The sequence below is a fragment of the Lagenorhynchus albirostris genome, chromosome 1, assembly GCF_949774975.1.
Source record: "Lagenorhynchus albirostris chromosome 1, mLagAlb1.1, whole genome shotgun sequence".
Taxonomy (NCBI): domain Eukaryota; kingdom Metazoa; phylum Chordata; class Mammalia; order Artiodactyla; family Delphinidae; genus Lagenorhynchus; species Lagenorhynchus albirostris.
Genome location: NC_083095.1, coordinates 25,775,866 through 25,917,594, shown reverse-complemented (window position 1 = coordinate 25,917,594; position 141,729 = coordinate 25,775,866). Strand labels below are relative to the sequence as shown.

The 141,729-nt window shown below is 51.0% G+C and overlaps 2 protein-coding genes and 2 long non-coding RNA genes across 13 annotated transcripts; 1 reads left to right on the top strand and 3 right to left on the bottom strand.

Annotated features, from left to right (window-relative positions):
• Positions 1 to 38,221: 38,221 nt before the first annotated feature.
• On the bottom strand, positions 38,222 to 42,076 carry LOC132509743 (uncharacterized). Its single transcript, XR_009537127.1, has 2 exons — positions 39,836 to 42,076; positions 38,222 to 38,742 (listed from the first exon to the last, which is right to left on the bottom strand). It is a non-coding gene; the product is annotated as an uncharacterized LOC132509743 (long non-coding RNA).
• Positions 42,077 to 48,514: 6,438 nt separating this feature from the next.
• Positions 48,515 to 50,062, bottom strand: LOC132509698 (uncharacterized). Its single transcript, XR_009537114.1, has 3 exons — positions 49,181 to 50,062; positions 48,859 to 48,933; positions 48,515 to 48,569 (listed from the first exon to the last, which is right to left on the bottom strand). It is a non-coding gene; the product is annotated as an uncharacterized LOC132509698 (long non-coding RNA).
• A 15,185-nt stretch (positions 50,063 to 65,247) lies between these two features.
• IRF2BPL (interferon regulatory factor 2 binding protein like) lies at positions 65,248 to 68,386 on the bottom strand. The gene has a single exon (XM_060130077.1). It carries the CDS (start codon positions 68,384 to 68,386, stop codon positions 66,053 to 66,055), a length of 2,334 nt encoding a protein of 777 aa, XP_059986060.1. The 3' UTR covers positions 65,248 to 66,052.
• CIPC (CLOCK interacting pacemaker) lies at positions 68,099 to 140,040 on the top strand. Of its 10 annotated transcripts, XM_060130386.1 has the most exons (6): positions 123,237 to 123,346; positions 124,298 to 124,428; positions 124,919 to 124,988; positions 128,695 to 128,882; positions 132,982 to 133,151; positions 136,496 to 140,040. In XM_060130386.1, exons 4-6 carry the CDS (start codon positions 128,747 to 128,749, stop codon positions 137,387 to 137,389), a joined length of 1,200 nt encoding a protein of 399 aa, XP_059986369.1. In that variant the 5' UTR covers positions 123,237 to 123,346; positions 124,298 to 124,428; positions 124,919 to 124,988; positions 128,695 to 128,746; the 3' UTR covers positions 137,390 to 140,040. The 10 variants fall into 10 exon arrangements, with proteins under 10 accessions (XP_059986683.1, XP_059986852.1, XP_059986199.1 ...); XM_060130309.1 differs by lacking the exon at positions 124,919 to 124,988; XM_060130473.1 differs by lacking the exons at positions 124,298 to 124,428; positions 124,919 to 124,988 and adding an exon at positions 124,470 to 124,534 and having other exon boundaries at positions 123,311 to 123,346.
• Positions 140,041 to 141,729: the final 1,689 nt, after the last annotated feature.

Sequence of the window (141,729 nt, the reverse complement as noted above, 5' to 3'; positions counted from 1 at the left end):
AGGGCCGCGGGGTGCCCTGGGCTGCGGAGGAGCAAAGGTCCCCTTCTGGAAGGGAGGCTGCTCTGCGTGACAGAATTGCCCCTAGCCCCAGGCCCCAGTCAGAAGGGCTTTAACAGAGCCTCGCCTGACCCCTTTCTTCCTTTGGGTGTGGGGCGGCCTGGGGGGCGCGCAGGAGCAGGGCTGCCTGCGTGCAGTCAGCTGGTGGTCTCACAGGGATCTTAAACTCACTGTCTTCCCCCTACCTCCCAGCCCCAGAGCCTCAGGGCTTCTCTTCTGGATACAAGGCAGCCCCATGCCCGCAGCACCTAACTGCCCGAGCCAGAGGCCAGGAATTTCTCTGGAGGCCTCTCTCCCCACCATGCACGTTGAGCCAGTCACCAAGAATGGTCATTTGTACCCCAGAGCACTGCCCCGCGGCGGCCCCCAGGCCCTCAGCCACACCAGACTGTGACACTGGACGGCTCTGATGGTCCCTTCACTCGCCCCTGCGTTCCCTCTCTCCCAAATCACAGTGGGACCACCCAGGCTGGAGGCCAAGGTGAATATACAATAAATGGCTTGTTGATCTCGCAAGACAGCATAGGACACAATCATATGACCCATGTCTCCGGGTTTCCTGACCACCCTACCTTCTCCACTAGCAGCCCGAGTGGATTTGCTCATTCACATCTGATCTTGTCTCTGTTCTGTTCAAATCTTCCACAGATTTCCTCTGATCTCAGAAAAAAAAAAAGGTCCAGACGTGTAACTTGAAGGTCTCCTGGGGCAAGATGGCGCTGCAGGGGAGGACAGCTGGGGGCCTTTTCCACCCAGACCTACTCCAGACCCTTCCTGATGGGATTCACTTTCTTCTCTTGACTCTTAAGCAACACCCCTCCCTTAGAATTTCCCCAATTCCCAAGCTGCTGGAAGTGAGCCCCCATCTCTGGAAGTTTCCCTGAGTAAGTTTATCTCTAAGCCTTCCTTCTACCCTGCTTGGGAAGGTATTGACGGGTGGGCACTGCCTCCTTCTGCCCTAACCAGCTGGAAGGCCGACCGTGCAAAACACCTGGGCCCAACCGAGGGACCGCAAGTCTCTCAGCCCAGAGCCCCAAGGGCAGCACCGAGCTCTCCCTTCTCGCTCCAGCCCCCCGTCTCCCCTCCATTTTGTATCCGAGGCCCATTCCCGCTTTGATGGACTGGTAACCGTTTCCTAGCTGCCCCAAGCTCTTCTCTGCATTATTGATGGGCTCCAGTCCCTTTACTACTGACACAGGCTGATCTCCTGCTCCATTCAGAGGGTGAGAAAGCCAAGGCCCTGGTGAAAAATTGCCCCTTCTTTGCCCCTCCCACCATCTCTTTTCTTCTCTGCCCTTTTCTTAAGTCAAGAGGGTCAAGAAGAGGGTCTGTGATGGCCACACACACCTCCAGGGTCACTGGGGCCCTTCAGCCGTTTGCCGCTTCTCATCCAGACCTGCTGCCCGCTCTGTGGGCCTGGCTCTACGGAAGGTTTTGGGAGAGCTAAGGGGTGAGCTAGGAAAATCCTTCCTGCACAGCGGATTTGGGTTTCTCCCATCCTGTTCACAGCCCTGGGCTCTGCCTTTCAAGTGAAGCAGGTCCCTTGGGGACCACTGGACCTAAGGAGACAGGAGAACAGGTCTTCTTGGTCATGTTCCTGCCCCCATGGCTTTGCTCTCCTCCGCCCTCACCCCCAGGGCTGGTGACAGGCCACCTTGGGCCGCTCCAACCACTGGGCTGTGTTCACCCCACTCCCAGTAGCTCTTCTCTTGTCCAGTCTTCCCTATTCCATCCCCAGGCCCGCCTCCCCAGCCCCAGCTGCGCACTGGGGGCACCAGGCAGGTGTGGTGGGGAGAGAGGCCCTCCCCCTGAAGCAAGGAGGCAGGAGCTGGGCCACCTCCTCCAAGGCTCCACAGCTGCCTTCCCTGGAGACCCCACATGGCTTCCCTGGAGGACGCAGACAGACGACAGGGTCTAGAGGGGCCCTACCGTGGCAGGTGGGGGCAACGGGTTAAAACCACCCGATCACCGTGCTCTGAGCCCTCACCTAGTCATCATATTTACTCTTTAAACAACTCTTTGAAGCAGGGAAACAAGCTGAGAGATGTTAATGTGACCAAAGTCACCCAGCCAGCAAGGCCCAGATTCTCTGACTCTAAATCACCGCTTCGAGCCAACTCCTGGCAAAGGAGGTCTTTTTCTAAGCATCCTCCATGCCCGCCCAAATCTGCCCTTGCCACCTTTCCAAGGGCCGGTTCAGCAGAGCCTGGGGAGGCCACGCCCAGCTGACGGGGGATGCGGCAGTTCCGCCTGCCCCAGAAGGACCCAACTGCTAATCAGAAGCACTGGTATCCAGGCAACCAACCTCCCCGGCTTCAGATAAGCAGAAACAGCTGGGAGCTGCCCAGGCTGGGAAGCTGTCAGTGGGGAGGGAGATGGGGGAGCCAGCCAGCCAGGCGGCCTTATTTTGAGCCTGCTATTCTCACCTTCCCTCCCAGGCCACGGTTTGAGAGAGGGCCTTTCCCCCGAGCTTGCCCTTGCCACTGCTGCAGGGGAGGGGTCCCCTGGGGCTCTGCCCAGCCCTGAGCCCAGCACAATTTGGGGGAAGGGGGTGGGGGGGACTGCTGACCCTCCCTCTTTCTGTGAGGAAGGGAGGGAAGAAAAGTTAGTCACAGGCGGCCAAAGTACAGGGGCTCTGGGGTCACCTAATACACAGCACTGGTTGAGGTTCACTTTTCAGGGCCTCTAGGCCTCATTGAGAGGATTTCCTCTTCCCCCACATCAGGCCAGCAGGAAGCATCAGTTCAGCTGTATCCTCACCCCACCTGTGATGGCAGCAGTAATTGGCAGTGGGTGGCACGCCTACGGGCAATGTGGACTACCAGGCCATCTGGGCTTGGCTCAGTCTCAACTCTGCTGGTTACCAGCCTGGCCACACCCCTCTGAGCCTCAGTTTTCTCATCTGTGAAATGGGGATGATAATACACACACACGCACGCACGCACGCACGCACGCAGGCTGGAGGTGGGAAATAAGTGAAAGTACATGAAATGCCCAGCACAGCGAATGGAGCTGTCGGTGCCAGTAGGCTTTCTTCCCATCCTCGTGTCTGGGCCTGCCCCGCCCAGCCTGGGCCAGCTCTCCCACACAGGTTCCGTCCTCCGCCCAGCTATTTCTGTCTCCTGTTCTAAAGGTCAGGGCCCTTCCCGGGATTTGGCTGCTGCCGCCTCTTCTCTTCCTCTAAGTGGTGTCAGTCCCATGCTCCAGGGACAGTGGTCACCCCAGGTGGTTCCCCCTCCCTCACCTTTACCCAGGACTGGCCTGGGCATGCCTAACCCACTTTACACACAGTTTTCCAAGGCTGCCGCTCAGCCTGGAGCATAGCCACTTTTGACTGACTCACTGACCGCAGCCAATGCTCTTGTCGCTCCTTCAGCTCCGGGACTACCAGGGCTCACTGCTGACCACAGGGACTCTTCCCCTGAGTTCCGCCTCCAGGTGATGCCAGGCCCTCCCCAAGGGCTGATGGGCTTTCCCTATGAGGCGGCTTAAAGGAAAGGACAGGAAGAGACGGCACGCCCACCCCAGTCAGGAAATCATCACGGTAAACTGCAGGATCACACTCCGCTCCCCTTCCCACGCTGCCCCCTCTCCTCTGCTGGCGGGAGGCGTGTCATCTGGAAGCCCCCCTCCACCCCGCCCCGCCTCAGGCAGCCAACAGGTGCTTCTCATCCCCAGCATCTTGCAGACCAGCACCCCTGCGCTGGGGGAGGCGGGAGAGGAGCCGGTGGTTGAGTGATCCGCCCTTGTAACCAGAGCTTCAGCAGCCGGGCGGTGACTAAGGAAGGCTGCGGGAGGGATGTGGCTTCCTGCCAAGTGCTGCTAAGAAGCCTCCAGGAGACTCATGCTCGCCAGTCCCCGCAAGCACCCCATGGGATGTGACCGACCCCCCAACCGGAGGCTCGCAGCTTCCCCGTGTCAATAGTGCTTCACATCGCCATTTCATGCAGCCCTGACGACAGGCCCCTCAGAGAGAGGACTGGTTGTCATTCCCATTTTACAGAGAATGCGACTGAGGTCTGAGTTCACCCAGTGTTCAGTCCCACTGCGCCTGTTCTTCATTTTCACAGACGAGGTCCTTCAAGGGATCACAGTGCGTCCTGTCCGAGAGGCAGGGGTCCGGGGCTGACGCTCCCCACCCCCACCCTAGGTATGACCTCACCTGAGGGCCCAGGAGGAAAGGTGAGAGGATGGGGCTGCCCAAGGCCTGGACTGGGACAGGGATGCTGACAAGCACAAAGGGGAGCTTATCAGGGGTGGTGGAGAAGGAGAAGGGGTTGCCTGGTGGCCCAAACCCAAGAAATGCAGAAAAGAGAAAGAGGCAGCCTCTGGACCTGGGGGAGGGGGTTGCGGGGGTGGAGCAGCGGCCACCTCTTCCTCCAGCCTGGCCCCAGCCCATTTCTCCTATTCTTTCTGGCCCCTAGAATCTCCTCCCCCTCCCCTCCATTTATCCCACTCCGTCTGCAGAGTTTCCTGGAGAGGAACAGAGAGAGACACAAAACCAAGATAAATAGAACTGAAGGGGGCTCGGGGAGGAGCATTCCAGAGCTAAAAATAACAGGGTCAGCTGGCTAGAAGCGCTAGGAGGCCTCTGGGCCGACCCACCCCTGCAGGGCGGCCCCTGCCAGCCCCCCACCCATCCCTTAGCTCTCAACTGGGTCTCCAAATCTGAGAAGTCAGGAGTGCTAATCTGCTGTCTCCACACTGGCCCCCAGGTGTAGGGCTACAGCCAAGGCAGGCGGGGAGCTCACGGCAGCTAGGCCCTTCCCCTCCATGGTGGCCACTGGAAAGTCTGGGCAGCTCCAGTGGCGCCACAGCTCAGCAGCTGACCCTCCGTCCTGCCTTTTCTATTGTCGTCATCATCATCATCATTTTGATAACAGAGGAGTTTGCAGTCCTATCAGCAAAGGACAGCTCCTTCAGACCAGGACGGACCTTGTTCTTCCTGTAAGCACAACACCCCGGCCCCCTAGAGTGGCACCAGATGCCAACTCTCTCCCCTCCAGCAGCTCAGAGGGCTCCACTGCAGCAGCTGAGACCAGTCCTGGAGCAATCACACCTGCCAGAGCTCAGAGCCTTCTGGAAGTGTCAGCCCACTCCGCCGAGGCTGGGACCAGGCAGCCTGTCTTAGCCTGTGTGGGTCCGGGTCCCTGAGGACTCCCCGGGTACAGTTCTGTCCGTCTAGGGGCAGCTGCGTCTCTGCTGAGAAGAGGTCGGGGAGCTGGGGTTGGCCTGATAGCTTAGGCAGGAGAGCCCTTTCCTCACATCCATGATGCCCCTGGAGTGTCCCTGCAGGAGTCTGGACGGTGAGTGGGCGAGTTTCAGGCAACCATGCCTGGCTGCAGTAGCCCCACAGACGTGAGGACACCCTTTCCTGAAAAGCGGGGAGGGCTTGGACCGGCCTGCACAGCATCAGCCCAGCCCACTGCTCCACCCACGCTGGGGTTTGCTCTTCTCCTGGCCATGGGCAGAGAGGAAACAGAGACTCTTAAATCCAGAGCAAGCAGGGCCGGCTTAGCTGTGACTTAGCCCCGTGGTGTTTAGCCAGCCGGCAGAGGGGTTTTTGAGCGGCGGTGGGAGGTGGCTGCTGTCCTCCTGAGATGCAGGGGGGCTACAGAAAAAAAGGAGTGTTCACAATCGCAGGAACTCAGTCTCCTTTCTGACTGGCTCCTGGGTTGGGGACACCCCAGCATCCTGTCAGCCTCTGCTTGAATACATCCAGTGATGGGAGGCTCATCCCCGTGAAAAAGCTCCGGTTATTAGCAATCTCTTCCTTGTTGTGTTGAGCTAGACTCTCCATCCCTGTGCCTCTCACCATCGGGTTCTGCCCTCCGGAGCCACAAAGCTGCTTCCCTTAAGCAGGAAGGCCTTTCAGAGGTAGAGCACTGTCTCTCCAACAATTGGGTCGAGGCACGCTTTCAAATGCGAGAATTGGGGAAAGAATTAGATGATTCAAAATCATGCTGCAGTGTTGACAATAACACTTCCCAACTCTGCTCGTGACCCCGTGTCTCGCGCCATGCACACGGGGGCTCTGTAGGTAGCGGGGTGGAATCGTTTACTGCCCAGCCTGGGTAGACTCTGGAGGAAGGAGTCTCACATGTCCAATAAATATTGGGTCTTTCTCTGACAGCAGCTGGACACGGCATTGTTTACCAGATTGATTGGATTCCTCAGGCCAGAGACCTGGGTGTCCTGGAGACTCATCTCATTCCCTCCCCACCCCCACCCTGAACACATTCTCTCAGTTCCCCACCCCACCCTGTACCCCCTCTCCCCGCTGTACCCCCTCTCCCCGCAGGTCTCATTTCTACCCACTTTTCTCCATCCTCATGGCCAGCACCCTAACCTAAGTTGCCTTTACCTATCACCTCCTCACTCTCCACTTCCAGATCCACCCCCACCCCCCCCCAGTTCATTCTCTACCTAGAAGCCAAAGCATGGGTCAGAGCCCATCATTCACCTGGGTAAACCTAACAGTGGTTGTCAATGTGCCTCGATAAAAAACCGAACTCCTCACCATGGGCTATAAGGCCTTCAACACCAGGTTCTGCCCCACCACCTTGACCATTGGCCTTCCGGAGCATGCCAAGTCTTTTCCTGCCACAGGGCCTTTGCACTTGCCAGTCCCTCTCCCTGGAACATCATTCCATTAGCTCTTCACAGGCCTGGCTCGTTTTAACCTTCAGGACTCAGCTCGACTGTTACCTTCTCGGAAAGACCTCCTGTGACTACCCTACTTTAATTTCAGCCTCTGTTATAGGGCTTTTTTCATTTAATCTCTGTCACTTACAATGTATTTATTCGCATACTCATTCGTTTATATTATTGTTTGTCTACCACACAAGCATATAAGCTCCATGAGAACAGGAGCCCTGTTTGTCTTGCCCCCTGCTGGACCTGCTGCATCCCACATTGGGCCTGGCACACATGGGCACACAGGGAATATGTGTTGGATGATAAATAACACCCTTGCCCTTGCCCAGTCTACAGGGATATTTGGAATCCAGCCCTCCTTGGAAACAGAGAGATGGACATGGAAACCACCCAAGGGCCTCCTGAACTCCATCAGAGGAGGATTGGCATTGAAGAAAAATTAGCCAGTTCTCCTGGGTATATCTGTTCACTCATTCACTTAGTAATTCCTTCAGCAAAAACTGAGCACTTCCTGGTAGCCAGAAACCATTCTAGGGACTGAAACTTTAGTGGTGAACCATACTGGCAAAGTCCCTGCTTCAAGGACCATACACTCACACCATAAACTTTGGGTAATAACCAAGTAAACAACAAAACGATTACAGATGGTGGTAAGGGTACAGCAAAACCGGAAACTAGGTCTTGGGAGTAGAGTTTGAGGGAGGTAGTATGTTAGAGAAGGTGGTCAGGGGAGGTCTGAGGGCTGTGAACACAGGACAGGTCTGTTATGCACGAACTCCCCCTCACACACCCCCATTTTCTCACCAAATATCAAGATGCTATGGGTAGAAAGACAAGACTAGGCGGGAGGGAGCCAATGAAGTGTACCCTTGGCTGGCTGGGTCCCCATAAAAATGACACAGCTAGGTAGCTGTGTCCCTGGGAAGCTCTGTGTCCACTGAGCCCTTTAGAACCTCCCGGCAGCCTCAGACTCATGGGGCCTGTTGCATAAAGGAAAGTGGCAGAGATTCCTCCTGTAGAGCCCAAGGTCAGCACTGCCGGGTCCTCTGTGTTCCATACCCACCTGCCCGATCTGCTTACTTAAAACGAGGGGTGGCTGCAAACCGATGCCCTCATAGGTAGACCTGTCTTATGGTTCAGGAAACGGGGCTCCACCCTGACGCGGTTAGCAAAAGGAACTCTGCAGGGAGTAAAAACAGAACTGTAATTAAGTGTGTGATACCTGATTTGGACACTAACACGACCGAAACAAGACAAAACAAAATGCTGCCCATCTAGGTGACGAAGTTCAACCAGTTGCGCGTCTGCACGTGAGGGGCCAGCACACTCTGTCTGGGCACCGGCTCCTTCAGGTTGCGTGCAACTAGGGGGCAGTGTGTATTTGAGTGGAGCCCCCTTGTATTTCTTGTTTCCCGTACTTTCTTATCTCTTCCCCTTTCGGCAAATGTGATCTAGTCCTCGGTGGGCTCTGGGGCGGGGGTAGAAGCTACACAAGAATGGTAGGAAGGAGTTCTCTTCCAGAACAGTTCATGTCCCTATTTTCTGTCTTGGGGAGCACAGTCCCGCCTACCTGCTGCCCTGGGAGATGTCCTGGACGCTTCCACTTCATCATCCTTTCACTCAAGCACCAGATACAGTCACTTCTTAAAGAGCTCTGATCTCCTCCCCACCTCCTGCTGGTGCCCTAGGTCAGGCCATTGTCCCTCTGCTGGATTGCTGTATAAACCTCCCCTTAACCTTGCATCCACCTAACCTAACCATCCCCTTACCTCCACCACCTCAACCCTCCTCCACGGGCCCTCCACAGGCACAGCCATCTTTCGAACACACATCTGGCCTCGCCCTTTCTCACCGAGGGCCCACAGGCCTCCGAGCGCCTGGCTTGTCCCCCTCCCCATTCCTGACCCCGCCTGTCTGGCTCCCGTGGCAGCCCCTCCTTCCACGCTGGATTAGATGAAGCATGAGCTTCCAGAGGTTCGCACAGCACCTCCCTGGACCCCATCTCCCCCGAGGAGGGCAGCACGGTGCCCAGAACATGGTGGCGACGCACCGGGCCAAGGCGACCTGTCAGATCTTTCCTCCTCAGCGAGCCGGGTAACCACGTGGAGGCAGCCAAGGCCCCGCGGAAGGAGCCAGCAAGCCGGGCCAGGCAGCAGCTGGCGTCGCCATGGAAACCGTGCGCAGCGCCACCCGGGGCCTGGCCTTTTCACTCTGCCTCTTTGGCCGGCTTCCTCACCCACCCTGAAACCCATTCACCCAGGCGAGCCGGGGCCTCGCCCCTGCCCCCCACCGGCCCGCCCTTCTGTCCGCTCCGGCCGGCTCTTCCTCCCCCACCCCTTCCTCCCCCTCCTCTTCCTCCCCGCCACCCTCCCTTCGGCAGCCTTTGCCAAAGCGCTGGGAGGGGAGAGCTGGGCCAACGGAGGACTCAGATTTTCAATTCTAAGCAGATTTCCCCTCCACAGGCAGAGAGCCCTTTCATGCATTTTTTTTCCCTATTATCATAAACGCAGGAACTTGCATTAGGATGAATGAGCAGAAACTCCTGTCTTTGTCAGAGCCTTGGCAGAACGCCAGGCGTAGAATGACCTAAAACATTCAGAACTAAATGGAGCTGGAGAGGGGGTGGAGATCCCTCGCCAGTGAGAAATGCAATAGTGGGGGGCGGGGGGGCCCTTGTTTCTAATTATAATGATAGTATTCGCTGTGTGCCCAGACACCCGGCTCGGCCTTTTGCACAGCTTCTTGTTTAATCTCCCCAAATTCCTATGTCCTATATATGCACGCCCCACCCTCACCCCCACCCATTTTTATAGATGTTGAAACAGAATCAAGGCCCTAGATCACACAGCAAATGACTGATGGAGTGGGATTTGAACCCTTCAGACTCTGGAGCCTGGACCACAGCTTCAAGGTCACCTTCCTGTGGGCTGATTCAGGGCACTGCCACCAGTTCCCATCACCCAGGCCCCCTAACCTCCCACCCCACCCCACCGCCCGCCCTCATTTCCATTTGTCAGTGTGATTTTGCAAAGCAGACCGATTCATCTGCTTGATGCCCCCAAATCAGATAAAGACGGGAGACCCCTGGGCGGGGGTGGGGTGTCTTCCAGACCCAGTCTTCCAGACCCAGGCACTTTTGTGCTGCCTGCAGGGCAGAGCCCTGGCTCTACCAACATTCACATCACATTGTCTCCAGAGCGCAGAGTCTGAGACGGGGCAAGAGCTCAGTGAATGTTTATTGCGCGGGCATTGAAGGGCCCCCATATCCCGCCCCCCCCCCCCCCGGCAGATCCAGGTCCACCTTTCCCCACCCTCTTTGTGCCCTGGAGCCTGACCTCTAAGGACTGTGTCAGGGAACTCTTGCTCTCTGGCTTCTGCTTGGATTCAGCCAACGGGATGCTGCAGCCAGAGGGGAGAAGCAGGAGGAGAAAGAGGTGGGGGTCTTCATTCTCCGCTCACTTCCCTGCCGGGCCAGGGGTTGGCGGTGGCCGCTTTCCTCTGCTACAGGCCTCAGCTCCCGTCCCATCGTCCCCTCCTACAGCTCAGCTCGGTCACACTCCCTCGGGCCCACCCTGTTGTGAGCCCTGGCATGCTTTTTAGTTCTCCTTCCCTTGTCTACAATTTCAGAAATAGTGCTCTCAAGGAGCTGCCCTCCAGCATCCCGTTGGAGCCTGCAATCTTCAGTTTCCTGCCACGGCTCAGTCAAATACAAGCTCCTGCTCTGTGTCATGCCCTCTTGCAGGTGGCAGGAATGCAGCAGTGAACAAAGCAAACAAAAACCCCTTCCCTCCTAGAGCTGGCATAGAGTAAGACAGACAATAAGCAAACGAAATATACCATATCGGGAAGCAATAAGTGCTATGAATGAATGAACAAACGGGTAAAAACTCGACGCGTGCTATCACTTAGACATCACAACTAGACTTTAGAGATGATCTAGTCTAAACCCGTCACTTTGCAAATGAAGGAAAGGAGGCCCAGAGAGGATGCCCAAGGTCACACAATGAATTGTTGGTAAAAGCCGGCCTAGATTCCAGCTGTCCTTGACCCTGTCATGGCTGTGGCCAGAGGGGTGCAGTTCAGCCCATGGAAATGGGGGGTGATGCAAAAGGCTTTTCCCTTCTTGTTCTTTCCCTTCTTTAAGGACAATCTTCCAGAAGCAATAGTGGGGCAGCAGTGAGTTTCCTGGGAGGCTCGGGCAGCAGGGCAGCAAGGAAAGCGTCACCAGCAGGAGTAGTCGGGCGTGCCCCTGTTCCACGTTGGAGGCACCTTGCCACCCACCCGAGCAGAGGGCACTGTGGGCCCTGGAGCCCCCAGGATGCTGGAGCAGGGGTGAGTGCGTGGAGAGGCCTGTGGACCAGGGCACTGGGGGTGCAGAGTGGTGGGAGCTGGAGGAAGGGCTCGCCCTGTGGGCCTGGCTGTTTGGGAAGGGCATGTTCTTCTGTTGCTGACTAAACCCCAGCCCATGTGCAGGGCTTGGCTGGGAACCTGTAACTGCCCTGTCGACTGGGCCGTCCATTTCCCAAGCCCCACAATTCTTCCTGTTCCACCCACTCACCACCTTGGCATGCCCCCAGTGCCCCACTGGGTGGAGGGAAACAGAGGGAACCGAGTCTGAAGTCTGCAATATGCTGTGTACAACTCATGCATTACCTCAAAACGTGATCATCTTTGCAACTATCTATGAGGTGAGTTATTATCCCCATTTCACAGATGGAGAAACAAGCTCATCAGAGTTGTGTGACTTGCCCAGGGCCAGAGAGGGGGAGGATTCAAACCCAGACTTGCCTAACAGGAAAGTCTGGTTTCTTGCCCCACATGCCTCTCAGGCTCCTGCCAGCCCACCCTTCCAATTGGCCCAGAGCATGGGCTGCGGGCCAGGCCCCTCCCCCCTTTCCGCTGTCTCCTCGGCGGTGGCTGCCCCTGGGCCTGCAGCGTCTCGGGTCCATGCCCAGTGTAGCTTCTCTGCCATGTGGGCCTGCACCAGGATCTTGGCCCCAAGGCCAAGCTGGGGTTGCCATGGCAGTGCCCTACCCCTGGACTGCCTTGTGGGCCCCACAAGCCACTGGAATGTCTCAGAAATCCCACCATTCAGGCCAGCATCCAAACCAGCTCTCCCAGACAGCCACTCTCATTATGAGCAACAGGAAAATCTTTTCAGATCGTGTCCTGGTTTTCAGTTTGGAAAACAGATGGCCACCATTGCAAGGCCCCCATACGGCCTTTATTTCCCTTTTCCCTTCCATTCTGTCCTCTCTTTGTCTCTCCGCCCAAGAGCATGTGGTGGTTACAGACACAGACAGAGCCTGAGCTCAAATTTTAGCTTTTCCATTTCCCAGACATTTGACTTTGGACTCGTCCTTGGGTTTGATTTCCTTGTCCTTCACAGGGATGATAACGATCATATCTGCATCCTTGACTTTTACGTGAAATAAAGTGACTTACTGGATCAGAATCTGTCCCCTTCTCAGCAAGGCCTTCCCAACCCTCTCCTCTTAAAATTACAAGCCTGTCCCCACCCCATCACCCCTTCCCTCTTTCCCCTCTTTATTTTCCTCCAGCACATATCACCGTCTTACACACTATTTCAGCTGTTTCCTTTGGTTGTCGACTGTTTTCCCTCTACTAGAATGTAAGCTCCATGAAGGCAGGGATTTTTTTAAAACTCTGTTTCCACTACTTGTCCCCTGTGATTAGAACAGTGTCTGGGGCACAAACACTCAAAAAATTTTTCTTGATCAAATGGATGAATGGGGATGCGCCAGTGGCCCAGGTATACTGCTAGGCTGTGATTGTGAGGCACCTGGCATGGGGCCTGGCCCCTGGGTGGCTGGAGGTTGGCCGAAGCTATTGTCTGGTTCCTTTCACTTTGCTCTGCCCGCACCCACACCTCAGGCCTCCCAGTGTCACCCTTCAGAAGCTCTGCTGGGAGCCCGCAGAGGGAAGCCTTGGCTGAGACAGCATCGTGACCCAGGAGCCGGCCACTCCAGCTTCTGACCCATCCCACAGGACAGCCCCCAGCTGCCAGGCCCTCCCCCCCCTCCTTTCACCCCCGCGGGAGGTTGAGTCAGGACAGAAGACGGGAACAGTGGCCTCAGGCCACCCTCTCACTGCTCAGTCACCCAGCTCTGCCCGGGGCTGCCGCAAGAAGGAGCCCCAGGCACAGGGCAGGCTGGGAGCTGTGCAGGCAGTTCCAGGCAGGGGACCTGGGGACAAGGAGCTGCCCTTCCTGACTGGGGTCCCTCTGCAGGCAGCTGGCGGGCTGTGCGCTCCCCGGGGCCACCTCCTCCACAGGGCCACTTTCACTTTCTATTCTCTCCACCAAAGCAGGAGCGGCCAGGCCTGGGGCAGCAGCATCAGCTCGTGGAGATAGAGCGAGGGCTGGGGGGTCAGAAAGACAGTCCCCGGGGGAGAAAGGGGGCTCAGCAGCTTCCTGTGCCCGTACCCCTGAGAGTAAATCCCAACTAAGGATTCCTCCTCCGTCAGGGATACTTTCCAGAGCACCATCGAGATCATGATCTTACTGGATCCACACTCTGGGGCCAGGGGGATGGAGAAGACAGGAGTGAAAAATCAAAAGCAGGGAATGTCCTCCAGGCTCAGAGGTGACCGAAGCCACAGAACCAGGACACGAAGAACACCTTGTACCATTTCCATTTTGCCACATTTCCTCACTTTAACCGGAGGTCCACCTTTGAACTCGTTTCCCTGCTCGATCCCTGTCCACCTAGGAGGAAACTGAGGCATGTTGGCCTGGCAGGACCTGGAGTGGAAACGGGGCTGGCGCCTCCCAGATGCTCCTGAGGGAAAGGAATTCTCCACTTCTGGATTCCCCAGCAGAGCCAAATGTGTCTCAAGAGAGAAAGTGACCTCTGGAAGCGAGGGCCACCCAGAGCATCAGTAACTCTAGAAGAGAAATTGTGTTCATTCTCATTTTCTAGATAGTAAATAACTGGCCTAAAGGTGCAGCGCTAGCAACCGAGGGAGGGGGAATTCTCAGCCAGGTCTGGACTACTCCAAAGCCTTCCTGCTGGTCTCGGGGCGGTAGCTACCCCTGTAGCCCGCATCCATAGGCCCTGCTCAGGGGCACTCCCCGCAGGCCCTGTCCCTTTACCTGACAGAGTCTCTCCAAGCCTGCCCTTTGAGGTTTTGTGTTCCCTTTCGGGCCTGCCCCTCACCTGCGCACTCATGGATTAAATGTTACTAAGTACCACTTGTCCCAGACACTGTTCTAGGGACTGGGGACACAGCGGGGTCACACAAAACAGAAAAAGCCTTTGCTGTCAGGAAGCTTTTATGGGGACTTCCCTGGTGGCTTAGTGGTTAGGATTCCGGGCTGTCATTGTGGTGGCCCCCGTTCAGTCCCTGGTTGGGGAGGATCCCGCAAGCCACGCAGTGCAGCCAAAAGAGAAAAACAAAAAAATCTATAGAAGAAGGCTTTATGGAGGGAGGAGTAGACAGACAAAAAGTATGTAAACAGACAAAGATAAATGCAGGTAGCAGTAAATGCCATGAAGGAAATAAAGCAGAGGAAGTCATGGAGAACGAGGGGCAGTAGGACGGTCAGGGTCAGTCTCTCTGAGGAGGTGAGGGACATTTACGCAGAGATTAGGGGAGCCAGGCAAAGATGGGGGTGGGGACGAAAGCTCTAAGCCCAAAGTAGGGCTGCCTGCCCAGGACAGCCCCTGTTCACACATGTTGTCCTGGTGTCATTTTTAATAGTGAAATTTAATTTCACTGTCAAGAGTGACACGTTTGGAAGATGTTCCTCATGAGGGGTTGTATTTAGTCTCAGTGCGGCAGGAAGCCATTGGAGGAAATCATGTGATTGATGTCTTGAAAAGATCTCACTGGGGCAAATTAGGGGGGCAATAGGGCAGAAGAGCCAGGCCAGGGGCGGCTGCGGCCACCCAGGCGTACGGTCATGTGCCCTCGCGCTAGATTCCAGTGGGGGGGTCTTAGGGAGCAGAGAAGGAGCCCAGGGATCACCCCCGCTTCCCCCAGCCAGCCCTGGCCATTTCTGAGACGACCCTCAGCGCCAGGGACCTCTCCTCACCTTTCCATCATCTGTGCCGGCGGAGCCCAGCCAGCCCCTGCCTCCCTCCCACCTGCATCCAGCCCCTCCCAGGCCCGGCAAGGCTAGCCCCCCACCAGCCAGGCCCACCCCACCTCCCTGCAGGAAGCCGGCTGGCAGCCCTGCTGCTTGACCTTGAGCTGTGGGTCTGGCATTTCCAAAGTCAAAGTGAGTCACTTCCTCCCTGGGGCCTCCCCCTGAGCGGGCAGCTGGCGGCCGCTCCCTGCCCCCTCGCTGGCCAGGGCTGGCGCTGGCCCCATGCGCTCTGCATGCCAGATGCCCCCACCCGAACCTCCGCCCCAGGCTCATCTGTCACCCGCTGCTGACTCAGCACTTCTGGGGAAGGCTTTCCTTTTGCCTTAGAGAAGGAGGCCCTGAAATAAGGCGGCTCTGGCTCTCCCTTCCCTTCCCTCTAGGACATGTGTGCGCGGGGGTGTCTGTGCCTCTGTGTGCCCGTGTATGTGAGTCTGAGTGTCACTGGGTCTGTGTGTGTCTCTGATGTGTGCCAACATGAGTGTGCATTTCTGGGTCTGTGTGTGTCTTCTAGGTGTGTGTTTGTGTGTATGTGTGTGTATCCTATAGGTCCTTGTATATGTCTGTGGGTGTGTGTCGGACTCGTGTGTGTGTGTGTGTGTGTGTGTGTGTGTGTGTGTCCGTCTGTCTGTCTGTCTGGGTGAGTGTGGAGAGGGGGCTTCCCCATCACATTGCGGGCCTTTCCCCTCCTCTCTCCTTCAGGCCCAGCATCCTCCCCTCAGACTTCACCCTGACTCCTGAAATGACCCTCACCTTACCTCCCCTGGTCCCCTCAGCCCCATCTGTTGCCTGCACCCTCTAGCTTCTGTCCTCTAAACACAGGAACTCAGGGATTACAAGCATGAGCTCTGGAATCAGACAGATCTAGGTTTCAGCCTTGGCTCTGCACTTGTCAGCTGCGTGACCTTGACTGAGATTCTTACCTTTTCTGAGCCTCAGTTTCCTCACTTATAAAGTAGAAGTGATCATATCTCCCTAAAAGTGATAAATAGTCTCGTGATGGAGCCTGGCATACGGCATGCTGCAAAGGGTACCTGCTATTTCTTCCTAAAGCAACTGGCCCAGTGTCAGGCACACAGCCAGGGTCTAATGAACAGTAGTCAAGAACAAAAGCACAGAGAGGCAGTCTCCTTGGCCACTGGGGAAGGGAAGGGTGTGGGAGACGGTGACCTGGATTGGGAGCTGGGCAGGAGCTGTGTGCATGACAGCTAAAGCAAGGAAAGACAAGTGGTGACCTGATTTAGTGCTGCCTGGGGCAGCCAAGGAAGCAAGGGAGGAAATCGCAGGCCAGGGCCTTGGAGCTGCCCTGCCCTGATCTTCCCCAAACTGAGTGCTACTTGACACCCAGCTCCAGCAAGCCTCCAAGGGGAGCAGCAGAACCCCTCCCCACCCCCCCACCCCCAGAGCAGCCCTCCTGTTGTGTCCCTGGGAGACCGCTCACATGCATTTGTTTAGATCTTCTTAACAACCCTGTGAAGGAGATTCTTGCATCCCCATTTTGCAGCTGGGAAAACTGAGACTCTAGGAGGTTAAGTTCCAAGATCACAGTGCTGACCTGTGGCAGAGAGAACCCTGGCATTCCAATTCCCAGTCCAGTACTCCCTGGATGTCTACACCATCTGCCCTCTTCTCGCACACACAGATATACTCCAGCTCACACTTCGAGGGCCCTCCCTCCCCACCCTCAAGCACCCAGCTACGCTGGTACCACGCTCTCCCTAGCACTAGCTCCTGCAGCAAATTCCTCCCAGGGCCAGCCAGTTCCTGCTCCCCTTTGTTAAAGGTAGACGTTCTTCAGAAAGGTGAATATTTATTGTCTCAAGGCCTGCAGTGTGGGTCCTCTCTCCATCTTATTGCTATGTCCAGCAGGAAAAAGGAAAACCAGTTTGGGATCGGGACACTGGGCCTGCTTCCGGTGGCAGGGGAGCCCGCGGCAGGCAGCCCCACACTTCAGAGTTGCTGCCTAGGCTTGGTCCTGGAATCAGAGGGTAAGAGGTGGAACCAGCTGGTGGGCAACCCAGGGATCCAGGCAGTGAGAGTAGTGAAAGAGTGGGGGCTTGGAGGGCAAGGGAGCCCAGTTCATGCCTCTGGGGTCATGAACTCACAGTTAACTAGCTGTGTGGTCTCGAGCAAGTCACTACCCCTCTCTGGGCCTGAGTGCTCACAGCTGTGAAATGAGGGAGGTTGCTCTCAGGTTCCTTCCAGCTCACACACAGCCCCAGAGGCTACTAGACCTCCGTCATGGCTAGGTCAATACTATCAGATGCTACCAAAGACGTAGATACCAGGAGACACTACCACCACCACCCTCTGCCCCCGCCCTACCTCCTACTTTCCCTGGGAAAGCAGCAGACAATGGGCCATGTGGGCAGAAGGAGACAGCATTAGGGGTCTGGGTGCCTGGAGATGGGACTTACAAAAAGCCCAAAGGAGAAACGAGCACCAGAGAGCTTCTTTTGCTCCTGACTGGCCCTTCCTGCTCCAGGGAATCCAGCACCAAGATGGAGACGGGACGCCAGTTCTCTGCTCAGCTCAGGCCTGCATCTGTAGGTGAGGCCAGGAGTCATTTCCGCTTTGGGGGCCTGTGACTCGTGGGGAGAAAAGGGATGATAAGCATCTCCAGCCTTCCTGATTCACAGGGTTATCCGAGCATGAGGCAGGTCCCCTTGCAAAGCAGACATGCCCATTTCTGTCCAGACACAGTTCGGGCGGGCAGTGGGCGGCTGCAGCCTGTCCTTACATGGGGCTGAAGGGGCCCAGCCACTCAATGACTCACTCACTCACCCAGCCAGCTAAAACCCAGGCCCCACCCTTCCCTTCTTCTGCTATCCACAAAAGCCCCTTAACATAGCAGTCTTGTCACATGGAGACTAAGGTAGGGAAAGGTTGGCAGATGACAACCAAAGGCAAAATAACCAAGAAGTCATGTGATCACTTACCCAACTCAGGATCCACCTACCTCTGAGCTTCCTGGTGTGTGATTTTATTAACCAACCCCTTACTATTTAAGTTGTTTGAGTTAAGTATTTTATTTTTGCCGTATTCTTGCAGCCCAGAGCAGCCCACTCACCACTGCCCCCGCCCAATACGAACCTGGTGGGCCTCCTGGGAGTGTTATCCTATCTCAGACACTCTGCTAGTAACAGGGCTCCTTGCCTATCCTAGAGGTGCCTGAGATTCCGGGGGGATCAGAGGAACAGATGTGGTAACCTGATGAAGGTGGTGACTTTTAGGGCTGCAGGTCTGGCCGAGGGTGTATTAGGAAGTAGAACATGGAGAGAGGACCTCAGCAGGAAAATTGACACATTCCAGCTGTCAGGGGTTGAAGACCCTGCAGAGTGAAGAACTGACATCCCCAGAGCAATTGTGGCTTGAGACCCACTAGTGGATCATGAAATCAGTTTCGTGGATTGCACCCAGAATTTTTTTAAAAAAGAATAGAAAGGAAAAACATAAGCGTGGGTTACATACGGGAAAAAGGAAAGTATAGTTTCCGTACAGCTTGTTTCAGTGTATATAAACACTCATCTGAGTAACGGGTTGAGATGCGAAATGCATTTCTCACCGAGGGTGTTGGTTTTGAAAGTTTGGAAGCCACTGCTCTGGAAACAAAGGCGTGGAGCCCATAGGGCGCCCTTTGTGTGTATGAGGGGCAGGGGTCTCTTTGTCCTGACGTTTGGGTCCAGCCTCCCCAGGTGTCTGGGGGCGGAGCAGTTGACCCCACTTTCCTGAGCATAGAAGGAGCCATCCCCTTTACACCACCCTGTGCTCTTTTTGCTGCTTTCCTTAGCAGGAGGGGAGGGGTAGGGCTTTTACTCAGATTCTCCATCTCCAGAATGTTTTCATGTTTCCCAAGGAACTCCACTGGGCAAGTTGGTCAAGATCTTTGGATACAAGGTCATTTCAGAGCCTTCTCAGCAGCAAGCGCCAGCCTATCCCCTTCCTTGTCCTGAGAACCCGTTGAGAGGCAGAGGCCAGCCACCGAGGAGGTCAGGAGGTCTGGCCCCTGGGGAAGTCTTTCCTCAGATGCCCTCCCCTCCCATGTCCATAATTTGGCAGAATCTTGAACGTAGTGGGGCGGGACAGAGAAAAAACTAGAAAGCTCAACTTCTGCCACCAGGGCCGGAAGCCCCACTGTGGCCCAAGCTGGTGGTTAGCCCCTGTTTGTCATTTTGCAAATCTGGTCTACCCACCTCCAGTGAAAACTCCCAGCCTCACCCCAGGAAGCCATGACTAATTACAAAACACATTTTCTCTCTTTCTCATTCTGCTCACTTCCCTGCCCACAGTGCCTCCCCGCACTAGCCCCAGCTCCCTCGCTAGAGGAGGGTTGAATGAACTCTTGGCCTGGCCCCTCCTAGCCAGACTGCACCCTCTGGGGTTCTTTCCTCCCACTCAGCTCTCCTTTCACTTTCTAGTCACTCTCACTCTCCCTTGGCTTCTTCCCCTGGAGCCCTGGCCCTTTCTATACGCGGGGGTCACTGCTGAAGCCCTGAGCTGCACCCAATTAGTCAGGTTTTGATTCCACGCCAGTCAACAAATATTTATCCAACGCATTCTGTTCCAGTCTTCAAGTAAGCAATGATGGCGACCTGGGCAAGGTTCCTGCACACACAGCTTCTAGAAGCCTGGTGATACGGAGACACAATCAAATGATTAGAAACAGTGCACTACAGCTTGATCCATGGTGCTAGTGAGGCCATGGAGAGGGACAGCTAAGCCATCCTGGGGCAGCCCGGGAGGGCTCCCTGGAGGGGAAGAAGTCTGCACTGAGGCCTGAAGGGCTTGGAGTTGGCCGTTAGCCAGAGGAAGAAAGGGAGGAGTCGTTCCAGGCCAAGGGAACAGCCTGTGAACGGTGGCCTGTTGGTGAGGCTGGCTGGAGTCCACCGAGTAGGGGGTAGTGAGAGGAGCTGGGGTCCCCAAAGGCAGGAAGGAGGCAGATCTAAAAGGACCTTGAGGGCTTCCCTGGTGGCACAGTGGTTGAGAGTCCGCCTGCCGACGCAGGGGACACGGGTTCGTGCCCCGGTCCGGGAAGATCCCACATGCCGCGGAGCGGCTGGGCCCGTGAGCCGTGGCCGCTGAGCCTGCGCGTCCGGAGCCTGTGCTCCGCAACGGGAGAGGCCACAACAGTGAGAGGCCCGCGTACCGCAAAATAAATAAATAAATAAATAAATAAAAATAAAAGGACCTTGAAAGCTTGCTAAGCTATCTGGATTCGGTCCTGAGGGTGATGGGGAGTCACTGAAGGGTCTTAAGCCAGAGTGACATAATTGCACAGACAGCGTTAGAGGGCAAGACTGGACACGGAGAGGTGGGTCAGGATCGGGTAGCTGCAATGAGAGGAAGCGGATGGACGTGAGCCATACTGAGGACGCAGGGTTGATTGGGTACTGGAGGTTGGGGAAAAGAAGCAGGCAGGGGTGACCCACAGTTTCTGCATAAATGGCGGTCCTCTCTGTTCCCTACAGGAGGAAGAGGTTGGTGGTGGGGAGGGTATGGGGGACTGGATGACAAGGTTCTGGACAGTTTGAATTCCACGTGCCTGCGGGACACTAAGCCATTGGCTACAGTGCTCTGTGCCCCTGAACGGGGGCCTGGGGCAGAGTTCTAGACTGGCCGCCACCTACGTGCAGTGGTAATGGAAGGCAAGGTGAGGTGCAGTGTGAGAAGACGTGAAGGTGTGAGGGCCTACTGTAGAGAAGCCACTGGCAGATGACATGACACCAGCAAAGCACCGGAGAAGGAGAGGCAGGAGGACAACTCAGGGTGGGTCGGGGCAAACCCGATGCTTCAGGAGTGGGATGCGGTCCGGGTGTGGCGCGCTGCTGAGAGGGCGGGAAGAGGAGACCAGCAAAGCTCCCGTGAGATGGAGGGCCATTTTCGTAGTGAGAGCAGTTTCGGTGAAGGTGGCAGAGGAGAGGGACAGAGAGCAGTTTGGTTTTGAGGTTGGGGAATGGCAGGTAGGGAAGGAAGCGTCCTGAGGCTAGGCCAGCTCAGCAAGGCCTGACAGGCCGCAAATATCCTCTTAACCTTCCAGTAAAGCGTCATTAAAATGTCTTTACGTTTCTTAAGAGATTATTTCTTATTTTGCGCCCAAACCTGCGACCCCTGGAGGCCACATGGAACTTGACAGGTCCTTGTCCCCCCTCCCCCCATTTCCAGAGCCGGTCCAGAAAGGATTTACGAGTATCACTCAGTCTCCCCTGTTCCCCAGGTTAAACACTCCCATTTCTCTGCATTCTTCTTTCTCTATTCTCAGGCCTGTTTCTGCCACGGGTTGCTCTCTTCTCGCCACAATCCAGCTTGTTTGCTCTTAGAATCATGCCCAGATCCCAACACCGCCCACCTGGGTATGTTCTGTCAGCATGCAGGGTGGGACTGTCACCTCCCTCTCTCTAGATGCCATTTTCCGCAAAGCTGCCTCTACCAGCGTGCACTACCCTCCATCACAGATCTAACTCTAAGACTGGAAAAGAAGCGGAGATTCTTTGAGACCTAGACTAGAGTTCAATGTCTTAATTTGATAGGTACAGAAACTGAGTACCGCTAAGGCCACAGAGGTAGGAATTGGTGGGTGAACAATCAGAACCACCGGCCCATGCGGTGGGCACGGCCAGCCATGGCCCAGGGTAAGCCTGTAGCCTTGGTTGTGGTGGCGGCAGCAGCAGCGACTGCGTGTGGCCCGGCAGCCCTCAGGAGCTGTCAGTGGCAGCATATACTGGTAGAAACATTTTGGGGGGGTATCAAAAATAATTCAATCCAAAAAAAATACAGGGCTGTTTATAGATAAATTTTTAAGGTTGTTGTACCAGTGATGGCTAATTATTCCATAATATATTTTCTCCTCTTCTTCTTTTAGCAATAGAACCCCCCAACTTTTAGTGGGGCACATCCTACTCAGTATAAAGGTTACATTTCCAGCGAGGTGTGGCCACGTGATCAAGTTCTGGCCAGTGGGTGTGGGCAAAAGTGATGTGCAGTTTGTGGGTTATGTGCTTGGAGGGAAGGGATCTTCCATTTTCCCTCTCCTCCACTTCCGACGGCTGGCATCTGGACCCGGAAGGTATGGTGTTGAGTCTTCTATCAGCCACATAGGCAAGGGCTTCAAGATAAAGGGAATTTGCCTCCCTGACAAAGCAGAGCCACCCTGTCCGCCACAAACTGCTTAAACACCTACTGAAACTGGAGAGATAACTTCTGGCTCGTTTAAGCACCTGTTACTGTGCGTCTTTGTGAAAGAACTGCATCCTAACTAATACAGATGTTCATTTCAACATTGTTTATAAGTTTTTTTTTAATGGAAATGCCTGAATGTCCATCAGAGAGAGAGTAAGTAAGGGAGCCATGGTAACTCCACACAATTAAGTACATGAAGTCATTAAACAAAGAATGAAATAGATGTATGTATAGGAACTGTGTTCCTGGTAAAATATTAAAATGAAAAATGCAAGTGACAGGACAATGTAGAAGATGCTATGGCTTGCTGGGTTTCCGGGGCAAGTCACTTCCTCCCTCTCCTGTAGAAGCTACAGGGGACACATTCTGCCTTGCCTTGGGTGGTGTGGTTTGAGGATGGATGTGCTGTGGCAGCCTTTTTGTTCCACGAGGGAAGATCCTAGAGTTGGTGAAGGGGGGAGGGGAGCAAATACTGAGTGGAGCCTAAAGAGAAAGTCCACCTATCAAAGGACAAAAAAGAGTCAGAGAACCAGGTCTCTGAGGATACTGAGTGGCTGGATCAAGCCTGAATGGAAGTCAGCTTTGGATCTGGAATTGTGCGGTTACTGAGACTTCAAACTCCATTTGTTTATTGGTTTAAGTCAATTTTAGCTAGGTTTTCTTTTGCTTTATAAAGATGACTCATAGGATATTTATTATAGTTTATTAGTAAACAAAATATTTTTAAATCTCAGTTTCCTTAAAAACAGATTAAAAAGGTGATGGTACTTCTAACCATGAAATTCTACGCAGCCAAAATTTTAAAAAAAACAACAAAACAACTCTGTATGTGTTGATATAAAAAGATATACCCAAGATATTTCATTAAGTGAAAAAAAGTGAAGATTATGTAAAGTGTGCTACCATTTGTGTGAGAAAAAAATAACGTGTAAATGAATATGGTTCTAAAAATGCCTGAAATATCTCTTGGAGGATACTCAAGAAATTGGTAACAACAAGAACCTAAACAGCTAGGAAACTGAGAAGAGAAGGATGTTTATTTTTCACTGTCTATCCTCCTTTACTCTTTGAATTTTATACCATGTGTATGTAATACCTGTTCAGAAAATAAAGTTTTAAAAAATTTAAAAAGAAGAAGACTCCTAAGTGATAGAGTGAGCACACGGGAATTTTATAATTGTCACATGTACCTGCAAGTGCGTGCAAGTGTCTAGATGTTCCTAAAAGTCTGGAATGATGTGCACCAAACTGTTAATAGCGGTTACCCCGAGGAAGAGGAGTTGGAACGTGTGTGTGGAGGGGCAGGGGTGTGCAGGCAGCAGGGGATAGCTTATCAACTGGACACTCACCCCGCACTAACATTTCTTGCCAGGCGCTGTTCTACACTTTACACGCATCCATTCACTTAATCCCCATCCCAAGAGCTGATGAAGAGCACCTCCATCACCTCTACTTAATAGATGGGGAAAGAGGCGGAAAGGAACGGCTAGAGAGGGCAGAGCTGGGATTTGAGCGGAGACAGTTTGGCCTCGGGTGGCCTGTCCTTACGCATGGCATTATCCCACCTTTCTGACCCCCTGGGCGGGGCTGCTGGGTCCCAGCCATGCACTGGCACGGGAAAACCCCTTTGTCACGGAACCCTTCACAAAACCACCTGGAGGGCTCCAGGGAATACCACCTGAGTCTCCCACTTTCCCCAGCGCTTAGCTGACAGACGCCACTCCCCTCGCCTTCCCCACCTGGAAAACAGGAAACTGGAAGTTGACAAGCCCCGTGGGACTGCATTTTGTTTCAGCTTTGTTTGCATTCCCCATTTGTCCATACATTGGGAAATGTATAAAGAATTGACAATACCCAGTGCAGATGAGGTTATGAGGAAGAAGGTGCTTTGGTGGGACTGCAAGTGCTTTGAGGGAGACAACTGGATAAAATCCATCCCATTTAGGAAAGGACGTACCCTTAGAACTAGCCATTCCACTTTTAGGAAGGTATCCTACAGAAACATTGAACAAGTATGCTGACTGCAGCATTCCCATAAATTGTAACAGGCTGTGGAATTCTAGGCAGCTGTCAAAAGGAATCAAGTAACTCTGACTTAAGAACAGGCACAGAAAATGTCTGTGGTAGAGTGTTTTATTTTATTTTTTTTTAAAGAAGCCAATTTTTTTTAATTTTAAAGATTTATTTATTTATTTATTGGCTGTGTTGGGTCTTCGTTGCTGCTCGTGGGCTTTCTCTAGTTGAGGCGAGCGGGGTCTACTCTTTGTTGCGGTGCACGGGCTTCTCATTGCAGTGGCTTCTCTTGTTGCGGAGCACGGGCTCTAGGGCGTGCGGGCTTCAGTAGTTGTGGCTCATGGACTTAGTTGCACCACGGCATGTGGAATCTTCCCGGACCAGGGCTCGAACCCGTGTCCCCTGCACTGGCAGGCAGATTCTTAACCACTGCGCCACCAGGGAAGTCCTGTGGTATAGTGTTTTAAAAATGAGTTGCAAAATAGTATGTAGACAATAATCCAAGTTTTAAAAAAGCAATAAAACAATGTATATAGAAAACATGTATATCTATAGAAAATGGTCTGAAAGCGTATACGCCAAAATGATGACAGTAGGAAGCAGAATTCGGGAGGAAATGGGAGGTGAAATAGAACTTTTCATTTTTCATCTGTGTGCTTCAATATCGTCCACATTTTTATAAGAATATCTTAGCTTTGTAATTAAACTTTTTAAAAATTTGTAGTTAATAGATGAACTTTTCATGGCCCAAGCATGAGTTTGCCAACTGTCCCCTCTCCCTCATCGCCCCCTCCCTTCCACATGCTGTCTCATCTCCTTCTCCCATTTACTATCTTTGGACCTGAGACTCCTGAGCTGGCTGCAAGGCTCCAGAGCCCCTCCAAACCACACTCACTAATCCCTGCCTAATCCCGGCTCCCCAGCAGCTCAGACCGGCTGCTGTCTGCTCCTGTGGGAAGCGGGCAGGAGTCCCCTTGCTTTATACCCATCATGAAAAAGGAAGCAGCTGTGGCCCTATGGTTGCTCAGAACTCCAGGACATGTCAGCCTCTAGAGAGGGGGCCCGGCCTCTCCCCGGAGAGCATATTCCTTCCTCTCCTTCCTGAGCACATCCATTGCAGTCAAAGCATTTTCTAAGAATTGGGCGAGACTCCAGAGATGGTCTTGTCCAAAGGTCTTACTTTGCAGGTGAGAACACTGCATCCAGGCCAAGCCTTTACCATCTGCTTCTTTCCAGATGCCATCCCTTAATTTCAGAGTCTGAACGCTCACTCTTGTTAACTGTTCAGTAAAGGATTTCCATCAGACATAGTGCCGTCTGTATCACTGCTTCTTAGCCGTGATAGCACAGAGGGATCACCTGGAAAGATTTGCAAACTACTCACACCTGGGCCCTACCCCTTGTGGTTCTGATTTGTTTTAACTGGAGGGCGGCCTGAGCACTGGGATTTTGTTACTCCCTAGGTGTTCCCAGCAGGCAGCCACGGTGGAGAACCACTAGTCAATACGGTATGTTGTGATGTGTGCGTGTGTACATGGGCTGTGTGCATATATAACCCATGCATGGAAACCTATACACACACACAACATGCAAAGATGGATTTCCCAACACACAAAGTAACACATACTGCTGAGGTCACCAGCAAAGCAAGACATCCAAAAAAGTGAGAAAAAAATTTTTAGAATGTGATATTTTAAAATGAGAAGGTCAGCATGGGGAAAATCAGCATCTTCACTGGGTTTCTTTACTTGTTTTCGGATGGGGTTTTTCTTGTACTACACGCGGGGGAAGAAGGCCCACAACCCTTTCCAGACGGGGCCCTAGTCTGGCTCCACACAACCACAAAGAGGGCTGGTTGCCCACAGTCATGCAGCAGGTTTTCTGGTTGAAGTGTCCAGTCCCTCTGTATGCAGCAAACCCTCACCTGGTTACTCCAGGCCAAAGTCCTCAAAGGCAGAGTCCTGGCATGGGGCTGGGGGCCAGAGGGGCCTAAGAAAGCCATGTTCCCAGTCCTCCAGGAGCTCCAGGCCCTGCCCCCACCCCGCAGGAATGTTGTGACCAAAGGAACTGAGCCCCTATACCTGCAGGTGGCCCCAAGGATTGGGGGCTCTGACCTCAGGGTGAGGGGTACACACGTATGAGACGTAAGCACGTAGGCCTGCCTGAAGTAGAGGAGAACTGGCCGACTTCAAGGTCGTTTCCAAATCTCAGTTTGATGAGTCAAGCATACAGAGTGAATCCAAAGGAAGTCCTATGGGGAAATGATTGGTTGGTTTTCATCTGGGCAATAAGGGAAGGATTCCCGGAGGAGGTAAAAATTTGAATTGTGCCTTGAAGGATGAGCAGGATTTAACAGGGAAAGGAGAGAAAGAAGACAGAGCGGCCCCCACTCCTTCACTCCTCCCACTTCCCCTCCTTGACCTCAGAGAACCAGGCTGTGCCCCAGGAGCCCTCTGCAGCCTTGAGGACAGAGAGCTCTCAGGGTGGCCTGGGAAGGAGGCAGAGGGTGCCCCCTCACTCCCCTCTTGGAGCATATATCAGCCCCACAAGTGAGCATCCCTCTCTGGACCTGCTGGGCTCAGTCCTGACTCCTCTGACCTGGCTTTGAGGTGCCTAGCCTTCTTCAAAGCCCCTGCCTCCATCCCTCAATGCATCACAGCTCCAAGTCAAAGCTGGGGGGAAATGCCCTGAGGCCTTCCCTGTAGGCCCTTGGCGCCAAGATCTCAACCTGGAATTGCCTCAGAAGGACCTGGAGAGCTTACGGATATCAGAAGCCAGGACCCCACCCTCACACCTGCAGAGTCTGACCATCTCAGGTGGGTCCTATGTTTTGTGAAGGTTCTTCCAAGGATGCGAATGGCCAGCCAGGATTGAGAAGCAGGGTCAGTGCCCCAAGGTAGGGGAGAGAGGAAGGCAGGCAAGACAGAAGGAGGGGGCGGGGAGGGACAGCTGCCCAGGGGAAAAGTGCAGAGGCGCTGGGACAGGTGGAGGACAAGGCCCAGCAGAGAGGGGATTCTACAGAAAACAAGCGTTCAGTGAGTGGCACTGAATCCTGCCTCTGTTCCCTGGGCTCTCGAGGTGGGGGAGGGGGGCTAGGGACAGCTGTTCACCACCAACCGGCACAGAAAGACACAGAGGCTCCCAAAGAGGGCCTCCTGTTGTCTATGGTCAGTGCTTCCCTGAGAGCAAAGACTTTATCTCATCTGTTCACTGCTGTCTCACCAGCACCTGGCACATAGTAGATGCTGCTGAACGTGATGACTGAATGAACTTTAAATGCCAGCCCGTTTCCTCTACCAGGACTGTCAGGTTTTCTCAGTCTGTGAGTTTCTCATATGGAACAGGGGTTAAGATAGTGCTGCTTGGAAAGAAGGCCTAAATAGACATTTTTTAAAGAAAAGATGCAGATGGCCAACTAGCACATGAGAAGATGCTCAACATCGCTAATTACTAGAGAAACGCAAATAAAACCACAATGAGGTATCACCTCACACCAGTCAGAAAGGCTATCTTCAAAAAGTCTACAAATAATAAATGCTGAGGAGGATGTGGAGAGAAGGGAACCCTCTTGCACTGTTGGTGGGAATGTAAATTGCTGCAGCCACTATGGAGAACAGTATGGAGGTCACTTAAAAAACTAAAAATAGACTTACTATATGATCCAGCAATCCCACTCCTGGGCGTATATCCAGAAAAGACGAAAACTCTAATTCAAAAAGATAAATGCACCCCAATAGTCATAGCAGCACTATTTACAACAGCCAAGATATAGACAACTCAAGTGCCCATCAACAGATGATTGGCTTAAGAAGATGTGGTATGTATACAGTGAAATATTACTCTGCCATAAAAAAGAATGAAATATTGCCATTTGCAGCAACATGGATGGACCTAGAGAATATAATGCTTAGTAAAATAAGTCAGACGGAGAAAGACAAATATGTGATCTCACTCATATGTGGAATCTAAAAAATAGTACAAATGAATCTATATACAAAATAGAAACAGACTCACAGACAGAGAAAACAAATTCATGGTTACCAAAGGGGAGAGGGAGGGGGAGGGACAAATTAGGAGTATGGGATTAACAGATATAAATTGCTATATATAAAATAGATAAGCAACAGGGTTTACTGTGTAGCACAGGGAATTACACCCAATATCTTGTAAAAACCTATAATGGCATACAATCTGCAAAAAAAATCACTATGCTGTACACCTGAAACGAACACAATATTGTAAATCAACTGTACTTCAGTATTTTCTTTAAAAAGAAGCCACTTAAGCTACACACGCACACAAAATAGTGGTGCTGGGGAGAACTTTGGGAAGGTGGGGCAGAGAAGGATACTTGGCTTGGGCTCCTTTCCGTCCTCTCAGCAACCCCACTTCCTTGGGGTTTTGGAATCTGGATGTAAGGGAGCGGGCTGCAGGTGGCTGCCCACAGCTGCCCTTCCAAACCAGAAGGTTGGAGGAGGAGGAGGGAATGGGGCGGGGGAAAGAGTGAGCAGAGAAGAGGAGTGAGCTAGGAGCTTGAGGTAGCTGCCTGCAGACTGAAAGGTGCCTGATCTGTCCACAGAAAGGCGTGAGGCCAGGGAAGGCACCACGTGGTCTCTGCGCTCCCGGCATCTTACTCCAGAGCCTTAGTAGAGAGGACCCAAAGCCTGTCACTCTGTGTCTCACCCCAGGAACATCCACTCAGGCCTGGAAACACTTTTCCCACAGGTGGCAGGAGCACAGGGCAGCCTGGTCCCAGCCTTAGCGGGTCTGATTTCCCACACATCCTGACCTCCAGAACTCAGCCTCCAACCAGGGCCCATGCATCCCTAACACACACACACACACACACACCCCAACAACTATCCCAGTCAAACTCTCATCCTGCCCATTGGGTCCCGGCTGTCTCGAGGGATGAGGACAACGCGGGGTTAGTGAGTGGCTTTGTCAGGTGCATTCCTCAAGGCCCACGAGGAAGCTGTCGTGGAGGAGGCACTGGAACAGATAACCTCTGGCCCCAGCTCCTCTCTGGGGTTGGGACAGGGTGCTGGTGAGGAAAGCTGGCTGCATGCTGGGCTGTGTGATGCCCTGACACGTGGCCAAGGCCACTGTTACGTGGTCACAGAAGCTGCAGTTGTGAAGTCCCCTCATTTCACAAGCAGAAAACCAGGCCCCACAGTTCTGAGCACAGAACTGGGACTTAAGACCAGCTGCCCACCTTCTGCAGAAGGGCTCCTGTACCAGCCCACCTCAGGGCCTTTCACTGAGCCCTGGGGAGTACCAGCTACCTGACCTGGCACATGTGTTTCTAGAACAGTCTTCTGGAACACCGTATGAATCCATCAACAGGCCTCCCTGTGCCCCTACCTAGCCTAATAACTTAGGGCTGGGTCATAGCTCTCCCTTCCCTCCCCAAGGTCTTTGCATCAATATCATTGAGCTGCTTGATTAAAATGCAGATTCCTGAACCCCATCTCGACTTTTCAAATCAGGATGTCTGAGGCTGGAGCCCAGGAATCTGCTTTCTTATCTAGTACCCCTTCCCCAGACCCTCTACAGCTACCTACAACCAGCCCACAAATCTGGCTGATGTGCCTCTAAAATGCAGGTCCGGACCCATCCTCCAGAGATTTTACTTAAGTTTGGGGGAGGTTGGGCCTGGGAATCTGTATTCTTTGCAGGTTTGGGGGAGGTTGGGCCTGGGAATTTGTATTCTTTGCAAGCATTCCCCGCTGACTCTTGGAAAACACTGCTTCACCATTTGGGGTGAGGTTCCTAATGAACCCCTTGGAGGGGTCGTCAGATTGGCCTGGGCAGTAGTAGCTAATGACCGTGTGTAGGAAGACCTTCCTGGCATGGGGTCTAGAGGTTTTACAAATCCCTCCAAGAGGTCCCTGACCCCTAATAAGTTAAGGTCAAGGAGTCTTGGTTCTAGAATGATGGATGAAGAAGAGGGAGCCCAGAGGGGGTGTCCCTTTGGGTCACCTATGGCTAGAGGCCTGGGTTTGAATCACCCCCTTAACCAATGGATACCCCAGTCCTGCCTGAAGGCTGAGTCCCATGGTCATTGCATCCAACCCAGCCACCCTGCCTGTCTCCCTCTTTCCACACCTCCTCCTTCTCCTCCTGCTGTCCCCTTCCCAGCCCCACTCCTCCCCCCCCCACCATCCGTCTCCTTAGGATGTAGCCATGTGAGGGATGCAGATTTCAGGGCAAACAATGATCCTGTTGCCGCCGCTCTGAGCTCTGGGTTTGGGCACGCTGGCCCTCTTTCCAGGTTGGGAGCTGCGTGTGAGTCTGTATGGGGGTGGGGTGGGAGGGAGGCGCGGCTGTCATACTGGAGACTCTGACCCCATTAGGCTAGCCCTTTCCTGCTGAGAGCCAGACTCAGTATCTCCCAGCACACTCTCACCTCTCGGGCTGCCACACTCCCTACAGGAGTGGCTCCCAGAGCAGGGTGAGGGATGTGTGGAGAGGAAGTGGGGAAGGAAAGGAGAGCATCACTCTCCATTTGAGTAGCACCAGGCAATTTTTCCCCCGGGGGTCTCTATCCCAATAAGAGTTGATAAAGGTATGACGCTCTTTCTATCACCTGTGGGTGCCTGCTTTGGAAAGCTGGGTGTGCTTGGGGGCTCAACTATAAGTGTGTGTGTGTGTGTGTGTGTGTGTGTGTGTACAAATGCAGATGTGAATGTGGCTTGGGTGTGCTCACAGGAGCCCATGGTACAGCCTCTGGAGAATGCAGTACCTGTGTGCACAGGAAGTAGATTGAGTCTGTGACAGGTGAGTTTGTATTTAAAGTCTATTTAAGCTGTATTTGTGGTCCTGAGTAGGGCACATAATGTAGCAGTCCCTCTGGCCAGGAGTTCTTTTTATTTTTAAGAAGATGTTGGGGTTAGGAGTTTATTAATTTATTTTTGCTGTGTTGGGTCTTCGTTTCTGTGCGAGGGCTTTCTCCAGTTGTGGCAAGCGGGGGCCACTCTTCATCACGGTGCGCGGGCCTCTCACCATCGCGGCCTCTCGTTGCGGAGCACAGGCTCCAGACGCGCAGGCTCAGTAGTTGTGGCTCACGGGCCTAGTTGCTCCGCGGCATGTGGGATCTTCCCAGACCAGGGCTCGAACCCGTGTCCCCTGCATTAGCAGGCAGACTCTCAACCACTGCGCCACCCGCGAAGCCCCCAGGAGTTCATTTTAAAGCCATCTTTAATGAGCGCTATGGCCCCTCATTCCGGGGTACCTGAGCCCACTCCTCACCACATCTGAAGCAAGGGTCTTTGTCCCTCAGGAAGAACAGGCTGGGACCCTGCCCTTCACATTTCATGACACCAGGAACCCCAGGCCTGTCTGAACACTGGGAGGTGATTTCTAGTCACCTGCAGCCCCTCTCACCTGTGTTGCAGGCCTGGGTGTGTGTCTGGTCTGTCGCTGAGCTCAAGGCTGGCCCTGGGGCAGTGAGGAGGGGAGGGGGCAGGCCGGAGGTAGAGCTGACCAGAAGTTGCCCAGGGCCTGAAGTCCCTAAAGCATCCGGTGGGCAGTGGTCTGCAGCCCAGCTGGCCCATCTAACTTGTCACTGAGATGCTGGTGTTCCAAGGCTATCTTCCATGGTGTTCGCATTCCAAATGAGAGGCAAGACAGCCGAGAGTGGAATTTCAGGTAGTGGAGTGCAGTGGTTATGAACCTGCACTCGCGAAGTTCAAATTCTCCACCTTGACCTTGGGCAAGTCGTTTAACCTCCTTGTGCCTCTGTGTCCTCATATGTAAAATGGGGAAAGAGCAGCACCCGCCTCGCAGGGTTATGGTAAAGGATTAAATGAGTACCTGCCACCTGATGCATACGAGCACAAGCGTGAGTAGCATTATAATCTGCGGTATTTCTAGGAGAGATCTGTTTAGAAGTGGAAATGTCTTTCAGTGCCTCTCAAACCATCTCCACAGGTGCTTTCCACATCTCATGAAAGGCCAACCCAGCTGCCTGGCCAGGACAGGGACTTTCAGAGACCAGGTGGCTGGTGTGTCTAATCTGGATTAGGCAATCGGGGGCCTTTGAAATGTGAATGAGGATTGTGTTTTGACTCTGGTCAGTTCCAGGGGAAGCAATTGGAAGCACTGTTTCCCCTGGGAGGAGGGCAGAAAAGCCCTGAGGTTTGGGGGTCTGACAAGGAAAGCTGGGGGAGGGGCCCCTGGTCATCAAACCACTACAAGGAGAACTGGAGAAACCTGTGATATCACCAAGTCCAATCCTCCCATTGTACAGATGGAGAAATTTACTCTCTGGTGAGTATTTATATCCTCTGGGACTGCGTTTCCCTATCTCCCGAGCAGAGGTGTAACTCCATTCTGCCCAACTGCTGGGCATGTGTAGGAGGCAGAGAAGATGAGATGGTGGAGCCCTTGGGAGCAGTGCGTTCTGCCATAGACGTCACCCTGGCTGGGCCCAGAGCTAGTCAGGTAGAGCTGGGGGGTGGGGCTCGCGGTTGGGGTCAAGTCCCTGGCCCCTACCTCCGCCTGACCCTTCCCTAATGGGACCTGGCAGTCCAGGCCGGTCCAGTAGGAGTATGGCAAAGGATGAGATGAGTGGCAATGGCCCCTCAGAGGGCCCCTCGCGGCAGTTTTGCAGCACCAGCCCCTGTTCTGTGCCCTCTTTTGGATCATTTTTGTGCTGCCCTAATTTCTAAGAACTTAGAAACTCCTTCAGCAACCAAACTCATCATGGGAATAAAAACTCAATTCAATCCTCCACTAAAAGCATGTCCTCCATTGAAACACTTTGCACAGATATTGGATTCCAACAAGTCCAGTTTTGAATCCCCATCCCACCACTTACGGGTGGAACAACATTGAACAACCCTTGTCCCTTAGAGCTTCAGTTTCCCCATCTGTAAAGCAGGGAGAGTCATCTCTGCTTTGCAGATTATTGAGAAGATAAAATTAATTCAGTCATTCATTCAACCAATTTTTACTGAGCACCTACAATGTGCCAGGCATTGATGATACAGCTCTGAATATAAGAGAGACAGGGCACGTGCTCATGGGGCCTTCAGACAGGTATGAACCACCAGTGACCTCAGAATCTATGTTAGGTTGTGTTGAGTGCTGTGGAGGAAAAGTACTCATGAGGAAGTACCGGGAGCTCCATTCTGAAGGATAACTAGGCGTGATCTAGTTCACTGAATCTAAAACACTATTATTTTAGATAACACCACGAAAGAAAAACTCTAGTAATTAACTATGACTCAGAGCATTCTTACCCTTAGAAATGTTATTTTGTGCTTACTGAAAGAACTCTTTTAGGCTCTCCTTCAGCCCCAGAGGAGTTTCCTATCTCCCACCCAATTTAAAACAAAGAAGGTCTGTAATGGCAGGGATCAGAATAGGGTAAAATCCAAGAGAAATCCACCTTGCCCTGCAGCAAGCTTGCCTGGTATAAAATCTCCAGGCAGACAGGCTCCCAGACGGTGGTTCAGTGGAAAGGGGAGACAGGACAAAAGGGCGTGTGAACCAGGCAGAGAGAACGGTGGGAAGGTTGGGGAAGGGGTCCTGGCAGAGGGCTCACTGCTGGGCTAAGCTTCAGGTCGAGTAGAAAAGTGGCCAGAGGGGGCTTCCCTGGTGGCGCAGTGGTTGAGAGTCCGCCTGCCAATGCAGGGGACACGGGTTCGTGCCCCGGTCCAGGAAGATCCCACAAGATCCCACATGCCGCGGAGCGGCTGGGCCCGTGAGCCATGGCCGCTGAGCCTGCGCGTCCGGAGCCTGTGCTCCGCAACGGGAGAGGCCGCAGCGGTGAGAGGCCTGCGTACCGCAAAAAAAAAAAAAAAAAAAAAGTGGCCAGAGGGAAAAGAGCCAAATGCTAGACCAGTGGATCTGTACACACCGTAGACTGTAAAATGCATACTGTTGTCAGAGATTGGAAAGATGTATCTTCCGCAGAAGCCCAGAGCACCCCAGTTCCCAGATCTTGGTTTCTAAATGCCATTCTCCACTGAAAGGAACCAGCACTTTGGGGAAACACCCAATTCCAGGGCTGACTCAGGCAAAGAATAAAATGACCCTGGAACATTTTGTTGTGCCAGGAAGTGATGATGTACTTAGAGAAAAAATAATACTGAGGACATGTCAGTAAGCATGGAGCCTTAAAGGGGTTTCTCCTGGACAAATCTGGCATAATTTGAGCACTGAAATAAATAATGAGTTATAGAATATAACCCAAAGATCAAAATAGGAATCCATGAGTCCATCCTAAAATAAATAAATTAATGAACAAACAAATGATTAGGGAAGAAAAGAACATTCTTCCTTAACAAAGAATGCTAAGGAACAAATGTAGAAGAAATGATGGAATTAGAAAATTACCATTTACCAATCATTACTCATCATAATATCAATTGTTTTGGGCAAGAATCATAAATGGATACTACAACCAGCAGGGGATACGACAGAAGATATTTACACAGTACACAGAGCAGAATTTTTTTTTTTTTTTTTTTTTTTTGCTATAAACGACTTTAGTAGGACATTTGGAGACGCTTGAATAAGGTCAGAAAATAGAGTTGGATAGAGTTGTATAAATACTAATTTTCTGATTTTGATAAATGTACTGTGGTTATTGTATGAGAATGTCCTTCTTTTTAAGAAATCTGCACCAAAGTATTTAGGGATAAAGGGACATGTCTGTCACCGATTCTCAAACCCCTCAGAAAAAAAAAGGACTATAAGTGTACGTACATATAAAGAGCGATGCACACACACACAATAAAGAGAGAGAAAGAAAAGACATTGATACAAGGGTAGTATGGTGACAGGTAGTATGGTAACAGCATTTGCTGCGGAAAAGGCCCTGATTACCGGTTTCTATGCTGTAGATGCTCTGCCTCCACAGCCATTTTCAAGCCACCAACGTGAGGTCACTGCACGGAGAGTTGGGAAGAGACACACAGAAATGGCTCTAGCATCTAACACACCAGTACAAACGTAAACATGCTGAAAAGCCAACATTTGGGGAAACTGAGTGAAGGGAATACGGGAATTATTTATACTGTTTTTTGCAACTTTTATGTAGCCCCAAATTATTTCAGAGTAAAAAGCTGGTCTTTTTTCGTGTGTCTCTTACAGTTGATAAAACTGGGGAAAGATAATAGAGGAGCATCCAGGTAGAGGCACCTGCTTGTGCAAAAGCCCTGAGGCTGGAGAAACACAGTTCATTTGAAAACAGGAACAAAAACCAAAGAAAACCTGGTGACCAGGGGCAGTGAGCTGAGAGGTGGGCAGGGTTCAGGACACGGGGATCTTGTAGGCCATATTGAGGGTTTGGGTCCTGGTGACAACAGCAGGGAGGAGCATCAAAGGGCTTGTAGCAGGGGTGGGGGGAATGTGGCCTTATTTGCGTTTATCACTCTGGCCCCTGGCTGACCCTCAATAAACGGTGGCCATTAATACTGCCTGGTCTGTTGGACTCTTTGCTGTCACTTCCCTTAGGGACCTGTTTGCTCAATTGGAGTTGACAGCAGGCGGCCCCAAACTCACTTCTGCCAAGTTGACTTCCAGAGGTCCAGGCCCAGCCCCGCCTTCTGCCCTCGCCCCACTCAGCCCCGGTCTCTGTGCGCACAGACCTGCCCTCTTCTCCATCAGTTTCCTTCTGGGAGTCCCAGAGCCCACTGGGGCCTGGAGAGGTTTGAGTTCAAGGTGGAATGAATGGACTGTTTGATGGGGATCTCCCAGGGCAACCTCCAGGCTTGATACAGTTTGAGTGGCTGTGGGCTTCCTTTTTTCCAGATGAATCACTGCTCTGTGTGTCTGACTGCGTGCGCCCCCCCCCCCCACCCCGCGACGTGCCCTGCAGTAACGGGAGTGGACTGGATCTGTGCACAGAGCAGCTCCTCCTGTGACTTGCCTTAACTGTGCCAAGTGTCCCGCTAGGCATTCCTGTGCACTCCTCATCCAACCCTTACAGCAACCCGTGAGGGCACGCACCATGAGGTGCATTAAACTGAGGCTTTAAAGGTTTACTGGAGTGCTCAAGTTCACACAGTTGACCCAAAAGTTCAACCAGGCCCTCTGGCCCCCGAAGCCTCCACTTCTGCCCACAGCACCACCCTGCCTCTTCTGGTGGCTCTTGGGCAACAGTGTCATGGGCATTCGGGCCACGTAGACGGGGGACCTGACGTAGCTGAGGGCCCTGCTGTGCCAGGAAGGGGTTAACTGGGATGCCCTCAGCAAGCTCTGGTTTGGTGAGGCCGGTTGCCACAGCAACAGCAAGGCTGGGGGGAGGGGGAGGCCAGCACAGCAGGCTCTTCTGAATCACTGGGTGTATAGCCCATATGTTTATTCTGTGGTGAACCCCTTCCAGGGTCCTCTGGGACTGCACGTGGCCACCAGGAGCGGCTGTGCAGGGCAAGGGTGAGGGCACGGGTTCCCTGAATCGGCAAAGCCAGGACGCCCTGGCCCTGCTGCAGCCCCTCACCCAGGGTGCTCTCACCAGCACACCCTGGGAGCCTTTCCCACCAGGAAGACCCAGGGCTTGTGCTTTCAGCTTCCAGATCCCCAGACTAGGTGGAAACCAGGAAGAACACAGATTTGGGACCAGAAGGAGTTAATCGATCATTCATTTATTCATTCTTTTACCAGATACTTAGTTCTTGCCCATAACAGACCAGTCACTGTGCTAGATGCCGTGACCTGAGTTTCAGCTGGAAGCCAGATGGGCTCCGCAGATGCACTCATGGGCCGGAAGGCCCCACCACATGCTCTCTGTGTCACTTCAGGCAAGTCTCTTTCTTTTTCTGAGCTTGTCTGCAAAATAGGGTCCATTTTGCAAAATGGTGCTGTGTGGATGAGACGATATATTTGAAGCATTTACCAGCACATAGTAGGACTAAATATGCAGTTATGACATAAAGGCCTGCAGGCCGATCCCCTTTCCCTCCAGCCTCAGGAGGAGCCAGGTGATGATAAGATTCACCAGTGAGGAGCCCCAGACTCTGGACCCTGAGGCAAAATCTCCACACTGACCCAGTTAGAAAGCCAGGTTCTTCCCTCACTGGGCGTGTGACCTTGGCTTCAGTTTGCCCATGTGCGATGCAGAAAGGATCCTCCAACACTTACAGGAGGGAATATACCTGAGCTGATGGGCAGCATCACAGTGAGCGCCTGACCATTCCGTTCTACCATCTGAGCCACACCCAGGTCAGAGGAGCCCAAGGCTGCTACCCCCAGGCATGATAAGACCCCACTCCTATAAGCGATATCATGAGATATTTGTCTTTCTCTGTCTGACTTACTTCACTCAGTATGACTATCTCTAGGTCCATCCATGTTGCTGCAAATGCATTATTTCATTCTTTTTTAGTGGCTGAGTAATATTCCATTGTATATATGTACCACATCTTCTTTATCCATTCCTCTGTTGATGGACATTTAGGTTGCGTCCATGTCCTGGCTATTGTAAATAGTGCTGCAGTGAACACTGGGGTGTATGATATGTGAATTCTAAAAAAAAGCTACATACAAATGAACTTATCTACAAAACAGAAAGAGTTATAGATGTAGGAAATAAACTTATGGTTACCAGGGGGTAAGGGGGGGAGGAATAAATTGGAAGATTGGGATTGACATATACACCCTACTATATATAAAATATATAACTAATAAGGACCTACTGTATAGCACAGGGAACTCTCCTCAATACTCTGTAATGGCCTATATAGGAAAGAAATCTAAAAAAGAGTGGTTATATGTGTATGTATAACAGATTCACTTTGCTGTACACCTGAAACTAACACAACATTGTAAATCAACTATACCCCAATAAAAATTTAAAAAAAAAGACCCCACTCCTGGTCTCACACTCCAGCCTGGATCTTTGCCTACAACGGACCTCAGCAGCTATCTGTTGATTTGATTCAAGCTTGATTTTCTAAGCCGAGCTACCCTAGCCAAGGAGAAACACCCCTCCCAATGCCAGTCCAAGACTCTTCCCTCCCTGTTCCCTAATTAATTTGTTCCCCGTCAGCCCTGAGCTTGACTACGTGACCTCCCCACCCCATCCCACCCCAGGCCTGTTTTCATGGAAGGACCCCTGAAGTCCTCAAGGTCAACCCTGGAGCCACCCTCTGCAGCCTCAGCAAGAGCAGGCCTGGTGGGGGACAGGAAGCTCAGCTGGGCTGATTACAGATAAGCCCAAAACCAAACCCATACTTAGGGAATCAGCAAAGAAGAAAAACATTTAAGAATTTTGCATTTTATATTTTAAAAAATACAAAACTTCAAAATAGTCATCATGGGAGAATTGAAAACGTTAAAGGGCTTCCTCACACTTATTTTGTGGCTTAGTATTGATTTCTTTTGTACTGCTCAGGGAGGTGGAGATGGCCTAATCTTCTCGGAGCTTGGTGCCTCTGAAAGTTTTAATCACGGCCTGGGAAATGGAAATGCAGCACACAGTCTATGGACTCCCCTCAAGTCCATCCCTGGAGACAGAGAGGGAAGACGTCTTTCTCTTGCTTCACTCTGACACCAAAGGAGGTGAGATTAAGCTTGGTAGGAGGTGCTGCTGAGACATCCAGGATTTGCTTCTCTCTCCACTCTTGAATTTTCTTCTCCTCGGCTGGGTGTCAGGGGACATATTTACAACAGGACAGGGCTTACAGAGCAGATCATAGCTGTCATTTGTTGGTGAATTCTTCCTAGAAGTTCGATGGGTTGGGAGGAAGCTGGAATGGGGGCCTGCAAGGTTGGCAGAGGAACTGCAGAGATGAAAAATCTCCAGGTCAGCCTGGCCCCTGAGCGGGAAAATCTTGAACAAAGGCTCAAGCCAAAACGTAAAAGAGAAGGACAGACAGACAAACATGCCTAGCAAACATGTCCTCCTGTGAGGAAGTCGGAAAACACTTGCACAGCAGAAGGAAAGGATGAGGGTGGGGAGAGAGGAGAAGGGAGCCCAGGGAAAGTCTGAGGATTTTTTTTTCTTTCCTTCTTCCTTACTTCCTTTCTTTTTTAACAGATTTTTTTTAAAGAGCATTTTTAGGTTCACAGCAAAATTGAGCAGAAAGTACACAGGGTTCTTATATGCTCCTGTGCCCACTCACACACAGCCTCCTCCCAACCATCAACATCCCCACCAGAATGGTACACTTGTTACAATCAATGAACCTACACTGACACATCATTATCACCCAAAGTCCACAGTTCACACTAGGGTTCACTCTTATGTTGTACATTCTATGTATTTGGACAAGTATGCACCACTGTAGTATCACACAGGAGAGATTCACTGCTCTGAAAATCCTCTGTGCCCCACCTATCCCTCTCTCCCTCCCAACTAACCCTTGGCAACCACTGATCTTTTTACCATCTCCATAGTTTTGCCTTTTCCAAAATGTCATAGAGCTAAAATCATACAGTAGCCTTTTCAGATTGGCTTCTTTCACTTAGTAATACGCATTTAAGATTCCTCCAGGGCTTCCCTGGTGGCGCAGTGGTTGAGAATCCGCCTGCCAATACAGGAGACACGGGTTCGAGCCCTGGTCCAGGAAGATCCCACATGCCGCGGAGCCACTAAGCCCATGCGCCACAACTACTGAGCCTGCACTCTACAGCCCATGAGCCGCAACTACTGGGCCCACCTGCCACAACTAATGAAGCCCATGAGCTTAGAGCCCGTGCTCTGCAACGAGAAGCCACTGCAGTAAGAAGCCCGCACACCGCAACAAAGAGTAGCCCCCACTCGCCACAACTAGAGAAAAGCCTGCGTGCAGCAACGAAGACCCAACGTGGCCAAAAATTATGTAAATAAATCTATTAAAAAGAAAAAAAAAAGGTGAATGCAAGAAATCCTACCTTAAAAAAAAAAAAAGATTCCTCTGGGTCTTTTCAGGGCTTGAAAGCTCATTTCTTTTTTTAGTGCTGAATGATATTCCATTGTCTGGATGTCCGACAGTTTATTTATCCATTCACCTATTGAAAGACATCTTGGTTGCTTCCAAGTTTTGGCAGTTATGAATAAAGTTGCTATAAGCATCTGTGTGCAGGTTTTTGTGTAGACATAAGTTTCAACTCCTTTGGGTAAATACTAAGGAGCGTGATGGCTGAATCGTGTGGGAAGAGTATGTTTAGTTTTATTAAAAAAACACCAAAGTGGCTGTACCATTTTGATTCCCAACAGCAATGAATGAGAGTTCCTGTTGCTCCACATTCTCACCAGCATTTGGTGGTGTCAGCGTTCTGGATTTGCCAACTGTATGTTTTCTTTAGCGAGGTGTCTGTTTAGGTCTTTGGCCCATTTTTTATAAATCAACTTATTATTGAGTTTTAAGAGTTCTTTGTATATTTTGGAGGCCAGTCCTTCCTGAGATCTGTCTTTTGCAAGTGTTTTCTCATCTGTGGTTTGTCTTCTCATTCTCTTGAACCTTGGCTTTTGAGTTGATGGTTCCGGCCCTTGACTGAGCCGGCTATGGTATAAGGTTAGCCATTTCCACCTAATTCAGGACTCCTCTAGTGGACAGTCTTTGCTCCGTGCACATAGGAGGCTGCTGGCAGAGACCTTATCAGATCTGTACTGTGGTCTGCTGGCCTCTCCCTGACCTGCCCAATCTGGAGTTCTCTCTACTCCTTCCCAGGGGCTGCTCCACACAAACTCCTGGGCACAACTAACTCTGTCTCAGCACCCGCTTCAGACCTAACTGACCTAGCCCTGGGGAGGAAAGAAGTCGGAGTGATGGGACAGATGAGTACTGAGGGGAGTCAGGGAAGGCCCCACTGATAATGTCAGGCTGAAATCTGGAGCCGAGACAGTGCCCGGCAGCCAAGGGGTCCGGAGAAGGGGGCAGCAGGTATAAAGGCTCTTGCCTATGTGACTGAGGCAGGGGTGCCTGCCTGAGGAGTGGGAGGAGATGAAGACAAAGGTTCAAAGATTGGGATGGGAGCACATCCTCCAGGCCACAGTCAAAGGTTGGATTTATTCCAGATGCAGTGAGTAGCCATCAGAGGGTTTTCAGCCTAGAAGTGACACGATCTGATTTGCATTTTTTAAATCTCACACTGGCTGCTGGGTGGAGAATGGATTACAAGAGGAGAAGCAGGGAGAGGAGTTGGGCATTTTATTGCTTTGGTTCATGTAAGTATCCCAGCGCAACAACTTCTCCCCTGCAAAGACAATCATGCCGGTCATTTGCACAGAATCCCATGCACACTCACTGCAAACACTCACACACCTCACAGTCACTCACACTCATAAAGACCCACTGACTCTCCTGGACACATGCGAACATGCATGCATCCGTGTTCCCCCATGTGCACAGAGGCACACAGTCTCATGCACACAGGCTCTCCCATACACGGCACCAGCAGATATTTTCATGAAGGTACAAGCACAGGCACTCCCATTTATACACACACGTCCTCACACATGAGATGCTTTCATGCACACACACACACACACACACACACACACACACACATAGGGCTACACAGACACACCATTCCCCATTTTCCAAAGAGAAGCAGGTCTGAGCAGGGGAGGTAGCTGGGGAAAGGTGTTAGGGTTTTTACAAGAGGAGGTGTTAATTGCGAATAGTCACTGGAGAAACAAAATGCCCAAACGAATGCCTGCTTCACCCTAAATCGCACCTGATGGTTGGGTCAGCCAGTTACTAGCCAGACTGCATTAAAGCCTTCATTCATCAGGTTGCCTCAGTCCCCAGTTCTATAGTTCCTCCTCATTCAGGCACTGCCGCCCCCCTGCGCACCCACGCCCAGCATCCATCAGCTCTCACGACACTCTTGGGGACTCACAGTGAGGCAGGCCTGGGACCTGAGACCCTTTGCTGCAGGGCCGCGAAGCTTGCACCTGGACACACCTCCCCTCGAGCTACAAAACACAAAGAAACTATATGGGACTAAAAATAACTGCGGGCCTGCGCAGTTGGGGCAAATTCTGGACCCCAAAGATACAAAAAGACCAAAAAAAAAACCCAACTGCCATTTCTGAAGAGCCAGGAGCAAAAACGGGGTGTCAGGAGCAAAAGCAGGGTACTGAGCATGCCCCCTGCACTTAACACCACCTGAGGGGTGAGAAAAACACCTAAGCCACCCCTCCGGCCTGACCCCTGGATACACCCCTACCACTACACCATATAAGGAAAAAGCTTGCCCCCCTCAGCTAGAGAGCAAACAAGGGAACCTGTTGTTTGTTCTCGTTCCCCCCTGCTGCAGCAGGGCCCCCCCCCCAAAGCCTTGCCTGAATTTCTCTTCTGGCCTCTGGTTAATTTCTATTGATTGGGGAAGGCCAAGACCCCTGGTCGGTATCAACAGGCCATGGGGGGAGGGCGTCTGCCCCTAAATCCCTGGGAAGTGCTACAGCTAGTGGGAGGAGGAGAAATAGGAGATTTCCTTTAGAGCCTCACCTGCTAAGGCGGGTGGAGGGCAGAGGACAGGCTAGGAGGAGGTGGGACGGTAGCAGGGGCAGGGACTACTTTGGGAAAACCTGGACTCCTCAGAAAGGCCTTTTCAAGGCCCTGGAGGACCTGCCCCACCCCTCCCTTACCGCTGGCTTCTCCCATCACTTCTTCCCTTCTGGCTTGGAGCCCCAGCTCCAGTGACCTGGCAGCAACCAGGAGCTCCTCAAACACACACCTTCAGATCTTTGCACATGCTGCCCCTGCTGCCGCCTGGACCAGCTTCCTTATCCCTCCAGACTTGACTTAGGAGCCACTTTCTCAGGAAAGTCATCTCTGATTGTGCCCCCGTGTCGCTCCGATCAGATGTTCCCCCTGCCCCCGTGCTCAGCTCCATCTCAGGGCTCCCTGTGCTGCCCAGCACCCACTGGGTTCTACTTGTCCATCTCCCCTTCAGGGCAGAGGGCATACATGTGCCCAGCACATGAGGTGCTCAATAAAGTTTTTTTTTTTTTTTTTTTTTTTTTTTTTGCGGTACGCGGGCCTCTCACTGTTGTGGCCTCTCCCGTTGCGGAGCACAGGCTCCGGACGCGCAGGCTCAGCGGCCATGGCTCACGGGCCTAGCTGCTCCGCAGCATGTGGGATCTTCCCGGACCGGGGCACGAACCCGTGTCCCCTGCATTGGCAGGCGGACTCTCAACCACTGTGCCACCAGGGAAGCCCCGAGTGTTTGTTATTTGTAGACTTTTTAATGATGGCCATTCTGACTGGTGTGAGGTGGTACCTCATTGCAGTTTTTTTTTTTTTTTTTTGCGTTACGCGGGCCTCTCACTGTTGTGGCCTCTCCCATTGCGGAGCACAGGCTCCGGACGCGCAGGCTCAGCGGCCATGGCTCACGGGCCCAGCCGCTCCACGGCACAAACCCGTGTCCCCTGCACGGGCAGGCGGACTCTCAACCACTGTGCTACCAGGGAAGGCCTCAATAAATATTTCTTAACTAAATGAGTACATGAAGGTTACTCCCAGGTGCCACTGAAACTAGAAAGAAAATGATTTCTGAAAAGGATTCCTTGTTCCCTTTTGTTTCTTTGTTACTCCAGGGGCCACTTGGCAACCACTAAGGCTCCAGTTCACCCCATAGGGTGCCTGAGGCCGTGATTTATCTGCTACTTATTCTGTCTTCAACCAACTCTGGTATGTGTTGCTGGAATAATGTCAGGTCCCCTGAGTTGGGGCAGGAGATAATGGGGGAGATTTGGAAAGGGGGGTGACACGTGGTGGAGAAATTCAAGTTAATAATTCCCTATAACTTACTATGGGGAGGAGGTGGTGCACCTGTGTGTGAGAGAGAGAGAGAGAGAGAGAGAGAGAGTGTGTGTGTGTGTGTGTGTGTGTGTGTGTGTGTGTGTGTGGCATCTGTTGGCAGGAGGATAAGGTTGGCATTTGAGGATTGAAGAGCAAGAGAAGGTCCCAGGAGGAAGAAGACCTTAAACAATCTAGGTAGGGCTGCAGCAGTTTGCTGATAAAGGAAAGGGCTGGCTGGGCCATCCTCGCCGCCGTGAAGTCTGTGCTGAGCCAGGACAGCGGGCTCAGTGACTCAGGACCTGGGCGGTGCTGCCGGGAATGGATCCTGCTGGTCAAGCAGGATCCTGGTCTTTCTGACCCCAGCAGAATCCTACTTCTCTTCCCAAAGAGCAGAGAAATAGGAAAACTGATAGCTCTCATTTAGTGAGTGTCTACTACAGAGAAGGCAAGTCCATTCTACTGCCACTTCCTGGTCCACAACATGACAGCCATCACGAATCAATCATGAGGGCACCCATCACCTCTGGGCCAGGACGGGGAGTCAGACTTCTTCTCCACACAGTGCTCCAAGGAGCCATTTCTGATCGGTTGGAACTGGCACGTAAGGTGGACCCTTTTGCCATCACCGGTCTCCTAAGTGCCAAGTGCTTAATAAGTCTCTCATGCAGTTCTCCTGACAGATCCAGGAGATGAAAATTAACTTTTATTTCCCAGATGAAGAACAAAGACGGGCCAGCCTGGTTGAGGAACTTGACCAGGTTCACACAGATAATAAAAGTTGGGCTGAAAATTCAGACCCTAGTAGGTCTGTCTCCAAGTTCATGCTCTTGCCACTTTACCAGGCTGCCTGCCTCCCCTGGGCATCGGTGCCACCATGTTGTGGGCACTGGGGGGGGGGCTCTGTTGCCTCCCAATCTCCAAAGTTCCTGTATCATTTGAGATTCCAACAGGAAAGAGGTGTTAGCCTCAAACAGGGCAGTTGAGGAGTCTTTCTCCCTTTTACCAAGGGTGGGCAGTGCCAAGGGCAACCACAAAGAACAGTGAAGACCCTGATGGGACAGGGAGGGAGCTGACCGGAAGCTGGAGAGAGCCATAGCCGCAAAGGGAAGTAGAAAGGGGAGCAAATACCCCAGCCTCTGTCCTCTCACCCTCCAAACAGTCCCACTGGACAAATCCAATCGCAAGCAGAAGGCGTGAGACTTCAGCTGATGTGGCCCCCACACCGGTCAGCCTCCTGGACTTCAGAGTCGGAGCGGGAGTCCGGGGGGAGGATAGAAGGATGGAGCTCTAGACGAGCAAACTGAGAAAATCACCCATGTTCTTTCGCCGTTTGGGGGCCGAGGGTGGGAATTTCCCTTCCTGGGAAGTTTTTATGGGCTAATAGTGTTAAGTCCCAGTCCAAGGAGAAGACCGATGTCTCCACTCAGGTGGTCATGTAGAGAGAGAAAATTCTCCCTTCCTCCACCTTTTGGTTCTATTTGGGCCCTCAACTGATTGGATGAAGCCCACCCACATTGGGAAGGACAGTCTGCTTTATTCAGTCTACAGATTCAGATGCTAAGCTTATCCAGAAACAGCCTCACAGAAATACAAATATCGGGGCATCGTGTGGCCCGGTCAGGTTGACACATAAAATTAACCATCATCACACCGTGGATGGCAGGGGGTGACGTCAGCAAAGGCATCCTAAGCAGACTGCCCTGCGGTGTGACCCTGGCAACGATGCTGACTACCTAGCAGCCCTTAGATCTGCCTGAGTTGCATCTCCAGCCTTCCTGCTGATGCTGTGAGCATCCCCAAATCCTTCCAACAAATCTTTCCTCTGCTTAAAAGTGTCAGAGTCCACTTCAGTTTGTTCCCAATAAGAACCCTGATTGGCACAAGGGCCAGGGCAGAGTGATGATGTATATAGGGGTGAGTGGTCCCCTGGCAGGTGCACCAGGGATGCATCAGACGAAGATGCATCTAAGCCACACGTCAGGGAGGTCCTCAGAGGCTCCCGGTTCCCCTTGTGAACCTGGTGGCTCCGCCATTCATAAAATTAGGCAAGCTTGCTCTGAGGTCATTCCTGTTTTCAGCTGAGCTGCCTCCGAGACACCCCAGGGGAGTGAATCCTACTGTGTGTGTCCCATTCCCAGACATGGTTTGCTCTTGGAGGCTGAAGACGGACAGACTGCCCCGGCCCCAAGACAAGACCCCGCTACAACCCACGTGTGGCTGCCCTGACGTTGACGGTCCTGCAACAGACACCTCTCCCCGGAGGAATCCTCGAAGGGAAGGGCCCCACCTGCCCGCTGGGCAGGCACCCCGTCCCTCAGCAGCCACCCTCTGCCAGAGGCCTGAAGGTGAGGTGTGTTTATCTTGACTGAACTGCCTTGGGAAGTAGTCAGCTGCGTGACCGCCTCCATCCCCACCCAGGATTCGAGTGTCTCTCGGATGTTCCATATTTGCTCAGGGAATTAGAAGAAAAGCAAAGTGGAAACCACACCTGAGGCAACTGGGCCACAGAGCGGGCAGGAGGGCCAGGGGCAGGGCAGCCTGAGGACTGGCCAGAGGGACCAAGTGGGGTCCGGAGACCCAGGGGGCTCTGGCCTCTCCCTCTGCACCCGGGGCTCCGGCCCGCGGGGCTTGCACACACGTCAGCACCAGGGTCTGACCGGCCAGCAGGACTGATGCCCTGCGCTCAGGGCCCAGGGTCCGTGTGGTCAGCAGGCTGCAATATTCCCTGCCCTCAGGAGGCCTCGCCTCGGGCTTGTGGGGGACACAGCGGGCTAAGTGCTCTGGTGGGAAACTGCAGGGAGGCACCAGCATGTCGCAGTGGTGCCTTGAACCAGCTCCTCTCCCCGAGACCCCAACCCTCCTCCTCTTCCTCCAGCCCCGTGGGTCCTGAGGACAAGCTGGGCTCCCCAATGTCTCCCCTCACCTTCTCCATCTGCCCTCACCACTGGAGGCAGATCCCAGGAGGTGGTCTGGGGAGACTGAGATGCCTCCTCCCTGCCTTCTCACTGCCCCAGACACACTGTTTGCCTCTGCCCGGCGGTGTCACCGTCCAACCCAGCAGCCCCCAAGCTCGTGGGGAATGGCCCCTTCCCAGGTCAACAGGGAAGCCCCCTCTCCCAGGACAGAGAGGAGCCCAGCCCCCATGGAGTCCTGCACCAAGCACAGTCTTTGCTGAGGAAGCAGAGAACAAGGGCCCCGCCGCCATAGGAGAGCAAGGATTGGGGGCCACCGCCCCAGGGACCTCATCAGGCCTGAGCCCGTCTGTGTCTGGGCCACCTGTCGGCGCCACCAGCCTGTGCCTTGTCTGAGGCAGCTGACAAAGTGGGAGCCTAGGGCAGGGCACGCACCTCTGCCCACCCTGCTCCCCTCACTCTCTCCCCAACCTCTGCAAGCTGCCCACTCGGAACTCGGCTCCTGTCATGCCCCAGGCTGCCCAGGACAAAGGGGGGTCTAAGCATTTTTGAGCTTCTCTCTCCCCTGGCTCCATAGGTCAGGAGGGAGGTCAGGAGGGAGTAGGTGGGGGCAGGATCGGGGGGTGGGGGGACGAGTGCTGGAAAATCAGCCTTTCATCTTGGCTTCGTAAAGCAAACCCCCCTCAGCCCAAAGCTGGCTGGCATTGGCATGCGCCATAAATCTCCTGGATGCTGCAGCTGTGACTGGATTATTTATAGCTCCAGTGTTACATTTCGAACACGAAAATATCACACAAAGGGAAAGGTAATGAAATCTCACCTCTCCCGCATGTCCCTCTCTCCAAACTGCAGGGCTTTCCAGAAGCCCCTGTGGCTGAAGGAGGGGTGAGAGAGGCCCGCTGTCCCCCACCCTGCCTGCCTCCCTCCCTCCTCCTGTCAATCACACACACATCTCTTCTCACCCCTGCGTTCCCTCTCACACACACTCTCTCCCGTTTCTTTCCCTCTCACACATGCATTTCCTCACAGATGCACAGACAGTCCTGTTCTCTCTCTCTCCCTCTCAGCTTCCCCTGCCCGAGCCCTTCCTACCCCCCAGAAACACACACACATCCTTGCCCTTTTCCTTCCACCATTGCCGTCTCCCTGCGTGACTCACCTCCTTCGCTCGCGTGTTTGCTGTTTTGCTTTGTCAGTGAAGACACCGGCACATTAATTACCAGGCCTGTCCTCTGCAAGGCACCTCAGCTCCTTGTCAATAGCGGGTGGAAGTGTCAGCTTCCATTCATCTCGCTCTGCCTTTAAAACCCCTGTGGGCCTTGCCTCCCCAGGGGGACCCATGCTGTGGCACACGGCAGTGCGGACACGCACCCCTGGGCTTGACACATACAAGCACATTGAAAACAAGGGCCACAGAACATACCTGTCACCCTGCGGGAGGGAATATCAAAGGATGTGCTCTGGGAATCGGATGCCGGCCCAGGTGGGAGGACCAGGAGATCCTCCTGGTGCTCCTGTGTGACTGTCTTGGTGGTGTTATGGAGGATCAGCCTTACGCTACCCCACAGGCACAAATTGGAAACTCTGAGCCCTGTGCACGCTCCCGTGGAGAGCCAAGACCCAGCCCCTTCCCTGCCTGGCCCCCTCGGCCTCAGTGGCCTGGGCCCACAGAAGAATAATCAGAAAGAGGGACCGCAGCCCAGCCTGACATGGCCCGTGATCCCTTCCATACAGACAGCCACAGTGGCTGGGGATTCTGTGTGTGTGCATGTGTGTGTGTGTGTGTGTGTGTGTGGTGTGTACTCGCATACTTCTTGTGCTGGGATGAGGGGAAATCACAGACAAGGACAGTTCACCCTGGGCTAGGGGCCAAGGGAAGGGTCTGGGGACAGAAACCCTGCAACTCACCATCAGGGTGGCATTTCCTGGAAAGCTCTGTCCTTTTTTATATTAAAAATACTCCTGGCAAAAAAAAAAAAAATACCCCTGAATTTTGCCATTATATCTGTCATCATCACAGTATAAAAATGTATTAAATTAATTATAATTAAATAATTAATTTTTTTCTGAAATCTTTGCTTAAATATTACCTTCTTGAAAGTTAAGTCTCAAAAACCCTCTGGCTCATCCCAGAGCCTCTGAGGACACAAACACCCCAGTTAAAGATCTAGGGAACCAGTCTATGGGATAAGGATATGGGGTATGAAACTATAGTGTAAGCATAAGAACGGGGACTCTTGGACTTACTTACATTCTGGCTCTGCCAATTATTAGCTGTGTGACCTCAGCTAAATCACTTAACCCCTCTGTGCTTTAGAACCTTGACCTGTAAAATAGGAATGATACTAGCACTTATCACACAGGGCTTTTATGAGGATTAAATGCATTAATGCATATAAAGTGCTCAGAACAGTGGCTAGCACAATATAGACGTTAGCAGTTGTTTTTCTGTAGCAGACCAACATGAAGCCACTGGATCAACCGCAGGGACTGAAATTAGAGTCTGATTTCAGACTGAAATCACTCCTGCCTCTCTCCTAGGATGTGCTTCTGGCCCCAGGCCCATGCCTCACCTCCAGCTGCAGGCTTCTAATCGCGCATTCTATCTGCAACGCAGTCAGTCAGAAACATTCTCCTCTATTCCAGGCACTGTTCCTGGACTGGGCATTCAGTATCACACGAGCCCTTCTGGAGGTGGAGGTGGAAACATGCCAATAGCATCTGAACCGCCATCAGAACCGAAGACCCAAAGATGAGTAGTTGTCATCCTTTTTTTCAAAGAGTCCCTGCCTCGCTGCAGGGAGCCAGCGGTAGAGACAGAAAAGATTGAGGGCACTCAGTGTGGTTATGACATTGTCACATGGCCTGGAACACCCTAGCCTCACATATATATCAGATCTCTTCTTTGACGTCACCTCCTCTGCAGGGCCTTCCAGAACCAACTGTGTGAAACAACAACACTCTCCCCATCCTGTCAATCACTCTCCCCCTCCCTACTTTATCCATCTGAATAGCATATGACATATGCTGACATATTTTGACGTATTTATTTGTTGTTGGTGTTCCCCACTAGAATGCAAGCTTCCTGGGGACAGGCCCTTTGGTTTGCTTTCTCCTGAACGCCCTGTGCTTGCAGAGACCGCGGCAGAGAGTCGGTGCTCCATGCGTGTCTGCTAAATAAGGGAACTGTGGGCAGATCACTCTTTAATGTCTTGACTTTCCCTTCGGTGAAACAGGTGAGGAAGCCCCATTCTCACTTGCCACGTGGGGAAACTCTAACTTGAAAAGAGAGAATACAGGGCTTCCCTGGTGGCGCAGTGGTTGAGAGTCCGCCTGCCGATGCAGGGGACGCGGGTTCGTGCCCCGGTCTGGGAAGATCCCACATGCTGCAGAGCGGCTGAGCCCGTGAGCCATGGACGCTGAGTCTGCACGTCCGGAGCCTGTGCTCCGAAACGGGAGAGGTCACAACAGTGAGAGGCCTGCGTACCGAAAAAAAAAAAAAAAAAAAGATAATACATGATAATCAGACATGCTTTTGACTCATCCAAAGGGAGATGCAAATAAATTCAGCTGAGACCAAATCCATGCATGGCTTTGCATTCCCTGCTGTTTAAGCGATGAGGGGCTACTGTCACAAACAGCCCAGGTGTGCCCACTCCACAAGTTCTGCCCTACAGTTGATCTATCTGGTCCTGGAAATTGTGAGCGTGGGCTCACATATTCAAGTGGGTGACAGCCTGGGGGCACATAGCTAGCGTGGGATTGTGTGCTTTTGCTATTCAAGAGCTCTTACCTGTGAGTGCTTATGGGGCTGCAGACTCAATCAGGCTGTGTGTGCAAGGTCTGGACCTAAGGAATAACTGGAGATGGCCATATAGGAGTCTGGGTCCTGAACCACTGAGCCAAGTGAGAGGTCTAGGAAATGGCAGGTCAAGGACTGAGCCAAGCTATTTCAGGGCCAAGCAAGAACAGGTTAAAAGAGATGAGGATGCCTGGTGCTTGTGGCCAGGGCAGGCGGGGAAGAGGGCAGGGGGCAGGGAGATGGGGAAGGCTTCCCATCCGTGTATTTTGACTCTCTGCAGCACCAATAAAATGTCCTCCCTTGACCTCTGTGCTCCCAGTTATCAAGGCACTGGATGGCACACTCAGAGAGAGAAATTTGCTTTGGGCCAAGTTTTCTTCCAACAGAGCCCAGAGAAGGGCTGGAGGCCTGACCAGTGGGGCAGAGGCCAAAATTACAGTATCAGGGAACTCTACCGTCAGACCCAGAATGGTCTCATTCCTAAGTCATGCTTTCCTGCCACCTTAGAGCACCTCCTAGCACTCATGTATTCTGCACAGGGTTGTTTTTTCATGTTAAACCAGTGGACAAATAAGACCTGGGATTTTCCCTTCCCTGATCAGTGAACTCCTATTCACTCATCAAAACCCAAGCCAAATTGCCCAAGCTAAAGCAGTTGCCCCTCTGTTACCAAGTTTTGTGTTTCTGGAACCCTTCCCCGATAGCTTGTAAGCACACCAACAAGGACTTTGGCTTATTTATGACCACATTCTGAATGCTGAATAAGTGATAATTGACCAGATGACCCAACAAAGCAAGGACAATCCATGCTTCCTGACTCTGAGAGCCTGATTACATCTCTCATTCCTCCCCCCATAAGCCAGGCATCTGCTCAGCTGAGGGGACAGGACGTTCCTGTTTGGCAGGGACAGTTCCAGGTTTTGATGACCTGCCTCAACCAGACTGGTATCTATTCCAAGTTATTGTTTGTGCATACTCGGGGGGGGGGGTGCTGAGGGAAATGGTTACATAAGCCAGCGAGACCGCATCCGCCTGCAGCAGCCCTTCCTCCTGGTGCCACGGACCCCTGGCTCGCTTTAGGCGAAGGTTCCTCATGTTTTCCCCCAGCCTCCAATCTCCCTGCAACCACCTGGGCAGATTGGAAATGAGAACTCCTGAAAATGGCCAGGAGCTCCTCCCCTTTGGGGGAACCTGGGGTGGAATCAACTGGGAGAATGTCACTGCTCTTGTCTGGTGGTGTGAGCCCAGGGGCCTTGCAGTCTGGAAGGGCAATGGGTGTGTTCCACCCTGGGCGATGCAAGCTTCTGCTGCTTCCTCAGCAGCCCGGGCAAAGCCAGTTTCTTGATCCCCCCCGCAAGGCACCAGTAAAGCATCTTGACCCATCTGCAGCCTCTCCCCTGTAGCTTAGAGGTCTCAGGGCTCTGGGACAAAATTCACTTTACCAGCATCCTAACTGCCCAGCTTGTCACTCCCACAGCCACCTTCACTGCTCCTCAATTAGGCAGGTAATAGCATCAACGCGTCAGAATTGACAACTATAGACGACTTCACAGTTTACAATAATCAATCGTCTCATTTGACCCCCTTTATAACTCTTCAAAGGAGGCACTATTCTTACTTGACAGAAAGAAATTCAAGGCTCAGAGTGACTTTTCCAAGATCACTAGTACAGAAGAAACATGAAACCCTTCTGTCTAATCCCAAAGCCTGAATGAACTCTTTCCAAATACCGTCCCCCCCCATATGTGTATTTCATGGGCTTTTCTGGGGGAGGCCCCGGCTGAGGAAAGAAACATACAACCTTAATCCCCTAGAGCCGCAGGGACAAAGTGAAAACTCTAAAAAAGGGCAAGACACAAATCTCAAACTCCACTCTCAGCCCATATCTTTCCTTCCTCCTTCCCTGAGCCTTTAACCAGAGTGGCTGCAGAATGAGAACCCACAGCCCCTGACCTCCCAAGGAGACTCTAGGAGGCTGTCCTGAAACCCACATCCCCGAGGCCGAGGTGACAAGGGGCTGGAAGTATGGGGGAGGACTCAGATTGTGCCTGATTAAGAGCTCGGGCCTGCAGCAGAGTCCCTGCATTCAAGTTTCACCTCCACTTCTGTCTAGTGGGGGGGTCACAGTCCCTTAACCTCCCCGTGCCTCCGTTTCCAGCACTGTAAAAAGAGGAGACAATAGTAGCTCTCTCGTGGGTGCTGTGAGGATAAAGTGAGATCATGCCCAGAGAACACTCGCTGCAGGCCAGCCGCATCCCTAGCGCTGCAGATGCGGGGCCCAGAGATGCAAGGAGTGGATGGGAGATGGGTTTCCGCTGAGCACTGCTGCTCCGCGACCTTCAGCCAGCGCCTTAAAGCTCTCTGGCTCAAAGGCTCATCTCTCGGATGGAAGATGCTTTGCAGCACTGCCTTAAGGCTTGCAAGTCAAGTAAGGAAAATGCCTTGCACATGTAAAGTGCTCAGAATCCACCAATCCTTTCTTTCTCTCTCCTGGAATGTGAAATTTCCTCCAGGAAACATCTAACCTCAGGCTTTGGTTTATCATCGAGAGGGATATATAGCTTCGTATGTGCCACACCAGACGCAGTAATAAATGTCCCTTTCCTTGAGGAGGTGAAAGGGGGATAAGCTGGATGGGTGCTGGGTAGTGTGGGGAGAGAAAGAGCTGAGCAGGAAAGTGGGCAGTGGCGGGCAGGCAGGGGATGCAGAGGTGCCTTCTGGCTTGATCAGGGGTTGCTCAGGGGAGGCGCACCCAGGAGGTTGGGGGCCAGTCCTCATGCCTCACTCAGGGAAAAGGGAGGAGCCAGAGCAAGGCCCACAGGGCTCTGATCCACCAGCCTCTTGTTTGCTGCTGACATTAGGGAAATGACCTGCCCGCTTTCTGGGCCTGTTAGCTCTCAGCAAAATGAAGTGCTCCGAAAGGTCCTCCCACCTGGAATTTTCTGGGATGCCCGGTATCAGCCCCTTTCTTTGGGACATTCACTGGGGGTGCTAAGGAGGCCTGGTCTTCCTGCTTGTCCGAGGCCTTCTGCCTGCCTCCTCCGTCTCCCAACATCTCACCCTCCTACCCTCTCCTGCTCAGACACACAGGATTTATTTTTGTCCAGGGATTATAAGCAAGGATCTGGAAGAGCCAGTGTGCAGAAGTTCCAGCACTTGCTCGCTCCTCCCCCACAGCGGGAAGGGGAGGAGCTTGGGGCAGGGAGACCAGCCGCAGGTGTGGAGTGAAGGGCAGCAGGCCTGGGCACTAACGCAGCCCAGCCGTCCTTGGCCAGCTGCAGGACTGGACGAGGGCCCGTGCTGGCCCTGGCTGCTCTGGTCGGGAGGACAGGGTGAGCCTGTGGCAGGGGTGGAGTGGAACCTGGGCTTTCCTGACATCACCTCCCCAGGCGGGGCTGATTGGCCCAGGGCTTCCCTCTCCCCGGGGGGGCTCTGAGCAGAGCGGCCCAATGCCCTGTATTGCAGGTCAGGCCTCTGTCCCTCGCTGGCACAGGGGAGGGGCAGGCGAGGCCAGGCTACCGAACAGGCGGAGTCAGCGTGTGCTTAGGGCACTGGCAGTAAAAGGGCGTCAACAAAGCGTTTCGGTGTGGTTTGCTTTTTTTAAGAGCTAATTCTTAGTATTTCAAAAATAGCAAGGAAGTAGCCGTCCTGGGAAAAATCAGAACTTTGTTGGACTTCGTCACACCGATTTAAGGTTTAGGGTGGCTTTTATTTTGAATTTGTGTGAGAGTGGGTGGGGGGAGGTGCATCTTAACCTCTCAGCTCTGAGGGAGGCTGAAGGTCTTAATCCAGCTCAGGGTAAATCAAGGATCAGAAGGGGGGAGGGGACAGGACAATGGGGTGTTGAGGAGGAGGGAACACGTGACCTCAGCCCACAGCTATATCCCCTGGACGGGGAGGCCTTCCGGAGGGAAGGGGCACTGCCCTATTACACAGGGAAAGCTGCTCTCCCTGGAGAGGATCTGGGGAAACTAGGGTGTGAGACAGTTGCGGAGCGAGGGGTAGGATTGCTCAGGGCCCCAGAACAAGGCCCGACAGCCTGGAATTCCCAGCTCTGGGCCAGGGCTTGGATTTGTTCTACCTTTGCTCACTCTGGAGATGAAGTGGCCAAAGATGGTGGCCCGTTTGGAGGGGGAGCTGGCAGCCCATTTCCTGGAAGACGGTTCCAAAGATGGCACTCAGCCCTCTACATCCCCTACAGGGTAGTGCACGGACATGGTGCCTTTTCTCCCATCGTCTCCTGGAGTAGGACCATGTTATTCCCAGCCCAACTGCCTTCTGGGCCCAAGCAGGCACCCACCAGCAAACATCTGCCAAGCACCTACTACGTACCAGGCACTCTCTGCCCATTACCTCATTTAACCCTCCTGTCATGTGGTCACCCTATCCGCAGTCTGCAGACGGGGAAACAGGCTCAGAGATGTCCAGAGCCTGCTGGAGAGCACACAGCTGGCTAGTAGCAGGGTGAGGACACAGATCCAGTGGTCTGACTCTGTCGGGCATGCTCCACTTAATACCACAGGTCTCACCCCAGCTCCAGGCCTCCGAAGGGACAGAGCCCCATGCAGCCTCCCTCATCCCTCTCTGGGCCCATCACATCCAGGGCCAGGTGCCAATGTGGGCCCTGCCACGTTCATTATGGGCTAGGAGACAAACACCTCAGGCCCTAGAACCTGAACAGGCTACATAACTTGCAGGGCTCAAGCCAAAGTGAAAATGTAGGGCTCCTTGTTCAAAATTATGAAGAATTTCAAGATGACAAAAGCAAAGCATTAAACTATCCCTTTCGAACAAGGTGCTCAGTGTTACTGCACAGGTCCACACCCATAAGCCCGTCCTGCCCAGAACCCACATGATCCGCCAAACAAACTTCTTCCTTTACCGGGAGATCCCATCTCCAAGTCAGGTGGGTTGGATTTCACAGTCCCCAAGAGGACAGACCTTGGGAAGTAAATTGCCCACCAGGGGCTTCCCCGGTGGCGCAGTGGTTAAGAATCCGCCTGCCAATGCAGGGGACACGGGTTCAAGCCCTGGTCCGGGAAAATCCCACATGCCGCAGAGCAACTAAGCCCGTGTGCCACAGCTACTGAGCCTGCGCTCTATAGCCCACGAGCCACAACTACTGAGCCCACCTGCCACAACAAATGAAGCCCACGAGCCAAGAGCCCGTGCTCCACAACAAGAGAAGCCACTGCAATGAGAAGCCCACGCACCTCAAGGAAGAGTAGCCCCTGCTCGTTGCAACTAGAGAAAGTCCACACGCAGCAACGAAGACCCAATGCAGCCAAAAATAATAAATAAATAAATAACAAAATGTCCCACCAGCCTGGATGCCCTGCCACCAGTCCTCAGGTGCTCAGGATACTACACTCTCATCTTCCAAGTCACATCTGCATGTAACTTGGGATCTGCCAAACTCAGCCCATAGCGTGCTGTCTTAGGTGGGGTGCAGCTTGTGGGCCCGCGGATATCTAACAGTGCAGGTTACGCGCAAACTCTCCACTTTCCTTTTCTGACTAATTCATCCTAGCACCTCCTCCTTCACTCCGTCCTTAATCCCTGCTGGAGACGCCCTCTGCCCAACAGTTAGTAACCATCTAGGTACTCTGATGAGGCTCTAGGGATAATAATAATTTCATTCTAGAACAGTACCTGGCCCCTGCTCCATCAATGTCTGTAGAAGTGGCGGAGGTAGCTTCTGTATAACAAGTGTCACCCAGGTGCCTGGCATTGCTATGGGCATGCCCACTCACGCACATGATCTCATTTCATCCTCCCCACGGTCCAGCAGGTGGGCATCACTGCCCCTTTGGCCTGGGAAGAGACAAAGGCTCTGAGAGGAATGTGCAGAAGGTCCCATGGCGATGCAGTGGAGTGAAGAGACTGGGATCTGGTCCCAAGGGCTGCTTCAACTCCAGCGCAAGCTGCTCTTACACCTGCCTGCAAGGTGCCGTCTGACCCAGGAGAGGGCCCATAAATAGATAAACACTGTACAAAAGGGCCAAGGACTCCGCAGATCCCTCCATCAGCCTGTGCTCGCTTCCTCCCTCCGCTCCTCCCTCCATCAGCCTGTGCTAGCTTCCTCCCTCCACTCCCAGCATGAGAAGCACCCAAATCTGTCCCAGGCAAGTCCCTCCACCTGTGCTTTCTGTTCGCCAAGCCCTGCTCAAGTGTTTTATGGGCATTTACACATTTGATCCACCCAGTAGCACTAAGAAATGGGTACAATTCTCATGCCCTTTTTTTGGCAGGGAAACTAAGGGACAGGAGGACAAAGCAAATGAGTGGAGGCGCTGGGATTTAAACCCAGGAGGTCTGCTCTTAGGTCTGGTCTTGACGACTACACACCCCTGGGGGCACCCTGCCTGGACTCAAGTCCTGGCACATGGGCAGCACCCCATGTTAGCTGTGCAACGTTGGGCAAGCTACTTACCGTTTCTGTGTCAGGGCCGTTCATCTGTAAAATGAGGATAATAAGAGCACCTACTGCATAGGCTGTTGTGTGGACCAGGTGGGGTAGCAAATGCAAAGCGCTGAGAACGGTGCCCCGCACTTAAATGACAGCTATTATTAATCCGACTTTCCAGTGCCCTATGCTGCCTCTCCTGCTGTCTCCTCCCCTCCTGGAGCCTGTCATTCATTCATACCGATCCCCCTCCTGGTATATTCAACCTCTCCTTCTAGTTCTTTCCCTACAAACATGCTTATGTCTCCCTCAACTTGGATCAGAGAGACTCCCGCCCCCCCGCCCCCTCGCTGCCAGGTTCACTCCTTCCCTTCGGAGCCAAGACCCTGGGACAAGCTGGGCCTTTTGCTGTCCCCTTAGTACACTGCGTCCTAGCCTCTGTCCCCTCCACTCTCTACACACCTCTCTGGCCAGGGTCTCCAGGCACCTCCCTGCTGCTAAATTCAACGGACACCTTTTGGGCCTTATCTTCCTCCGTCTCAGCCCAGCGCCTGACGCTACTGACGACCCCATCCGGCGGCATCTGCTTTGGCAGGCAGGATGCCACTTGCTGTGATTGTCCTCCCTTCTCTGCTGCTGCCCTTCTCCTCCCGGGCTCCTCCTTTCCAGCCCTGGAAGGTGAGTGCTCCCAGCATTCCATCCTCTTCTCATTTTCTGCCCACTTTCCCTCAGAGACCTCACCTAAACTCACACCTCTGACTACCACCCACAAGGCAGACAGCACCTCTCAGTTCCTGCCCAGACCTGTCTGCACAGCCCGGGCCTGCAGGTCCACCCTGAGCTGGCCCGTGGCACCTCAGACCAGCGCCCCAAACTGACCAGACCTCTTCCCCTACCCCTGCGCCCCGTGCTGCATTCCCTGGGCACCTGAGCTGAGGATGAGCCTGCCTCCTTCCTTCCTCTGCCTCACCCTCAGGCACCTGCCAGCTCTCCTCCTTACAGCTCTCGGATGCCCCCACCCACTCCCCGCCAGCCATCACAGGCCCTCCTGAACTGGCTTCATCACCTCTTGCCTGGATCACTGCAGCCGCCTCCTAGCTGGTTTCCCATGCTTGCTTCTCCTGCCGGATCATCTAGTCCTCGCGCTGCGGCCAGAAAGACATTTCCAAAAGGCACATCGGACGGTGTCCCTCTGCTCACACATCCTTCAGTGGCCCTGCGTGATTAATGCCAAGACCCTCAGCTTCGCTCACGAGGTCCTGCTTGCTGGCCCTGCCTCACCTCTCCCCACATTCCAGACCAACCAAGCTAAGTCTTCGTCCTTCTCTGGCAGAAACTTACTCTCCTGCCCCCTAGCCCCTTTCTCCCCTCTCTCTCCTTCCCTCACAGGCCCCACTTTCTGGAAGGGGTCTTCCCCAGTGATCCAGATCTGTGCTCCTGGGGCCCCGTGGTCACAGCACCTAGCCATCCCCTCCCCCTCCCAGCACTGAGCGTGTGTATGTGTGTGTGTTGGGGGGCGGGTGTCAGTGATGGGCGGGGCCTGAGCCAAGCACGAACAAGGGTAGGAACAAGTAACCAACGTGCACTGGGAGCCGACCAGACTGGGTTGTGCTGACACTGACACGAACTATCTGTTTTAATTCTTCCAACAACCTGGTGAGGGGTGTTCCCATCGACAGGGAGGGCACTGAGGCCCTGAGACATCAAGCAACTTGCCCAAAGCTAACAGCAGAGCCAAGAGTGGAACCCAGATGTCAACGGATCAATGGTTGTGGGGTGAACCCAAGTCTTCAGTGAAGCGTGGACCTTTGATAAGTGTAGAAGGAGAAGCAGGGGGCGAGAGGAGGACGAAGGCGAGGGGAGCAAGACGGTAGAGCGGAAGCGGCAGCCTGGCTGTGTGCCCTCCCATGGCCTGGGCTCCAGGCCCCTCTGGCAACCTCTGCCGTCCGGAGGGAACAGGAACCCTGCTGCAGTCACTTCGCCTCCGTGGGGAGGAGAGAGATCCCTGGGAAGAAACCACTGGCAGGTGCGACAGGAGATGAAGGGATAAGGAGGCCGCAGGCTCTGACTCAGCTGGTTCCCAGGGAAAAGGGCTTGACCTGGCCCATGCGGGATTAAGAAAAGGAGGCACAGGCTCTCGGAGGCCCTCCCCACCCTGGCCCCTGCCCCCGCCACCTGCTGACCCCTTCTGCCCCTATTGGGGAAGGGTGGGTTGAGGACGGTAGGAGCGGGTTAAGGCATCCTACCTCCCCCTGCCCCAGTTGTGGTACTCAGTCACCGAGGAGACATGAAGGCCCTTCTGGGGCAGGAAGCAGCCTGGAGCCTGAGAAGGCACCTCAGGGCAGATGGATTGGTCAGTATTTTAAGCCCAGGTGAGATGGAGGACCTCACAGCAGCTCCTCCTCTGGCCCCCCTGCTCCCTGGGAAGCTCAGCCGCCGTTCTCTCCCCCTCCCCTAAAATGATCCTAATTCCAGAAGCCTCCCTCTCCAAGTCCCTGGGTCCCCCTGCCCCACTGGAGTGGGCCTGTGGGCAACTTCCCGAGTCAAGAATCAGTTGCCTACAGCTCCAGGCAAACGGGGGTGGGGGTGGGGATTTGTAGGAGGTGGTCACGTGACCATCTGGGCGGAGACCCAGGGGCTCAGAGTTAATTCCTCCGTGTTCACATGGCCCAGCATTCCAGAGCTGCCTGTCCCCGGGTACTGGCCGCCAGCGTTGCCCCCGGCACCCTCAGCAACCCAAACCTGTTCTCAGAGGCAGCTGGACCTCCTCGAGCTGTGGTTTCTGAACCACTGCCCATGGCTCTGGATTTCACATGCTGGCTCCTCCTTGCAACAAAACCCAGGCCTCCCTGGAAGGGTTTGCACTGGTGGAGAGTGAAGTGTTGGGGCGTGGGCCTGGGGAGCGTGTGAACGATCTTCCCCTGTGAGAGAGGGAGTGAGGCCAAGCTGGGGGGGGGGGAAGTTACTCACTGCTCTGTGACTTGGTTGCCTTGTCTGTAAAATGGGAGTAATGACAGTACCTACTATGGGTATTTTCCTGTCAAAGGAGAATAATGGCAACGAGCAGCCTCCAAACCTTGCCATAATAAAGGAATGACAGTATATGACCAAGCCTAGCCCAGAGGGTCCAGAGGTTACGTTCAATAACATTTCTCCCTCGCTCTTTTCTTTTAGCCACAGTTTCCCAGTCTGTCACCTAAGAGACCTGAGGAAGCAGTTCTGCCAGCTTCACCAAGCTGCTGTGGGGGATGGGAAAGGGAGAAGAATGTGGCAGTAGGGGAAAGCGTTGGACACTGCAGGGAATACCTGGTGTCCATGGCCACTGCCCCATCCCCATCCCTTCCAGAGAACACCCCCCAGCCACAATGGGGCTGGCTTAGGAAGCCCAACGCTAGCACCACAGCGATGTAGGTAGGTATAAGTGCACCGGCGTGGGCCAAGGGCACACACACACACACCTTGTCCAGGAGCCAAAGAAAAGTAATAGCTAATCCCTGGCTGTGGAGGTAGAGGACACCCCAGACCCAGACTGGGGCTCTGACCAAGTCTAGTTCCTTGCCCTGGACCTTCCTTCCTGTCTGGCTTATTCTAAAATCTATGCCCAGGAGATATATATTATAAATCTAAGCTTCTTTGTGCATCTAATGCTGCTGAAAATATACACAAAATAACTACCAGCAGTGCTTCCCTCAGCAGAGGGGAACTGAAGACCTGGAAGGAAGGAGACTGACTGACTTTTCACCGAGTATCTTTTCATGCTGTTTGATTTTCTTTTTTGCCATGTATATGTAATACCTTTTTAAAAATTAAGATACTCTACCCCTGGGATGGAGAAATAGTGGAAGGCTTTGCTTACCATGCTGAGGAATTTGGACTTTATCCTGTAGGCAACAGAGAGCCAAGGGAGGTTTCTAAGCAAGGAGATGACATGTTCAGATGTGTAAAAGAATTGCCTGCTACAGAGCCCTGGCCTGGAATGCGTGGAGACTGGAGCCCACGAGAGACCAGTTGGGAGGTTGCGACACTGCTCTCGAGTCTAGCCTGCAGCGCGGACCCACCAATCATGGGTCCACAATGTGGTACCCACAGGAGGTAAGCTTTTGTGGCTCATTCTTAAGTTTAGGGGTAGGAGGCAGCTTGAGGGAGACTCCAGAACAGTCTTGCTCCAGAATCCCTGACTGGAAATATGGCTTGGACAGCACCATGGTGTGTTCCGAGCACACCAAGCCTAGAAAATGCCCTCTCCCAGGGGCTTCCCAACAGCGCCCCCCCCCCGCCCCCCGGGGACAGCCTCACTCACTGGCACTGGCCAGGCTCACATGGAGACTCTGGGAGATGGGGAGGGCTGAGGGACAGGCTCAAGCTCTGAGCCTGGGTTTCCTGGGCCCTGTGGGTCAGAAATTAGAGGCCCCCTGCGTGGAGCAATATAGGAGTCCTGGCTCTAGGCTGCCCTGGGCTTGAATGGAATACCAACGATGGCTTTGGGCATTTAACCTCTCTGAGCACAGTTGGCACATCTGTAGAACGAGGGTCATCACACCTTCCTCGTAGGCTGGCCTGAAGTGTGCATCCACCCGGCACCTCACACAGCACCGGGCATGCCACTTGTCTCCTAGATGGCCAGGCAGAGGTGGGTGACAGGGAGAGAAGAGAGAAGCCCCAAGTTCAAGGGAAGGTGGCAGGAGTCCTGGTCTCCCTAACTCTGACCTCTGTGTCCAAATGGTTACTTATCTGACGGTCTTTAAACCTTCAGAAGTTTCCAATCATCAAAGGGGGAGGGGTGTGAGAGCCCACAGCTCAAAGGTTAAGAAAGGACTCCACTAATTAAGGACCACCTGATATTTACAGTCAGAAACCTAGACACTGCTCTCCACATCCCCTTCCCCCAAAGGTATGGCTGCAAAAGAGACCAAGGGACAAATGCTTGTTCACTGTCCTCCAAGAGCTACTAAAAACACTGAGCCCCACCCCACCAGGTACTCACTCTCCTTTTGCCCACTTCGTCAGCACCTGCTCTCATATAAAACTCTAGGTAAGTTCAATGTCCTTAATTTTTTTTAAATGTGCATTAGAGTTGTTCTTAACAGGAATCTAGCCTGGGATCTGCCCCTGTGTGACTTTAGGCAAGTTCCTTCACCTCTCTGTGCCATGGGGCCCTCATTTTTACTAGGTGGATGAACTAGACCTAGGTTCTAACCTCAAGTTCCATGGATGGATTTTAGATATGCATGAACCCCTTGAAAAATTGGGTAACGCTGGTTGCATCCCTGAAGGGAGGTAGGTGGCTGAGGGGCCACTTGTAGAAAGGAAACCTTACGGTTGTACTGTATTCCCCTTGCATCTTTTGAATTTTGAACCAAAGGAATATATTACCTATTCAATATAAGTACATAAAATTAAAAAGGAAAGAAAATGTATGCAAGTCCATGTGTGTGGGGGGCACCTGTACTTTCTGAGGAAGTATCCATCATTTTCACCAAATTTTTCTAAGGTCAGAGGACCCCAGAAAGGTTTAAAAAGCATTTCACCAGATGCCCTTAAGGGTCATTCCCTGTCCCAATTTCCTGGATTTGACAAAGTATGAGAAAACAAAAGTGAATTTCAGTCCTCGTTACATCAATAGCCTGGGCTGCATGAATGTGAAAATGAACCGTCAAAGCACATTTAAAAACATGTGTTCACGCCCATGTGAGCAGAGCGAGTTCAGATGTGAATGCTAGACTTGACATGGTGAGCTGTCCTCACTGGTGGATCTCCCATTTTGCAACCTTCAGAGATCAAGGTCAAAAAATGTTGACTGTTGAATTGTCCTCTTTGCCCCACCCCTGTGCCCACTCAAAGAAGCATCAGGCTTAGGTTAGCTGCACAAACGATGCCTATAAATAAAAGCAATATGGATTTTTCAATGTTGGCCACTTTGGCTCGGAGTGGGAAGAGAATGGGAAGGAGGAAATAGAGGTGGGGAGATCCATGGTGAACTGCAGATGAAGGAAGACTAGCTCATCAGAGATCTCCATCTGAATCTCTGAAACCCACAAGAATCTTCCTGTACTGGAGAGGAAATTGCTTCCTGGGTGTGCAATGTGGAAAGTGTCAGGGTAGGGGAAATCTAGCTGAGGGATCAAAGCAAGACTGGTTAAGGCAACCAAACTAGCAGCGGAATGGGTCAGCGCAAAGAGAAAGGTCACACAGTTCCAAAAACAAAGAAGGGGGAGCTGCCATTTAACAACGGCTCCTGGTACTGGTAAACTTTAATTAACTGCACCATTATAATTCACTTCCACTCAACCCGTGCTCTCCCTCTTACCCCCTCCCTCCTTCCTTTCCCCCAGGTCTCATCAAGGCAGGTTTCCTTAGTGAAACCTAACTGGCCGCCTGTGCTGGATGCTTCATCATTACAGCTCTGCCTCTCCTGCACCCAGCAACAAGAGGGAGCAAACTACAGTTCTCAGCTCTTCATGACAGGCCCCTTTCCTACCTATGTGCACTAAATCGAGGATCCCATAATCCTAAAAGTTCCTGAAAGTAATACAAGAGCGATGAAGAGGCAGCGGAAGGCCAGCAGGAGCGGATGCGCACGCAGAGGCAGGTGACAGGGCCAACTCCCACTTGGATCCACCGGACGGTACTCAGCGGGTTCGCACCTGGACCGGTCATCCACACGTCCAAGTCGGCGTGCGCAGCTCAATGCTGTGGCTGCACCCGCCATGCCTTCATTCACTGGTGGTTGAATTACACCCGTGACGCTCTATCCCTGTATCCTCAGGCTGCTGAGCTTCACCCATTTCATGGGTGTGTGCGGTGGGCGTGGGGGTTGGGGGCACCTCAGAGGATCTTCCAGGCGAAACACGCTTGGTTTTTATTAATGAGCTGATGAGAAAAGCCAACCCAGACCCTTAAGTGAAATGTGTGATTGGTGGCCAGGCGAGAATAGGCTTTAGGATTAACTCTTCCTACAGTCTGCTGTGCATTGTCACCCCCAAGTTAATTACCCCTGAGGATGAAAATAGCTTCCGTGACTCATAAGCACCAATACAACACTTGGCAGCAGATGAAAATGCAAGGACACATTTGCAGGAAGCTGACACGCACATCTATTTATATGTGGGGAGATTCTTGATGAGGTGAGACAGGTACCTCCCGGGTACCAGGATTAAGAGGCTGCAGCAGATACGCTAACTGCCATTTATTCACACCTCCAAACACACACACACACACACACGCACACGCACACAAACACAGAGTCATGGTTTCCACTACTTCAGTGATGGTGGTGGCAAAGCAGGAACAGAAACTGAAAGCATGTTGTTAACAGCAAGTCTGAACACCAACCCAACCTCCACCTCGGTGTTCTGGGCTAACCAGTGACTTGTTTTTCCCCAAACTCACCTGCTCCCTTATTCGCTTATTCCTCTGGCCTTGTGCGGACAGTCCTGGCCCAGTTTGCCTCCACCAGGAATGGGGTGTGGCCAGGAATGGATTTCTGATAGGATCTGGGGTTGTGTTTTGCTTCCTCCCTCCCCATTTCCTACTCCCCTTCCATTTGCCTCCCAGGAAAGTACAAGGTTCAAACCAGGTTTGTTTGCCTTCCCTCAGAGCTCTGGGAGGGCTCCAGAGCCCTAAAGGACATTCCAGTCCCATCCCCATCCCTCTGTACCTCACAAATGCCACCAAAAAGTCAACTAGATGAATAATTGCATTTCTTCACCAGTGGGGACGGGTTCTATTTGGTGTCATAAGCGATTGTTCCCCTACGGTTTGGGACTCTCTCTTCCCCACTCTCCACAACCAGCTAAGTGTCCTGCCTTTTGAAATGATTATCAAAAAGGAAGGGAAAGAAAAAAATGTCATGAATGAGGTGAAACTTCTCCTCCGATGCATGAACTGGAAGCTGCTGGGAACTCAGTCCAGAGAACATGGATTTGTTTCCCACTTCCCACACCCCTCCTGCCTCCACTGCTGGCTCCCAGCTCTGTGACATGTTTGCTTTAAATGTGCAATAACAGTGATTTTTGCCACATCTAGGAGGCAAAGCACCCCGGTTTTGTTCTGTTTCCCCCACCCCACTTGCATTAAGTCACAGCTGCACTGGGTATCAGCATATACTCAGGGCCACAGGGAAAGGCACCAAAAAAGCATTTCTGACGATGCTATTTGCAGCTGGGGTGCGCGTCAGGGGAAAACAGATGCTGAAGAGTAAACAGAAATCGCTTAGTCAGCAACTGTCCTGCCCCAGAGAGGTGAGTGTAAATAGTCTGGTACTGAAGGGGAGGGGCAGTCAGCCAGCACAGGGCCTTCTACAGATGCCACCTCTGAGGGCTTTCAAAGGCACCAGCATTTGTGTTCTGTGGTGGAAGTAGGGAGGGTGTCCCCCATGTTGGAGCTGTGTGGTCTTAGCCCTAGAAAAACACACTTGCTGACTCGGGGCAGAATTAATATCAATTGAATTTATTACAAGTTACTAAGCTCCAAGGCACATTACAGTGTTCTGTTAACTACAGAAATGTATAAAGGACAAACAGAGCAGATTCTCCATGTCTAGCATTTCGCTCTACTGTTCAAAAGCATCCGTGCATCAATAAAGCAAAAACAAAACAACACGTGAAGATCCAACACATTCAGGTCAGTAGAAACAAACCAAAACATTTTCCCTCACAAACTTGCAACAAAAAACACCCACCCCCCCAACACCCCCCTTACCATTTTGCAAAGGAAACAAAAACAAAACAAAATAAAGTGAAGACTTCAACACTTGGGGCTGTTCAGAAATGAAGCTCTCACCATTTTATAGCATTTTTTTTTTTAGGCAGCAACACTGGCCTTGGCAAAAAAAAAGTCATTTTCTTTTGTGTTTTTCTTCCTTTCAGTGAGTGCATAACAATTACAAAAATACACACCAGCAGCAGTCGTTGCTAAAGGCTATTAATTCTGTACCTAGGCAAACATTCTGCCACCAATAAATGCTAACGAATATGATGCAAATGACCGAACCAATATTATACTGCTTAACACAAACCAGCTTATCCTTCAAATGAAGAAGTTACATACCTTTGTTTCAAAATATAGAAACATACGACGAAAATAATGTCTATACATAAGACTAACTTTTTGCAGTTTGTTATATTCACAATTCTACATCTTGGGAGTGAGGGAAGAGAGGGTCGATGTGGGTGGGGGAGGGGCCCTCTGGACGGGAGAGGAGCTGGTCTGGGGCTAAGGAAGTGGCTGTCTTGTGGTTCAAGGGTCTCTCTCCTTTTTCACTTTAACATCCCCAGCTAAGATCGTCGCGATTTCGCCCTGCATGAAGGCCCAAGGTACATTCGACCCAACCAGGGGGCATTTCTCTCCGCTGGGGCAGTACACCTCGCCGGTCGCCCCCTGGGCCTTGATACTCTCTCTAGAGCAAGGGAAGCAGAATTTGTGGCTGGGAACAGAGGGGCACTGAACGAAATGCGTGTCCTCCAAACGTTCATGGCAAATGGTACAGCAGAGGGGCCCGCTGTTGGCCATAGGGGAATCCGGAATGTTTTGGGGGTGCACTTGGTCCATGCCCGGGTGGGTGCTAGGCGGCGGGGGCGCCACCTGTAAATTCAGGTCCCCGTTCCGTGATGCCAAGCGGCGCTGCCCGGGTACGGAGGCCGGCGACACTGGGCTGCTGCTGTTGCGCCGTGCGGACGCAGTGGTGGAGTGCACAGAACTGCCATCCTTAGGCGAGTGCGCCGTGCCCAGTGTGTCTGCCACCGACATGAGGGCGGCCATGGGCGACGGGCCGTTCTGAGGGGCGGACTCGGGCGGGGTGGTCCGGTTGGAATGGGGTCCCAGGGGTGGGGGCGGCGGAGGCGGACCCCCTGCCGCATGCCCCGGCGCCGCAAAGCCCCCGGCCGACATGGTGAGCTTTAGTGCCTCGCTCTGGTTTGCCATCCACTGCTGCCTCTGCTGCTCCTCGCCCAGCTTCAGCGCGCCCTCGGCGGAGTCCGGGGGCTCGGGGGACGCCTTCCTCTTGCGCAGGCTGGCAGCTGCGCCCCGGCCCGAGGGGGCGGCGGGCGGCAGGGCCCCGGTCCCCGGGGGCGCGCTAGGGGCGCGGCTTAGACTCACCAGAGCCGTGGGCAGCATGGGGCAGCTGGCGTCCAGGTAGGGCTGGGGCAGCATGTCGGCGCCGGGCACGCCCTCCTTGAAGAAGCGCACGGCCTCGGGCAGCAGGTCTCCAAGTAGGCGCCAGTCCCCGGAGCCGTGTTTCTTCTCATACTCCAGATACTTGAAGCCGGAGGAGAGACCCCGACCGAAGTCCTTCATACAGTCCTGGTACATCTGCTTGGCCACACCAGATGCGCTGGAATACACGTTGCCCGAGCCCGTGGGGTACTCAATAAACAGCTTCAACTCGTAGTCCATACCAGGCTTGGAGACGGCGTCGAAGGCGAAGACGCGGCCCAGCAGCGAGTGGTCCTTCTTAAAACGCACCTCGTAAGGCGTGCAGCCGGCCAGCGTGAGCAGCGTGTCGCGGACCATCTTGGGCTTGTTGGCCCACTCCTCCGCGCGGTTGCGTAGGCTCTCACTCAGCTCAGCCAGGGCCTCGGCGTTACGCTGCTTCTCCTTCAGCTCGCGCTCCTGGTCAGTGCTCGACACGGAGCCGGGCCTTTTGCCACCAGCACCCCCGCCCACCTCGGCCACCGACGACGAGGTCGAAGATGACGCGGAGGACGACGCGGCCGATACGCCTGGGCCGCCCCCGAGACAAGCTGGGCCCCCGGGGGCCCCGGGGGGCGCGGGCGTCGGGGGCCCACGGCTGCCCAGACCATGAGGCGGCGGTGGGGGCAGCACGGGGGCGCTGGCCGGGCCGTTAAGCAGCGTCTGCGGCAGCAGGTTAGGGGGCACGGTAAGCTGGGGGCCTCCGCCACCCCCCGGGTTGGGCAGCCCTGTCACTAGTCCACCATGCGTCCCGCGCCGAGACGCCACCGACGCCGCCGCTGAAGACGAGTTGGGGCTCTGGCGGTTCAGCTCCGGGGGTCCCTCCTCCGGTGTGGGCTTGGGGAAGCCGTTGGGGCCCCCCAGACCGTTGGGCAGCCGCGCGGAGTGGCTGCTGCTTCCCAGGCTCACCGGTGGTGGAGGATATTCGAAGCGGCTGCGCTGTTCCACCGCGGCGGCGGCGGCGGCGGCGGCAGCAGCGGCTGCGCTCAGACCATAGCGCTCCAGGCCGGACGGGGCCGCCAGCACCGCAGGCTTGGTGGAACCATCGACGTGGTTGAGCTGTTGTTGCTGCTGTTGCTGCTGCTGTGCGGCGGCCGCCGCTGCCGCCGCCGCCGCCGCCGCCTCCTTAGCCGACAGGGCCACCGTCTTGACCCCGACGGGCGGCGGCGGCCCGGGGGAGCGGCCGTCCTGGAAGCAGCCGTGCGCCCGCTTCAGCTGACGCGCGGTCTCGATCACAAACTCGATGCGATCCGCGCCCTCGTAGTTGACGCAACCGCGGCATACGGGTTCCGAGAAGTCCCAGATCATGGCCCAGGGCATGCGGGGCAGGTCGCACAGGTAGCAAGATTGTCTCCGGGACGAGGACACCTGCGCCGCCGACATGATGCCGGCCCTCGGTAAGGTAGGCCCCCGCCCCGGCTGTCTCCGCGGCGCTTTCTCCTCCCGGAGGGCTGGCCGGCTGGGGAGGGAGTACGGCTGCGGGGGAAGGAGGGGGGGCGAGAAAGTTCTGCCCCAGGGGCTGGAGGAAGCGCGAGTCTCCACCGCCCGCGCAGCGCCTCGCTGCGGGGGCTCCACCGCCCGGGCAGCGGACGAGTTCAGCCCGCTCCTCGCCCCCACCTCCTACTGCGGCTGTTTCGTCGGGAGGGGAGCTCAGGCGCCTTCTTCCTGGTGTCGCAGACCCGGGCTGGAAGCTCCGGGCCCGGGGGGAGGGGGCGAGGGTGCCGGGTGCTGGCCGCCGTTGGTTCTTGGCCCCCTCCCCGGAGTGGCTGGTGCCTGGAAGCTCGAAAGGGGTTGTCTCTTCCTCTCCCCTGGGGGGGACACCCTACGACCTGCGTCCTCTCCCCGCCAGGCTCTCTGGGACGAAGGGTAGAGGGTTCAGTGCCACCCGGTGCCCGAGTCCAATCTTGCTGAAGTCGCTGCTTCCCCGGAGGACCGGGGGAGGGGTTGGCAGCCGAGAGAGGAGCTTCTCCCCTCTCAGCGTCGGCCGTTCCGCTGGCGTTAGCTGGGTTTGCACGGCCGGAGGGAGCCGCCGCGGCCACTGCTTCCAGGACGCCCGAGTGCAGAGGAGAGGAGCGCACGCACGCAGGCTCCCGCCGCCCCCAGGCCTGGCGGGCGCCCGGGCCCCCGCGGCTGGCGGCGCTCACGTTGGCTGTAGGGCGCTCGCGCGGCGCCTCGACCCGGGTCGCATCCCTTCCCGCTCGCACTCGCCCGGAATGTGGGGTTGTGATTGTTACTCTACGTTCCGGAGGCGCGGCTCGGCGCTCCCGCTCGCGCTGCGGCTCGCGCTGTCCCGGGCTCGGCCGCGCGGGATGCCGCCCAGGCGGAGCGCTGACGTCACCGCCATGCTCTGCACCAGTTCTCCCCCCTCCCCTTTACACTTCCTCTGTGGAGCCCACTTGTTGCTCGGGAAAAGCGCATGCGCGGCAGGGCGCCCAGATTCCTCCCAGTCGGCCCCTCCTCCGCGCCTCCGCCCTCCCCTCCCCCTTCGCTGTGTGTGTACAACAGCTGAGGCCCAGCGAGCTAATGCTGGAAGCCCAGGGTTGGGGGTGGAAATTAAACAGACTATGACCTTTCCTTTCTCCGCTCGGCTTTCCCAAGTTAAAACGCGTTTGAAAACCACAAGCGTCGTTTCCGATCCCGCTCCCCACCCCACTCCGAGCAGTGAATTTAAATGTCCTGTTTCAAGATTTTCGCTGTGAATTTCATAAGGGTATTAGCCATTACATCTGCAATCAAACCTCCCCCCCCCCCCCGGTATGAACGTCACATTCATTGCTACCACTGATGCCGAAGCACCTGCAAAATTAGCTGTTTTCCAGTCTTTCAGAAACTGCCTTTTCGCTTTGTTTTTGTGCCCTGGTCTCGGAACCTGAGCTTCAGCGACGGAGCTAAATGAATTCAGGGTGAGATACCCCTCCCCCAAGCCGTACTCTAAAAATTTTGGCTGAATGTCTAAAGAAGCTATGAGCACCCGGAGGCCTTTAAGGAAAACAGTCTACTGGCTGCGCACAGCTGCATTTGGGGGCAGGGAGGGGGAGGTGCTGGAGAGACCAAACAGGTGAGTGGTTTCTTCGGGATTGATAAAAGAAAGTGGGGGCAGCATTTAATAATGTTGATATATCTTTGTAAAGCACAGCCACAGTTTTCAAAGTTCTTTCTTGTGTGCTGTGATTTCATCCCATAGTGCCCCAGATGGCTGAGCAAGGCCCTGCTTTCTTTTCCGTTACAAGATCACCTCTCGTCATTAGTGTCTATTGCAGAACAGATATGTTGGTCAAAGGGCTAGTTGGGGCATTTCAACTGATTCTTTCAAATATTGGGCCTACTTTTTTTTTTTTTTTTCCATGAAGATTGAGCTAATCCTGGGCGAGGCTGGAGAGGGGTGGCAGTATAATGGAATTTCAGGTTCTGGAGCCTGGCACACTAGGTTGGAATTTCCTCTCTGTCACTTAATGGCTTTGTGACCTCGAGCTAGTTACTTACCCTAACATGACCTCTGTTTTCCACCTGTAAAATGGGATCAGAGCTCCCAACTTATTAGGACTGTTTGAGATTCCATTTTGTTTCTCGTTGTAACAGGAGGCAACTCACTGAGACTTGCTGTGGGCCAGGCACTGCTAGGTGGTTTACTTGCATCATCATTAAACTCAGTATTATCTGCAAGGTAGATTCTATTATTAACTCTGATTTACAAGCTCAGAAAACAAGGAGGTTAAATAACTTGCCCAGGGTCACACAGCCATTAGAGACAGAACTGGGATCTGAATCTAGTAAGTCTGCTTTGACAAGCTTAAGTTCTCAGAGGTGGTTTGGGGTGCTCAAATTTTCCATCAGCGCCCCCCCATTTGTTACAATACATACAATCTCACGTAAAGTGCTATGCAATTACATCTTCATAACCAACCCCGATGCTCCCCTTCCAAACAGATTGTGCCATTAGATTTTTCCATATACAGAAGTTGTGGATCTGCCACTGCCACAGACTGTAGCATAAATGCGCCATACAGTGTGTAGAACACAGTGTCAGGTTCACAGGAAGCCATCGGTAAGGGTTGGTTATTATGAGTGTTGATATTAATGTTGATACTATTGCTGGTTAACGTGTGGAAGTACTTTGCAAGTTGCATAGAATGTAAGGATCCCTACTCATCACTACTATTACTACTACTTGTAATAAAGTTCAGTTGAAGCAACAAGAAGTGTTTGTTTTATTTATTTAGTTGCACCGGTTCTATATTTGCAGCATGCGGGCTACATAGTTGTGGCATGCAAACTCCCAGTTGCAGCATGCATGTGGGATCTAGGTCCCAGACCGGGGATCGAACCCAGGCCCCCTGCATTAGGAGTGTGGAGTCTTCTCCACTGCACCACCAGGGAGGTAAGTCCCAAGAAGTATTTATTTTTATTTTGACACTTGACCTTCAGAACCTGTTTTCCGCATCCAGCCCTCCCCAGCACCCCTATTTCCCACTCATTCTGGGGCCCTAGGTGCAAAAGAAGGTGAGTTTTTAAGGATAGGGAGAAAGGGGGAAGGAAGAGCCCTAGGGAGCCCCTCTTTCATCTCAAAGCAGCCAGATTTCAGTTTTTGCAAAACAGTGAGCTCACTGTGCACTCCCCAACAATAATAAACTTTATCTGGCCGGCTGGCTCCCGGCAGTGATTCCTCTGTAAAGAGCTGCTGGGAGCATTGCCTCACCCTCCCAGACGTCAACCCTCTCCACACCACAGCTACCCTGGAGTGAGTCAAAACATAGGGCTAGGAAATGGAGTGACATTCCCACCAGCCTGGGGCTTGAGGCTGCTCAGCTCTGGCTTGGCTGGTTAATGTTTCTTTATATTAATATTTATTCAGTCTGTCCCTTTATTAAACCAGAAATACTGAAGAAAGCAACTTAGCCCCAACCCTCTACCCAGGCTGCTAGAGAAAGCAAGTCGGATTCTGTGTCATAGTGTTATATTTGGTATGCACACACATATGTCTCCATCTCCTTGTCTGTCTCTTGTCTTTGCTGTTACTAAAGGAGATATATATATATACACACACACACATACATGCTGGGTGTCTTCAGACACACAGTTAGAAATAAACATGCATTTAAACAAACTTCCATTACAGTCTCATAATCCTTTAATTTAAAAGGCATAGCTCTCTGGATATCCTTCCCCCTCAAAGAATCACCATCACTTGTGGTGATAAATTTCTTCTTAACTGCTTGTCTGAGATGGCTCCGTTTGGGGACGTGTCAGGGATTATGAGAGGCAAGAACACCAATATTTAGGAGATAAATTTCCCTTGGTGAATTCCATGTGACAATACTGCCTCCACAAAGGGAAGTAACTGAGCAAGGTGGGGGGGAGGGGGGCTTCAACCTAAGACACCAGGTGGAGAGACCCACAGATGGGACTGAACGCTGGCGGTGGGGTCTGGGGACTGGCAGAGTCAGGGATCAATCTGGCGCAGGGGGAATGCCTGCAATCTTCCCGAAGTTCCTTCCAACAGTTGCTCTCTCCACCCCCCACTCAGCTTGCCATCTGAGCTGGCATTCTCGGAGGACCCAGCTTTAAACTGGAGCAAAAGGTCAGCTCTCCACTTGGCCTTTCCGGAGGCCACAGCCCAGCGTTAGGGGTGAGAAGGTTGCAGCGGGCTCACGCACCTCGAAGCTCCCTGCAGTCTCCCTCCTGTCCTCCTCCCTCCCCGCCCCCGCCGGTTTGTGGCAGAGATGGGGGGGGAACTGCCCTGGCATCCTGCAGCCAGCTGGCTCGGCCTTCGAGGAGGCCAGGCTTGAACCTCCCGTCACCCCACTGCAACGTGTGGGCCAAGCTCTCAGGCAGGAGAAAGGCCTTTTTTGGTAACGCTCAAGCCCGCAGTAAGCAGGACCCGGTTCTTCGGCCCGCTAGAGACGCCTCGAAGTAGATGAAAAGAAACGTGTGGGCTGGGCCCTCCTCTGGCCTCTGCCAGGGCCCCCATCCCCACGCCAGGAACCCCCCGGGCGCTGTGGGCGTGGAGGAATCAAGTCAGCACTGTGATTTACACATTTACTCCCAGGCCGCTTCCGTGGCGGAAGTATTTGCCTTTTCCTAAAGGATTAATTCTGGTATTAAAAAAAAAAGGATTAATTTAGGCCAGGGCATACGGTTACGCAAGAGCCACTAGACCGTGAAATCCCAGGAACAACGTGATTCGCTAAGAACCCCCGGGGAGGGGAGGCTGCGACGCCCGCCAGGACCTGCCCAGCCTGGGGCGCGCGGGCAGCCGGGCGCTCCGTGCAAAATTGGGTGGAAGGGAAAGGAGGACGTAGCGGTTGGTGGTGGCACAGCGGCCGCTGCGAGCGATCAGATCTCCGACTGCTTTCTTCCTGAAGGGGCGGGGAGCAGGGAAGAGAAGAAAGGCGGGGGGAGTCGCGTCTGGTTCCTGCTTTCGCCGCTTCCTCTCCTAGCCAGCGTGCCAGGGCACGGGGGAGCCCAGCGCTGTCCTCAGCAAAAGCCGGTGTGTTTTTTCAAGTTCAAAAGTAAAGGAACCCTGGAATGAGTCTCCCAGGGACCAGGCCTAGCGGGAAAAAAGGGGAAGCGCCAGACAGGGGTGCTATTCACCGACCCGTTTGGGTTGAAACAAACACCCACACCCCAAGAAGTGGGGTAGTCGGGAAGGACTTGGAGGGCGAGAGTAGGCGGAGAGGCTGGCGGGTGGCCGTCAAGGCCACAGGTGCTCACACCCTCAGACCCTCCCGCCCCACCCCGCGTGCGTCTGGGCCTCAGCAGAGAGCCAGAGTACCAGCGGGTTCCTACCGGCCCCGCACCAGAGCTGGGGATTTCCACCGCCCGGCTTCGGAGACCCGTCGCCGCCGGCGCTTTCCTGCTGGGGCCGCCAGAAGGCGGGGCCTCGGAGCGGGAAGCCCTCCCTGCTGCCTCACTGTCCCTCGGTCAAGTCAGGTACAGGCGGGTAGCCATCACTGCTGTCCCTGGTTGGGGCGGATGGGCCAGAATCGCCAAGTATTTTGACTTGCCTTTCTTAGCTGGGCGGTTCAACTCGAAACCCAGGAGACAGGGAGGAAAAGAGGGCGCTTAGCATTGAGTACGTATTTACATTATGTTGTTCAGCTTGGACTTGGCCGACCCTAAATAGCTGTGTGACCTTGAGCAAATCACTTGGACTTCTGTTTCTTAATCTGTAAAATGGGAATAATTGCACTGCCTCATTGGTCTGTGTGGGAGATAAATATTATAATGTACTCAATAAAATGGAAGAGATTAGGAACAATATAATGACCAACATTTGTCTAGAGCTCCGAAGGGCATTCCCAGACATTATCTCACCAATCTGCACACCAGCCCTGTGAGGTAGGTGTTACTTTCATCACCCTCCTGTATAGGTGAGGAAAGCAGGTCCAGAGCTAGTCCGGAATTGTTGGAAACCAAGTTCTCTGGCTCTAAACTCAGCGTTCCTTCTTCTGTTCCACGGTGCTAGCCTTTTGGGGGGTGGGAGTGGAGGTGGGGGGTGTCCTAGCTGTCTGTAAGGAACTACAAGAAAGTAAAACTCCCACAGGAGTGGCAAGTGAAGAATGCCACTACTGTCCTAGTAGATGTGAGATTATGCATAAATTAGCACCAGTTTGGGGGGAGTTAAAATCAGTCACCATTCAGCTTTGAGCAAAATTGTGTAGCTATGATTCCCTGGCATCCCCTGAGACCTTCCTGGGTTTTCTATACCCTGGCCTTAGGCGGAGGTGATGGTGGAAAATCTGAAGCTCTAGAACATAGCAAAGCATCTAGGAACTCACTGAGTTACCCTTACTGAGGATAGCTACGTTTTGGAGGACCCCAGGCTGCATGATGAAAGGGAAGGAAGGAAGTGGAGAAGGTGCACTTTATGGTGGAAGTAGCCTCTTTCCAAAACCACAGATCACATCACACAAGTAACAAACTTTAGTTCTCAACGAATTCAGGTCCTACTGACTATGCACTCACACAATAAGTACCGTCCTGCACTTGGGCTGGGGGCCACTTGACTATGGCAGACTACCCCTCAAAGCAGTTCTAGCCCAGGAGAGGCATATACCCTGACAGGCAAGCCTGGCCTAGGTATCACTGGAGCCAGAAATCAAGGGAATAAGATAGACCTCAACCCTGAGCCATCTAGAGGACCACCATCTAGATAACCTGAACTTCCCTCTCTGGCCAGCCCCAGAGGATCCACGCCTGATGTGTCCCTATGAGTGTGAAGCTATTCTCATCACATTTTGTTTCAAAGCTGAAACTTGGGTGCCAGATGGCCTGGTGGGTTTCCATTTCCCAGCTCCTAATCTTGTGCCCTTCTGTTTGCCATTCATTAGGTTATTCAACTATTTAATTAGAGAGCACTTTCTCTCTCAGTCATAGGGATCTAATGATGAACCAAGCCAGATTGGCTCCAGCCCAGAATCTAGAAGCTTCCATTTCCTCCTAGGTGTCCTCGTTTCCTGAAGCAATAGCCCCAAAGCCATCAGAAACAGTGTTCGTACAACACTCCCACCAGCCACATGACTGACTTAGAGCGATCTGCTTATTCTCTCTGAGCCTCAGTTTCCTCACCTGTCAAGTGTTGATATTAAAACCTGTTTTCCTTACTTCAGGGGCTTGCAGTGAAAATCTGTATGTTAATACCTAGGGGTGTAGAAAGGCAAGTGATTGTCAGGAGTCTCCTTTCCAGCGTGAAGCCTTTCTAGGTAAAATAGCTGGAAAAATGCAGGGCTGATCCACACTCTTCCTCGTGCCTTCAGTGGGTTTCCTCCCGGCCAGCCCAGCATCTCTGTTTTTCTGGGCTGAGGACAATCAAACAAATAGTGACTGCCTCTGGACCTAAGAGCCAGAGGGAGACAATAGCAAGGTAGGCTGTCTGCTCCTCTCTCCTGGACGGACGAGGACTTCCCATCCCCGTCCCGCAGCAGTTGGATTTATTCGGGGCTTTTACTGTTCTGTTTTGGTCAATTTGGAATGAAAAGAGGCAATGACCTCTTCTTTAAAAAAACAGAACTAGGCAGGAAGTGTGCTGGGCCTGAGTGGCAGGGACTAAGGGTGTAATTACAGGTTTTTTTGTTCAGCATTTTCATGTAATTAAATCCAAAGGAAAGCGAGCCTGGCGAGGCTGCTTGGATGCAAGGAAGACAAGAGAGGTGTGTGTGTGGGACGGGTAGAAGAGGCAGGTGAGAAAAGGGTTTGCTTTTCAGGCTGAGAAGAAGCGGGTTTCTCGCCTTTATTAATATTTTTACACTCCTTTTCCAAAAGGTAGCCGATTATTCATCTTTTATTCGGTGCCACTGCACTCTCCTCGGTGATATTTCCCAGCCGCGCGCAGCGTTCTCGGCACTGATTTCCCTTCAACCGTAGACTCTCCCCCTCCCCACTTTTTCATATCGCCGCTTTCTGCCTGGTTGCCCACACAATAAACCCACGGCAAAATCCACAGCTAGTGTTCTTGCCTACGGAGTTTCCATACCAGCGACCTCTGACGCCGCGAAATAGTCCCTCCTTTTGTTTTGAACATCTTCTGGCTTTCCCTGTGCAGCTTTACGGTACTTCGACCACCACCGCCCCACCCAACCTTCCCCGCGGCGGCCTCGGTTTCTCCGGTGAGCCGCTCTCAGCACAGGAGCCCCAGGTGTGCCACGCCGGAGCATCCGAAATGGGTCTGAAGCCTTGGGGCACGCCGGCTCCCCTCCCCTCTCCAGCCCCTGCCCGAGCCCTCTGACGTTTCCTGGACGCTGTGAACCGGCAGCAAGAATGGATCCACTCTACTCACATTTTTAAGGCCAGGAAACCTGACCCACCCCAAAACCACGCGCTCCAAAGGAAGGGCAATTGCATTCTCCGGGAGGGCGGGCCTGGAGAGCCCCCTCCTCTCCTTCTCCTCCTCCCGCAGCCCCACCAACAAGGCCCGGAGAATACCGCCCGCCCACCCCTTAACGCCACCTTCACCTACTCTTCCCAAGAACAGATTGTTTATCAGAACGGGCAGCCAAGAACCCTACTCCTGTTTCTGGCCTCTGCCAGACATTAATCACACTTGGGAAAGTCAAGAACTTAACTGTGTGGGGCGGGGCAGAGGGGGGGGCGAGTGGGGAGGGTAGTTAAAAGGAAAGACCAATAATTTTGACATTTGACAAACTGACCAAATTGGTGCTACCTTTCCCCTCCTTTATTTTAAAATGTCAGCGCAGAGGACTGAATTATATTCCATTATATTCCATATATTCCATTCCCACTGCCTCTACCCCCCATATTTCCCCTCCTTCATGTTTGATGCTTTAATAGTACTGACTGGCTTTTAATTCTGATTAATATTCTCAGGTGTGTGTGTGTGTGTGTGTGTGTGTGTGTGTGTGTGTGTGTGTGTGTGTGTGTGTGTGTGTGTGTGTGTGTGTGTGTGTGGCTGGAAAGACACATTCACAAACCTGACCACCTGGCAGATCCCCCCTTTTCATCCTTCCCTTTGAAATGACATCTAGATGGACTGTGGGGGGGTTGAAGAGAGGAGGCATGGAAAAAAGGGGAGGGGGACGCAATTTATGTGCTTTTCTAAGGCAGCTAGTAAAATTCCTAGGGGAGAACAAATGCCAAAATTGACTGTCTTGGTGTGTTTTAGACCAGATCATCAGGGTGAATCACATCAGGACTTTGCACTGGACCTGCAGCCTGCAAGCCAGGGACGGGCACACAAAACATCCCTGCGGCTGGGAGGTATCCTTCTGAAGGAGGCAGAGATAGATATTTGCTGTTGCCAGGTTCTTCTCCACCAGGATTTTTTCTCAAATTCATTGCAAGATGGATTTAAAAAAACAGTCTTGATAAAGAAAAACCAGGGGGGCTTCCCTGGTGGCACAGTGGTTGGGAGTCTGCCTGCCAGTGCAGGGGACACGGGTTCGAGCCCTGGTCTGGGAGGATCCCACATGCCGCGGAGCAACTGAGCCTTTGCGCCACAACTGCTGAGCCCGCATGCCTAGAGCCCGTGCTCCGTAACGGGAGAGGCCACCACAATGAGAGGCCTGTGCACTGCAACGAAGAGTAGCCTTCGCTCGCCGCAAGTACAGAAAGCCCGTGAGCAGCAACGAAGATCCAACGCAGCCCACCCCCCTCAAAACCCCCCCCAAAAAAAAAACAGGGATAGAAAATGCCCCATAAAACATGGCCCCCAAAGGGAAGGTGCAAAACCCATTTAATCCAAGATATAGATATCTCCACCCTGGATTTTTTTTTCCTTTGCTTTACAACTCTGCAGACATCAGGTTAGCAAAAGGTAATAAATAGTCCTTGCACAGCAAGGTCTGGACTAGTGAAAACAGTTTACTGAAATTAATGGGCCTCGTTTGAACCAAAACCTCCACTTTGGAATTAATGCCAGACATAGTTTTCCTGAACTCTTTCCAACCGCCTAAGCAGCAGACAATTTTCATTCTATTTGTGCTGGAAAATAAAGCCCGGGCCCTTGATCTTAGTGTAGATTATGATTTAAAAAAAAATATTTAGCACAGTGAACGCTATTCCAATTTCCAGTTTCTGCTGGTAGAAACCCTTGTGCTCTGGGCTGTGCTTGACAGAAGTTATCTGGTAAACTTTCCATTGAAAACCATCTCCGAGCTCTCTCCCCATCGGTGGCCTCAGAGCTCTCACCACGACACCCGAGAGATTCAAGGAAAGCTCCAGAAACAGACTCGTTCTCAATAACAACCCTTTTCCCCAGGGCTCTTGGAAAGGCTGGATCTGAACAACACTGCCTGCATGACCTCAATTCCCCACCCAAAAGGAAGCTCCAAAGCACCCAACCGAACCCCCCACCCCCCGCCGCCCTGGCCCCGGAACTCAGGGTGTCTACAGTTCTGAAGCTGCTTTTATTTTTATTAATGTATTTTTAAGGCTGAAAGGCACACACGCACACACCCCACATAGGTTCACACCCAGTGGTTCTGGCAGGTACAGCGGAGACCCGGTGCCCCGGCTGTCAGTGTCTGATCCCAGCCGGCCCTCCCTCCCCCAATTATTAATAAAAGCCCTGTCATGGGTAGCCGGCGTTCTGGTTTTCATTGTACAGTCTGCACTGGTGACACAGGACATGTGGAAAATTTTGAGAGCACTGCGGTGAATGGCGTGGAGGGGGAGCGTGAGCGGGGGGAGGGGAGGGAGGGGAGCGAGTTACTTTTTAGCTTCCGCTAAGTACTTGGCAGCTCGCCAGACCCGGAGGATTCTGGGAAACGAAAGCCTCCCCAGTATAAACCGCCAGCTTTAAGCAGCCCTGACAGTTATGCTCCTTCCAAACTTGGCAGCCGTTCAAAGTGTTCTTTCATTTGAAATGCTGGAAGCCTGCCATGTGCAATGCAGATTTGCTGTGCCTGTGCGCAGAAGGAACTGATAAATGCCGTTGCGGTTGCCATGGGGACAGGAGGCTATCAGAATGGCCTTGTGATCCGCAGCCTCTCAGCTCGGCAGGCTCTCGCTCTGCCTCCCGCCCCTCCTCCCTCTAGTCAGTGAGATGGTGAAATAAATGTTCTGGAAAAAGATTAACCCTCCCCGCTCCGGTGCCGAAGCCGAAGCGGAGATTAACCCCTAGGCACTTCCCTGGCCTTAAATGCCAACCGGGACCACCGGCCTCGGCACCGTCCTTGGGCAGGTCACCAAACTCCCCACCAGCCACCCAAGCAATCCCCTCCCCAAGCCCTGCTTCCCGCTCCCTGGGGGCTCTCACAAAGCTGTGTTTTTAATAGAGCTTTTCAGTAAGCCCAAGTCTAAGTCTTTGAGTCATCACAACCCGGATGTAAACACGGCAGCCCTACATTCTGCACAGTTTGCATGTATTTTATCTTTTTAATAATATTTAGCTGGCAACTTAAAACAGCAAGAATGCCAGATATTTTAGCCAGCAACTTACATCATACATCATCCATCTTGGGGAGAGTGGCTGCCTGTCCTTCCCTTGTTCTCTCCCTACCCTGAGACCTCAGGAAATCTAGGTCTTTCTGAAGGCACGGTATTGCAGCAACCGAGTCCCTTAGAACCATGGGCTTTAGAATGAGCATGACATCACCCTGGGCAACAACAGAGGATACGTTCCTGTCTGAGACAAGACATCGGGTGATTGGAGGTGAAACAGGTCTTTCATTTACGCTGAGTGTTAGGGTGTGCCTGTCTGGATGGCTGGCCGCTCCCCCTCCCCCCGCCCCCGCCCCCATCCCCACCCCCCGCCCATTTTGCACAAGCTGCTATTTGAAATACAGTCTGATTCAATGTACAGAAACAAAATAGCACACTCAGATTTGGTACATGTTCAGGTCTATAATGCCAACTCTCCGGGTGGCCTGTTTAATGGGGGGAAAAAATGAAATACTCCATTCCAGCCAAGGCCTGTGGAGGCCAAGGAGGTTTAGCGATTTATTTACATTGAGCAGTATTCCCTCTCAACCCAACTCGCTATTTCCTGAAGGTTTCCTGAACCTAAACCTTCGTTAACATCCCAGGAAGAGAACATATTTTTCCTGTGGCTTTCAATATTTTCTGCTAAATATATTTCAGCACAGTGTTTATCTAGGGTTTCAGCTTTCAGACCTTTATGTACTTTTGACACCTTGAGGCTGTTCCACTGAAAAATGGTATATGTTTATTAAAGAGGACTTTATGTGCTGGGCGTTAGGCAGCAGGAATTTCTGTTGGGTCTGTCTGTATAATGAAGGCTTCAGGATAAGATCCAAGTCAGAGGCCTGTTTGGTTTGTGAAGCCCTTTTGACAAAGTGGGCTCCACATAGCTCACTCAGACCCTTGAATACCACAGAAGGTTGAACCAAATGAGGTATTTCTTCATACGTGCACGGCTGACACGGAGGCCGGCCGGCCGGGAGAAAGACGGAAAATGCCCCGGCTTCCTGGGGCTAAACTGCAGTGTCTTTTAACCCGCCTCTCTCTGGGTGTCTGCTTACGATTGTCATGGCAGTTCTGGCCAGGGCATTCTGTTTCGCTGGAATTTCCTTACTTCGAGGAGCCCCTTCCAAATAAATATATTAATCAATAAAAACCATCTGCTTCACCTTGCCAGCAGGCGCAGAGCTGGCTGGGTTAGTGCTGAACGTGATTTTTAGGAGCAGTTGGCTCTTGAGATGTTTCCAGGTGGTTTTTGGCTTGGAATTAAACAGGAGTTGGAGGCAATAATCAGGTGATTGAGAAAGTCCCTCTCTCTGCCCCATCGTCACCCCCATACCACCCTCTACTCGGCCCCCACCTTCCCCAGAAAATCCAGGCACCTGAGTTTTTGGCTCTCACAGCTGCTGAGCTCTGGCAAGCCAAAAGCATATTTTGTGGTGGTGATTTCTTTCTCAGGTTGACCGGCGTGTTTCTGCACTGAGCGCAAGGGCTGTTTCCTGACTATGTGCGTGAATCGGAGGCTGGATTTTTCATCTAGGGCTTCTGATAACAGTTTTAAGCTGGAAGGAACAAAGAAGATCATGATGAACCCCTATCATCAGGGTCCAAAGATAAAGAATCTATCCAAAGAGCCGGCTGCATAGAGCTCAGATGTACGATGTTGCGCTTTAGCCATGCCCAGAGCAGCCCGTGCCCCCAGAAGGGGGTTCCCGCACTCACACTTCAGACACTGTCCCCCACCTTCCTCCCTCCCTCTCTCTCTCTCTCAGTGTCCTTGTGGTGTCTGCTTCTTTGTTGCCTTCAAAAGTTCTTCCTTTTTTCAACCTTCCTCTCCCAAATGGGAGGATCCGAAAAAGCCATTTTGGGGCCCTTGAATGTCTTTCCAGATGGAGGCATGCCCTGAGATTCAAAACAGCCTAGACACTACCCAGTTCTGCCCATTACAGCGAGATGACGAGAGAGGGGAGTCGGTGGTGTGGCCCCCTCAGTCCCAGGGCCTGAGGAGCCAGCTTCCCAGAAGTCCATAGATTAGGAAGGTCTGCTTCAGGGGCTGCCAGGGAACAACTCCCTTTTGTTTTGCTGGCTAGCATGTGACCAGAATGCTGCCAGCTAATTTTAACCCCACCAAAGTACTGCTGGAAAAAAAATAAAAATACAGCAACAACCAGAAAAATGGTCTTGCCTCTGGAGAGAGAAATGCTGTGTGCTGGATAAAAGCTTTTTCAGCCTGTGTTCCTTCCTGTTTCAGTTTCCAAACTTGCATTATCGGTAACCTGAAAAATGATGAGTTTCACCAAATTCCTGGATATTGCACAAGAGGACAATGAGACTATTTCGGGTGCTGTGAGTGTGTCTGGCACAGACCCTGGAAGCCATTGTTTTCGGGAGGGAGCCGATTTCTGGTTTCCTGGTGCTTTCCTTCTAGGGTCTCAAAGCCCCGAAGGGTACTGGGGGTGGGGGGTGCTCTCCATGGCAACCACGCAGGCTGCACTCTGAAAGGACCTGGATGGGAAGTGGGTGGTTAGGCTAGGCGGGGTGGGGGGTGGGGGTAGCAGTGGCAGTGGTGGCCTTGGAGGTGTTAAAAGGTAGACGGTAGGGAGTGTTTGAAGTGGGACAGCAGGAGAAGGAAGAATTGGAGAGAAGGAAGCTTTCACAATAGCTGGGTGCCCCCCCCCCCCCGGAACATAGGCCACCAGCTCTCCTACTAAATTTCCATATCCGTTTTCAGTACCAGGAATTAATGGAGGACTTCAGGGAGGTTCTCACCGTGGATACTGGGTTCTCAAAGCATTTCCATGGTGGTTAATTGTCGCTGTCCGGCTGGGTGGCCGATGAAGCTGGGGAAAAGGTACAGAATCCCAGGAGCCAAGAAAGGAAGAGGTTAGGATAAGACAGAGTGTAGCTCGCAGCTACTGCCGGCTCTTCTAAAACCAGGTAGCGCCATGGGCGATCGTTAATCTGAGGGTCTGCAGCGCAGTCCCAGAAGATAATATGACGGCAAAGAGACTGAGGGGAAAGACCCCAGTTAAGGCTGCAGCACTCCTGGCAACCAGGTCGGCTTGGTGGCATTTGTCCTAACAGCGGCTGAGGGCTTCAGCTGCCTAAAAAGCCATTTGCTCAGGCTTGCCCTGTCTGGCAACTTGTATGCATTTAAAGGATCCTTGCTGGTTTCTGAGGCACCCCCTCTACCCCCGAATCCTCCGGCAGACACCGTCTTCCGAAGACTAGGGAAGCTCCTGGGAGACATTCACCCCATCGTCTGCCTCTAAGCTACTGCTATAACCTTCCCACAGCAGTCAGGATCAGCTGGCAGATCCCTAAATTAAGGTTCTGATTACTCTGTTGTTCCAGAGGCTTGTTTTGAGCAAGATGCTGTGCTTTAATTAAAAAGATGAGCGCTCATGAGTAAGTGAAAATATTTTCGACGCTTCACAAATATGTTTGACTTTCATTTTCTTGCATGTCACAGTCGGGGTGGGGGGGTCAGGCTGGTCAGCACTTTTATCCATGAGGCCAATAAAAACCTTTCCTGTTAGCTAACAGCTGGCTCTTTGCACAGCAGAATTGTAAAGGGGGTTCGAAGTCCGGAATCTGTTCCTTGGGCGTCTCTGTTTGCAGATTTCCGCCAGCATTCAGGTGTCATTAGGACACATTTCTCATTTACCTTTGCAGCCAGAGATTCCGAAATGTTTCCTAACAGCAGCGCCACAGCTGGAATGCAGCTGCTGCAGGGTGGAGCCAACACAAACTCCTTGTGGGTCAGCCGGGTGAGGGAGGGCAAGGAATCTTGGAAGGTTGGGAAAGTCCTTCTTTCTAAAGCCAGAGCTCAGGAATGAGTGGGGCCTCTGGTGTGAAAGCTTTCCAGATGGGGGAAGGAAGGGTAAGTTTTTGCCCTCTGGGTAGATTCCAAAAAATCGCTTTGGGGAGGCCAACTATTTTGAAACTGCCTTTAAAGCAAACAGCACAAATGTTTATATTGACCTGGAAAACCCTTCCTTTTTCCTTTCCCTACAATCCAAGTCTGTTCCCTTGAATATTAATCAACAGGAACGTTTGCCCAAGCTTTTCTCCTCCCCCACCTCTTTTATTATTATTATCTTTGGTTCAAAAAACTTTTGGAAGCTTTTCCAGGCTGGAGCTATAGAATGCTTCCAGGAAAATGCATAAGGAGTGTCTGTATTTTGTGTTTCTCTGGAGGGGGCTAACCGTGTTTTTCAGAGAGACTGAGCTGGGGGCAGCCAGGTCTTGTGCAAGAGGCCAGCCAAGCAAAAGGGCAGACGGTACCAGAAAGATCTGTGCACATCCAAAAGCACTGAAACGAAGGTACGGTTTAGCTGGCCCGCCTGTTCTCTTCTTTCAGTCTTTTATTACCGCAGCTGCCTCAATGTCAGTTTGTGCGAGAAGCACCCCATCTCCAGTAGATGACCTGAGAACAGCTGGGTGTCAGGGTTTGAACTTCATTCTCAAGTTAACAGCACTTGTCATTTCTGCCTAAAGAACACTTGGAAATTTAGCTGGAAAGGTGCAGGAGGTCAATACTCACCCAGCAGGCAGGGATCCCACCCAGGCATGGAATGTAATGGGCATAAGGTGTCCTGGGGCTCTTGCTGCCAAGGGTGGTGTCAACCTCCAGCCCATGCCAGCACAGCTCCCCTTGGGCCCAGAAACACAAACACAGCTGCATGCATGCACGTCTCGGAAACATCTGTACACAAAACCAGAAAGCGCATACGTGAGGCCCGAGGGCGACGGGGACTCACAGGACCCCTCACTGGTAGTCACAGCTCTTGAAAGCAAAGGTAGCGGGGCTTTCCTGGAAATACACTCCATTTAGGCTGGTTCATGAGAAAAGGAGCAGAAATAGCTCCATAGGAGGGCCGCCCAAAATGAGGGCAGAGCTGCCCCAGCCACTCTCCAGTGCAAAGGCTGCTTCCTCCTGGGTCATCCCCTGTGTCTGTGAGGGCCCAGAGACCTCAGGAGAGGAAGGGGCAAGCAGGGGTCTGCAGTGCTGGAAACTAGAGGACACAGCTTCTGGCTCTCCTCGGCCCATGAGCTTGAAGACTATTTACCAGTAACACTGTCATGGTTCCTGCAATAGAATCTCTTTCTTTTCCGCCCAAGGGACACAGTGACTCCAGAAGGCATCTCACCCCGCAGCGGGTTGGGAAGGTGCTTAACAGCCCAGACTTTGGAATATTAATAACAACGATGATAGGCACAGCTAATATTCATTGGGAGGCTCTTCTGTGTCTGGCATTGTGCTGAGAGTTTTAATGCATTCTCTATTCTAAGCCACACCTAATGAAGGGGTTCCGTTATTTTCCCCACTGTATAGATAAAGAAAAGGAAGCTCAGAGAGGTTAAGCAACCTGTCCCAGGACACACAGCTAGTAAGTGATGGCTGCAGTTAGAACTCAGGGTTGCCTTACTCTAGAGCAGCGGTCCCCTACCTTTTTGGCACCAGGGACTAGTTTCCTGGAAGACAATTTTTCCACGGCCAGAGGGAGGGGTGGGGTGGTGGTTCCGGCGGTAACGCAGCGAGCGATGGGGAGCGGCAGATGAAGCTTCACTTGCTGCCCGCCACTCACCTCCTGCTGTGCGGCCCGGTTCCTAACAGGCCGTGGACCACTACCGGTCCTCGGCCCGGGGGTTGGGTGCCCCTGCTCTAGAGTCCTTATCAGACAGACCTGAGTTTGAATCGTAAGTTGGCTTTGTGTGATTGTGTGGCCCGTGCCAACCTCCAGGTTCCTTCCCTGTTCCCATAAATTAAACACATCAAATACTGGCAATTTCATGTAATTTAGCCTAAACCTTCTTTATTAGATTGTTGTAAGTATTAAATAAGATAATGTATATAGAGTACTTAGCAGAGTGCCTAGAATATGGTAAACACTCAGTGCTACCTTTTAGTAACAATCTCAGAGTCAGTATGTTTGTTCTGTATGGATACATTCATCAAGTTATTCATAGTCTCTGTGGGTTTTCTCAAGCCCTTGGAAGGTCCGGCACAACCCTGTGTGGCACATTGGACCCCAAGGACAGCTGGACGCTGTGCTGATGAGGGGAGAACTCCTTCTCGTTGCTCCTCTGTGACTGAACTTGTGTCGGGATCCACACGTCTGGAGCACGCATCTATGTCTTAGCCGTTGATTCCTCTCTTCCATGTTGCCTAATCACGTTCACTTGGGTTCATTAGGGGTTCCAAGGTCTTCAAAATCATTCAAATCTGATTGCTTTACTTTCCTGCTTAAAAATCTTCCAGGTGCCTAACAGAATCAAGACAAACTCCTTAGTTTGGAACACGAGGCCCCTGGAAAACTGCCTCCCACCCGCCTTTCTGTCTCTTCCTGCCCCGTGCCTTTTGCAGGGCTCTTTTCTCTGCCTAGAAAGAATGCTTTCCCCTCTTCTTCTTTGAGCAAACTTCTGTGTATCTTTCAAAACCCAACTCAGTTTTTACCTTTCCTGTGAAAGGTAAAAACTTTACCTTTCCTGGTCTCCCACATTTCCCTGCTCTTACTTCAATGACAGTCTGCATGTATCACAAAGAACTATAGTTATCTGTTCGTACAACTCCCCCACTGGGGACTCATGAAGTTCAAGTCTAGGGCTTACCCTTCTATCCCCAAGTCACCTAGAAGGCCCTAAATAAATGCTAATAAATACATACCTTAATGTAAACTCTTATGACATAATTTTATTGGCAGTAAAATAATATATGAGTGTATCTGTATATTATTTATACCCTCCCTTGTTTCAGCAAGAATTTGAAGTAGATGTGCATATAACAGTCTTTCTTACTCACAAGCAGATGTAGAATAGTGCGTGGTGCGTCCTACAGTAGAAAGAGCTAGGACTTTAGAGTCAAACAGTTCTGGGTTCAGATCCTAACTTGGCCTCTTACTGTGACTTTAAGTCATTGCTTCATCTCTCTTAGCTTCAGTTTTCCCATCTGTAAAATGGAGATAACAGTAATGACCTGTGTGGCAGACATTGTTGATTACCACCCAATAGTCACTCCTGCTTTCTTCCTTAGTGCCCTAAATTTTTTTTTCAGGAATCCACTCCCTCTTCCTCACGCCCAGGGTGGGAAAGGGGGAAATCCTGATGAGTCTAAACAAATCTTGGTATAATGTTCCCCTTGCCAGTGATTCTTTTTGGGATGGATCTGTGACTCAGTTCTGGTCAATGAGATGTAGGGAGGGATCTTTGAGAGGTTTGTCTAGAGAGTTGTTCTAGGAAATATTCCCCTCCTCTTAAAACATGAAAGAAACAGTTGTCCTTCTGCAGCTGGACGTTATGTCTGGAGTGATGGCTGGGGCCACAGCAGCCATCTTGTTGTGATGAAGGCAACTACTCAGAGAGTCAAGCCAACATACTAAAGACGACGGAATGGAATCGTGGAAAGAACTGGGGTCCTGGTGCCACATTCAGCACCTAGAGCCACCCATCTCTGGACTTTTTCCTGAGATCATCAGTTCCTTCACTGTTCAGTGAGGGACCCCTAGCCCAATCCAGTAATGTTAAGGTAGCTGTTACTTGCAGCTAAAAGGATTCTAACAGATCAACTTCATGGAGTTACGGTGATGACTAAATAAAATAAAGTTGATAAAGTATCTAACACAGTGCCTGGCACGTTTGGTTCTTAACAAAGATTAAAGACCTTCCTGCTGAGACATTCTGAGGTGAATGCATGAATGACCCCAAAGACGTGGCAGATGGTAACGCAGTAGGGTTTAAAGCAGTGCAGAGGTGGGTGGGTACTGGAATGACAACGAAGATGATGATGAGAGTGAAATTTAAACATTATGTTAGGAAGTGTCCTGATGGAGCTTCTTGGGGCTGTAACTGTGGTTTTCCTTTGTACTTCTCAGGCCTCCTCTTACTCCGGTCAGAGTTAAACACTGCACAACACAGGCTTTTCTAATTGTGGGCAGCCACACTTGTGCAATCGGGGTGGTCCCTGATTACCCTGGGGCATGGAAGCCCTGCTCCGGGATGAAGCCTAGAGTGTAATTTGTAGCTCCAGGAGGAGCCAAGATTCGGAAGCAGAACTAACATACCCACGCCACGTAGAACATGGTCTACCACTGACAAAAGGCACAACACCCCTCCCTTCAAGAATGTCCAGGGAGGCCCCGCAGACTCCTGCAGCTTGAAAGGCCTGCCTTTGGGGGCCTTGGGGCCGGGCGTCCCACCTAGCTTTTGGCCGGCTAACCAGGCCAGAGTTTTCCTCCACTCCAGTGTGTGGAGCGCTCAGCCACACCAGTGTCTGCCAGACTTATGTCCGCCCGTCTGCGTGGGCGGCCCTGGCAGCAGGGTACGGAGCAGGGTTTGTGCGAGGACACTGTGGCCCCCGCAGCAGGGTTACGGGGGAGGCAGTGTCACCTCAGGGGCAAGCCAGGAGGGAACCTGGAGGAGGTGGGGAGCAGAAAGCTGCACACCCAAGGCATCCTCGGCCCCCTTTTCGAAGGCCCTCTTCCCCTTAGAAGCCGGTTCCAGGCCCCCTTTCCCTCCAGCTGCCCTCTGGCTGTTTTCTTCCTGCTGGGCCCCTCCCCTGCCCAGCCAAGTTCAGCACGGCCCTGCTTCCTGGCACTGACATTCATTCTGTCCACCAAATATTTATTTAGACTATTCTATGCAAGATGCCATATTCCTGCTAGCGACTGGGGGGGTGAGAGAGATACAAAGAACAGCAAGATTAGACTAGAAAGGACTAATCCTAGTCCTTAGTCTAGAAAGGACTAGAATGGACCTCAAAATGGTTTTCACACTTCTCTCGGCCTCAGAATCTTCCCCCACTCCCCCTCACAAAAACCCAAGTATTTAAGAAAGAAAAAAAGCAAGATTGCTGCAGCTGAATCTGGAGCAGGGCCCTATCCACTCTGGTCAGAGGCTGACTCCATGGACAGAGTCTGAGAAGTCCTGATCTAGACCAGAGGGGAAACTGAGGCCCAGGGAAGTGACCTCCCTGAGACATACTGCAAGTTAGCAGCTCAGCCAAGTTCAAATTCAGGTGTCTGAGTGCCTGGCCCAGTGCGTTATCCATTGTACTGCCCTACCCCTTGGCACTTGTCTCAAAGATCCACTGGAGAGAAGAGGCAAGTCAACACAGAATAGAATGCATGTGCTACAGGCCAGTTAAAGAGCGATGGTTCCAACACAGGGAGAGAAGCCCTCATGGCAGAGGGGCAGGAGGCCGGGCCTCGATCGACATGGGCAGGGTTTGACATGGCAGGGATGTGGTGGGCAGTTGGGTAGTGGGAAAGAGGCAATTCCAGGCCCCAAATAACGTGGTCACCTAAAGCCTGAAGAAAGCCTGGCAGCTCAGAGACCTGGGTTCCAGCCCTGGCTCTGCCATTACAAGCTGGGTGACCTTGGACCAGTGGCCTCCCCTCTCTGGGTTTGTTTCCTTGCATGTAAAATGGCAGAGGGGGTGAGCTAGCTTGTCCACTGTGACATGCTTTGATGCTTTCTCCCCTCCCATGAGGCTGGCCCTCCCCTCCCCACCATCACTACCAACGTCACCACCCAGGACACTCGCCAGTGTGTGCCAGGTGGCTGGAATTGACACCAAGAGGAAGTGTCCCTGGGTGCTCCATCAGAGCAGCACGGAGCTGGCAGACCTGCTCAAGGGGCCCGCCCAGAGCTTTGGAGAACAGTGACAAAACACGAGGAGGCTGGAACCCAGGCAGAACTGGGGCAAGAAACATTCCTCTTCTGGGAAGGGTTCTTTCTAATCCAGTCCTCTCTGAAGGCCCAGGCCTCAGCCAGTGCCCCCCATCGCCACCCCACGCCCACCACCTTGGAGCAGAAAGGGGAGGTCTCAAGGGTAGCCACTTAGCCCCAAACCTCAGTATTCTTGCTTTTAAAATGAGGTGAAAATAGAGACTTAGTATTTTTTAAAAATAATTTTTTTAAACATTCTTTTTTAAAAAATTTATTTTATTTCTTTATTTTTGGCTACGTTGGGTCTTTGTTGCTGCATGCAGGCTTTCTCTAGTCGTGGCGAGCAGGGTCTACTCTTCGCTGTGGTGCACAGGCTTCTCATTGTGGTGGCTTCTCTTGTTGCAGAGCACGGGCTCTAGGTGCACAGGCTTCAGTAGTTGTGGCACGTGGGCTCAGTAGTTGTGGCATGTGGGCTCTAGAGCACAGGCCCAGTAGTTGTGGTGCATGGGCTTAGTGGCTCCGCGGCATGTGGGATCTTCCCAGACCAGGGCTCGAACCCGTGTCCCCTGAATTGACAGGCGGATTCTTAACCACTGCGCCACCAGGGAAGCCCAAAACTTAGTGTTCTTATTTGTAAAATTGATCGTGCTTGTCAAGTGCCTAGCACGGTGCCTGGGGTAGGAACCACTCAGTAAATATCAGATCCTGTGCATTGCCAGGGGGCTGCCTGCTGGGGACGACCGCACAATCTGAAGGCTCCTGACATTAAATAGTCTGCTTCAAGTAGGGCCCCTGTGTGTGCAACACACGCTCAATCACAGGAGAGGAGAACCGCAAAGGGCACCTGGGGAGGTTGGTGAGAAGCCCGCTAGAAACAATGTGTGTGCGCCCCCTGCTGGCTGGGAGCAAAGGTGCAGGCCTTCAGGCTCAGGGTGCCGGGGCCGTGAAGGGGGATCCTTGTTAGCACAGCGTGCTGCTGCCTGGTAGATTGAACCCAGTAGTCACAGAGCACCCATGAGGTGTCACCCACCTGGCAACGCGCCAGGTTGCGGAAGGATGACTGACAGTGAATTACAAACAAAATGAGTGACAGGTAAGCTCTGTTTTGGGAGCCAATTAATTTGAGAGTCAACCAGGCATCAGTTCAAGCTCAGAGACCACCCCAGAAACCATCTGTGCTGGATACAGCAGTGAGCAAAATTCCTTGCATCTTGGACTTGTAGTGGGTGGAGTGACCTTGGACAGGCCACATAATCCCTCTGAGCTTCAGTTTCCTCATCTGTAACGCTTAAGTCTTCTCCACCCCTTACCCCCATACAAGAGGGTAGGGACCCTAGGTGTGGATCTCAAGGACTCTGTCATCTGGGGGGAGTTGAAAGCCATCACCAACAGCCATGTCTTCCTAAGGAAAACCATCCCTTTGAACCTGGGCTGTGGCCTGTCACACTCCTGTGGCATGCCAGGCTGCCCAGGTTCTCCCACCCACCAGGTACCCCGGCAGACCCCTGGCTCTAGACCCTTCTGCTCCAGGATAATGATGGGGCCCTAACCTCTAATGAGAGACCATCGGAGTGGATGTGGGAGGACACCGGGATGGCAAGTCCCCACACTGCACGATCCAGGCCACAGCGGGTATTTCTCCTTGCTAACTGGACTGCTTCGCCTCACAGTGTTGCCTGGTGGGGGCCTTTGCCTTCCAGGATCCCTGTTCTCTCCCAGACCACTGGGAGAATCCGGTCTCACGTGGTATGATTTTGAGGGCTTGAGGAGGATAGGGTAAGATGTTCTCAATGAATTTTTTTTTTTTTTTTTTTTTTTGTGGTACGCGGGCCTCTCACTGCTGTGGCCTCTCCTGTCGCAGAGCACAGGCTCCGGACGTGCAGGCTCAGCGGCCATGGCTCACGGGCCCAGCCGCTCCGCAGCATGTAGGATCCTCCCGGACTGGGGCACGAACCCGTGTCCCCTGCATCGGCAGGCGGACTCTCAACCACTGCGCCACCAGGGAAGCCCTCAATGAATTTTTATTAAGACCCATCATCGCTACCACAATCAACGAGTTTCCATTCCCAGTGGCCTTTACTGTAGAAGTGCACGGATGCACACACATGTTTGCGCACACACACACACAGAGCAAAGGTAAGGGTTGAAACCAACTGATGCCAGAGGAATGTTTGAACACCTGTATCAAAACTTTAGTTGCACAAGTTAGACGAAAAATCGTCTGTTTTGATTTCTATAAATATTTCTCTTGCATATTTTGTTATTAGTCCCTAAGGTATGTAAGAAGAAGGATTAGTGTTCATTAGTGTTTGGTTTATTTTTTAAGGGTGTCTGTAGTATCGTCTCACACTCTGTGTGTATGTGTGCTCTTGCATTCATTCATGTAACAAGGTTTTATTGAGCTACTGCCAGGTATTGAAGCAATAGCAGTAAATAAAACAGACACAAGTCCCACACAGTGCTTACATTCTACTGTGTGTGTGTGTGTGTGTGTGTGTGTGTGTGTGTTGACACAAAAATAAATAAACAAGTGGCACAAACATGACATTTGCTGGTAATATGTGCTGTGGAGAAAACTAAAGCAAAAGAGGGGGTTTGGGTGCCCCAGGATAGGGGGGTAATTTTAAATGGAGTGGTCAGGGAAGACCTCATTAAAAAGGTGACATTTAAGTAAAGATCTAAAGGAGGTGAGAGAGTGGACCATGTCGTTATTTAGTAAAAGAGGCTTCCAGGCAGAGGAAATGGTGATGCAAGGGCCCTGACGCAGGAACATGACTGATGACAGAGAAGCCATCCTGGAGAGAACAAGGAAGGGGAGTAGGACATGTGGTCAGAGAGGGAAAGGGGAGGAGCAGGTGATGTTGGGCTTTGAGGGCCATTGGGAGGACACTGGTGTTTACTCTGAGTGAGATGGAGCCATGGCAGGGTTTTCAGCAGACGGGTGACATCATCTGTCCTGCATCGGAGCAGGATCATTCTGTCAGGAGAATGGCGGGAGAGCAGGGGCACCAGGCTATTGGAGGGATAGAGGCAAAGGGATGGTGGCTGGAACCAGGCGGGTGGTAGCAAGGTTAGTGAGAAGGGGTCCATTTCTGGGTGCAGCCTGAAGTCAGGGCAGGTTGCACAAGTTAGATGAAAAATCATCTGTTTTGATTTCTATAAATATTTCTCTTGAATATTTTGTTATTAGTCCCTAAGGTATGTTGGAAGAAGAATTAGTGTTCATACACACACTAACGAGCGAGTGACACAGCAACGAGCGAGTGTCCACTGCGAGGCCCCACCCAGCTCCTAAGGTAAGGACCCTCACACCCCACAGGGGGAATGGTGACAATGGTCCTTCCCTCACAGGTGTGTTGTGAGGACAATACATGCAAAGTACTTAGCAAACTCTTTGGACTTGATGAAGAGGAGTTATTTTTATTAATGAAGTATGCTCAAGGGTCCTCCACACCCTTTTTCCAATCTGTGTAGGTAATTTCATCCCTCTTCTGAAAGTTCAGAAATTAGCACCTGCCTTGTAAATAGGACACGACAAAACACTACTTAGAGACATACGGTGGGGAGAGGTTAATCCGGGTAGGCTTCCTGGAGGAGGAGCTCGGCTGACTTCCTCTCTTTTCAGGCAAAGAAACTAAGGCTCAGTGACCTAACTAAGGCCTGAGGTCACAAAGCTAGAAACTGGCAGAAAAGGACATCCATGCTTTTCTGGCTCAGAAGCCACTGCTCTTAGCCAGTGTGCTGCCATGGTGACAGGTCATTCCCATCAGAGGAGAATGATGGCCGTTCATGTGAGGACCTGGGACAAGAGGATCTGAATGGCCATCGCTCAGTCTGGGTGGAGCAGAGGTATGGGAACCTTGGCATGGCTTCAGTAATAATCATAGATTATGATTATCTGGTGAGCAGAGCAGTGTGCCAGGCCCTGGGCACCAGGTCTGAGATGCATGATTTCATTTAACCCTCAGTTTGCGGAGGAAGAAACTGAGGTCTGACAAGTGTACTGGTCTCACTTATGGGTGTCAGAACTGAGACAAGAACCCAAGTTTTTCTTTTATCTACTGCTGTGTAACAGTGGACTTGAGATGTTAGCGGCTTTAAACAACAACACACTTGTTCTTATGATTTTGTGAGTCAGGAATCTGGGCAGGGCTCTACTTGTTGGTTCTTCTCCTCCACGTGGCATTAGCTGGGATCATTCTGCACTGGCAGCGGGACTGGGAGGGAAGGGCCGAGAAGGTTTATTCACATGCCTGCCAGCTCGGCGCTCCTCTACATGGCCTCCTCCGTGTGGCCAGCATGGTGGTTTCAGGGTGGCTGGTTTCTTACATGGCAGCTGGCTTCCAAAGGATGAAAGCAGAAGCTGCCAGGCTCCTTAGGGGCCAGCCGTGGAGCTGGCATAGCGTCACTTGCACTGAATTCTACTGGTCAAAGCAAGTCCTGTGGCCGGTCCAAGTTCAGGAGGAAGGGAAACAGATTTCTCCTCTAGATGGACACAGCAGCATGCTCATTCTGGAATGCAAGATGCTTGTGGCCATGGTGAGAGACTAACAAGCATCCCCAGCTTCTCCACTGGCAGCCTTCCTCCCATGTCTAATTCCAGGAAGCGCTCATTTCCAGGGATTTGCTAAAGCCCACCAGGCCCCCACCACGAGCCACATGCCTATGTTTCGTCTTACCTGGCCCTCCAGCCCAATGACTGCTTCATGCTCCGAGCCTGGCTTTACAAGAATCTATCTTATCTTGTTTTCTCCAAGGCAGGCACCATTTCCCCTGCTTCCCAGGGGCCCATCACCTGAGTTAGCCTGAGCATGTCTTGTTCTCAGGACCCTAAAAGAACCGAACATGTGACTTGCAGACAGTCAGCCACCTGAACAAGAGTGGGTTGGATTCATCTTTGCAGAGCCAGCACCAGCACTGAGTTTTCCCCAGAAGAAGAGCTCCGTAAACAGGACTTTCTGGCACCAAAATTCACACGCTTGGGCCTTGAACCAAGGAAAAGAGCGTCTTACCTCTCCAGGATCAGCATCATCATCACCTGGAAATGTGTCTAGGGTTGTGGCCCTCCCATCCTACCTCCTGAACCAGAACTTGCATTTTAACAAAAACCGAAGTGACTCATATGCGTGTTCAAGGTTGAGGCAATCGGGGTAGCAGTTCCCGAGGTAAAGAACGGGAACAGGCTGGGAAGACAGATGCCAGGTGAGCCCATCTGGAATGATCAGGCAAGGGTCTCACCCTTGGCTGACGGTTACAATCACCTGTGGTCCTTTAAAAAAAAATCCTGATGCCCAGTGTGCACCCCAGTCAATTAAGACTTACATTCCTGGGGGTGGAGCCCAGGCAGCAGAATTTTCTAAAATCTCCTTAAGCGATCTCACTGTGCAGTCAGGGTGCGGAGCCGCTGGTTTAGGGTATTGCTTCTTCAAGTGTAGTCTGTAGCTCATCTATGCCCAGATCACTTGAGACACTGATTAAATATGTAGATTCCTGGGTCCCACACCCGGTTCTTGAGTCTAAATATCCGGGAGCGTGGTGCAGGAACCCACATTTTTAGCCATCTCCCTAGATGATTTGAATGTGCACTAAGTTAGAGACCATTGGTTTAGGGCCCTGAATAAGCGACAACAATGGCAATGGTGTTTCTAAATGCTACAAAGTATAATGTGCAAACATGAGAAGATATAGGTAAGTAAAAGTAGGAAACGAGAGAGAGAGAGAGAGAGAGAGAGAGAGAGAGAGAGAGAGAGAGAGAGAGAGAGAGAGAGAGAGAGAGAGAGAGAGAGAGAGAGAGAGAGAGAGAGAGAGAGAGAGAGAGAGAGAGAGAGAGAGAGTGTGCGCGCGCGCGCATAAGTGTCTTTGCAAATCATTAAGAGTCGTCATTCTGGATTATCGTTGATTAACGGGTGGGAGGCCTGGTACCTGCAGCAGCCGGGATGGCAGCCCCAGCTGATCGGTAATTGGCGCATCACAAGATGATTTCTCTCTCTCTCTCCGCTGCTCCTCCCAGCCTCTCCTGCCGACTCCGCAATTAGCGCCCTTGCTCATTCCCTTCCAGCCCGGGCTGAGTTCAGAGGCCTGCTCCCTGGCAAGTGGGTGCGGTAGGGCTGGCTTTGAAGACCAAGTACCCAAATGGGGCTGTGATGGTGATGTGCGGGGTGGTGGCAGGGGCTCCGTGGCGGGGGGGTGGGGGGGCATGGAGCTGGCAGGACCTCAAGCGCGCTACCTGGGCCCGCCTTATCGTTCATTATCCTTCCCAGGAAGCCCAGGGGCCATTCTCTGAGCTCCCTGCCCCTCCCCCACTGCATGGACTGGGAAACTGAGACCCAGAGAACGAAAATAGCAAATTAGGAAAAAAAAATCCAAGACCACTAATTCAGAACAGCACGGTACCATGAATCCAGCCCCACAGAGCCAAGAAAAGAGCAAAGTTCCAGAAGGAACTCCTCCCCACCATCACTCCCATCCTGCTGAGGCTGTCACCTCCCAAGCCAACACTGCTTGTCTCAGTTTCCCCGAGCAACGCAAGCTTTTGATACCCCACCTCCCGGGGTTTGGGAGGAACTGCCCTGAGGAATGTGTGGTGTTAATTCAAGGCAGCAGCACCCACCTGGATTATGGCAACGGCCTCCTCACTGTTCCCCACACGTCTACACGGGGCCCCCAATATCCATCACGCCGGAGACACAGGGATCTTTATAACGCCTGGTCTTACCGCTGTTGAGATACCATCCCTCCATGCGATGTTACTCCCCATTGCCCTCAGGATAAAGTCTGGGTCCCCAGTCCCCTTTCTTGCTCCACCCCACTTGCTCTCTCTGCCCAGCACGGACCCCTCAGTGCTCTAGCTCCCTCCCACCACCTTGTCCTTCACCCAATCTGATCCCTCTACCTGGTACCCTTTCCCCTCCTCCCATCATGTTTCACCTGGGCACACACCTGCGGGGGAGGCAATGATGCTTACACTCATACTTGGGCTCCATTGCCCAGAAAGGGGTTCTGCGCTCACTGGAGACCAAGAGTGACAGAAGCAGAAACTTTAAGGATGGCTTTAGTTAGTTTAGCAGGGGTGCGAGAGGATGGGGAAGGTGGGGCCGTTCCGGAAAACTTCCACATGAAAGTCTCTCCCGTGGCTGCAGAGCCACCAGGCAGTTTGTTTCTGAGCCTTGCAGCTGTCTTGGCCATTTTCATTTTTATCTACTTAGGGTGGTCAGCAGGTCACGGCAAGCGGGAGATGCAATGCTAATGACTCCGGCTCCACGTGGCAACCATTCAGGAAAAAGCTGCAATGTTCTCTCTGCCACATTAATCAGAGAAACACATCAAGAGCTGTTGCGTGGAGACAGCTTTCCTCCCAGTACCTGCCCTGCATACTAATCACCACCCGCTCCTGGCGGTGAGTCAGCTCCATGCCAGGCAGGCAGTGAGGGAAGGTCAGAAACGCCCGCTCCAAGCACGTGGGGACAGGCAGAAGGGCGGCAGCCATGTCCCCACCCCGCAGACACACACTGCCCGCAACCATCATTGAGCCCGGGCAGGTGGGCACAGCAAATTCTGGGAAAGTCCATCCAAATGCAGACTCTGGGTTAATTCCTTCGTCTAGGTCTTACCCAAGTCTACCAGAGGGAACTCTCCAGAAGCTGATCCCTGGACAGAGTCTGATAAAAGCAAGAAGGGCCTCACTGCCAGGCACTTTGATAACAATAAGACATAATTTTAGATCGCACTTAACAGGTGGCAGGCATACGTGTGAGCCTTCTAGATGGATTACTCAGTTAATCCTCATATAACTCTGTGAACTGGGTACCCTTACTAGTCTCATTGTATAGATGAGCAAGGAAACACACAGAGAGGTTAAGTAACGAACCCAAGGTCACACAGCTAGTAACACCAGCTGGGTTTGAACCCCCGCAACTGCGTTCCAAACCATCTCCCTCCACTTCCCCTCATTGTGCTACTAGAACCCAGAGTCGCCTGAGCCAGTGGTAACCACGACAAGCTTCTGAGTGTCTTTTGCATGTATTCATTCATTCACTCATTCATTCATACAGCAGCTATTTGTTGAGCACCTACTATGTACAAGGCACTGTGCTGGGCACCAGGGAGACAAGGGGAAACAAAACAGACGTACGCTTAAGAGGGAGACGGGCATCAATTTAACATTTTCACAAATTTATAGTAATTGCAAAATGTGATAAGTGCCATGAACAGAAGTACCAGGTCCCATGAAAGCCCATGGTGGGGGACGCTCATGTCTCTTGGAAAAGTCCAGGAAGGCTTCCCGAGGGAGTGACAGATGAGGCGATGGCTTACATCTGCAATTCTCAAAGGGTGGTCCCTGGGTGGGCAGCATGAGATCACCTGAAACTTGTTAGAAATGCAGATTCTTGGGGCTCACCCCAGACTTACTGAATCGGGGACTCTGGGGATGAGGCCGAGAAATCTTGAGTAAGCCCTCGGGGGGATTCTGATGCCCACACAAGTTTGAGACCTACTGGCTTATGCAAAGGCCCAGAGGCAGGCAGGAGCAGGCATGCTGGAGCAACTGCAGGTGGTGTTGGGGCAGGGGATGGAGTGCCTAAGATGAGCTGGACAGGGTTTGGGTCACCTTGGCCTTGTAGGCATCCTAAGTGGTGCAGCCCTGCATCAGCTCCCATCACCAAGAAGCCCAGTCAGAGGGTTCCTCGGCCCTGGGGCCCCTCAGGAGCAGCAGGTCACCCAGGTGTCCAGTCTGGCTGAGGCGAGAGGACGGGAGTGGCTGACCGGTCACCTGACTTCTTGCCAATGTTTTAACTTTCAGGAAGCACTGGTGAGAAGGTGGATCCTGTGGCTGGGGAAGTACCTCCATCCTCAACGCCGGGAAAGGAACTTAGGATAGAAACTTCTCCTTATCCTCAAGAAGCATCCCAGTAAAACACCAGCAGCAGCAGGTGGCTACGACCCACCGAGTCGCGAGCTGGCTGGGTGTCAACACTGCGAGCACCTGAAGCCAGGTTCATCACAGGAGAGGGACAGGGTGAAGTTCCCTAGCTGAGCCTGGACGAACTGGATGTGGTCGCACCTGCTTGCAGAGGTGTCAGCATAGAATAGATCAGAGTTGGTGACGACCAAACAGCCTTGTTGGGCTCCTTCCCATGCACCTCCCCTGCTGCAGGCCGCCCCCCTCAGAGGGGCTTCACCCCACGGGCTGTCTCCGCAGGGTCTACTGGACGACCTGGCCACCAGAGCAGGGGATGCAGGTCAGAAGGCCAGGATGGATGCTGGGTTGTTATTGGTCCGCTCCAATGTCACAGGGGCCTTTGATATGGATCCAGGTCACGTCCAGCTCTCCCAGCCAGGGTTCCTCCTTCAAAAGAAAAAACTAAGAGACCTTGGAGGAACTCACTGTCCCAAAAAGTACAGTAAGGAGTGGGAACTTGCAGAAGGCTCTGGTAGATGAGGGAGTTAGGCAAGGAGCACAGAGGAAAGGAGGGTACTTTTCTTTTTCTTTTTAATATTTATCTATTTGGTTGCACCGGGTCTTAGTTGTGGCTCGTGGGCTCCTTAGTTGTGGCATGCGAACTCTTTAGTTGTGGCATGCATGTGGGATCTAGTTCCCTGACCAGGGATCGAACCCGGGCCCCCTGCATTGGGAGCGTGGCGCCTTACCCACTGTGCCACCAGGGAAGTCCCGGGTACTTTTCTTTACACTAGCTTTTTTCTCTCCATAAAAAAATGTGAAGACAGACGTAAAAAGAGAAAAAGTGAAAAGTTCCTTTTTTTCCCGTCTCTCACTAATATCCCTGCTTCCTTAGCAGTAACCTATATTAGCAGTTGGCTCTATATCATCCCAGACCTTTTCTGGGCATTTAACACACACACACACACACACACACACACACACACACACACACATCATACACCCATGTGTGTATGATGCCAGGATGTTTGTTTTTCTTTGCTTTTACATAAATGGGATCAAGCCGACCATATTGTTCTGCAACTTCTCCCCCATAACAATATATCTTGGACATTTTTTTCATGACCACATATACAGAGCATCCTCATCTGCTGTTGCTTTTCTCTTTTTTCTAATTTCTGCATAGTATTGCATGTGCGAATGTAACACAGTTGATTCAACCACCCCCTTTCCACTCACTCCCTCACTCAGGGTCCCTGTTGCGGCCCAACTCTGGGGGGCGTTTGTGGTAAGTGATACTGCTGCACAGCCCAGGGGACCCCATCCACGCTCAGGCTGCAGCCGCCCCTCCCACCTCCCATGAACAGACTTTTTCCCATGCAAACAATTCTACAACCAGCATCCTTGCCCATGCCTCTTGGGGCACACATACAAGTATTTCTGTGGGTGTTGATACCTCGCGTGGGTAGCAGTGCGCGCCCTGCCAAGGTGTGGGAGGGCGCTGACAGCCTCCTCTGCCCCCAGCCCCCCAGCACATATCCATCACTGGCTGCCGCCTGGGCCGCCGCTTCCAGGAAATCCATTGCAAAGACTGAGGACTGTCAGTGGCTCACACACTGGGGGCCATCCAGGGAGTAGATGAAATTGTAGGAAAAAATCCTACCCGGTTCCAGACCGCTCGTAATGGAGACCCCTTGGTGACCTTTCCGGAGAAGTTAAAAGAACACAGGCAGACACACTCACCCTCCATCGTCCACCACCAGTCCACCTGCCGGGAGCACAGCCCTCTGTCCTTGGAGAAGCCTCTCCTCATTAGCAGGCCTGGTGGGAAGGGGGAGGCTGGTCCAGGGCCCAGGCCGCCGCCGTGCAGGTAAGGAGGCCAGCGGGGGCACCTGCTTCCCTGGAGGGTGAACCCAGTGGACCACAGGGCCCTTAGCTGCTCAAGGTCAAGGTACCTGCCCCCTTCCACCACCCCCTAGAGAGACCATCTGGCAGCCGGGCAGCGATCCTCCAGTGATTCCCCTCCACCCAGTCCCCAGGCCAACGGATCCTGCAGCTGCATTCAGCCCTCCTTCCTCCCTCTGTTCAAACAGAGGCGCCGGCCCCGTGGCCTCAGTTCTTATTATCCAGCTTGGCAGCCTTGCCCTGCACCTCCGGGAGGAGGGGGCCTCTGAGCGCAGTGCCCATGAAGGAGGTGCCGGTGGACGAATCCAACATTTTCCTTACCCGGGAGGGTGACCTGAGCCTTTACCTGGTTTCACAGCAGCTAGGTTCATAATTCCTCACCCTACACCCCTCACCCACGTTCCTCCCCTTCTTGATTCCACCCACCCACACCCACACCTGGCCCCGCACAGAAAACCCAGCCATAGCTGTGAACGTGGGGAAATATGCAATCGTTTTCTGTATGCAGCTGTCTCCCAGCTCTCCAGGCCTATTTACCTGATAATGACTTAAAAAATAACCCTAGCTACACCTATTGGGCAGTGTGCCAAGTGCTTTATGTATATATCTAACTTAATTTTCGCAAACTCTACACGGTAGATACTGCTAAGGATTTACAGGTGTTGAAATGGAGGCTCAGAGAGGTTAAGCAACTTGATTCAGGTCACACAGCAACTTGAATGCTAGAGCCAGGACTGGAAACCAGGTCCCCATCATTCTCCAAGGCTATGAGCTTAACGGTTGTGCTACCCTGGCTCCCACTTACTTCATTTCATTCCTTCTTCTGGGTTGTCCCAAGGACCGGGTTGAGCTGGCCAATTCCCCAGGCTGCCCCCCAGACTGGGGGGAGCTGCGGCTTCCGGTCCCTGGAGCCGTTTGGGTTCCTGGTAGAGGAAAGACCCTCATATCTCCGTGTCCAGATTCTCTGACTCTCTCATGAGCACACCCAGGCCCCCTCCAGGCCAGTAAAAACTGACAGCCCACCCTGCCTGCCAGCAAACACTTTGGCTGGCCTGGCCAGCCTGAGGACGGTGGAACTTCCTCCGGGCAGCACCTCACCACCTGGACCCAGGCAGGGGCTGGTTTCAAGGCTGCCCATCCGCAAACAGGCTGGGAGGCTGGAAAGGGAGGCAGCCCCCATTCCAGAGGGGCTTTTGCTGCCCTCGTGTGGCCTGGACACACAGCCCTGCACCTCCCTCCTCCCTCCTCCCTCCTTCCTCCTTGCTGTTATCCAGCCTTCCCAGCTGCCAAGAGCCCACACCCAGTCCCAGCCCCGGTGCAAGTGCCCAGGTTATTTTGTGACTGAGGAGAGGGGAGCAGGAAGGCCAGTGAAATTCGCAACCACCAGTTTGTACCCCAGAGCCAATAACATGGATGGAGGTGAAATTTACGTATCTGTTGACCTGAAAAGATGTCCTAGTATATTGCGCTGTTAAAAAAAAAGGGGGGGGAAGGAAGCAGGTTTTAAAGCTGTGTACAGTAAGAGAACATTTTATTAATTAAACAAAAGTATTGTCTATGTAACTAATCATAGAAAGAGGATATTTGCCAAGATGTTAACAGATGATTTTTGTTTTCTTCTCTTGGCTTATCTGTGTTTTCTATTTTTTTCAATGAACATCCATTACCCAGATAATTTTAAAAAGCAATCAAAATAAACCAATCCCAGACTGATTGTACATCTTCCTGTCCCCCCTACCCCCAACAGCTCTCCAAAAAAGAATCACAGATCCATATTCCTGGACCCTCCTTTCTCTCTCCAATCATTTCCACATCTCAGTCGGGGTGTGTTGGTTGGAGGTGGGGGGAGGATTCCTACCTGCTCCAGGAAGCCTTCCCCTGACTAATGGGAGGTGTGAAGGCTTCTTTGCCCAGGGGGCTTTTTCTCACTGACCCAGCTCTGCCCAAATGCACAGTGCCTGGAGGCCATCTTCCCTCCCTCTGGTGCCTTTTCACAGAAGAGGAAATGCTCTGCTTTCTACTGCATTGTTTGTTCCTGCAGGCTGAGCCGACTTCCCTGAGGCTGAGATGCTCAGAGGCAGCCCAACCCTCCATCACATGGACCGGAGCCCCAGGGCAAATGGTTCCACTGTGGAGAGGTGATTATGGCAAAATGAAGAGTGAGGGCAAAGAAGTGACAGAAAAGAAAGAGCAGTGCTTCAGGAGAGGGCTATGCTGCCCCTTCCAGAAGGACCCGAGGAAACTAGGAAGGAGATGGGAACGGAGATTCCCGAGCATTTCCTATGTCCACACAGGGGACCCTCCGAAGACAGGCCCTTGCCCCTCACTTTGTGCGGGTGAGGCCACCGAGGCAGAAAAGCGCCTAGGCCTTAGCTTCCTGAATCTCTGGTGCTTCACGCCACCGTGTCTCACGACAGAGGAGGCTCCTGAAAAGGTCTCTGGATGGAGAAATTAGCGTTGGTGGGCAGTGTCTTCTCCCACCCACCCCCGCCGTGTTAGCCACTGCCCAGGCTCCCCAAGAGCCATAGACACCCCTCTGCTCAGGAACGGCAGCTGGGACCAAGCACTGTCCTGCAGGGGATGGCCCTCTGAGCGCCTGCTCGTTTAATGAGGAAGGTTGCTAATGTCATTGTTCTGGCCATCAGAAAGGCAGCCTAGAGGGCCCAGAGAGCTAGCCGGCAACCCAACAGAACCTAGGGTTCAAGGGAAAGGAGCAGAGGACCTTTAGTGTCACCCTGAACCCCCAACCTTCAAATCACATTCCCTGAGGTGGCCATCCCCAGAGACGCAGGAACCAGGCTCCCATCGCTGCCAAGCCTCCACACACAGGACAAATGTGGCAGTTTGCACACCTAATTGGGAGGCAGGAGACCCTCCCTGGTACTCTTTGAGCTCTGTTCCTAGCCACCTGGGTCATCTAGGCCAAGTGACTCCTCACCACCACACCTCCCCTTCTACCTACACGGTGCTGTGGCGTTAAGAAGGGCTTCTAAGGGTGCTGCTGAAGAATGCTCAGCCCCTGGCAGCGTCTCCTCCCTTAATGGGGGTCTGGTAATGAGTTCCATGCCCTGAGCAACTCGGTTTGTGGACAGGTAGTCGAAGCGTGATTGATAGCGACACCCCGTGGACACAATGGGTAACTGCAGTCACCTGGACGGAAGTCACAGGACGACCTTCAACTTTCTTCATTATGTGGAGAGGAGCTGATTGCAATTAATCCCACTCATCACCTTTCACAGGGAGCTGTCTTAGAGCTGAAAAAGAATCCTTCCCCAAACTAGAAAACAACCCTCCAGCCACACATTTCCATCAGCCTCCAGCTAAACACCTGTTTCGTTTCAACTTGTCCCTTTTCAAATATTGACCTGATAGAAGTATCTAGTGGCCATGGAGGGACAGTAATGTCAACAATAATATTAATAGAGGAAATATGTAAAGGGCTGTTGACTTTTGCCATGAATTTCATGCATTATCTCATTTAATCTTCCCAGCAAACCGTGCAGGTATGTGCTCTTACCCCCAGCATTCAGAGGAGGAATCAGAGACTTGGAGCATAAGGGGAAGCTAAGTTTCAAACCTGGGCAATCTGGCATCAGACCCCATTCTCTTTTAAACACCAGTCTGTGCAACCTCACTTCCCCCAGTGTCTACCCACCATGGTAATCCCTTGAGGCTGGTGAAGAATCCCAATTCCTAGGGCACTGGCTTGAATCCTCAGACTGGACGCCCCTGAGTCACCCTCTAGGGCAGTGAGAGGCAGGTGGACATGAGGGGCTTTAGGGTTCAATAGGCCTGGGTTGGAGTCCCAGCTCGGTCCCTCATTAGCTATGTGACCTTGGGCTTATTCCTGAATTTCACTCCCCTGAACTGCCAAATGTGCGTAATAATCCCTTGCCTTGGAGGGTGCTGTAAAGGTTAGAGAAATCATTCGGTGCTGAGCGGATGCTCCAGAAATGGTGGCTACTCTTATCTGCAGGGTGGGTGTGCCCATTGACCTTGGGAGGAGCCAGCCTGGAAGATTTCCGTAGGTGGCAAATTCTAATTCAGCCTCTCTAGAAAATACCACCACTAAGAAGGGCTAGGATGAAGGTGAGGGCCAGCTTTCTCACCCTTAGGCTTGTCCGATTTCAGAGGGAGCAGCTCATGGTCATGGTTCAAAGGATCCCGGAAGGGACTGACTTAACCAAGCTGGCAGAGCAGACACAAGATCCTGCGACTTTGGGCCCCATCTTTCCTCAGAGACCCCATTATGCAGAGAACAGTGTGCCGGCAGGATTCAGGTCCATGCCTCTAGGTATCTGCAAAGACTGGTGCCACGAACCAGCCAATGGCCCATTTGTGGTACTTCGTTACGGCAGCCCTAAGAAACTAACATGGTCATGAGAGATACTGTGACTTCCCCCTTGCTCTCCCTTGAACCACGCATCCTGGGGGAAGCCAGCTGCTATGTCATGAGGCTACTCAAGCAGACCTATGAGAGGTCCGCGTGGCGAGGAGCTGAGGCTTTCTGTCAAAGCCAGCGCCCGCTTGGCACCCTGTGGGTGAGCCTCCTTGGAAGCAGATCCGACAGCCCCAGTCAAACCTTGAGATGACTGCAGCCCCCCTAAGAAGCCTGGAGCCTGGGACTTCCCTGGAGGTCCAGTGGTTAAGGCTCTGCACTTCCACTGCAGGGAGCAGGGGTTTGATCCCTGGGCGGGGAACTAAGATCCTGCATCCTGTGCGGTGCAGCCAAAGAAAACAAAACAAACAAACAAACAAACCACAAAAGAAGCCTGGAGCCAGAACAGTCAGTTAAAGCTTTCCCCAGTTCCTGGCCTACAGAAACTGTGAGATAATAGATGCTTATTATTGTTTGAAGCTACTAAGCATTGGAGTAATCTGTTATACAGTAATAGCCACCTAATATTCACATTTATCATACTGGGGCCCCAGTATAACCTGAAACAGAGAGAGCTGCGTTTTTTACATACATCATACATCACTTGAAATGGATCAGGGGCCCCAGCGCCATTCTCTCTGGGGATGTTTCCAACACTGGGCTCCACAGGTGTCCCTGTTATTCATTTCCGCGTGAGCACCTTCCATGTGCCAGACACTGTGTTACCGGCTGCGGCTATAGATGTGAACTGTCATGTTCATGGCCAGTGGCCATTATGGCCATAGCTCTGCTAGTAGACAGATGTGTGAGAAAGGAGAGCGCTCATCTGCAGAGGCGGGGGGGGGTGGGGGGGCATTGAGATGCTGAAAGGAGAAGCCTTCACTGGCGTGACCCTGCAGAGGCAGGAAGAGAGCCAGGTTCAAGGGTCCACAAGAGCAGTGGGAGGTAGAGGGAACTAGAATCCAGACTCCCCACTTCACGGCCTTCTCCCCTGTGTCTGTCTGTTCTGTGTCTCTCTTATAAAGATACTAGGCATTGGATTTAGGGTCTGAGCTAATCCATTACAACCCGTAATTACATCTGTGAAGACCCTACTCCCAAATAAGGTCACCTTCACAGGTATGAGGCAGGGTTAGGACTTCAATATATACCTTCTGGGGTACACAGTTGGCCCACAACAATGACCTAGCCTTGGAAGTCACTACCATCGTTTCTTCAGTAGCAATTGGTTACAAGGGTCAGCCCTGTTCAGGGCAGGAGGAGACCACACAGAGGTGAACATCAGTAGGTGAGGCTAACGGGGGGCCATCTTGGAGGCTGGCTCCCAGGAGATCAGACGGCAATCTGAGCATGAGGTCCACCCTCAGGCGCAGTATTCACAAAGGAAACAATGGAGAACCAGTTGCACAGCACTTAGGCCCCCCGTACAGTCAAGAATATAAAAGGGGCAGAGTGTGGGGAACAGCAGGGTCTGGAAATAGAAATCATCCAAGAGAGGAAAGCTATGTGGAGAGCTCCACTTCCATCTCGAGTCTTGTGATGGGGGCTTCCATAAAGCCATTTACAGCCATCGGCCCCCACGGGCCTGGGCCAAGAGGACGGGCTGCACTGGGACTGGCCAGGGGCCCTGTGAGTGCTTCCCGGGGCCTCTGGGGAGAGAGGGCCGGCGTGGCGTCATTTTAAGTCCTGTAGCGCTTCCTAATGGGCAGGAAGAAGGTGGAAGAGGATGCTGGATTCTTGGGGCTGTAGATGAAGTCATCAGCCATTACCCGGAGGAGAGACGAAGACCAGGAACCTCAGCAGAGAGCCTCAGGGACGGGAACCTCTGTAGAACCCAGGGGAGCCCCCGGGAAACAGCGCTCACCATCTGTCAGGCCCGGAGGGCTGGCGATTTTGCAGTCATATAAGCATTGCCCTATTCCTCTGTTCCCTCATTTCTTCTCCCCGCTCACCCCTCCCCCTTAGACCCTGCAAGCATCAGTATGTGGGGAGCAGAGGCGGTCAGGTGAGAAAATAGACAAAAGCCTCCTACAGCCCAGTCCCTGAAGGCCGGCACCCCAACTCCAGACCTTGGAGCAGAAGGAGGAAGATTGGTCTCTGAAGGAAGATGAACGCGTCAGGTCGTATCTATAACCAGCTGCTTTAGAGCTCTAAATCGACTGTGGATTTTATGACGTAGAATGACCATACCTGAGCCTGACCAGAAGAGACATGGGGTCAGCTGGGCTTTCATCCAAGGCGGGTGAAGGGGAAATGGCTCCTTCACGGAAAAGTTCAAGTGGAGGGAATTCCCTGGCGGTCCAGTGATTAGGACTCTGCGCTCTCACTGCCGCGGGCTAAGATCCCAGAAGTGGCATGGCTTGGCCAAAAAGAAAAGTTCAAGTGGACAGTGAGAGGTGCAAACTGAGCTGCATTTTGATTACATCCCACGTTCAGCGATTGGTTTCTCTGAGCTCGAGCTTTCTCAAGGCAAGTTGGGCCTTATATTCCCCACTCTTGTCACCCCCGGGGCACAGCCTCGATCCACAGGGAAGTTCCCGAAGAAAAGTCTGTCTCAGCTTTTGTCCAAAATTGAGGCATGTTTACTCATTTTTCCTTCCTATTGTCTGGAAATGACACCAAGAACAGGAGGGAAAATAAAAAAGGACAACTTGTCCCCGTGCAAAACAGCCACACCCTCTGAACTCTTCACCCTGCTGTGTTCTGACTTCACCCTGGATGGGGAGGTGAGGTATGAGGTTGGCAGAAAGGTTCCTGGGAGGATACGCTTGGCCTGGGAACAAAAGCTGTTTTTCTGAAAGCTTTGTGCACTTCAACTAAGTGAGGGAGGGGTCTGAGCAAAGACAGGAGAGAGAATCAGGGGAGGAAGTTCTGCTAAAAAAAATTTAAATTCCCCAGGGATGTTGGAGCTGTGATCTGATCAGTCCTTTAAGTGTCTTGTTATTATTGAAAAAAAGAAGGTGGGGGCTTCCCTGGTGGCGCAGTGGTTAAGAATCCGCCTGCCAATGCAGGGGACACGGGTTCGAGCCCTGGTCCGGGAAGATCCCACGTGCCGCGGAGCAACTAAGCCTGTGCGCCACTACTGAAGCCTGTGCGCCTAGATCCCGTGTCTCACAGCAAGAGAAGCCACCACAATGAGAAGCCCGCGCACCGCAGCGAAGAGTAGCCCCCGCTCGTCACAACTAGAAAAAGCCTGCACACAGCAACAAAGACCCAACGCAGCCAAAAATAAAAAATAAATAAATTTATTAAAAAAAAAGAAGAAGAAGAAGGCTGCCTGTGAGTCTCTCCTCTCTCACTGTCCTTGCACCAAGCTTGGGACCAAAGCTTCCTTCCTTCTCTAGGAGTCAGGCTCTGAAAAGAAGGGCCCTCGAGATTAGGCACTAGGACCCGGCAGAAGCTGGGGCTCTGCAGCAAGAGTCCAAGGTCTTCAGCTCACAGGCCTGCAGTTCAGACACCCACCAGGTAGGTTCCAGCTCCCAGCAAGGACCCAGCCGAGCAGAGACATGAGCTGGAACACAAGTGGGGATGAAAGCCTGGAAAGCAGGGGCATTCCACAGTCAGCGCTTCTAGAAAAGCCTGTCTTCCCCAGCACAGAGGCTGCAGGGAGTAGCGACTCTGGTTCTCTATATTTCAATAAAAAGCATTTATCGTGCTGATGATGTCAGTGATATTTCAGGACCTAAACAAGCCTAGTTTTTCACAGTCTGTAGGACAGGGGGCTCCTAACACTTTTTAAAAGATGCTAGACCCTAAATAAAATCCCTTGTCACCAGGCCACCCATTTCTCTCTCCCCCAGGCCCTGGTGCCATGAAACAGTCACAGCCCCCCCTCAGCCGATGGCAGCGCTCTTGGATCAGTTTCCCGAAGAGCTTAATCATGAACAAATTGCTGTCACTTGGCCTGGAGCTGAGAAGCCCAGGAGAGTCTCAGGATGAGGTCTTCCCTGGTGAGAACACAGCCCTTCTGGGAGCCTCTCTTCCTCAGTGCATGTTTGCACTGGGGAGTAACTCCAGAGCACCGAGCGCCGTGTGGGGTTAGCAGGGCTTTTCAACTTCAGCACTAATGGCATTTGGGCTGGATAGTTCTTTGTTGTGGAGGTGGTCCTGTGCCTTGTAGGATATTTAGGACTATGCCTGGCCTCCATCCACAAGACGCCAGTAGCATCCCCTCCCCACTCCTCCTCCATCGTGACAATCAAAACTGCCTCCACACATTGCCAAACGTCCTCAAGGCCAAAGTCATTCCTGGTTGAGAAGGACTGGCTAGGAGCAGCGCTCATTCCATGACTAGACAGCTAAGGAGACCCAGGGTAGAGCTGGGCCACCCGTATCTCAAGGGAATTTTCACTCCAGGAAAAAAGAGACCAAGTCTACACGGCCCTTGTATCAGTTAGTGCTCCGTTGGATGCAACTCTAAATGACTTACCAAGGGTGAGGGGCGGATGCTGTCTCTTGTAACCGAGAAGACCACGGATTTAGGCACATTGCTGGCTCAGGCCCAGCTTGAACCAGGACTCAAGCAATATCACCAGGACTTGATTCTGGATTCTGCTTTGCTCCAGCTTTGGAATTCTTGTAGGGGCAAGATGGCTGCCAGCGCTCCAGTCCTGTATCTTCCTAGGTTGGCGACTTGTGGAAGAAAAAACGGGAAGTGTTTTCCTTTCTGCAGTCCTAGCGAAAGCGTCATTGTATTTGCTTGGCTCCGATTTGGTCAAGAGTCCGTCACCAAGCAAAAGCAAAACACCATGGCCAGAAATGTGCTGGCCTAGTTGGCCAGGCTGTAGTCACATGCCCACCTCTGGATCTCGGAGCACAGTCAACCCGGCATACAGGGAACCAAAGACGGAAATGTGAGGTTTCCCAAGAGGAAAGTCGGGGTACAACTACCAGGGGACAGGTGAAAGGATTCCAGATGACAAAAAGCAACAGGTCGCTACCACAGTCTAGACCAAAAAGAGGTTCAGCTCATCCGTCAAGGTGAGAGGTAATGAGAGTGTAAGGAGGACTTCAATGAATGGCAGTACAAAGGCTGTGCCGTGACTGTCCAAGTCAACCTCCAGGAGACAAACAGAACCCTCTTAGGTGTCTCTAGGACAAACTAGCAACTGACATGATCCATTCAACTGCTGCCTGAAATGGAGACCACAAGAGTTTCACCAAGATCTTTCCCCCCTTCTTCCATAGTAACATATTTGCAGTTGGGCCTATAGCTGCCCAGCTGGGCACAGCATTTCCCAGCCTCCCTTGCAGTTAGGTGTGACCATGAGACTAAGTGAACACTACAGGAACAGAAGAGATGGCCAGACCTATGCCTTAAGACAGTGGGTGTCTCATCCACACTCTTTCTCCTTCCCTTGAACCAGAACATGAACTTTCCTGAGGCCCAGGGTTTGACCACACAAGAGAGAATGATGCCTTAAGGGACGACAGAGGAAAATGCAGAGGAATCTGGATCCCTGAATGACCAGGGTGGAGCAGAGCCTCCTGCTAGCCTGGAATGGGTACCTCAAGTGAAAAAGAAAGAAATGTCTGTCTTTTCTAAGCCACTAAATTGTTGCATTTCCTCTATTTGAAGATGCAAGTTTTTTTCATATTCTAACATCTCCAAAATCCATGACACCATTGGCCAGGCAGTGGCCACCCTTAAGTCAGGCCCCAGGAAAATATTTTTGTGAGGCTCTTGTCTATATAAACAAATTAAAATTAACATATTATAAAAATTCATAAGTTCATGTGAGATATAGTGATTTATCAATGAAGATTCAGAATAACGGGTAGAGAAGAGCTGCTTACGTATTTGTTTATCGTCTCATCAATGCACATGAAGATTCCTCCTCCAGGCCAGACACCATCTCTTCCTGTTTAGATCCAGAAATCTATCTCTTCATAATTTCAGGTCTCCCACCCGGAGAAAATGGTAGTGATACATCATTATGTTGACTAAATACTGGACACATAATATTGTTTTTTTCAGAACAGAGTGACAAAGTTCTGTGTCAGCCTTCATTTGCCTTTCTTGCTGCCATTGACCATTTGATATTTATTGAGGTTTCGTCTCCATTCTGGAAATTGCATAATGTGTGGAAGTGATATTCTGTGCTCATTTGATAGAGATCCTATGTGTCTCTGGTCCCTGATACCCTCGTTGGCCAACGCTAATGTTGAAAGGGATTTTTAAACAAGTAACAGTGATAACGGAACATTTGGGTTTTGAATTTAGAATATATTTAGACCATAAAAGCTAGTTTCTACAGTTTCTTTCACCACTTGAAGAAGGTGTAAAGTGAGTTGCTTACTTGCTTTCCAGACCTTGGGCAGGTCCCGGCGCCGCAGAGTCCGGTTACTCTAGGTAGCAGAGCACGGGTCTGTGCCCAAGTCCTAGGGAGCACGGTGCTGTGCACGCCTGCGCAGACGCAATCGGGACGCCCTCGCCCGCCACGCCCTTTCTCCGCACCCCTCTAGGTGCTCCGGATACGCGAGGCTCTTGGACTCGCACCAGCCGCGGACCGAGTGGTGAGGCGCCTACCTAGGTGGGTGGGACTGACTGTGGGCCTGGAAGTTTGACCTTGGGGGTGGACATCAGGAAGAAGATGAGAAGAGCCTGGAGAGCAGGGGTGCGACTAGGGGCGCTAGAACGCAACCAGTTGGGGGAACCTGCAGGGCGACAGGACCCTTCCTCCGCGCTGGCTCTCCCCGGGGCTGAGACTTTCACCTTGGAGGCTGGTGCAAGACCAGCCAGGAGTCAGCAAAGGAGCTGTGAATGGGTGAGCCACAGGCCACATTATACAGAAACAGCATAAGGGTCAATGTTCTGAGTGGGAAATGGCAGATAATGGGACAAGATCCTGTGTCAACAGAACCTTTGTATCAAAATAATGTAAGTCAAATCCTTTAGGGAAAAAAAAAAAGCGAATCCATCTGCTACTGTAACTGCAGTCATCATCCAATATCCAGGGCTTCACTTAGGCTCACAGATCTGGCCAAAAGTCTGGGAGGTGCATGAGGGATGCCTAGACTTGGAGCAGCCTTTGCTGCTGGGGTTAGATCTTTGGTGGAGGCCAGTCATGTCACAAAACTTTTGTTAATACCAAAGTCATGACCATTTAGTGACACAGGCTGGACTTTCCGAGGATATGATGCAATACAGCATTCCTTTTTTATCATCATCAATCTTTGTGCCAATAGTGAGTAGACTCCAGGCGAGGGCAGGGGCTCTGCTTTTCCTGGTACTGGTGTTAGTCACTATGCAGGATCCTTCTGGCAAGATCAAGAAAGTACCAGCATCAAAACCCAAGGAGTGTCCCTACCTTGGGAAAAAATCCCCAAAGATAATAGTGAAATACTCTTTTAAGATAGGCTGCATCCATCACCAATGCTCTTGACATGAAGAATGATGTTGGGGAAATGCAGCAATGATTCTCACATGGAAAGTGGTTCAGAAGAGCTGGCTTCTGACGGAGAAGAGGATCGGATGGTTGACGCCAGTGAGCACACACATTCACTAGTCACGGTCAGTTCCATCATCTGTGGTTCTAGGACTGGCCTCACCAGGCTGGATTGTTTTCCGCTGGGCCTTAAGACAAGGCAGTGTATCAAGATGGGTTCTGTCAGTTCCAGGCCTCACAGTTGTGCTGAAGACACATGATGTGTGGGCACAGAGCCACCCCGGGAAAGACCCCACCAGCCTAGTCAAAGCCACGTGGATGCGGCAGCTGCTGTGATTTCCTCCAGCTTGCCTTTAGAGAATAACAAATGCTTTACAGTTTGTAAAGCACTGTCACTTACATTATCTTATCCCATTCTCACAACCCTGAGGAGAAAGGCAGGCATTATCATCACTCCATTTTAGAACTGAAAAATAGCTCAGCGAGGTAAGGGAACTTTATCAGGGAACCCTGGGTTGTGACAAAGCCTGGATCTGACATCTTTAATGACATCTTTAATGACGTCTTTAATGCCACACCCTGGGCTCTGTCCACCATACCACAAAGTCTACTTTCGGGGAAATTCCATTTCTATATTTTGTCTTTTGCGTTACTTGGAGCTATTGGGTTGGCCTAAAACTTCGTTGGGTTAGTGAATACGTTGTTCAATAAAGTTCTTCGTGGAAATGAAAAATGTCTTTTATTTTTACTTAAAACCAAACGAACCTTTTGGCCAACCCAACAAATAGTTTGTTTTGTGTTGGTTGGGTATTTTTTAGTTTTTTGTTTTTTTAGGGATGGATGTTTCTAGTCTACGGTGAAAATTCTTGTGGAGCAAGAACCCCATTTGACTGCAACCATTGCTAATTTCTCTTAAATGACATTCTCACAGATTGCCCATGAGATAGCAGCTTTCATGCATTATATCCCTTATGGAAAAAAGAGGTACCTTTAAGAATGGGGTGGGTAGTCTTTACCTCATTTTCATGTTATACAACAAACCCTCAGTATTCTTGGGTTTTATAAACTATGGGATGGAGTTTACAGAATGCCACCAAGTCCCCCGCCCCACCCTCACCCCAAGAATCAGTATCAATTTGCATCAGTTGGCACAGTTTTGTTATTTGTATTGAAGTAGAAGAGTTTTTGAGCTTTATTCATTTTGTTTTGTGGGAGTTGTTCTGTTTGGGTGCAGAGCTTCCTGGGGAGAAAGATAAGAATAATGGAAGGAATTGATGAGCTGTCCGTCCCCCATACTGCCTGAGAGACTCATTTCCAGCCCCAGGGAGGGAAGAGTTAGGGTGATAAATGGAGAGAGGAGTAATCATGTAAGACGTTGAGCAACTAAAGATACAAGCGGTTCTGTTATGGGACACAGGCAGCAAAGGACAGCCATTCAGTGAGGAGGTTATTTGTTCCCCGCTACTCCATCCTGCCCTCCACTTTGGCAAGTTGGTGGTGTAGAGTGGCCCCAGGAGAGAATGCCATGCCCAGGCAACAGGAGTGACCACTATAAGAACAGAGTCCTTACAGAAGACACACGTGCTGATGAGGTACCCTTTTTAAGGGGCTGTGGAGAGTAGACCATCTGTGGGAGGTCGCGGTGGAAGAGCATAGTGGATCTTCCCTGTTTCCTCTGGGAGACACCTCAGGGGCCTCCAGAAGTAACTGAGGAAGAGTTGGCAGGGCACAGGATAAGTAGAAACTTCTACAGACCTTCAAGAGGGGCTCAGAGCTAATAAAATTTAGTCTGGATGTCAGTGTGACCTCATTGGCACCCACAGGCTTGTGCACTTCATTCTTCTCCTCTATATGCCATTCGACTCAAAACATCCTGTCTTTAGTGAAGATGCCATGAAACGTGCTTACGGTGCAGACTCCTTCCAAGAGCAATTCTCCCACTAGCTGATGGCCCTGCCTCCGCCCACCCTGCTACTGAGGGCCCTAATAAGGGGGAATCGTAGGGCAGCAGCTGGAGAAGTCTACCTGCAGGGTTTGGGGCTGGGAAGAAAAGAAATAACTCTTTTCTATGTTAAGGTAGAGCACCAAATATGATTTGCTAAAGGCTTCTGAGTGACGAGGTTATTAGGCAAAGATTTTTGCTATTTCAACTGAAGTTGGAATGAGAGAATCTGCGGGGTAGGCTGCAGCGTGAAGGATTTAGATTAGAGCAGTAACGAATTTCCCAACATCAAAGGGAACTGATTCTCTGCTCTAGGCCCATTTTTAAAGGTAAATAGAGGTCTCCCTTGTCTGTCAACCTTCCAGATCTTGCAATGGCTCTCTACATATCTTGTCCTGAACTCCCACCCTCTCCCTGAGTTCCATCTGTGTCCTACAACCTCATCACAGCACTTAACAACACTGAGCTGTGAACTTCCTGGGGTAGAAACTGTGTCTTATTCTTTAATGTGTCCTTGACCCTTAGGAGTTACAAAGCACACAGTAAATGTTGGTCTGATCATAAGGGAAAAGCTGCTAGGAGACTGGAGGATACGTCAGTACGCGTTAGAGCAGTATGTGTTCACACTTTTGAGTTTCACCTGGGGAATGGGCCGTGAGCGGCTACTGGAAGCCGTCATGAGGACGCAATGAGGAAGCACCAGGAAAAACATCTCTACAATGCCTGGTATCGTACAGTCCCCTTCTCCCCTCTGTCCCCTTCCTTCTGCCTGACATTGGGTCTGGAAGCAAAGGTCAGGTGCTCTATGTGAAGATGGGAGGTCTGAATGATTTCTCAAGAATGGCAGAGGATCTGAGGGAACTGGACGGCAGAGATGAGCAAGCTGCAGGTCCTGCCCTGGGATCTGGAACGGCAAGCGGAGGAACCAAGTGTGCTGACAGAAATGGGGGAGGGGGGACAATTCTGGTACCAGAGTATGGCTACCCACAAGAGCTACCTCCTTCCTCTGTGGATCCAGCCCACTCAGGAGGGGCAGTCGGTGAGTGTGCACAGGGTCGGGCCCCAGTGTTGTCAGGAACAGATCCTTCGCACCATGGCCTGGCACCTTCCTGAGGAAGACAAGATGCCAAGCCAATCCCCCAGAGAAATCAACTCAAGGGAAAGGGGCTCGTCAACCCCCAGGCTCTGTCTAGCCATTGTCTCCCCAGTGGGAAAGAACTTAGCCCAAGGGATCAAAAGACTCCTTAGCGCAAGATCTGGAACATTCCAACGTCCCTCCTTAAGTGAAGGGAGGCTGATGGCACTGCTGCAAAGTAGACAAAGAAAAGCAAGGGACTTCTTTTAAAGTGAAACGTGTCAAATAGAGGGGGGTGGGGGAGACCGTGAACACCGGGGCCGCAATTAGGCAGAAAGACTGCAGTACAGACACAGGGCAGTACCATCCTACCCGACAACACTGGCAGTGTCATACTCCAAAAGAGCTGTTTAAAAACTGCTAATTACTGAGATTCCAATAAGAGCTCTGTCTTAAAAGTGATTTCAAACTGATTGCAGCTTTTTGAACTGATCGCAGCTGTAAGCTATAAAGGAAGGAATCTAAATAAAAGTGAAACATCCTTTGATCAAACACAAAGGAACTCTTCCAAATAAAAATGCCTTTATTTTACATACACATCATAGCTGTCTCACATGTGTAAACAAATGATTTATACACATCTATTAAACAAATAAGTTCCCTGAGACAGGGATCATACTTGTGCATCCTCATAACTCCTGACAGCATTTAGCGTAGTATCTGGCACATGGAAGATGCTTACGGAATTGAATTTCATCGAAGCAATTGCAGTATTAATGGTTTAATCAGATCATTGTCATTTTTGACAATAATGGGCTACTATAAAATGAACACTAGGGTACAGCAGTACAAAAGGCCATTGTAATAGCCTCAAATCCAGGAAAAACATACCTATTTTTCCAGAAGACCAAAAGAAATATGCAAATACAGTCGTTCTCGAAAGGCAAGTCAACCACTCTACATTCCACAACAGAGACCATGTTGATTGTGCTGTGTGAGTTGCTAGGCAACCACTTGGTAATTCCCCATGTAATAGAGACGAACCTGTCATCTGCTTTCTTGGCTATATGTGACATGAGGAGACAACAGGTAAAGGACAGCCAAGAACACCTACACCTGGATGACACAATCACTCCTGAAGTGTGATGACACTGGAGAAAATCCCCATGCCCTGCACAGAGTGCTGGAGGGAGAATTTCATTAAACTATTAGCACAAGACATCCGGTGAATTTCCTCGGATTTACCCTGTGGGTAAATCCTGCGGGTGATCCTGTTATCCCTGTCCACAAAGCCAGGGACCAAAAGCCCTGAAGTTCAGCTTGTGGATGGCTGTCAATCCAATAAGGCCTCCAGATCAGCGGGTCCCATGACTCCAGCTGGGAGAAAATTTTACCAGATAAAAGCATCCTTTTAAGTCTTAAAAGGGACACTTAACATCTCAAAGAAACCCAAGTTCTGGGTGAACAAACCATACTCTTTTATACCAGAAGAAAATGCTCTTAGTAATTTCTTTGGACATGATTTCCCAGACATTTTAGGCAAATGAGCTGCCTTGTGAGGACCCCACTCCACTGTAGGTACTGACATCCCTGTCTTTGAAATAGACTGAAAACCCAATAGAGCACTGGAGACTGAATGCATAAGGAATGTCTGAAAGCTCCTCTGACATTAAGAACTTAAATTTAAATGCCACTTCAAATTTGGAAGACTAAGAGTACTCATCTTTTTCATATGAATTTCAAAAGGACCACTCCTCCCCAGATTTAAAAAAATAGAGGAGGGCTTCCCTGGTGGTGCAGCGGTTAAGAATCCGAATGCCGGGACTTCCCTGGTGGTCCAGTGGTTAAGAATCTGCTTTCCAATGCAGGGGACGCAGGTTTGAACCCTGGTCGGGGAACTAAGATCCCACATGCCGTGGGGCAACTACTCCCATGCGCTACAACTAGAGAGTCCACGCAGGCAAAAAAAAAAGAATCCGCCTTCCAATGCAAGGGACACGGGTTCGAGCCCTGGTCCGGGAAGATCCCACATGCCGTGGAGCAACTAAGCCCGTGCGCAGCAACTACTGAACCTGCGCTCTAGAACCCTCGAGCCACAACTACTGAAGCCTGTGCACCTAGAGCCTGTGCTCCGAAACAAGAGAAGCCACCGTAGTGAGAAGCCCACGCACCGCAACGAAGAGTTGCCCCTGCTGGCTGCAACTAGAGAAAGCCTGCGCACAGCAACGAAGACCCAACACAACCAAAAGTAAAATAAAATAAATAAATAAACAAATAAATAAAACAGGAATATTTGCCCACAACCTATTCCCACAAATATCATATTTAAGTCTTTTCCGGAAATTACTTGCTTCAGTCTCTTGTTTGAGATTTAAGATCTTGGACCTGGGATCAGGCAATCCGTTGGAGATAAAATCACCAGTTTTGATGAACAACTGGGCAAGGCTTTAACCTAACATCTGGTACCAACCTGATTTATCCAACCTGTTGAGATGCTGACTGAAGCCCAGCTGGCCAACCCTGCAGCGTGAAGGCTGTCAAAAGCACCAGCCCTGCCTAACCAGCGCTGGAAAGGGGAGTGCTGGTTGCGAAGTTCCTGGGCACGTCTCCACCTGCAAAGGAAAGCCACGGCATCCGTCATCTCTACTGACTACCAGGTTTTACGAGGGTTTTCATGGAATTCCGAATAGAATCAGCCAGGAACCAAGTCACATGTGAGGAAGGAGGATGCAGGGGCATTCTTGCACAAATGCTCAAAAGACCCTCCAATGACTGGGCTTGGGGTGAGGTGATGCAGGAGGAGCAACAGAGGCTCTGGAATTTCTTTGCCAGAATTACAAGTATGGACAAAAACCTTTCAGCAGCTACCTTCACTCCATCTTTTCAACATGACACATACAGTCGTGTGCAAAAGGCCTGGAGGTGGGAGAGAGCAGAGCGTGTCAGGGAACCAACAAAAGAAAAGGGGATGTCCATTCGTCCCTTGCACCAGTGGCCCCGGAAGCCACTCACCCTCCTGGTTGGTGGCATCTTCCTTCTCTGGAGTCCAGTCAGTGATGGGTAAGCCCGCTGTTAAATTTTCAGGAACCTGGGGTCCCACTGATGTCAAGTTGGTTGAACACTTACTACGTAGAACTTGCTTTGTGGGAGAAAAACATTCAATATAATCCCTGCCCTGAAGGAGCTTAGACTCCGGTGGGGGAGACAGATGGGTACCCAAGAAATTATAATGCAAACCAGTCTGGATTAAGGCACAAGAGGCGGAAAGTGTTCAATTCGGGGATAATGAATGTCCGTGTGGAGGCTGCCCCTGGTCTTGGGCTCTGTAGCCAGCTTTGTATTACCGGAGTTGTAACCGGGAAGAGCTAAATCAGACTCCATGTTCGATGTGTTTCTCTGACTTTAACCTTTGCTTTTCGTTCCTTTTGTTATTATAATCATACATAATGGCCTGCCTCAGGGAACCCTGCCCACCTGTGAATGGCTGCAGGAAAAAAGAAACTAACACATGCCCTCACCGAGGCTGGTCATTCCAGGAGATATTTTGCAAGACTGACGGGCCTTTTACTTTACTTCCTCACCACCTCTCGCTCTCTATTCTGCCTTTTTACTTTACTTCTTCGCCACCTCTCCCTCTCTGATTCTATAAAAGAAACTGGCATCCAGACCCACGTAAGGTGGTTTTTCAGAGACACTAGTGCGCCATCTTCTCGGTCTGCCGGCTTTCCGAATAAAGTCATATTCCTTGCCGCAGCACCTCGTCTCCGATTCACTGGCCTGTCGTTCGGCGAGCAGAGTGAGCCTGGACCCGGTAAGAGAGCGTCAGGTTCCACTGAAAAGCCTCAGCTCCGTCTGGCTTTCTGCTGTGGTGGCCTGTATTTCTTGCCTTTGGGCGAGCCTGCGGTGGGGAAGTCAGCTGTGATCCGAAAGCTGTTTACAAATGGGACAGAAGCCCATTGGGCAAGATACGAGGCCAAGGAGAACCTCTGTCAAAAATCAAATGGTTCTACAGAAAGGGACAACTGAACAGCTTTCTGAGTCATCTAGAGAAAAAAGTTGTGAGTTTAAATCAAAGACTTCACATTCAGTGGGGGGAGATGACACTTGAAAAATCTTTCCACTAAAAAGATTCTAGATAGGGGATCTAACAAGTAAAGGGCAGCTGCTGAGTGGTTTGGAAAGATATGTGGGTTGAAATCAGCATATACCCTGTCACACACAACAAAATATCTCTACCACGTGCAGAGTGAAAGAGAGAGGATCAGACGGAGGTGTTTTCTGCACTTTGCCTTTCCAGTGCCCGGTCTCCATTCCTGGTGACCTTTCCCACACAAGTGCTTGTACCTAGTGCCTTCCAGCTCCGCTCCCCACTGGTCTCCCGCTCAGCGCAGCAGGAAAGGGTGTGGTAGCACCATTTCCACTGAACACGAAGCCCAGCAGAGCGGCCAAAAGCAAGGACTCTGGAATTCAATTCCTGGCTCTGCCACTTAGCACCAGTCACCTTGGCAAGTGACACGGCCTCTTTACCTTAGTTTCCTCCTCTGTAAAACGAGGATAATGATACCACAACCATGTCACGGGACTGTGGGAGGATTAAATAAGTAAATGCGGGCAAATCACTTAGGACAGTGTCTGGAAATAGCACTCTGTGTCAGTTGTTATGAGAGAATTTGTCTTGGGTTCTGGTGTATTTGCATGTCGAGCAATTATTCGTAAAGGAATTTCGGGTTTGGGCAAGATGGAGAGCTATTAGGGAGGGGTTTTCATTGTCCCTGATCAAACTTGTGCCTATATATCAACACCCTGACTGTAATCCAAATGCCTTTCTATTGTCTCTGCTCTTCTAGATAACTCTAAAAATAGGAGCTAAGAACTAACCTGGCTGGTGGGTGCCCAGTCACTTGGCTGCTAAGGAAACAAGGAACATGCATCCTGCTCTCACCCACCTCTGCCTCTGCCAGCCTGGGACCTGTAGGTCCCTCTCCCCACGCACAGGCTGGAACCCCTTTCCTCTTGCTGGAACTCTGGGGCATACACACACCTACCATCCCATCAAATCATCTTAAAAATCTGTGAAGTGGTCAGCAGTAATGTTGGATGCCAGATTCAGACTAGAGGATAACTATGTTACAGATGGCCAAAGTAAGGTTCAGAAAAAAAAGATGGTTCTCAGGTGTCACTCCAAGAACTGATGCCAGTCCTTGTAGTGACGTTTTCACTGATCCTCGGCAAAATTGGAAAAATAAGAATAGCAATGAGTTTTTCATAAAGCAGAAATTATTCAATTTTTGAATTGTGAGATTATGGCCTATCATCCTTCCTATGTCTGAGAGATGTTGAAATGACCCATCTTTTATAAAATGATATGAACAGGAGCTGGGATTTGAAACTAGATCTTTTGCATACTTTCACTGTTATTATACTATTTTAATTACTTTAAAATAATTTAAAAATAACCAATTTTAAATTCAACTTTAAATGTTAAAATAAGTTGTAAAGAATTATTTATAAATATTGTAAATGATATAGTAGATTGGATACTTGAAAATATCTTCAAATAAAACAGCACAGGGTTAACTCTTTGTGGCATCCTATGCAGGACTGAAAGCTCAAATCGTCACATGGACAGGGCCGCGAAGAACTTAATGAAGTAGGCTGGGCAGAGGTGCAGTTTCTGACCTCCAGTCTGTGACACTCCGTGAGGGCAGAAAGGAAAAGAAGCCTACTTGCAATTCCCTAAGTGTAGCATTTAAAGGAGCAGGTCTCCCCCTGCTGGCAGCAGTGGTGGCAAAATGAGTCTTGAACTACCACTGTCAGCGAGGACTCAAACAGGAAAGGGTTCTACAGCAAGAAGCAATGGTGCTTGGAAAACCACTCTCCGCCACGGAAACCTTAGCCACGTAAACAAGAGTGTGACAACAAAGATTGAAAGAACTCACATCACTCTGATAGGAAACTATCAACAGAGATGCTGATTTACAAACTCTGGTGAATTAGCAAAGAAAGAAAACTTTTTACATTCGTTTGGCTCTATAAAAAGATTCATTACCCATTTTCATGAATCGCTGATCCTATGTATCTAATTACATAGGACCGTACAGTAGCTCAATTAAAATTACACCTATCAGTAACTTAGTCTGATTCATTTGGTCCCACTACCGCATTTGTCTTTGAAGTTCAAGTTATTGATACAGCATGGCTGTCTGGTCATAAGATAGCTAAAATCAGGGAAGTTTGATTTATTTGCACTTTTGGAGGATTAAAATAATCCTTGCGCCTTTGTTTATTTCATTTATTCTCTTTTGGCTGGCATGCATTCTGTGCTCACCCGCTTCCATTACTGGATATCCTACCTTTACCTGTCCTTCTTACAGTTTTACTTCCTGGTCTCTTCCTCTTTCAACAACAAACAGAAAACAAGCAGAAGGTTATTTTTCACTCCCTTGATTTTATTAACTCGATTTTGTTCACAATCCTCTGACATTTATCACATTCTCTCTCATACTATTTATTAGAACATGTCTTTTTCCCATACCGGATTCTAAGGTATTTGAGGGCAAAAACTGTTTTATTCTGCCTCAAAAAGATCCAGGGCTTAGTAGTTTTGTCATCATGGACATAAACTTCAGTGCCCTCATCTATAAAATGGAGACGTTCATAACAGCGACCTCATTAATTTGTACAGGCATCATAAGAGAATGCATGTAAAGCTGCCTGACTCTTAATTACTAGATAACTGTTAACTATAGTTTTCACTCCCTCCATCCCCTAAACAAAAGCCTTACATGCTCCAGATATTCAATCATTATTTGTTGGTAGAGCTTAATGCTAATAAATACATTCATGCCTGGTAATGCATTAGCATTATCTGTGTCTGGAGGACTAATGTGATTACTTATGACCTAGCAGCACTTAGCAAGGCTTGGATTACCAACATAGGGAGAGTTTCCCCTGCCCCGCCATCTAGATCCAATGTAATTCTCTGTGATGCTGGCAATGTGCTGTACCAATAAAGTAGCCATTAGCTACGCGTGGTTATTGAGGACTTGAAATGTGGACAGCGTGAATGAGAAACCCACTTTTCATCTTATTTAATTTTAATCAGTTTCAGTACCTCCTAGTGACTCTTGGCTAACCTACTGGACACGTCAGCTCTAGAACTTGCCTCTACCGGTGAGCAATCTTTACATTCACCGTGTCCTCTTTTCCACCTGTGAAGGAATTTTTCTAACCTAAGAAGTAACCTTCACTGATTCAACGCATCAGAACTTTAAATGATCCCAACCCCTTTTTTTCTTTAGTGGGTTCGTTATGACACTTCAAGAACTGGCGTGAGAAACAGGATCCATGTGAAACTCAACATCTCGGTCAGTTGCACAGGACAAAATGAGTCATACAAAAAATGACATGCAATCATCCCACAAGAAATACTAATTGCGTCCCTGCCTCGTGAAGCATCGTCTGGAGGGATGGTAGGGGACGCAAACCAGCCGCTGCGACAGGTGTGGCAACACAGTGAGCAGCGCGCTGGGCGGTCCGGGCAAGCCTCTTTTGGGCCGAGACCAGGCGAGGCTGCCAGCCTCCGCTCCCACGCCGGCCGCCTCCGCACGGGCTCGCCTGCAAGTCAGCATGGCCTGTCCCGGTCCCCAACCCTAACGGCGTGCCTCTGTACAAACCGAGAGCGCTGTTTCCCCCAACCGACTTCCACCCACGCCCCCGGGAGAATCACTCCTCCTGCCTTGTCCACTAGAAGCCGGGCCACCCCTGCTTCTCCTGACCTCGCCTCTGAACCACGCCCCCCAGCAGCTCGTTGCTCAAGATCCCCGTACAAAATGGCGGCTGAGCCTGGAGAACCAACCATAGAGACGCCCACCTTCCGCGGAGAGCGCGCCGACCTCTTAAGGACGCCCGCGCCTCCCTGATAGGCGTGCCGACGTCATCTTCCGGCGGAGACGAAACAGCGGGCGCCGCCAAGGGCCCTTCTAGGAGAACAGCGAGCAGTCTCTGTGGTGCCGGGTCGTCCGAGCCGTGTCACGTGGCTGGCGAAAGCCGTCGCGGAGGCTGGGGGGGGAGGAGAAATGGGCGGGAGGACTGGGGGATAGCTTGAGACCCGACGACAACGGGGTTGTCATGGAGCCGCGGGGCCGGGCTCGCGCATGCGCCACTCTACTCGCGGGTCGTCCGGTCGCGGAGCGGCGACCTCGGTCCTAGGTGAGAAAAGGAGGGCTGAGGGTGCAGGGGGAGGGTTTGGGCGAGGAGCGTGGGAAAGGGAAGTGGGAGTAGGGGAGAGAAAAAGGGAAGCAAGGTAGTCAAGAGGCAGAGCCGGGACTTTCTGGGGACAGAGGGCCAGATGATGGGAGCAGGGGGTGTTGCGTTCCTCCCCCATTTAGTTGGTCGGTTTTGCTGCGAGGGTCAGGACTGCGTGGCAGAGGAGATCGCGGGTGAGGAGGGGACTGTGTGTGGGGAGCAATTGGGGTAAGACTGTTAGGGCGGGTGAGCCCTGGTCCAGCCCTGGGGACAACAGCCGGCTGGGCATCCCGGCGGGGGAGCGCTTGGAGGCCCGCCGTGCTGTGAGCAGAGGGGCAGGGAATGGGCAGGTGAGTGAGCGCGGGAGCTGGTAACCCTGTGAGGGTCCTGGGCCTCCCGTTTGGGGATGAGGGGTAGTGCTCTGTTCTGGGCCCGGGGCACAGGTGTGCTGTCTTTTTCTGAGACTTGCTGTCACCCACTTGGCTGGTTCTTTCCCCTGGGTGACCAGCTTGCCAGGCGTGGTGCCAGGGGGTGGGGAGGTGGGAGAGAAGGTGGGCATTGCCAAGTAAGGAGTTAGTGGTTAGTGTGGGCGGGTTCAGAGGAGCTCTGATCCAGGCCCAGGGCACAGGCCGCAGCCAGGCTCCCTGTTATTGCCCAAGTCCTGGCAGTAAGCGTTGCCTGGGCGTTTGCCCTGGGAGGCTGGTGGTATGCCAGTCACAGCACAGTCCTAGGGTCTGCCCAGTTCTGCCCTGCTGAGCTGGCAGGCTGGTGGATGCCTGGAGGGCGCTCCTGCTGTCTGGCACAGATGCATCGTGGGCTGGTGCGAATGGGGGGTGGGTGGGCACTGTTAACTGTGAACCCTTCTCCAAGCAGGGGATTTGAGGAAGTTCTCTAATCTTATCTTCTCTTTGAAAGAGGAGAGTGGAATGAACCATACCAGGTTCCAAACAGAGGACATTGTATGTTCAGGATCTTTGACGTGGATTTGCAGCCAAGCTGGAGCATGGAAATGGATGTGAAGGGGAAGATGAATATTAGAGATTTAGGTAGACGGGCTTTTTTTCCTCCTTTGTTAAAAAATCCACAGACATTCCCCCAGAATGGCATCTCTGAATATGCAGACCAAGAGAAAATGACTTCAGAGAAAACCTAGTAATGTATTTATAATTCCAGCAGTTACTCATGACTTTCTGGGCGGTAAGGTCTTGATTTTCTATGGCCTTGTCGCTTTACTGTATTTAAGCCTCTGCTTGGGCGTTCACCTCACACCTCTGTTCATGCATGCCTGTTAAACACATGACACATTTTAAAAAGAACTTGAGCTCTCAGGAAAGTTGCCAAGTATCTATAAAAGGAGAGATCTGTGAGCAGCATTTCAGATCCTTCCCTTGTACACCTTGGGTCTCCTTTTTATCATAGGCCTAAATCTCCATAGAGATTGTTTGTGGATTAGACCAACCTCTAATTTGGTTGCTGGATTTACCCCTGAGGTTTCAGCTTAGAATAAGGGGTGGATGAGATACCTGTTTCCTGCAGGAGACCAGACCTGGACGTGAGGTGACCGTGGTGTTTGGAAATGCAGACTCTTGACCTTCAAGCTGTTCAGGTATTTTGGTGACAGCTAAAGCTGCTAGGGCTGTCAGCAAGACTCAGCACGACGGAAGAGTTGTTGCAATTTATTATTCTGTGAGTACCTCACACATTAATTGTTGGGCGCTGAGGTTGCAAAGATGAAAAGACAACCCTTGAGGTTGAAGAGACGAACAGATAATTAGACTCTAATGTAAGAAGTGCATAAATAGAAGAAACAAGTGCTGTGGAGCACTTGCTAGAATTTTATCTTATACCTATTTATGTAAACCTCTAGATTCATTGATTCACTTTCCACTGTGAGTTTTAGTGTATATTCTCTGTGGGAACCTTTTGGACAGTGTGTTACATGTGCACTCGTAAGAGGCCCATTTAGGGTCAATCCAAGCTTAACTTGGAGTCCTCCTAGTGCAGAGTTAGGCTTCTGAGGATCTGAGATGTTTGTAGGGCAGTCGTAGTGGTTTCCAGTTTGTGCCAGGAAGCAGAGATGGCACAGTGGGTATGAGCTGGGTAACCCATTTTCAACCCCTGGTCAGCTTATGAGCATCTAACTTTATTGTAACATAATACTGAAGAGGCAAAAAAAAATCTTCTTGAGGTTTTCAAACTTCGCCATTGGTGTGGCCCTGGGTTTGAGAGCACCAGTAGTAAATGCCATCACTCTGCCTCTCTCTTATCGAGGGCCTCGTCTGGTGCTGTGTATGAATGGGTCTGTTGTTCACTGGCTAATTGACGTCCTCAGCGTCACTCCCAGGAGGGAAGTGCCTCTCTCAGGGAGAATAGGTCAAGATGGCATGTAGCCCTTCATTCTCTTTCCCACTTGAACTTCCCTGGGACACTAAGACTATCTGCTGCTTGAAGAGCACTTTACTTAGGACAGAGGCTTCCACGTCCAAAGTAGTCAGTTTACTATTCTAAAGTAGATTATGCATTCTTTATTTCCAATTGCCACCAGTTCCCCAGGATCTAAAATTTTAGCATCTGTTCTCCTTTTAACGTCAACGTTTCAGCATTTTGATTCCACAACCAATATTGTCCTACTCTCAGATGAGCCAGATAAATTCCTGTGTATTTTCTGTAGCTCCGTTGACTACACTTTAATAACAGTAGCAAGACCTTGTTCGTTGTCTTGTCACAAGGATTGTAGAAGTTGAAGTGCTTTATCTAAAATGCCTGTGAAATAATCCATTTCATAAGATATTGTGAAACTTTGTCAGGGTCTTAATTAGTTGCAGCTAACATGAGCTATCTTCCTCATCTAAGTCAATAGTAGGTTCAGACTGAATTCAAGTCTAATTGCCCATCCATCAACGACGTCTGCTTCCATTTTTGAAAAAGCCCTCCATTCACTTTCAGACAGTATTATTTCAGGAAAATGAAACTATGTGCGTTTGTTGGGTTTCATACAAAAGGATCCTGATTTAATTAGAGATAGTTTTACATTTTATTCTGCTTTTTAAACTGGATTTTCCATGCTGTCAAACTTCATAGCCGTCCAGTAGAGACATGTGCTTTTGCATAGTGTCATGCAAGATGTGACAGTGCCATTGTTTATCTTTCATGCACGTAGTACTAAACGTGGTCTGTCAAAGAGTGCTTGGTTGACATGGATTGAATGGGGAAGCCAGTCCCCTTAAATGAGTTAGATATGGTACAAAATAATTTTTACTTGGAATTGAGTTTAAAATTCTGATCAGTGTGCGTTCCCTTTAGTCCACTTCTACCGTATGCAAAAGTATGAGCAAGAGGGTTTCTCAGGGCTGCCTGTAAACCTCCTTGTCTTCTGTTTAATTTTATGTTGAATCCCTCGTCTGCTTCTGGAGTAGTTAATGTTCTTCGCTAGATCCTGTATTAGCAGAAATGTTCACACTCGGCATTTTCAGGGTATTTCAGATACAGTGCTGTTTGGCAGGGGGCCATGTTTCCCTCTACTCAGAAGGACAAATGGATGGAGTCGAGAATGGATTGTGAATAAAAACGCCGCTGGGTGTTGCTTAAACCTACTATCTTAGTGCATTTGGGCTGTCATAACAAAATACCGCAGACTGGGTAGCTTATAAACCACAGAAATTTATTTCTCGCAGTTCTAGAGGTTGAAAGTCCGAGCTCAGGGTGCCAGCATGGTCCAGGGAAAGCCCTCTTTCAGGTCACAGACTTCTCACTGACTGTGGTGGAAGGCGCTAGGGACCTCCCTGGAGCCTCTTGTAAAGCTCTAATCCCATGAGGTGAAGCCCTCATGACCTAAGCCCCACCTCCTAATACCATCATCTTTGGGAGGCAGGATTTCATAGATGAATTTTGGAGGGACACAAACATTCAGACTATAGCACTTTGCAGTTCCATTATTATTATTGTTTTCTCTGTTGGTCCCCTGTTCTCTTTATCCCTGCGGTATCCTTACAGCTGGCATCCCTTGGCGATTCAGAGGGCCTTGTTAAAATATCTTGAAGGGCTCATTGCTCTCATACTTTGCCCTGTTAGCCTAGTTCTGGATCTGCTTTGGACTAGCTGTGTATTACTGGATCAAATCTAGGCTTCTTTCCAGGAAGTGGGCGACCAGGTCTGTTTGATTCACTCTATACCCCCATTCCTAGCACGATGCCTGGTTCATAGCAGGCACTTGATAAACATTTTTATTTATTTATTTATTTATTTTAAATTATTTATTTATTTATTTTTGGCTGCGTTGCGTCTTCGTTGCTGCATGCGGGCTTTCTCTAGTTGTGGCGAGTGGGGGCTATTCTTCGTCGCAGTGCGCGGGCTTCTCATTGTTGTGGCTTCTCTTGTTGCAGAGCATGGGCTCTAGGTGCTTGGGCTCTAGGCGCGCGGGCTTCAGTAGTTGTGGTGCATGAGCTCAGTAGTTGTGGTGCACGGGCTCAGTAGTTGTGGCTGACGGGCTCTAGAGCGCAGGCTCAATAGTTGTGGCACACGGGCTTAGTTGCTGTGTGTCATGTGGGATCTTCCTGGACCAGGGCTTGAACCTGTGTCCCCTGCATTGGCAGGCGGATTCTTAACGACTGCACCAGCAGGGAAGTCCAATATATATTTTTAAATGACTGAATGTAACTTATCTGAGCCTCAACTTCCTCCTCTGTAAAGTGGGATAGCAACTGAGGAGGACATTGTGAGGCTCAAGGAAAGAACCTTAGCAGCAATAATGTTATGGGCGTTTGTGGAATCAAAACACTATTACATATGGTCTTACGTGTGCATAGAAGTGCTTTTTAAGCCAAAATGTAGCATGCATATATAAGGAGTTGTTTTTACTCTGTTCACTACCTCATCCAAAGAAGTGGAAAGTTAATTTGAGAAACTACACTCTGGGAGGTGGCAGAAAGTCCCGGGCCTGCAGATGTATCCTGGGAGGCAAGCCTGGTCCGAGGTGGGCATCCCCTCTGCTTTCCTCCCTCAGGGAGCATTCCAGAAAGCCTAATCAAATGTGCCTTTGTTAGCAGTCTACAAAGCTTCCACTGAGAATGTGGTTTGTACGCTTTGCATTTGTAATGGAATTAGAGGGCAGCGAGAGGACGGTGAACCTCCTTTTGGGTGGAAACCATTCTACTGTTGAGTAAACTTGTAGCCTTTGTCAGCTGAGACCGCTGAGAAAGTGCACACAGAGCAAGTGGGCGCCGCTGGTGTTCTTTGCCCTTAGTTTACTCACCGTTTGCCTCACCTGTCTCAGCTCTTCAGGCAATGACTTCTTCTGTAATTGTTTTTCACAGGGCAGTCCAGATGAAAAGAGTACTGACGAATGCACTTCCAGCCCAGTAAAACATGGAGAGGAAGAACCCATCCAGAGAGGGCTCTAGAAGGCTCTCAGCCAAACTGAGCAAAGGCCCAGAGATGAAAAAAGTGTCTCGTCAGCTCGGCGTGGCAGCTGCTGAGTCAGATAAGGACTCTGGATTTTCAGGTTAAAAATACCTACATTGGAATGAATGATTTGCCTGAAAAACGTCCTCCGTAAACACTCATTTGTGTGATGAGGATGGGAAGATTTCACCCACAGGAGAAATAGTTTTCTGATCTCTTCAAATGGTGATTCTGTTGCCATATGGCGGGGTACTCATCCCAGTCACAGTGGGGTTAGTTCTGAAGAAACGATATGACATCTCTTTTCCACTTAGACTCTCAACTTTAAATCTTATATTTCCAACTGTGGCAAGTGGCTACTGGAAAAATATATTTAAATACTCATAATTCTATTGTCTTACCTCCTTTTTCATAGGAATAGTTGCATTGCAGGGAAAAATACTGGCATGTTGTCCCCACATATGACAAATTAAACAAAAGTAGTATATAATTTGTTAAGATGACTTTTTTGCTGAGAAAGTGTTTGCTGTGTTTAAAAACATTTCCCCCCATAACCCATCCCTGCCGGTATTTGTGCCTTTTGTCTTTGGACTATGAGCCTCCTGGCCCTATTCCAAACTTGGGTATCTGTTAGAGACAAGAAAGCAAGACAGTTTTCCTTACTGGTTTGTCTTAAACTTTATCTGAAAGGACTAGTTGCACACCCAGTAAATCTTTTAATTTTGTGCCGAGGCTTTTTTATTTCCAGGTCTGAGAGTAGTGGCTTAAATATGGCTCTAGTGTAAACATTTTGGCCCAGGGGAGGCAGAGGGGTGATGCCAGGGGATTCTGGCTGGGTTAGCATGCTGAGAGTGGAGCCCTCTCCTGGAGAAAGATTTATATTATCCAGCCCACAGAGACTTACCAATCCACCGTGTTGATTTATTAATTTATAGTGAGAAATGCAGCTGTTAGGAAAACTAGAACTCAATCATCCTTAGATTGGTGTATTTTCTCCCTGTAGGTATGCTGCACAGGAAGCCAAATTATAAATAGACTGTTTCTCAGAGGAACAGAGCACCGTCCTAGGGATTAGAATAAGGACAGTTCAGGGAAGGGAGGGCAGGTTTATAGCCCTTTGGGTTTTTCTTCTCAATCTTTTAGCATTGTTTCCTAAGCTTGCCTCATCGTAAGGCTCGTCTGAGGCATTTGTTAAAAATACTGATCACCAGACCCCTCTTCTGGAGACTGTGATATTGAGGGTCTGGGGGAGGACCCGGAATGTGAGTTTTATATTTTTACAAGTGTCTCTGGTGATTCCTGTGATCAGACAGGTTTGGGAAACTTTGCAGGCCTAGTGTCTTTTTTTTTTCTTTCTTTTAATATCGTGTTTGTTTTTTGTCTGTTTTTCATATCATGAAGGTAATATATGCTCATGGTAGAAGCTTAGAAATTTAGGTACATGCAAAGAAGAAAACAAACATTAACCATACTCCCACCTCCTGTTATTCTCAATACTGTGGCCATTTTGGTACTTCTTCCAATAACTTCAGTTCTGTCAGACTAGCTGTTCTGTAGCATGTCCCAAAGTCTGGATAGATTTTCTGAAAGTTTCCTATTCTCTATGCAGAAGTGCCTTAAGAAGTATTGTGCTGTTCACATAAGGCAGTATCAAAAATACTCAGATTCACTGTGCTCCAGAAAGTGGCCCTAGTGAGTACCTTCAGCCACATCTGGGCCAGGTGCCAGTGGTTTCGTCAGTGCCTGAGTTATCGTTCCAGTTACCTTGGAATGTGATGTAATTTGCCATGATTAATTAGCTGCAGTCCATATTGAGATTTTTCCCATTGTCCCAATATGGCCTTTATAAATGTTAATCTTTTTGTATATTTGTTTGTTTTGGGTCCAGAACCCAGTTGATGGCTGTGCATTTCATTTAATTGTCCCTGTCGTTTTTTTTTTTAATTTTAAAATTTATTTATTTATTTAATTTTTGGCTGCGTTGGGTCTTTGCTGCACGGGCTTTCTTTAGTTGCGACAAGCTGGGGCTACTCTTCGTTGTGGTGCATGGGCTTCTCACTGCGGTGGCTTCTCTTGTTGCGGAGCACAGGCTCTAGACGCATGGGCTTCAGTAGTTGTGGCACGTGGGCTCAGTAGTTGTGGCTCGCGGGCCCTAGAGCACAGGCTCAGTAGTTGTGGCGCACAGGCTTAGTTGCTCCGCGGCATGTGGGATCTTCCCGGACCAGGGCTTGAACCAGTGTCCCCTGCCTTGGCAGGTGGATTTTTAACCACTGTGCCACCAGAGAAGCTCTGTCCCTGTCTTTTAAATCTTATTTAGTCTAGACCAGCTCCTTCGTCTTCCCGTTCTTTTTTTCGGGACATCGTCATCTTTAAAGGAGTTAGGCCTGTTGTTTTGTAGAATGTTTCACACTGGATTCTCTGGTAGCTTCCCCATTATCAGAAATAGGCTAAACATTTTTTTAATAGAAAACTAAATTTTTGATGTTCTATCCTTCTCATCGCAACACATAAGGTGACTCCTAAGTGTGTCTTATTCTTGGTGACACTCTGATTAAAGGAGTAGATGTATACCAGATTTCTTTATTGCAAAAGTACTCTTTTCTCTTTGTAATTAATGAGCAGTTTATGGGATGATACTTTGAGATTGTGTGACTGTCCTGTTCCCCAGCAGACTCTTGACTAGTGATTTTAGCATCCATTGACGATCCTTGCCTGAACCAATTACATTTGTGGTTTGAAAATGGTGATCTAATTCTATCATTCCTTGTATATTTTATTAGCTGACAGTCATCTTCTCTAAAGAAGTACTTCTCTCCTCTGCCCCCTTTTTAGAGCATCACTGTGGATTCACGGGATTTTTTTGTGATTTTGTTTGTCAGTCCATTATCATTATTTTTGATACTCAAATTGCCCCACATTTGGTCAGTGGGAGTCCCTTCTAGGTGGCGCCTGTGTCTTTGACATGTCCCCATTTGTGTTGGAGCACTTCCTTGCTTTCTGGGACAGTAAGATGTCCAGGCTCATCTTGCACCTTCCCTGCCAAAGATATCGGCCATTTCTCCAAGGAGCCCTGGTTTCCTTTTTGTGCAGAATGACATTTAGAAACCAAGATACACGTACAAGGTACGCACTTTTCTTCTGAAGTCCTTTGTTTCTGGCCTCATAGTTCTTAACTAGAGGTGCACATTTGGATTACTTGTAGTGCTTTGTGAAAATAACACGTGCCTGGACACCAGATAAATCAATTCAGTAGAGTGAGGGGAAGACCCCAACACCAGTAATTTCTAAAAAGCATCTTTGGAGAATCTGATTAAATGCAAGTGTTGACAGTTGCTCTCTTCTAAATTACAGTCACATTCCAGTCCTGCCTCATCCAGACGACTCTGAGATTCCTGATGAGCATTTCGGGTATTCCCAGACTCCTCACTGGCAGGGTTACTGCAGTCTCTTGGTTTACTCCAGCAGGGAGCTAATTAAGCCCTTTCTGTATGGATTTCACATAGAGCAGCCTTCTTTTCTTTGTGGCAGAGAGTATCTTTCCATCACCCATTGTGCAGAACCCCCAGTGGGCACACTCAGCGTGCATTTAGGACACTAACAAAGGAGGTGCTTAACTGTGTGGAGGACGAAAACAAAGAAAGACACATTGTAAACCTCATCTTGATGAACTTATCCAGAATTTTACAATTAGAAAACTTAGGAGGAAGCTATTTTAATTTCAGAGTGGAGGTAAGTCTTGAGGTTTTATAGGTTGGTTTTGTTTTTGTTGTTATTGTTACATCATGTAGTGCCCAGGGCCTCTAAAGGTCTTATCAACCTTGCCCCAAGTCACACGTGCACTCCTCTTCCCTTTCAACCACAGATTCTTAAAAGTAATGAGCTAACTTCGAAGGCTTTACCCACTTTGCCTGTAGACGGGTGATGGTTACTTTCTCATGAACCCAAATGGATGCAGGCTTTTGTCTGTAATAGAGTTAGAAGGGCAGTCAGCTGTCCTAGGGCAGTGATTCTCAATCTTTTGGGATGGGAGGGATAATTACGGCTCCCGTGGAGAATCCAGTGAAAGTTAGATACCTCCTCCTCAGAAAAATTCACAAAAACACATACCACAAATGTTCCATTCTGTTTCGTGGGGTCCAGGGCTCCCCAGGAGGACTGGTTGAGAGCCTGAGTGAACTGACCATTTTTCCGCCCACCAGATGGGAGCTCTGAATGCCTGAGCTCGGCAGAGCAGATGGAGTCTGAGGACATGCTGAGCGCCTTAGGCTGGAGCCGAGAAGACAGGCCAAGGCCGAGCGCCAAGCCTGCGAGCGGTGCCTTCCCAACACTGGCCCCCATGGTTGTCATGAAGAACGTGCTGGTCAAACAGGTGAGGAGGACTGAGCTCTCATAACTTCTTTGCACGCCAGAGTTTCTGAGCTTCCTGTGCACAGAGCTTCTCCCTCTCTGTCAAGGAGAGATGCGAGGAGCAGACCACCAGCACCACACCAACACGCGCTTCTGTGCTGGGAAGAGGATGTGTCCTTTCAACTACTGGCGGTGTTTGAAAAAGGAATACGAGAGTCATCACATGTGTTCTCATTTTCCAGATAGTAAGACTGTTTTATTTCTGTACCCCTAGTTTGTCCAAAGCGATCTGGAATACTTTAGTCATGTTAAACGGAACCAAGCAGAAATGTCCTAACTTCTGTAGTGCATGCTAAGATATGACAGAATTTAAGGTAGAAACAAGAGGATCTCTTTTTAATTTGACTGGGACTTTTAGAAATATTTTTTTGAGAAGTAGAGGCAATTTCCCTGTTTCTCATGTTACATTCTGAGCACTTTCTTAGTAATCAGCCAAAGCTATGTCATTAGTGAGAAAGGAGCTCTTTGGTTTAGGTATGGCTATACCAGCAGACTCCACCCAGCATTGTTGAGGAATTGAAAAATAACCCTGTTTCAGGCTTTCTTATATAACTATGCAAATTATGTGATTATTGTCTAGATACGAAAGAAAAGAAGATTTAGATAAAAATCTAAGCTAAGCCCCAGTGTTTGGAACAAACAACTCAATCATATGAACTTGAAGAACGTGTAACCTTACCCTACTTTGCTCTAAAATAGATCAGTCCTCGCATGGGTCTGTTGATGCGGCTGCTCAAAGCTAGTGAAGGTTGAAATCTGGCTGTATGTTGTTGACCTTCCCACCTTAGGTAGAAGAACGTGGCTCTAGCCTGACAGGAGACCTTAATGTCTTAACTATTACCTAGTTATTGCTGAACAACACAAACTGATTTTCAACAAGGCAACCTGGTGAGTTTGGAAAAAGAATTTGCAGATATTTGCTTGGCAGATCACATCTCAGTTGGAAGCACAGCTCTCCTCGCCGAAATGAGGCGAGAGAATAAAGACATGAAACGGAGCCCAAATGAGATTGTCCAGGCCCCACCGGTGCTTCTCAGGGCTTCCTGTCTCCTGCTCTTTCCTCCCTGCCTTCCTCTCTGGCCCCCTGGTCACTCTTTCTTACGCATCTTTGTTGATTGTTGTGGGCGAGGCTGGCAGCTCCAGAGGGCTGTTGCAGGGTGAGTGGGCGGGTCCAGCAGAGCCATCTCCTTCAGGACAGAGACCCACTGGGAAGGCTGCTGGACTTGATCAGGAGACAGGAGGCTTGGGGGCAGACTGACCTGATGGAGCAGGCTAGGAGTTTTGTTTTTTCACATATGCTAGAATCCAGCACATTCCAAATTTAAAAGCATTATACACTTCTTAAAATCTCTGCTTATTGCATAATGTCTTAATTATTGCTGCTTGGTTTTAGGATATTTCTTTTGAGGCTCTGATTCCAGTTCTGTCACCAGACTGTGTGATCTTACACACAATTACTTAATCACCGTAAACTTCATTTTCTTCATCTTTAACATGAAGCTAGGATTGATTCTAGAGATCCTATCCAAGACCCTATGATTCTGAGATCCTATCCAAGTCTAAAGTCTTGTCTGGTATTCCCTCAGGTGATCTCAGTAAGAATGGTACCTTGTAAAATCTAAATTAGAACAAATAAGCTAAGTATCTAAGTGGGCATAACAATAGCATTAGGAAGAATAATCCAGTGAAATCAGCTTGGGAAAGCAACGAGTTAGGTATTTTCTGGATCCATTTGCCTTGTAGGTCAACCCTTATGGCATGAGTGAGCAGGGGGACAGCCTGAAGTTCTGCTCTTGACTGACCTGGACGAGGCTGATCTCTTCTTTGAAAGACCCCTGGTTTTTTATCTCCTCTGACGGGGGAGTGTGGTTGCTAGGCCCAGCGTTGCTTGCTTATGGACATCCAGAGTGTATTTGAACACCAAGAGGGCTCCAGAATGGACTCTCCAGGTCATCCCAGCCTTTGCACAGGAGATGAACTGTAGTTGAACTTGGCCAGGAGGTCCTAAGCAGGTACCCAAGAAGCTGAAATGTATGCAAATCAGGTGCCGGTGTGGGAGCAGAGTCCATCGCTTTCCTCAGATAAATCACATGACTGCACTAAGGGTAAGAGCCTCTGTCAGGTTCTCTCTCTGCCTGTAGCCTCATCTACACTCATATCTCTGGGCCTGGGTTGGAATTGGACTGGCTTTTAAATATTAGAGACAAGTTCATGGAAAGTCCTTGTAATAAAGAGTCTGAGTCCATCTTTTAAATGAATAAATACATGAGGAAAGTAGCCATGCCCTTCTTTATTAGATTACTATCTGAATCAGTACTTTAATTAAAAATTAAAATGTATAATTGAGCAGTAATAGAGCAAAAGCAATGTAGCAGAACGGTTTGGATGGGTTTTAGAGTCAGAGGATGGAATCCTATCTTCACCACTTAGTAGCTTGGGGACTGAAAGCAAGTTATTTCAACTTTCTAAGCCTCAGTTTCCTGTTTGTGAAAGGAAATGATAACTACCTCATGGGATCATTATGGCGATTCCGTGAGAGAACGCAGGTGACACATCACACCCAGTGCCAGCCTGTGGTGAGCACCCGTACACGGTGGCTCTTCCTGCCTTGCAGAGCTTTGTGGTAGCCGGGCGTCATTGCCTTAAATACAGGGGCCCATGGACTCCTGAGAATATGTAACTTTTTAATCAAAAGTTGTTTTTAGGTAAAAGAGGTTCCAGATGTAACTAAATGAAGATAGACTGGTGTGAAGTCACATTTATAGTATTGAGATTAGCACATTTTAACTTATGCCGGCAAATTGTACTATCCATCCTTTTTTTAAAAAAAAAATTTTTTTTTAATTAAAAAAATTGTTTTAATTTTTATTTATTAAAAAAAATTTTTTTGTTGCACTGCACGGCATGCGGGATCTTAGTTCCCCCACCAGGGATCGAACCCGCGTCCCCTGCAGTGGAAGCGTGGAGTCTTAGCCACTGGACCACCAGGGAAGTCCCCTATCCATACATTTATTGCCTTACTTGTGACCTTAACTGTGTCACTACTTCACGACCTTCCTACAGTTTCTTTTTCTCAAGTGATAGCACTTGAATAAAGATAGCTATTTCCTCCAGTTTTCCCTTAAGAAAAAAAATATATGATGTCAGCCCCAAATGAATTTTTAAGCCACATCTCCAGTCATGCTGAGAAGGGCTACCCCGTGTGTGAGGCAGGCTCTGTACTTATATCTGAGTATTTGCTTTGCCTCTTGGACAGCTGCAGGTAACACGTAGTGTGCTGCTCTTTGCCTTTGCTTTTTCCTTCAGGGCAGCAGCTCATCCCAGCTCCAGTCGTGGTCTGTGCAGCCCTCCTTTGAAGTGATCTCAGCACAGCCCCAGCTCTTATTCCTTCATCCACCCGTACCGTCTCCTGTCAGCCCATGTCACGCTGGTGAGAAAAAGTCGGACTCCAGGAACTACTTGCCCATTCTCAATTCTTACACCAAAATAGCCCCACACCCAGGCAAAAGGGGCCTCTCCCTCAGCCCAGAAGAAAGAGGAGAAGGTGGAATGCAGAAGAAGATCTGTACTGAGAGACTGGGGCCAAGCCTGTCTTCTAGTGAGCCAACCAAGACTGGTGCTGGCCCACCCGGGCCCCCGACTCCAGCGCCCCCCAGCACCAAGCTTGCCGAGGACTCAGCTCTTCAGGGTGTGCCCTGCCTGGTGGCAGGTGGAAGTCCACAGACGCTTCAGCCAGTGTCCAGCAGCCATGTGGCTAAAGCGCCCAGCCTGACCTTTGCTTCCCCCGCCAGCCCTGTCTGTGCGTCAGACAGTACCCTGCACGGGATGGAGAGCAACTCCCCGCTGTCCCCGCTGTCAGCTAGTTACAGCTCCCCTCTGTGGGCTGCGGAGCACCTCTGCCGCAGCCCAGATAGCTTCTCAGAGCAGCGGCAGAGCAAGCACAGGCGCTTTCAGAATACCCTAGTAGTCCTACACAAATCTGGTTTGCTGGAGATCACTTTGAAAACCAAGGAGCTGATTCGTCAGAACCAGGCAACTCAGGTGGAACTAGACCAGCTAAAGGAGCAGACCCGGCTATTTATCGAGGCTGCCAAGAGCAGGGCTCCTCAGGCTTGGGCCAAGCTGCAGGCGTCTTTAACATCAGGGTCAGGTCATCCTGGCAGTGACCTAGAAGCGTTCTCCGATCAGCCAGACATATAACATAGAAGGCATATTTTCCTGTTACTTGAGTGGTTCTTTTTAACTCTTTTACCGTCATCTACTCCTGTTTCCCAAAGCTTATGTAAGAGCTTTCCTTTTAAACTTAAACTGTTCAGGGGTTCACTTACGAAGCCACATGCCAATACCTGGCTGCTGTCTTAACCTGTGGTCTGTGCACAGTTTACCTTTGTCTCCGTTCCACTGAGGACCTCAGATTGTCCTCGAGTCCCTCTTCCTTAGCCTGCAGGCACTTCGATGGATCACAGTGCAGAGCGGGAAAGATGCTTGTGTGGGGCCCCTCTAGCTGTCACGTCCCACCATCCCACTCACTAACCGTGATCAGGGATGCAGTGACGCAGACAAGCATACAGAGTGACACCTGTCAAGCCAGGGAGTAGGTGACATAAGGAGCCCTTCGTGGATCTTCCCTTGGAGGTCTTAGTCACAGAGGAAAATATAAGAGGAGGGTGTTTCCATTTTACGAGGCCTTGTGCCATTCGGGAGAAACCTAAAATGCTCTGGGCACACATTGGTCCTCGGATGCAAGCACTTAATCACTTAAAGCTTTGTTTCTTTAAACTCGAAAGTCAAGGGGAAGGGGTGGTACCGTTAACTCGTACACTTTAATCATAAGCCAGATTTCTGTTACACTGGTAGGTGAAATATTTCAGATTTGTAAAGTATGGAATGGATTTAGGACCATCTGGAGCTACAGTTGATGAACTGCTTTTTTGACTCAGAGTCTGAAGAAAGGAGAAATGGCTAGCATCTCTTGGTTGAGAGCTGGAAGATTCTGATAATTTATGCTTTTTTCTTTCTCTCTCTTCTTTTGAAACAATGCAAAAGAAGATTTTCTTATATGTGAAAATCCTAAAAGAGAGCTTCATGGTTCCCGATTGTGTAATACAAGTCAGCCCTCTGCTACCATCTTTTTCCCCCCTTTGTTTTTACAAAAGAGGAAAGAAATGATTATTAAGCTTGATAAACTTTGAATTAAAATCATCATAAGGTTATGACATTAAGTCAACAAAAAATTATCCATTTTCTTTCCACGTCCGGAGTTTTCATTTGTCTTACGTCACGGTGACGTGGAGCAGTCTTCTGTGTTTCTTTCGTGCATTGGATTTGGCTGCAAAGCCAAAGGTGTAGTGGGTTATGTGAAGTCCAGCTAGAAGTGGAGAGTGTTATGAGACCTTGCAGATGATACACACCCTTTCAGCCTCATTGTAAACTAGATTTCTAAGTCGTAAAGTTGCCAGCTTTTTATCCTCCCATTTAAAACTTTCATCCTCTTGAAAATCTTGGTACCAATTACCTTAGTAAGAAATTCTGTATGACCAATTTCATCTTTTCTGCAAGGAAAATGTTCTTGAAGTTCTACCAAGGCCAGAAGCTAATGCTCATGCTTGCTGGGTAGTTGTAACTCTGAACATAGTTTTAAAATTACAAGGCTTCAGATTGCCTGCATTTTGTTCTCAAACACGCACAATTTAGATACGACCGATTTAGAAGTGAACAACTCAGTAAAATCTTCAGACTCTCCTGGTAAATGCAGAATTATTACCTGCCATTTGCTTTCTGAAAGATTTCAAAAATCAGAGCAAATGTGTCTTTAAGCAGACTCTGCTCCTTTTACTATTTTTCTCTTGGCCCACACCCTTTGCCTCCCCTGAATCTGTGTGGTGCTGCAGGAACTCTGCTCTGCACGCCGTGCTAGGAAGCTTCCTTTCTGGCAGAGTATGTTTGGCAGCAAAGCTCTAGAAACAGGTGCCTTCAGAGCAGCCTGGGCACCAGTCATGAGTCTTACTGAGTCAAAAATCTGAACACACTTGCTGAGAACCAAATTTATTCCTTCAGAAAAAACCCTCTGTGGAGCTTTATGCGTCTTGGACTCTTCTTCCTAGATTAAGGTTTGCATTCCCTCCTGTCAGGTACAAGACGATGAAAGCCGTCATTGATCCTCACTGCTGAGTGACAGGGAAAAGCAGCACCACTCCGCGGCTCTTCTCTGATGTTGTAACTCAGTGTGGAAGTCTCTCTGGGCTCTTAGCATGGGTGTTCTTTACCTAGTGGAGCAGTAAGCAGATGAAGCCACTTAGAGAAGCTGGTCGTGGAAGGAGAGATCCACTGAGGCTAGCAGACATGTGGAGCCAGAAACCAGATCGGCAAATGGAGGAACCTCGGAGTTGACTGGAAGGATCTCCGTGGGTTTCACGAGGCTGTAAGTAGTAGTGGTTTTAGTGATGCGTGATTTGATCTGGTATGAAGTTCTGTGGCAAAGCTGCTGTTTTCTAAAAGCCATTCTTAGCTCAAACCAACCCTTAAGAGAAGTTTCGGCAGATTGTGTTGGCAGTATTGAAAGACATCTAGAAAAAGCTGCTGATTGAATTGGTTATGGGAATGGAGTTTGGTGACATTTGTAATTTAATACACTCATTGCTTTTTATCGATTGTGGTATTGTCTGACTTTACTATGATTCCTTCAGCAGAAAAGTAACTCTTGTGCATATATTGAAGTGTTTTTCCAGCTATGAATTCTTTAGGGTAGAGATTTATTTACCAAATGTGAATTCCTTTGAGGAAGTATGAAGTTTTGTAGAAATTGACTGTGAAATGTCAGAGAAAAATAAAAGTCACTTACTTGAAAACTATTTGGCCTTTGGGCTTTATAACTGCTCAAAATGCTAAGTGAAATCAAGAGTAAATGTTTGATTGATTTAGGTTTCATACATACGTACTCGTGTCATTTGGGGACACTGGGATTAGTTACTGAACTTGTGGAAATTCATTGTTCAGACTCTCACCGGTTCTCCAGGCACTTAAGGCAAATGGATAGTGCAGCTTTCCCTGGAGTCATGGAGGTTTATACTGGGTAGGTTGGGAGGAGAGAGAGGAGAATACTATCCAGTGATTTCCTCCATCTGATAACGACACTTTCACAAACAGAATTTTTAAGTGGCAGAAGCACTACAGTTGTCTCCTGGGATAAACTAAAGCCATATCAAGTGAAGTTCTCTTACCACAGAGCGGTCCTTAGCAAGTGCATCTCCAAGCCTTTTCCTTCCTGCTTCTCCGAGGTGATTCCTAAGGCTCTGCTCCTCCTCATCAGGGTTCACCTACAGGGTCTCAGCAGGGAGATGTGTAGTCTTCCCTGCTCTCCGAGGCCAGTCAGGACACCCCTCCTGGGGTTTTTAAGTCACTGGGAAAATAAAAAGCTTATCATCATTTAAAGGCCTGTAGGGTTGCCATAGTCTAATTCTTAAAACATTATTTCTGTTCTATACAATTTTCTAAGTAACGTTTAAAAAGATGGCTGTAAGACCACTAAAACAAACAAAAATGGGTAAAGATGGCTAGAAGAGGCCCCTCCTGAAATAGAAAAGCACCCTCCCATAGAGATGGAATCTAGAGACACGAGAGCCGCTGAGTGTATACTGCAAGGCTTAGGCGAGCCCTGTTACTGTCGTCCCTGGCCCTTGGACATGATTCCTGTATGTGGAAATACCTGCCCGTTGCAAACATGTCTGTTTAATCCACGTCTTTTATGACATAATTGCAGATTGTAGCCTGGTGCAGTGGGGTAGAAAGACCTCCATGCACCTGTCACATCTGTCACTCATTAACTGGGTGACTTTGGATAAGTCACTGAACCTCTAGGTATCACTCCTCTCAGTTGAATAATAAAGAATTGGAACTGATTCTGTCTATGGTGCTTCCCATCTCTAACCATTTGTAAGATCTCTGTCTGTCACAGGTGAGGCTTAAAATTACAGATCTTCCTCATTTTACAGTGGGGTTACGTCCTGATAAACCCATCATAAGTTGAAATTATCCTAAGTCAAAAATGCATGTGGCGGCATGGCCTTCATCAAATCCAAAAGAGTGAGCTCAGCGGAGAAGTAGCTGCGCACCCTTCCCGCCGAGAGTCCCGGTCCACATTGGAAGCAAAGAGACAGTTTTCTTACAAAAAGTTGGCAGTTATCATAGAGTTAACCGTACTGTCTAGGCTGTTGCAATATATCCTCCTTCCATTCCCTTCTCCGCCGCCTCCTGTATATCCTCCTCGATTAAGTATTAAAACAGTATTTGAGTTGAAAAGAGTTTGTATATATTTAAATGAATAACTTTTTATACTCTTTGTTACATGTTTATAATCAGTATTTAGTGGAAAATGTTTTGAAGGTTTTTTTTGTTTCGTTCTTGGTTTTTTTGTTTTTTAACTTGGGTTAGAATTTTTCTTTTTGTACTGTTTCTTTAAAACAGAGTTCTTAGTAACAGAGGCAGTTCCTGAATTCAATTTTGTATGTCCAAAAAAAAAAAAAAATTGCATGTGGTACACC

Bases quoted from the DNA above. Each gene is read 5' to 3' on its own strand.
- CIPC (XM_060130700.1), top strand. From the start codon at position 128,747: ATGGAGAGGAAGAACCCATCCAGAGAGGGCTCTAGAAGGCTCTCAGCC. The intron at 128,883-132,981 runs GTTAAAAATACC...TCCGCCCACCAG, and splicing joins TAAGGACTCTGGATTTTCAG to ATGGGAGCTCTGAATGCCTG. The intron at 133,152-136,495 runs GTGAGGAGGACT...TTTTTCCTTCAG, and splicing joins AGAACGTGCTGGTCAAACAG to GGCAGCAGCTCATCCCAGCT.
- IRF2BPL (XM_060130077.1), bottom strand. From the start codon at position 68,386: ATGTCGGCGGCGCAGGTGTCCTCGTCCCGGAGACAATCTTGCTACCTG.